Source organism: Panthera leo, chromosome D4 (genome assembly GCF_018350215.1).
Source record: "Panthera leo isolate Ple1 chromosome D4, P.leo_Ple1_pat1.1, whole genome shotgun sequence".
Lineage (NCBI taxonomy): Eukaryota > Metazoa > Chordata > Mammalia > Carnivora > Felidae > Panthera > Panthera leo.
In genome coordinates, this window is record NC_056691.1 from 27,630,550 (window position 1) to 27,774,728 (window position 144,179).

Below are 144,179 nucleotides of genomic sequence, written 5' to 3' on the forward strand. Positions count from 1 at the left end.
TTTTCTGACACTGTCTTGAAAATGTTTAGAGGGGCGCCTGGGTGGCTCCGTCGGTTAAGCGTCCGACTTCGGCTCGGGTCATGATCTCACGGTCCGTGAGTTCGAGCCCCGCATCAGGCTCTGTGCTGACAGTGTGGAGCCTGGAGCCTGCTTCAGATTCTGTGTCTCCCTCTCTCTCTGACCCTCCCCCATTCATGCTCTGTCTCTCTCTGTCTCAATAATAAATAAACATTAAAAAAAATTTTTTTTAAAAAGAAAATGTTTTAGATGTGGAAGAAGTTGTTTTGAAACGTTGAATTTATTTACTTTGATTAGATCACAAGAGGGACAATGCAATGACATTGAGATTGGAGAAGGGCTGGTTGTGTTTTGTTTGTGCTGCACTTAATCTGTGTCTTACTCATGTGGAGTGTGGCTGGTATGAGGAACAGGAGACCCTGAACTGAGATACAAACTTGTAACCTTAGACATTAGGACATCCAGTGCCACCCCAGAGAAGAAAATCCATGGTCCCCACTTACCTTTCTGACCTCACATCCTACTCTCTGCCCTTTGGTCACTATGATCCAACTACACCGACTACCTCTCCAATGGTTATTAGTTAGTTACCAATTAGCAATTAGTTATTTCTCTAATCACCAAACATGTTAAACTTCTTTTCATACCTCTTATGTTTCCTTATTTCTAACTTGTGTCAAGCTTTGAACTTTCTCTCTCTTCTGCTTAGAACTCAATCCCCCAGCTTTTCCTTCTCATTCTTCCATCTGAACTTGTGTCACCTCCTCAAAGAAGCTTTAGCTGACCATCCGCTTTAATAATGCACCTGTCCTTCTCAACTCTTTGATATGACCTTATTTTGTTTTCCTCTTAGAACTTACCGCTGTCTGGAATGATCTTGTTTGTTTACTTTTTGATCATACCCTCCTCTCTCTCCCCCAACTGAGCAAAATCTGCAGGAGAACAGAAACTGTGTATATTTTGCTAAGATCTCTGTCACCAGCACTGGAGCCATGCCTGGCACATAGCAAGTACATTTTGGTACATTTACAAGCACATTTTGGAGAAAAAGAAAATGGAATGACTTATCTTTTCTTTTTTTTAATTTTTAATTTTTTTAACATTTATTTATTTTTAAGAGACAGAGAGAGACAGACTGTGAGTGAGGGATGGAGAGAGAGAGGGAGACACAGAATCTGAAGCAGGCTCCAGGCTCTGAACTGTCAGCAGAGCCCGATGTAGGGCTCGAACCCACCAACCTTGAGATCATGACCTGAGCCAAAGTTGGCCACTTAACCGACTAAGCGACCCAGGCACCCCGTGACTTGTCTTTTCTGATTAGGAAAAGATTGGTTCATTGGTTTCATTATCTCTGTAATGAAAAAGCTGGGTTAGATCAGTAATTCTCAAAGTAGGGTCCCTGGATCAGCAACATCAGCCTGGGGACTTGTTAGAAAATTCAGATTCTCAGGCCCCACATAAACCTGACACATCAGAGACCTGTGACTTAGCAGCCCTGTGAATGTATGTTAAGTCTGAGCATCACTGTACCACATGTGTGTACAAGCAGGGGGGAGGGGGTGGGGGAGAGGGAGCGAGAGAGAGAGAGAGAGAGAGAGAGAGAGAAAGAGAGAGAGACAATCTTAAGTAGGCTTCACACACAGCACGGAGACCCATGTGGGGCTCGATTACACCACCCTGGGATCATGACCTGAACTGAAATCGAGAGTCTGATGCTCAACCGATGGAGTCACCCAGGCAGCCCTTTTTTAGCTTTTTAAATTACAAAAGTATTTCACATATAGACTTAAAAATAGAAAATGATACAAAAATCATCAGTCACTAATAACTCAATCTAGCATTTGTTAATATTATGTCATATTTACTCAAAAATATTAAAATATATACACTTCAAATCTATTTGCATGACTTTTTCCCAGTCTCATCCCCTCTCCCCTCTCCAGAGGGAAGCCACGCCAATGGATTCAGTGCTTATCATTTCCTAATTATTTGCCAAAGTACTTGTATAAATCTACATTCTCATTAACAGGCATAAGAACCCCATTTTGCCATGTACTTCCATCATTTGGTACTGTCAGGGATTTTTAAGTCTTGCCAATTGACAGACATGAAATATTATCTATTGGAATATTAATCCGTGTTCCTTTAATAACTAATGATGCCAGCCTTCTTGTGTCTGTCCTCAACTCAGGTTTCCTGTTATGTAGTCAATCACGAATTCTCTATCAGCCATATGGTTGCAAATATCTTTCCCAAGAATGCAACTTTCCCCCCTTTGTTTCTGATGGTTTTTGCTATAGAGAATTTTAATACATTTAACATTTTCTTAATGATAAGCCCTTTCTTATTAACTAAGAAATCCTTCCCTAACCCCAAGGTCATAATGGCATTCTCCAAAACTTTAAAATGAATGTTATACTTTCCATATTAAGGTTTTAATCCTTGATCTGTATATATGATTTGAGCCAGGGATTCTAATGTAATACTTTAGATTGGTATCTTGTGTTTCCTTTCATTCAATATGAAAACAAATGTTATCTATATAACCTTTGCCTTAGTGGATCTTACAGCTTTTTAAGGAACAGAAACAATAAACAAGTAAACAAATACATACATAGTAATAGTGAACGTTTACATAGGGTTTCCGTACGTGAGGTGCTAAGCTCTTTATGACTATTTAAGTGATTTAATTGTCAGAATTCTCCATGAGGTAGGAGTAATTCACATCCTCATTCTACATATAACAAAGTTAAAGCATAAAACAGTTCAATAACTTTCTCAAAGTACCCCAACTATGAGAGAGTTGAGGTTTCAATTCAGATTTTCCTTCACTTTCAGGATCTGTGCTTCTAAACCTGACACCAGATAGCCTCTCATCTGTAGTGCAGGAAACGCTGGGACTGAAAGTCATGTGGGGGTCGGTTACCTCAGCTTACCTCCATCAGGGCTCAGGGGAGCCTTTCAGAAAGGACACCCAGGCTAACAGCTGAAGGATGAGAAGAACACAGCTTCTCCCCGACCCAGGAAGGTGCATAGTTCTGTGTCTCTAGATCTTAAACAATCAGAGAGCACAGAAGGAATGAAGGCGTTTTTCTACCCTTTGGGGTCATGTATGTGTCATCCACATAGCAGACTGGGCCCCAAACACAGCGCTTCTTCTCTCTCAGCTGAACGTCTGACTCTGGGAAACAGCATGGGATGCTCTCTAGATGGATTCTCCTCCTATCCCTGTCTTCCCTCTGCACTGCTGGAAAGACAGAGAAGCCTTTGTGAAATCCACGATGGGAGCTTATAATTACACAGACCCATCTGAACCAAGTCTGAACATATTAGTCAAGGCACTTGAAAAACATTATCTTCTTTCCCTCAAGACACTTCATTCACAGTTTTACCAGACCCTCACGTTATAAATCAAAGAGTAGGTTGTTCTTAAATTGCTCAAGAGATGAGAAGTAGGAGAAAAAACTTCCTCATGAACCATGGAGGAAAGCTGGAACTTTTTGGAAATGGCCCTGAAGTGTTAGGTTGGTTTAGGTCCCTTGTTAGCTTGTTAGCAGGGCTTGCAGTACTCACTCAGAAGTATGGGGGGTCTCCCACTTGACCCATACAAAGGCCCCTCAATACCCCTTACAAACCCACCTCTGCTCTTCCCCACATTTTTCTTTCCATGTCCCTCTGAGGTCACGAATCACATTTTCTGTGATTTCTTGATTCCTGTGAATCAAGAGATATAATCAGTATGGGCAAAGGTCCTAGAGCCCCCTCCTGAAGCATTCTATAAGTCCAGTGTAATGCTTGCACTATTTCTGAGTCCTGAAAGGATAAAGATAAAGATAGGAGTCTGACTGCAAGTAGAAAGCCATAACCTGGGCTGAAGAAACGGACACCTCCTTGACCCCATAGTTTGATGTTAGAAGCCCTGGCCAATCAAGGGTGTCTGATGTCACCTGGCACAAAATCCATCCAGCTAGCACCATCTAGTTCTCAACTGTCTGATAGTGTCCTATGACCTGGAGAAGATTTATAGTTATGCCTTAAGAATCCTGTCAGTGGGGACTGTTTTAGCTTTCTCCTGGGCAGAGGTGAGATTACACTATTTGCGCCTGCTGAGGCTCTCATTATACTGAGTTAGTAATATAAAATAATACACTCCAGACATTTGCCGGGGAGAATGATGTCAGGTGAACATGGGCCCGTTACTTATTCCAAAGTCCAATGGAAAGAAGCAGTCTTCAAAACTGTTTGAAGGATCACTGTCAATTTTCTCTTCTAGGTGTTCTAAACTATCCCCCTGGCTTAGGAAGATTAGAAAGGAGCCAGCTACACAGATTTCATATTATTGGATCCCTGAAGAATTGATTTTTATGAATTATGCTTTGGGGATGCCAAGAGCCTAAATAAAAGGTCATTACTAGAAAAAGCCTTATGAAACTCCAACATCCAAAGAAAGGATACTGTTGAACACATCGATCATTATGTCTTGTTTATGAGTATCCCAGAAAGAATGACCTGGCTTTAGTAAGAACACTAGTTAGAGCTTTTCTCAGTAACGCATTTTGTTGTTTTCCATCTTAAAAATATTATTTTTTAACATTTATTTATATTTGAGAAAGAGAGACAGAACACAAGCAGGAGAGGGGCAGACAGAGGAGACACAATCTGAAGCCAGATCCAGGCTCTGAAATGTTAGCACAGAGCCTGACATGGGGCTGGAACCTGTCAACCACGAAATCATGACCGGAACCAAAGTCGGATGCTTAACTGAATGAGCCACCCAGATGCCCCTTAAAAATATTATTGATTGTCTTTTGACCAAGTTCATTGGTTCAAGCCAACCAAAACAGGTTTAAACCAATACCCATTTTTAAAGCTTCATCCATTCCTTCATTGTATTCTTTTCCTCACCCATCTTTCTTCTTTCACCTAAATTATATTTGCCATCATACCTTATGCATGGTGTTATAGTCAGCTAACTCATTCCTGAAATTAGGAGGAACATAAATTAATAAATAATTTTGTAAGATCTAAAAGCTCAATGAACTTTAACTTCTACATATCCTCGTGGTTAGTGCCTGGAAATGGTGAACATTGTAAGTTATATCACTTCTTAGAGACTGTACCTTCCAATTTTTTAAAAAAAATTTAAATGTTTTATTTATTTTTGAGAGAGAGAGAGAGAGAGACAGAGCATGAGCAGGGGATGTTTTATTTATTTTTGAGAGAGAGAGAGAGAGAGAGAGAGCATGAGCAGGGGAGAGGCAGAGAGAGAGGGAGACAAATAATCCGAAGCAGGCTCCAAGCTGTCAGCACAGAACTCGACACAGGGCTCAAACCCACAAACTGTGAGATCATGACCTGAGCTGAAGTCAGACGCTTAACTGACTGAGCCACCCAGGTGCCCCTCTACCTTTCAAATCTTAAAGGAAGTGATGGGGCAGTTCTTTTCTGCTACGCTTCCCTATACCTACAGTTCCCATCTTTATTTTCTTGACCTTCAGGATGTAATTATTTGGAATTTCTGGTTGTACCCCTTGTCTGAATCACTCAGGTAACATTTAGAACATGCTGTTATATTCTAAATTCAAAGTATTCTGCCTTTAATATGGCCATGGATAGATCAACAGAGAAGATGAGGTCATTATACACCATACTTCTTAGCCTCATTCTTTCCAACATTGGATTCTTACACTACTCCTTCTTTCCCCTTGTATCTTATTTACATTGGAAGTTCTACCTTATATGTAAATGTTGTTATAGGCCAATAACTCCTTTCTGGAACTAGGTAGAATATAAATTAATAAATAATTTGTTATGGTCTGAAAGCTTGGCAACCTCTAAATCATAAATACCCATGAGGTCACAGGCCTTCAAACAGACCCTTTGGTGTTACCACACTTGTGGTAGCCAGAATAATCCCTCCCCTAAAGATGTCCAATCCTAATTTTCAAAACCCGTGGATATGTCATATACACAGCAAAAGGGACTTTGCTGATCTAATTAAGACTATGGCCCCTGACTTGGGGGAATTATCTGAGTGGGATAATAAGAGGGAGGCAGGTGCATGGGGTTCTGAGAAGGATATATGATGATGCAACTAGAGATAAGATTCAGAGATTGGAAGATGGCTACATTGTTGGCTTTGAAGATGGAGGAGGTGCCACAGATCCAAGCAATGCAAGCAGCCCCCAGAAGCTGGAAAAGGCAAGAAATCTAGAGCCTCTAGAACAAATGTTCTTGCCAACACCTTTATTTTAAGTCCAGTGAGACTTCTGACTTCCAGAACTGTAAGAATAAACTTTTGTTGCTTTTTCTAAGTTTATTTATTTATTTTGAGAGAGATAAGGTGAGAGAGAGAGAGAGTGGGAGAGAGAGAGAGAGAGAGAGAGAGAGAGAAGAGGGGCAGAGAGAGAGGGATAGTGAAGATCCTAGGAAGGCTTTGCGAAATCAGTACAGAGTTCCACATGGGGCTCAGTCTCATGAACCATGAGATTATGACCTGAGCTGAAATCAAGAGTTGGAAGTTTAACCAACCGAGTTACCCAGGCACCCCAAATTTGTGTTGCTTTAAGAGAGAAAGCTTGTGATAATTAGTTAAAGCAGCAGTAAGCTAATACAACACTCCTTGAGAATTCTAGATTAGCTCCACGTCACAACTGGGCTTATATGGTTTCTCTTTTTCTCTGTTATTCTCTCCTACCCCACAGACTTTGTAATCACTCTTCAGCCCCAAGTTTGGTCATGGTGTATGGTCTAGATTCTACCATCCTGCCCGGGATTGTTTAGCTTTGAACTTCATGCCTCCATTTTGACATTAATGTGTTGCCCCTGTTCCACCTGGGTAGTGTACCCATACAGAATATCTGTTTCATTGTTCATCTCTTTAACTAAATGGTGCTCAATTTCCATAGGCTGACAACTTCCCACATCTCTAGAGTACCCACTGGGCAACCTATCTGCCTTCATCCATTAGGACTCAATGCCAGCCAGAAGAACTGTTGCAATGATGGAAATGTTCTATCTGTACATCCAATATGGTACCCACTCATCATATGTGGCTATTGAAACATGACTTGTGTGGAGAGAGGACTCAAACAAGATCGCAAATGAAAGAGGAAAAATAACATCTGACACCACAGAAATACACACATTAAGAGAATATTGTGAAAAATTATATGCCAATAAATTGGACAACTTATAAGACATAGTTAAATTCCTAAAAACATATAACCTCCCAAAATTGAAGCAAGAAGAAACAGAAAAATTTAAATAGGCCAATTAGCAGAAATGAAAGTAAATCAGTAATCAAAAAACTCCCAACAAAAGTCCAGGACCAGATGGCTTCACAGGTAAATTCTACCAAACACTTAAAGAAGAGTTAACACCTGTTCTTCTCAAACTTTTCCAAAAAATAGAAGAGGAAGGAAAACTTCTAAATTCATTCTATGAGGCCAGCATTATACTGATACCCGAACCAGATAAAGACATCACACACACACACACACACACACACACACACACACAAAACTACATGCAATATATGAAATGAACATAGATGTAAAAATCCCCAACAAAATAGTAGCAAACTAAATCCAACAATACATTAAAAAATTCACTACGATCAAATGGAGTTTATTCCTGGGAGGCAAGGATGATTTAATATTTATGAATCAATCAATGTGATACATCACATCAATAAGACAGGATAAAAACCATATAATCATTTCAATAGATGCAGAAAAAGCATTCAACAAAGTATAACATCCATTCGTGATAAAAACCCTCAACAAAATAGATTTAGAGGGAATATACCTCAACGTAATAAAGGCCATATATGAAAGATCCACAGCTGATATAATACTCAATGGGGAAAAACTGAGAGCTTTTTCCCCTAAGGTCAGAAACAAAACGAGGATCTTCACTCTTACCACTTTTATTCAAGGTAGTACTGGAAGTCCTAGCTACAGCAGTCAGACAACAAAAAGAAATAAAAGGCACCTAAACTGGTAAGGAAGAAATAAACATTTGACTATTTGCAGATGACACGATACTATATGTAGAAAACCCTAAAGATTCCACCAAAAAACTACTAGAATGGATAAATGAATTTCAATAAAACTGCAGGATACAAAATCAATGTACAGAAATCCATTGCATTTCTCTATGCTAATAATGAAGCAGGAGAAAGAGAAATTAAGACAACAACCCCATTTTCAATTACACCAAAAATAATAAAATATCTAGGAATAAACTTAACCAAAGAAGTGAAACATCTGTACTCTGAAAACTATAAAACATTAATGAAAGAAATTGAAGATGACACAAAGAAATGAAAAGAATTCCATATTCGTGGATTGGAATAACAAGTATTGTTAAAATGTCTATACTAGCCAAAGCAATCTACAGATTTAATGTAATCCTTATTAAAATACCAACAGCAATTTTTACAGAACTAGACTGAACAATCCTAAAGTTTGTATGGAACCACAAAAGACCTCAAATAGCCAAAGCAATCTTGAAAAAGAAAAACAAAACTGGAAGTATCACAATTCCAGACTTCAAGTTATATTACAAAGCTCTAGTAATCAAAACAGTAGGCACAAAAATGGACATATAGACCAAGGGACAGAATAAAAAGCCCAGAAATAAACCCACAATGACATGGTTAATTAATCTTCGACAAAGGAGGCAAGAATTTGCAATGGGAAGAAGGCTCTCAACAAATGGTGTTGGGAAAACTGGACAGCTACGTGCAAAACGATGAACCCGGGCCACTTTCTTAAACCATACACAAAAATAAAGTCAAAATGGATTAAAGACCTACGTGTGGGACCTGAAACCATAAAAGTCCTAGAAGAGAGCACAGGCAGTAATTTCTCTGACATTGGTCATAGCAACATCCTTTTAGATATGTCTCCTAAGACCAGGGAAACAAAAGCAAAAATAAACTATTGGGACTGCATCAAAATAAGAAGCTTTTTCACAGTAAAGGAAACAATCAACAAAACTAAAAGGCAACCTATGGAATGGGAGAAGATATTTGAAAATGACATATCCAATAAAGGGTTCGTATCCAATATATATAAAGAACTTATACAACTCAAAACAAAAAAGAAATTATCCAATTAAAAAATGGACAGAAGACAGGTAGAGACACTTTTGCAAAGAAGACATACAGGTGTCCAACAGACGGATGAAAAAATACTCAACATCACTCATCATCAGGGAGATGCAAATCAAAACCACAATGAAATATCACCTCTTGACTGTCAAAATGGCTTAAACACTCAAGAAACAACAAGTGTGGGTGAGGATGTGGAAAAAAAGGAACCCTTGTGCTCTGTTAGTGGGAATGCAAACTGGTGCACCCATTGTGGAAGACAGTATGGAGGTTCCTCAAAAAACTGAGAAATAGAACTACCCCGCAATCCAGTAATTACACTACTGGTTATTTACCCAAAGAATATGAAAACACATTCTAAGGGATATGTGAAATTGGTGGAGGGAATTAAGGAGGGCACTTATCTTGATGAGCACTTAGTAATGTATGGAACTGTGGAATCACTATATCATACACCTGAAAATAATACAGCATTGTATGTTAACAACACTGGAATGATACTAATTTAAAAAAGACAGGAAGCTAAAAGAAAAAAAAGAAAGAAATGTGACTAGTTTGACTGAGAAACCAAATATTTAATTTAATTAATTTTAAGTTCATCTTAAATAGCCACATATGGCTAGTCATTTCCACATTGGACAGCACAGTTAGGTTTTTACTAAATACATGTTGATGATGAATAATTGAAGAAGCTATCAGACAGACACCTATAATCCTTAAGTTCAAATCAATAAACCTTCTTTAACTGTTGCTTGAGAAGAAGGGCAGTGAGGATGAAAAATACCTGAAAATGAAAGACGTCTGTCTGTACAATAGGCTTCAGTTGTTTGGGAGAATGATCAGTACTTAAACCAAATCCCCCAAACTATTAAATCCCTGCTCACGATGCCATTACCTTCAGGAACTCATAAAAGGAAATGTCCTTAATTAAAAGTGTGGATTTTTTTTGTGGCTCTGGGGACTTTTAAATGTCTGCGTATAAATAAACCACATTTGTAGCTGGGCTTGAAGGTGAGCCCTTACTTCATCCAGTTCCCAGGTTACCCTGTTTCTTGGCGACCTAAGAATCCAGGTCTGTTGTTGCAATGAGAGAGAATTGGCTGCCGGTGCATTTTTGCTGGTAGCTGTGTCCCCATGCTATTCTCTGTGATTTATCTTCCATGAAATGTCTGTGGATGTAAAAGCCCATATAAAACAGAGTAAAAGTGAGGGCAATAGGAAATTTGTAACTACCAGGTGCTTATTGGTTGCATTAACTGGAGGAAATATGGCAGGAGCCATGGGCCTGGGATTTGGGCTAGACAGCATTCTGTGGGTCAAGTGACACTGGATGAAAGCCAATCCGTTTCCCAGGACAAAACCCAGATGGTTCGATGGAGAAAGGCGCCCCAGCTTCCTGCCATTCCCCTGCCTTCTGCAGGTAGATTCTGTAAGATTTGAACTAAAACCCTAAACAGAAACAGGCATCAAAATGTCAAATTTATAAAGCTCGCATTTGACACCTCTTACCCTTGTGGAAGCATCTATATGGTTAGGTTTGCAGGTGTTTTAAAATCCAGGGAGAGTGAAGTCATAAGTATCACAAGTAAAGCCTGTGGATCAAGAATGTACTGGTTCAACCCAGACACAGGACCTGGTATCCCAATGAGGCAGGTGTTTGTTTCTAGAGAAGCAATAAGCTCCCTTATTTGGACATTTCTTTCACTGATTATATAATTCTTTAGTGTCAAACTTGCTTCCACTTAAATAATAACTATAAGAAGAAGAAGAAAAAGAAATAACTTTAGAATATAAGGAAATTTACTGACTTATGAATCTCAAGAATGTCTAGTCAACTTGTTCAGACCACAATCCAACTTTATAATGAAAACGACTCCTGTTGATTGTATCTGGGATCTTGCAGCCTCAGAAGTGCTTCTCTGGGGATTTCAAATGTGACATAGCTTCATGCACAAATCAATGAATCAATCACTTGCCAAATGTTGAGAGTTTGTAGGATATTCTGAACAAGAATTTAACGTTGTGTGAACATTACTTCTGTAACTTTTCCCTCAAAGGTAGAAAGAGGTGGGAGAAACATCCATTAATATTTCTTTCTTAAGAGTATTTCCTTTCCCTGTATCTTTGCTGGCTTCCCACTCCAGAATTCGACTATTGTGTTTGGGATGGTAAACACTACCAAAAAACAATTTTATGTGGCTTGACTGGAATGTCTTCCACTTTAAAATTTCAGGGGCCATAAGTTGAGTTACGACTCAGTTCCAAGCCCTGAAACAAAAATACTGTATTTAAAATAGAAACACCTGTATTCCCTAAGTGGATAATACAATAACCTTTTAGTAATTCACATTTCCTTGGTATGTAATCATTTGTGTTATCAAACTTGAAACTAGCACCAAAGAGTTCTACATTCCTTATCCCGCTGGCTAGGCCACCTGGCCTGAAATTTCCCAGTGCTTACAAAAAAAGGACAAGTACCCAGCGCAAGGCAGGAAAACTCAGACACTTCAAATCTGGAAGTTTGCAGATATTTGAGTCTGCTGCATGCCCGGTGGGTGCTGAATTGCACTTCAACGGTCCATTTCAGGGCCGCGAGCGGTGAATGTGTCCTCCTGGGTTTGCTGAGGGCATTCGAAAAGCAATTCTGACTACCCTTTCCCTATGGAGCACCCATGGCTGTGGGCCTTTTAAACACATTAGGAAAATAGAAATCTAGCAGAGAAAGGAGAGAAGCCTAATTGTGAAAGAGGCCAGGAGTCTGTCATAGGCAAGAAGGAAAAAATTCAGACGTTTATATTTTTTAAGTATGATTTATTGTTTAAATTATACTCTTTTGCATTTTAAGAGCAGCCAGGAAAATGAAGTTATTGGTACGCTAGAATTTTCCTCTCTGCTGTCATTTCCATTTAATTATTGCTCAGACATCTGTAATGGAAAGAACCAGGGGCTTAGAATGGATTTTCAGCTTGGGTCTTTCTAAATCTTTCCTGGGACAGATGACAGAGCCTGGGACAAGTGACCAAGGCCTCCCAGAGGTTGCTTCTTTAGCTGAGACAGCAGAGTCCTAAGTGCTCCATGACATGGGGATGACAAGAATTAAGCGTTATGAATGGGACCCCAAGTCAATGTTTAGCAAGTTAGCCCAGCCCCAGTTTAATCATTACGTTTTGAAAGTTGGCCATCAGAGTCCTGCTACCTGTGTAGCTCTGAGGCTTCGAGTTGAACTGTTTCCACTCAGAGTTCATGACCACATGGGAGGCAAACTGATTTGTATTGAACAGAAAAGACACTGTCTGATGTCATATTGACATATTGGTCTCAAATCACTGACTAACCTTCCATAGGGACAAAAGACAGAATGAGAAGGAATTCGAGATTCTTCTAAAGACCCTAGAAAGGTGGAAATACCTGTAAAGCCTTCCCCAAACACGGAATTTATTTAGACCAACTTGGAATTGAAAAATAGTTGCCACTCAGAATGTTGGGAGAGGGGAGAGCAGCAGGGCTCACAAATCACAAAGGATGGAGTCATAGAATCCACCGTATGGTGAATAATTAGGTTTGCTCACGTGTCATCTGGCTTCTCATATACCATGAAATACGTAGGCACCTACCAAAGACTGAATACAAATACTGAGTTAAAAATATATATATATTGATGAGGCACCTGGGTGGCTCAGTCAGTCAAGCATCCAACTCTTGATTTTCACTCAGGTCATGATCTCACTGTTCATGAGTTCAAGCCCCGTGTTGAGCTCTGTGCTGACAGTACAGAGCCTGCTTAAAATTCTCTCTCTCTCTCTCTCTCTCTCTCTCTCTCTCCCTCTATGCCCCTACCTCCCCCCTCTCTCTCTCAAAAATAAGCATTTAAAAAAAATATATTGAGTTAATCCTGGCCTGGCTCAGCAGCAGTCTGTTTTAGAGACTTCTAATAAAATTACAAGGTTTTTTTGTTTGTTGTTTTTTGTTTGTTTGTTTTTACAAATGGACTCTTTTCCAAGTGGCAGTTATACACATGGACACATGGGGCCCTTGGAACTACTTTTTTCCCCCCCTCTGCTTCTTTATTCAACCATTGTCTACACTTTCCGAACTGAGCAGAAGCAGAGAAACCCCTTCCAGTGCATATAAAAGCCTGGTTTGGCTTGGAAAGTCTGGTCAAGTTCAAGCAGGCAGTGTGCCTATGAGCCCGTGCTCAGCTTACGGCTTTGCGGCCTTCATTAGACTCTCTCAGAGTTCTGTTTTTAGAAGAGCAACAGACCGACCCTCCTTAACCGAGGGGAATGAAAGGAACCCCTTAATCCACCACTCACGTCTTCTTTCCAGTTCTGATACCAGATTTGGCCCGCAGGAGCCACACCAGGCTAGAACTCTCACATGGGTCAAACTGTGGCTCCTGCTCTCCAACGCCGTTTCCCAGCGGACTGGGTTTTCTCATCAATCATGTGTTGCCCGTATTGTGTTTCCTGGCTTGGCTGCTCATGCGGCCATCCTAAGGTTGGGGGTTTGGGGCGTCAGTATTAATCATGAGACATGCCGCTCTCAGGGCTGAGTTTGCTGTGATGATGGCATCTCATACTTGCCTATAGCTGTGCTTTTTCCCTGGAGAAATCTCAAGTTAGACGAGAGGGAGGGAAAAAAAAAAAAAGCCAGTTCCTGCTTGATGTTTAATAGCTGGGTCATTATGAGGGATCCTGTAAAACCCCCACCCCCTGCTGTTATGTGGGTGTTTTGTAACTGTCAACTCCATCCACCTTGCCACAGCATATTAACTGGCTCCAGGTTTAAGGCAATCTACGAGGATTTTAATTTACTTCTCACCTGTCTCCTTACCTAGTTCCCACACAATTATCCCTGGAGACTACTGAACCCTCGGCTTGCTATCATTTCAGCCAGGAGTGGTGTTTTAAATCGCACTGTGTCACCTACCCAGAGCAGCCGGAGAAGGTGACGCGCGTAGTAGGATTGAATTGCTGACCTGCACTGCGGGGCTGGGGAGAGTTTCAATCACACTGTTTGCTTTAGTGCTAGACGTTGCCTCAGCTCTGAGGTGTGGGAGCTGTAAATTAGCATCTGAAACAACGCAGCTGTATTCCTGCCTCTGCATTTCTCACCAAGGCCCCTGTCCCTGTGACTCCCGAATCCCCTGTCTGGGAGCTGCTCTTTGCTGAGTTGAATCCGACTTTGAAGAACAGATGTGGGTCTTCTCTGAGTTAGTCCATGGGAGGAAACTACGGAGATGCCCGCTCTCATTTTGGGTTTCCCCTAGAAGGGGAACCCAGGGTAAGGAGTAGAGTGTAAGGCAATTAATTATCTGGGAGGTAATCGCTAGTTGGAGAGTGGGGGAAGGGAAGACAAGCCGTAAAGTGAGTTTCCACTGCGGGCTGCGGAGCTTGACTTTGACTTTCGTTGGGGGCGCCGGGAGCCAAGGTGGCAGTATTGTCCCTGACACACAAGGGAGCTGGGGTGTTTGTGTTAAGGGATGTTTCCAGGACCCCGCAGCCTCTGCAGGTAGAGTGGGCTCCAGAGACCAGACAAAGCCCCCAGCAGAGAAATGCAGGTGCCTGCAGGTAGAAGTCAGGCCTGTATGTTAAAATGGTAAGGCTGGTGTGGGGGTTTGTGGGTAGGGTAGGAATAGAGGAGAACAGTATCTGCCCCACTAACTCCACACCCCAGGTACTGGAGCAAAGAGCCGGGCAAGCTGAAAACCCTGTTAAACATCACAGCTTGGAACAAGCTGGGAGAGGGTCTCCCCCAGTCCTAGTTCCATGCAGGAATATTTTCTATAGGGATCATCCAGCCTCTACCTGAACATTCCAAGGGGTGGGGGGCTCAGCTGTCACAGCTGCCCAGGCTGTGTGTAGATAGTTGTGGCTATTATTCTAGTTGATACCTTCTAAATTTCCATGTTTGTTCAAATGACCATTCATTCCCCATATGTTGAGCGCCTCCTGGGTGCCAGATGCAACACGAGGAAAGGGGTCATAGCCCTTAGAGTTGCATGCCCATGGAAGGATGGACGAGCAGTGACGTTATTCTCCAGCAGCATTTTCAGAAGGTGCCCCCGATGTGCCGGATGTATGCTACAGTAACACTCCACAGGTAGGGAGAGCAAGGCAGTTAGAAAAGTGAAGCTTGACTACAAGCGGTAGGAGAGACATACCCAACACAAGCCCAATGGCTACATCCAACAGTCAACATGCCAACAGCGATCTCCACGCCTACAGAATACATGCCTCAGTAGTATCTTAACTGGAGTTCTACTTAAATGGGATTAAGAGGAATGATTTATTACCTACTTTAAAAAGCATGGAACTTCTTAAGGAGAATAGCAGTATCTTTTCTTCTATCCAGTTTCCCACCTCTGTCAATTTCTTGCCAGGTGACTGCAAATGAGCTCATCCTGCAACGTAAATTTCACCTTCCTCTGCAGACGTTTTAGGAGGCTTTAGCTGCAAACATATGGATACCCAGAAATTACCACCAGTCTCACACATACAAATAGGTGTTATAAAAAGTAGTCCCGGGGTGCCTGGGCGGCTCAGGGGCACCCCACTCTTGATTCTTGCTCAGGTCATGGTCTCACAGTTCATTAGATCGAGCCCCACATTGCGCTCTGCACTGATAGTACAGAACCTGCTTGGGATTCTCTCTCTCCCTCTCTCTCTGCCCCTCCCCCCTCAAAATAAATAAACATTTATTTATTTATTTATTTATTTATTTATTTATTTATTTATTTTTTGCAGGATACATTTTTGCATTTATTTAGGTTTTTCTTTTATAAATACACATTTTTTTTTTTTTTAAAGAGTAGTTCCAATCAAGCACCCATTGGTCTTGGGGGGCTTGTGACTGAAGAGTGCTGACCACTTTCACATACTGCAAGTGGCTCCCTAAGGAATGAGGAAAAGAATAGTCTGCTGCCCAGTCGTAAAATTAGCAAACTTCAAAACGAGGTGAATCTGGAAAATGTGTGAGCCAAATACGGGTGTGACTGCACTTTCCATTTGCATATGAGTGTGTATGTAAATGTGTGGGTGTGATGCTTATTTCTATATGATCCTGAAAAATGAATAAAAATAATTAGCACACTGCTCCCTAAAATAGGAAGTTTATATTCAACAATTCTGTATTATTTTAGAGAGAAAGCAGAAAAAGGAAGTTGACATGTAAACTTGCCAGGCTTTGGTGAAAACATTGGTTAAGGGACCACCGGAGGTTTGAAACAGTAGAGGGATTTGGTCAGAGCTATGCACTGGCAAGCCAAATTTGCTAACACTGCGACGTCCCTGAAAAAGAAGGGTTAACATAAATTTAAGTAGCACCATCCCTATCCTCCATGGTTTTCCCCTCAGTCTTACACGGATGTCCTATTAGTTGAGTAGAAGTCACAAACTGGCTGTCCGTGTATCAAACAAAAGCACTTTATGGTTGTGTTTTGCTTGGCTCGCACAACGTTCACCCACATTGCGTTTTAAACAGGCATTCGTTGCTGTCATTTAAAAATAAGAATAGTTGAAATCAAAATTCAGATTTCCAAATTCTCTTGGAATATCAAGATCTCTGGTAATTCTGAGCACCACTTGGCACGACGACATTCGGCCAGAGCTAGCAGCTTCTGTAAGTGTTTGGATCTTCCACCTCTGAAGTCAACTGAGTCAGTACCTAGGAAATGGTTTGGGGTGCGGGCAAGATGACATACTCTGAGCTATGATGAGGTAACCGGAACAGTCTCAGGAGACAGGCCCCAAGTAGCTAGAGAGGGACTCATTCCACATAGATTTAAAAAATATTCAGATCCTCCACTATTTCAGTCACCAGGCTATGGATAGGGAAACAATAATAAACAGAAGGGAGCTGTCTCCATAGGCCCTGCCCTGTGGAGTTCATGGTCTAGACGAGGAGGTAGACAAACAATTCTGCAGTTAAGTAAAGTGTCAACAAAATGGCAAGTTTGGCCAGTACTCAGAAGGAAAGGTGTGTGGTGGCTTGAGTGGCCAGGGACTCTGGCCTCATCTTGGAGATCAGAGAAAGTATTCCTAAGGGAATGAGGTCTAGAAGACACTAGAGGTAACTATACAAAGGAAGGGCAGGAGTACATTTTTGGGTTCTATTTGCACAAGCCTTATGGCAATAGCATCATGATTACTCAAGAACCTGAAAAGACAGAATGTAGCTGAAATTAGTAGAGAAGATCCAAAATGACACAGAGAGAAAAAGAATGGAAAGAACAGAGCAGAGCATAAGAGATGTGGGAACCCAATCAAGTGCTGTGGCAAAGCTGTACTATGAGTCCCAGAAAAAGAGGAGAGACTGAGATTGGGGCAGAAGCAATATTTTGGGGGAAAAATGATCTCTAAGAATATTCCAGAAGGGATGAAAAGACCTCAACCCACAGATTCCAAAAGCTCAGCAAATCCCAGGGGCTCCTGGGTGGCTCAGTCAGTTAAGCGGCCGACTTCGGCTCAGGTCATGATCTCGCGGTCCGTGAGTTCGAGCCCCGTGTCGGGCTCTGTGCTGACAGCTCAGAGCCTGCAGCCTGTTTCGAATTCTGTGTCTCCCTCTCTCTGACCCTCCCCTGTTCATGCTCTGTCTCTCCCTGTCTCAAAAATAAATAAAACGTTAAAAAAAATTTAAAAAAAAAGCTCAGCAAATCTCAAAAGTGACCAGTGAATTGTAAATTGTGATATACCCATATAACGAAATTGTATTTAGCAACAAAAATAAATCACCTTCTGATACACGCCACAAAATAGACAAATCTCAAAAGCATTATGATGAGTGAAGGAAGCTAGTCACAAAAGGCCATAGGCTATACAATCCCATTTTTCTGACATTCCGAAAAAGGCCAAAGTATAGTGATAGAGGTTAGATCCGTGGGCACCAAGGCCTGGGGTGGGTAGAAAATTGACTAGAAATGCGTATGAGGGAAATTTGGGGGATGATGGACTTTCATCAAAGTAGTATAAAAATGGGCTGGAAAACAATGTGACCAGTAGGATGGCGATTCTGTTATATTAATAACAGTAAAGCCTAGAAGATAATATCCATAATCAAGTCATGAAGGGTTAGCCTCTGCTTCATTTTTGTCTGCTTTTGATTCTGTTATTTATTCTTTTCCTGAACTGCTAAATTTTCTCCAATAAGAACACAATCATTATAACTAGGGAAAAGATTATTTTTGAAAACAACTATATTTTCTGATTTTCAATGTTACCCACAAAAAAAAAGCTCTTTTCCTTTTATTATCTTTAAAATTCTATATTATTAATTCACTCACAAACACGCACGCAAAATTACACCTTGTATTTGAAAATCTCTGTGAGCATAATAATCACCACGTATAGGCTTACAGAAATTTTATGCTATAGTATTCGCTGAACTGCCAAACAAAGTGAATTTCCAACATGCTATTTGCACTGCTGACTTACATCTACTTGCAACATTTTCAAGTGCGAGGAACAACGGGAGATGTGAGGACTCCATGTAATAGATCACACCTGCCCTCCTGGCCCCAGACCTTTCTAGATGGGTCAACGACAGCAATGAGTGTTGCACCCCCATATTTGGCAGGACAGGACGATGGCCCTGTGGCTCAGCAAGGCTGCATTATGACAGACGAAGTACTTAGAAAAGGATCTTCTTGAGTGTTACCCAACACAGTCACCTGTTGATTTATGAACACGCACTCACACTCACCTTTTACAGCCTGTCAATTTGGTCATCTCAGCAGAGGAAAAGGAAAAAAAAAAAAGGGAACTGAAACCACTGACTATCCACAACTCGGCAAACACTCAAAGTCCCACATCTGTTAAATCTGGACGGATGAAGTTTGTAAACCACTAACACCTCATTTTCTTCTATTTTATAATGAATTTTTAATTGCAGAAGAAATAAGTGAAGTCATTCTCCCCTTAAACATTAGAATGTTTACTCAAAACGAACTTTTGGCCACCTTCTCCAATTTTAGTGCCTCCCATAGATAGGGTGGGGTTTGGGGTTTAGGCTTCTAGACCATGTACATAGACAAGTACATATCCATGAACAAACATAAATATAAATGTGGATCTATACATACATATATATATATATATATATATATATATATATATATATATGCAGGTATGCAGGACAGAATGGACAACATAACATGGCCTTGTGTTTCGTGAGGATTTTTCTTTTTTTCATCTGTCTCTCTCTTTACAGAAATGGCTTCATCCTGTAGTTATCAATCTGCAACTTACTCATTTGTTTCTTTTTTCGAGCTCTAGCCCAAGTCGGTTATTTGTTTTAACTGCTGCATCCAATTTCATCATATAAATACACCACATTTTATTTACCCGCTCCCCTGTTGATAGACATTTAGGTTATTCCAATTTTTACCATTACGAACAACACTGAGATGAACATAATCGTGTGTGACATTGTGTGTGCACGTGTCCCTCCCACCCAGCCATGGCCAAGACCCTTGTGTCCACAATGAAATGTCAGGAAGTTTGACAATCCAATGACATGGTGCCTGAGTCTTGGTTCTCACATGACCTGGACCTTGGTGTGGAAGGGTCTTGGCGGGAGGTCTGGAGGCCACGTTTCCCAGAGGACTCGACCCTCCCCCTGGGCGGGGGGCAGAAAAGCTGATGGAGAAACTCTCACCGCTAGACCCCAACCAGCTCAAATGCTAACTTGGCCCCTTTTGCAGATTTAAATGAAATGTTCATCATTTCCCCCAAAATCTGCAACCCGCCTAAAGGTGGTCTGGCGTTGAACATTCCCTCCACAATACCCCGGCTGAGGAGGGCCCCACCGATGCTTCCCACTACAGGGGCTTTTGCAGGAAGAGGCAGAGGCACTAGGGAGTTTCTGCTGGAGATAGGAGTGATTTTCAAAACCGCGCAGGCAGGGCCGCCAGTCTGCCGAGGCTCTTCCACCCCTTGCCACTTGCACCCTGCGAATACAATCCGGCCCTGTTCCCGGTCCCGCTGCCATTTGAGAGTCATGAAGTCATAACAGCTGTGGCTGTAGCCGCCCCGGAGGCCTGGAACAGGCTGGCCGGCGGCCCATCCCCCGCAAGCCGGAAACGTGCGCTCCTGCAACTCAAGCACTGCCTGGGGGGGGGGGGGCGCAAGAAGCCTCCGGCAGCAGCCAGGGAAGCCTGATGTGGGCGGGGCAGGCAACGGGACCAGCAGATTCACACCCAGTGACCCACAGGCCGTTGTCTGGGAACCAGCATCGGTGCCCCTGGGCCTCTCGGGTTCCCGGGGCCAGGCCCACAGATTCAAGCCATTTCACACTTGGAATGTGTAACAGGGGATGGCCTGCAACCTGCCACCTCGGTGTCAAGCTCAGCTCCACTCCATAAACCCACTGGGGGAGGGCAGGGCCGGGGGGAGGTACTGGGGGCAGAGTTGAAACAACGAGGGGCAGAGGACTAGCGAGTCCCCGGCGTGGTTGGGGCCAGGCGTCCATCTGAAGAAGGAGGCCTGGCCTCGGGCTCCGTCTGCACCAGTGGAAAAAGCTACGTAAGTGCCAAGTCAGAGGAGAGCGAGTCATGGCCCAGGGCTTTACAATCTGTTTCACGAGCTCTTCCTCCCAGCCCAGCACGCCAGGCAGCAACATTTCTCCATTAGTGCCCAGCAGATGCGAGCCTGTGTTCCCCGGGGGGAGCACGAGGCCTCTGACACAAGCAGGTGGCAGCTGAGGGTCCTGGGAGGGCTTAGGAATTGAAGGAGTGCATTCGCACGTCTAAATGGTCTCCCCTTTTATGGGGCTCGGGGAGTCGGATGCATGTGGTGGTTTGGGGTCAGCTTTCAACCCAGACCCTCACCCTGCCCTTCTCCTGATGGTATAAGCAGGGTCTGCCTCTGCCGGATGCCCCGCTGCCTCTCCCTGGGACCAGAGAGGCTGTGAGGAGCAGCAAAGAGCCCTCTGTCCTGGGGAGAGACTGTCTTCATGGGGGGGGCGGGGGCGGGGAATGGAAAGCAGGGGTCAACACCGAGAAGGGAGCAGAACAGTCACCAGGAAGACTGAGCAGCACAGATGGGGGTTCCCAGGGACTGGGGGTTAGGGATTCAGGGTTAACTGCTGACAGAAATCCCTGGAGATGCTTTCTGGGGCCCCCACCCACCTCTCCTCCTCTCCTGTTGCTTCCCTCCCCTCCCCAGGAACTCTGCTTACGGCCAACCACAGCTGCCCACCATCTCCTACACATTCAGCACCTCTGGCTCTTGGTCTCTGCCCTGGGTTCTTTAGAAACTAAGGGTTGTTATCAAGAGGGGCATTGAGAACGAGGAGGGGGTTTCCACCCCCTTCTCTGTGGGCCTCAGCCCTGCCATGGGCAGCATTCCCTTCCCTCTTCCCGAATCTGGAACTTTGTAACCCCTCCACCCAGCCGAAAAGACAGAAGAAAGATTTTTGAGAAGAACCACACTGAAACCATCCTTTGCCATTCAACTCGGCAGCTGAGTCTGACGCCGGAGGGAGGAGGGGAGGGGAGGGGAGAAGTGAGGAGGGGAGAGGCGAGCTGAAGATGGTGCTTAGGAACCCAATATTGGGCCGGTGAGTAGAGCTGGAAAAGGTCCTAGTGACAGGGAGTCACGATCTCCCCTCCTTCGCTCCTCCTGGGAGGGCGCCACTCTTCACACCCAAGGGTAGGGACGGGAGACAGGTTGGAGGGCTTGCTCAGGCCACATCAAAAAAGAAGAAAATAGAAAATTCTGCATGCTAGCTATGATGCGCGTGGGAGACAGCACTGGAAAGTGTCCACACATGCCTTTCCGGGGTCTCTGCTCTTTCTTATCTGAAGGATCTTCGTAAATGAGTGCCCACCTAAACTGTTTTTTAAAAAATAGTGGAAAGGAAAAAAAAAACAAAAAAATAAAAAAATAAAACAAACAAACAAAAATAGTGGAAAGGGTGCCATGTGTGTCCCAAAGAAAGGTTCCTGATGAATTGAGGAGCCATAATAGGCACAGTTTTGAGGTAGACGCAAAGCAATAAGCACCGAACACCTCATAATACGTATAATCACTGAGGTTTGAAATTTTGTCAATAGTCGTTGTAAACACAGCGCTCCACTGTACGGGCCACAGGTCCGCTTTGTCACTGTACGTGGGCTATAATCTGGGTGTTCACATAACAGTGTCACCTAAACGGGTGGGCCCCTAGCTATCATCTCGAATGCCAGTCCTGTGGCTCCAGCTAAAACTCACCAAAGACCATGTCCACTTGTGGAGGTTTTCCTTTACGATACCCTGCAGTGAACCCCGATGACACTCAGGAATGAGAGCCAGAGGCCACGGATGATGCTGCGTCTTCATAAATTAGGCTCTGTGGCTCAGACGTAGTAAGGCTCATGTCCTCTCGCCCCCCTGACTGACACAATAACGGGGGTCCCCAAAGGGCAACAAGTGGACTTCGCGTAAGAGGGGACGCCACCTACGGAGACGTTTCTTCCCGTAATCTGGGCCAGCCCCCTTTAACAGCAGAAGAGTGTGGTCCTTCATCTCTGAATTTCATCTTTGAGACTGTGACACAGATGTTTCCTTGGATTCCTGAAATTTGTTTAAACAGGAACAGACTAGGGGCACCTGGGTGGCTCAGTCAGTTAAGCGTCTGACTTCGGCTCAGGTCATGATCTCACAGTTCATGGGTTCGAGCCCCGCATCGTGCTCTGTGCTGACAGCTCGGAGCCTGGAACCTGCTTCGGATTCTGTGTCTTCCTCTCTCTCTCTCTCTCTCTACCCCTCTCCTGCTCTCCCTCTCCCTCTCTCTCTCAAAAATAAATAAACATTTAAACACTTAGGAACAGACTAGACCATGTCTTTTGCATCATGACCACGTGCTCACATGATCAATGACCCCAGGCACGGTTAGAACCCTCCTCTTGCACCAAACAGCTCTGCAATAGCCCTCCAGACAAATCCACAGCACAGGACAGCACAGGCTATCTTTCCAATGACACCAGGAGTTTCTTGAAGTGGGAGAATATATTCTAACCCTTACCAGCTTTCTTTCTGGGGGAAGAATGTTACTTGCCCCAGGTAGCAACTCAAATGCTAATTCTTTTCAGAGCCCTGAAAATGTTAATTTCCTCAGCTTCTATTGTGCTCCAGCATTCTAGGTAAACAAAAAATGTGAAGGAGGCTTGTGTAAGGGAAGGCAGGCAGATGCAGGCAAGAAAGAGACTGGGGAGTGCATATCTCAGGCCCCTGAACCCTGTCCTTGGAGATCTGCACCCTTCAGGTGCCTTGGAAATGCCACTGGAGCTAGGTGGGGTTCAGAATCTGTAAGGAATCAGGTTCAGCACCTGTCAGTTACGTGCAGTGCCCAGCAGTGATGCACACCTTGCAAGATGTACCAAGAAGAATGTACATTTTCTCTCTCTGCCTAAGATACATACAGTCCCCCATCTTCTTGGGCCTGAAGAATATCACATTGGGTTTTTCAGAAACTAGCATTTGGAAATGCCAGAATTTTCATCGTGTCTTTTGTCTTCAAGACACTCTTCTGAGGACTCCTAAGGAGCTCTCTCAAGAGGAAAGAAAGAAGAGTAGGAGTGGCAGTGGCTGTCTTTGCTTTATCTCACAAATTGGTATATTGTGTACGATTATTTTTGAATTTGGGGCACCTGGGTGGCTCAGCCGGTTAAGCATCCGACTCCGGCTCAGGTCATGATCTCACAGTTCATGAGTTCAAGCCCCACATCAGGCTCTGTGCTGACAGCTTAGAGCCTGGAGCCTGCTTTGGGTTCTGTGTCTCCCCCTCTCTCTGCTCCTCCCCTGCTCATGCTCTGTCTCTCTTTCTCTCCTTCAAAAATAAATAATAATTTAAAAAAAACATTAAAAAATTTAAAAAAATAAAAAAGATTATTTTTGAACTAAACTTTCATTTAAAAAAAATGTTGCAGAGGCGCCTGGGTGGCTCAGTAAGCATCTGACTTTGGCTCAGGTCATGATTTCAGTTCTCGAGTTTGAGCCCCCGCATAGGGCTCTCTGCTGTAAGGCAAAGCCCACTTGGGATCCTCTGTCTCCCTCTCTCTCTTCCCCTCCCCCTCTTGTGCTCTCTCTCTCTCTCTCTCTCACCCCAAAAAATAAATAAAATTGCAAATTGTCTCTCTATTCTATAGAATAAAGTTAATGTTTAATGCCTCCTATATGGCAGGTGGGAATTTAAACTATGTAGTTCTCTTAAGGTTGTGTATGGGCTTAAGAGGTAAGAACAGGAACAAATTCAGATTATCACAGTCTCAGGAAGACGTGGGGAAGACCTTGCATCAACTTCTCACAATCTAGAGCCTTCTCCACTCACCGAGGGGCGATAAGCAAATATCAAGAGCATTGTGTTTTGTGGTCTGGGAAGTGACCTTTGGGCTCTGCTACATAATACTGGGTTTCATGAAGTTCCCAGGATGCATCAGGGGCAGCCGACACAGTGGTTTGGTGTCTTGCTTCACCAGACAAGACCCAGTCGTTTTTGCCTTATTTAGAAATAGACTTGTTTTATTATGACACGGACCGTTTGTTAGCACAGAGAGAGACAGAGAGGCTCACAATGTTTGAGTCCCTTATCTTGCATTGTTTATGTTCTTAAAATAATTTAATTAGCTTAATAAACAAAAGCATTTTCAATTCATAAACAAAGAGAACTCAGAAAAATCAAATGTCCCAAAAGGCAAAAATAATAGAGAAGTCAAATCATTCCAAGACTTTCTCTCACTCTCTGGTGTGCATATTCTTGCAAACCTCGCCCCTGACAGCCAGTGGGGCTTGGGAGACATGTGTTTATTTCCTCCTTTTGGTAGGTCATGGAAGCCTTGGACTTCCAGAATGGACTCTGAAAGGCCGCATTCTTAAATGACTCCCTAAAAACTTAAAATGGAAAGAAGAGCCAAATACAAGGTTAATCATTTATAAAGCAGTTTTAAATACATGGGTTGATTCAATTTTTAAAGCAGGAGGAATTTAAAACTGTAAGGCCAAAGGAGGATTTCTTAGAAGAGCAAAAGGAATGAAGGGGTTCTGTAATTCTGAGTTTAAATTAGCAGCACAAGCAGACTATATCCTTTGAATCTTCGACTGTATCTTACTCATATTTCTGGCTTTTAAATTATTCTCGCTTGTTTAACCCATAGATGACTAGGGATGGTCTCAAAATGTACTTGTTATCTTTGCACTGTGCTGTATCTTTACACTTCAAATTATGGGTTGTATTATTACTATTATAGCAGTGGCTATTAGCAGTGGCTGTTAGCAAAGCCAGATGGCTTGCCGTTGTTTCTGATGGGTCTCAACTGTGGCCCAATAAACTCTTCCACCCATATCAGTCATGGCTTGATCAGATAAGCATAATCACCAGGAGGTAATACATATGTGTATGTGCTTACCTACACACATATGCAGAGGTATCGGTATGGGTATAGACAGATATCTTTGTTACACGACTTTTACCTTAGAGGATTGTGGGAGATGATCGCTTTTGTCCGCAGAGCAGGCAGTGGGAAAGCAAGGATAAGCCAGGACCCGCGAGCATGAGCTGGAACCCATAAGGACAGACAGAACCCCACGTCAATTCTTGCTGCCTCTGACTTTGCCGGTGTTGATGTCCTGTAGGATAAGCTGGTGCCCTTCATCACGGAGCTGACCGGTCAGAGAAGCCAAAGGAGAATGCAAGAGAAGGAGAAGCAGCTGCAGAACTGGCTGCCACCCCACACCAACAAGATGAGCCAGCAGAGAGCAACAACATATGAGCTACATCATGGCTGCTCCTTCAGTTCCTCCCTCCACATCTCCCACAGTGTCTCTCTTGGGGCCTACCCTAACCCAAAACAAACAGGGGAAGGAATTCTGGGAAATACAGGTCAGTCTAGGCAAGTCGACACATTACAAAGCCACCATGCACACACACTCCCTGTGCCCTGTTTTCTTGCATGAAAGGAGGTTCAGTGTTCCGTGTAGAACGACGGAATCACAGACAATGGAGAAAATTCAGCTCTGCCCCATGGTGAGCACGCCGTCATGTCAACAGACACCTAGAGCACCTCCTTTGCACAGGCACTGTGCATCAAAGGTGCAATGGTGAATGGAACCTGGTTCCCATCTTTAAGAGGCTAATCATCTGGGAGGATGAGGGGAAAGAGAAACAGAACAGGTAATATCAATACAGGTATTATAACAACTATTATGATAAGGGAGTGCACCCAGACTGTGCACAGCAGTGGCCACCCGGGCGAACTTCCGGAGGATGTGTTATCTCAGTAGTCTTACAGGGTGAAGTAGGAGTTGCCTAAGTGAAGAAATATAAGTAGAAATTTTAAGGTGGATGGGGAGAGAATAGCCATTAAGGTTTATGGTAGAGGTGAGATGGGGAGATTTACAAGCAATCATTGTGGGAGGCTGGGAGTAGAAGGAAAAGGTGTTGGAGAAGTAGGTGTTGCAAGCCTAGGAAAGTCTATACATGCTACTCCAGGGAGTTTGCACTTCATCTAGAACTGGGGAGGAATGAAAGAGTTAAACACATAAAAATGATACGATTGCTGAAGTAAATGATCTTCACAATAACCACCACAATGGTCTCCTTCCTTTGCACATGTGTGGTGCTCATCACATTAAGAGATAGGGTCTGATTCCCTCCCACGAATCTTGGGCTGGCCTAAGCAACTGCTTGACTAAAAGAAGGTAACAGAATCAACATTCCAAGGGAGAGTCTTAAGGAGTCTTACAGCTTCTGCCTAGACTCTTGGAACATTCACTCTTGGGATAGGACACCTCTTCTTGGAAGCAAACCTGTGCTGTCGGAAGCTCAAAGCATAGGGAAATGCCACATAGAGGTTCTCCACTCAATCACCCTAGCTGAGCTCCCAGCCAAACACCATCACGTGGTTTGCCATCCTGAATGACCTGGCTAGCCAAGTTAAGCACATAGAGGACTTCAGTCCCAGGTACCATCTAAATACAGCTTCATGAGACACCCCAGATGAGAACTGCAGGATTTGAGAGATAATGAATTTTGTTTTTGATTTCTAAGGTTTCTTATTTTTTACATAGCAACAGATAACCAGAATTGTCATTTTTATATTTTAGGGGGGGGAAACCTCTTGGAGGATAGCCTATTGACTTAAAAGAGATCGAATGGAAATAGGGAGAACTGGTAGGAACCCATTGACATAATCAGAAGGAAAGATGACAGCCTGAGAGTACCAGTTAAGGCAAAGAATAAAAGCAATATTCTAGGAACAGGAAACAGACTTAATAGACTTCACAAAAAATGATGAGTAAAGAAGAGAGGAAGAGTTAAAAGTGCTCTGTGTCTCTTGCACAGTGGGTGGAAGCTGGCTTTCTTGGTTCCAAAGACCTAGAACACTGAAGGACAATCATGTGTGGTGGAGAGAGGAATATGATGAGGCTGGACAGACACAGGGTGAATTAGAGGTTCTTAGTGTCACCCAGATTGGCAGGTTCAGGAGGAAGCTTGGCTGGGAGTTGGAAACCCAGTGGGGAAAAACTCCTCATAGATGTCACTCATTAAAGACTATGAGAGTGAACAAAATAATTCAAGGAGAGGATTTGAAGTGAACTGAGAAATTGGCCAAGAATGCACAGCTTGAGAAAACTTACACTTTCATTCTCTGTCATGGAATAGTTTGCATGAACTTGGGCAAATAGCTGGACATTTCTCAGTGACCACATTTCCACAATGGATTTTGCTGTGGGTTTTTAATATGATATTTAATGTAATAATGCATTCCAAATACCTGGCCTAGAACTTGGCATAAGAGCTCGCTAAAAATGGCAGATGGTTTCTACTATTGATATTATTATTATCATAATTTGTGTTGAAGGGATGGGTTGCTGAGATATCCATGAAGGAGACCAAGAACTGTTAGAGAGTTGGGAAGAAGACAGGAGGGTCACAGAAGCACAAGAATTGAGAGTTTTGAGAAAGAGCCAGGGTGGAGGTGGGAGGGTAGGATGTTCTTACTGGAATTGGCAATATTCAGGTTGCTGAGGACCTTGATAGGGAAATTTTTAATGGTGTAATAGGAGTTTAGCAAAGCTGAGAAGTGGGATATGAAAATACACAGATTGTTCTTTTAAGATATTTGGCAAGACATAAAGAAACAAAGAAGTCCTGCCATTTGCAACAACATGGGTGGACCTTGAGGGCATTATACTAAGTGAAATAAGTCAGGGAAAGACAAATACTGTATGATCTCACTTATGTGTGGAATCTAAAACACACACACACAAAAAACAAGCTTATATAGAAAGGGATCTGATTCGTGGCTACCAGAGGCAGGTATAGGCAGGGGGTAACTGGAGGAAGGTGGTCACAACGTCCAAACTTCCAGTTACAAAACAAATAAGTACTAGGGATGTAAATGCACAGTGTGATGACAGTAATTAACAACAGTTATCAATATACAGGGAAGTTGTTAAGGGAGTAAATCCTAAGAGTTCTCATTACAAGAAAAACATTTTTTCTTTCTTTTCTTTGCTTTTTCTTTTTATTGTATCTATATGAGATGATGGATGTCAACTAAGCCTATAGTGGTGACCATTTCATAACATATGTATGTCAAACTGTTGTGCTATGTACCTTAAAACTTATGCAGTAATGTAAGACAATAATAACTTAATAAAACTGGAAAATAAATAAAAGTAATTTTTAATGAATAAACTACTTTCTAAAAAGAGAAACTTAAGCAAAAATGAACTACTGGGACCTCACCAAAATAAAAAGCTTCTGCACAGCAAAGGAAGCAATCAGCAAAAGTAAAAGGCAACCAACAGAAAGGGAGAAGATATTTGCAAACGATGTATCAGATAAAGGGTTAGTATCCCAAAATGTATGAAGAACTTATCAAACTCAACACCCAAAAAACAAATAATCCAGTGAAGAAATGGGCAAAAGACATGAATAGACACTTCTCCAAGGAAGACATCCAGGTGGCCAACCGACACATGAAAAAATGCTCAACATCAGTCATCATCAAGGAAATACAAATCAAAACCACAATGAGATACCACCTTACACCTGTCAGAATGGCTAACATTAACAACTCAGGCAACAACAGATGTTGGCAAGGATGCGGAGAAAGAGGATCTCTTTTGCATTGTTGGTGGCAATGCAAGCTGGTGCAGCCACTCTGGAAAACAGTATGGAGTTTCCTCAAAAAACTAAAAATAGAACTACCCTACAGCCCAGCAATTGCACTACTAGGTATTTATCCAAGGGATACAGGTGTGCTGCTTCAAAGGGACACATGTACCCCAATGTTTATAGCAGCACCATCAACAATAGCCAAAGTATGGAAAGAGCCCAAATGTCCATCGATGGATGAATGGATAAAGAAGATGTGATACACACACACACACACACACACACACACACACACACACACAATGGAGTATTACTCAGCAATCAAAAAGAATGAAATCTTGCCATTTACAACCACGTGAATGGAACTGGAGGGTATTATGCTAAGAGAAATTAGTCAGTCAGAGAAAGACAAATACCATATGACTTCACTCACATGAGGACTTTAAGAGACAAAACAGATGAACATAAGGGAAGGGAAACAAAAATAATATAAAAACAGAGAGGGGGACAAAACATAAAAGACTCATAAATATGGAGAACAAACAGAGAGTTACAGGAGGGGGTGTGGGGGTGGTATGGGCTAAATGGGGAAGAGGCACTAAGGAATCTCCTTCTGAAATCACTGTTGCACTATATGCTAACTAATTTGGATGTAACTTTTTTTAAAAAGTTAAATAAAAAAAAAAGATTTAATGGCTCAACCAAGAAATTAAAGAATAAATTAAAAAACAATACATGGGAGCAAATGATAATGAAAACACAATGGTCCAAAACCTTTGGGATGCAGCAAATACAGTCATAAGAAGGAAGTATATAGCAATAGAGGATTTATCGCTATTGACGTTAACCTCGATTATCTGGCCAAGGTGTGTTTGCCAAGTTACTCCACTATAAAATTACTTTTTACCCTCTTCCAAACTGTACTTTTTGAAATCAACTCATTAAGTTCAGTCTATATTTAGAACAGAAAAGATTAAGCTGCACCTCCCGGGGGTGGGGAGCAGGCCTCCAAATAAATGATTTAGAATCCAAAAATAAATAAAATAAATAAAAACAAAAAGAGAAATTTTACTGGAAAGAAAAGGAGAATAGCAGTGTGAAAAAAGCTTTTGTTCAATTGCCGTTCCTGTTGCTATCATTATTTACATGCTGTTTTGTTTGTTTGTTTGTTAAAACGGAAGAGATATGAGTTAAAACGAAAAAGAACCTAGACATAGGGAAAAAACAGAAAGGGCTTCAAGCAAAGACCCTTGACTGAGAACGTAATTAAGTCCTGTAGGGGGAGACCTAGAGCACTGGCAGGCAAAGAAGTGTCTGGGACTCAGCTGGCTTGGGATGGCAGCATTATGGGAGCATAATTTCAGAGCAGAATTTTAGAAGAGATGGAATAATGCGAAATTTGAAGACTTAGTGGGAGAGGACTTTGCATATTATGAGGTGGTTATGCAAGTATTTCCTTCTTATGGGCTTAACCAGCTGGCTCTGAGCATTAATGTTTGCCCTCAGGAGATAAACATGGGGACTGATCCAAGAGTTACTACCTAAATAGCCATGGTTTATGGGGGAGTTTAGTTTACACAGACATGAAAGCCTTCAGCTCACCCGGGTAGAAGACATGTGGAGCTAGAGTTAGGAGACCCCCACAGTCCTTGATGGACAGAGAGATGGGATCAGAAAGCGTCCCTGACTAGAATCCAAACTGAATGACTCAGATTCAGGGAAATGAGCTGCAGGGGTTTTCAGGGACCAGTGAGGTGGGGAAGGTAAAGAGTAGATTCTGGGCTATAGTTTCTTCAAAGGTGGGTAGATCTCCACAACGAGATAGAACAAGGTTCTAGATTAGGCTCCAGACTAGCTAGAATAAGGACATCCCACCCTATTCTTCCTGCTGATGGTATCAAAACAGCCAGGACAAAATTCATAAAGCAACTGAAAGAAGACTCAGAAGTTACAGGAAAGAAGATAGACTGGCAAGGGCCTGCCAGGCTCAAGGACCCATCCAGTAGTGAGTTCCTGGGTTTTGTTTGCTTGTCTGTTTGTTTTGTTTTGTTAAATTTTTTCACTTCTTATATATGGCAGCTTGAGCTCTGGAGAGGACCACCCAGAAGCATCATGGGTACAGATTTTTAAAAGCCCAGGAAAAGTCTTCTTTCTATAGCCAAAGGACCAAAACATACAATATTTGTGTTTTGCAGGACAAAACTTTTGACCATATCTGCATATTTCCCTTCTGTAGTCAAACGCCCCTGCCCCCAAAAAAAGAAAGAAAGAAAAAAGCTTTGTCCCTTCCCCTTCTTACCAGGTGCTGCAGGTAAGAGCAGTGGGTAGAATCCAATTAGCCATCCCTCTTCCTGCAACAAAGAGATGATATCCTTCCCCCCACCCCCTAACTAGAATACAGTGAGGTGGATTATGTGAAGGAAAGAACTAAAGGGAGTGAGCTTCTAAATCTGATTATGAAATCCCGGGTAGAGCTCTCAGGGACCTGCGCATAAAACAGACAAGAACTATTCAGTAATGGTTTGAAAGGATAGAAAAACTGAATACTGATCTGAAACATCACCTATTTTCGAGATTGGTGTCTGGGTTTAATGCACAGTGGGGCATGCCATAACAGTACTGCCAAGGTTTTGACATTGACATTTGAACCACAGCCCACAAAGAGGACCAAGACATGCATTCTCAGTCTAAACTGGTTGACTGCCTGCTAAAATAAAAGATTTAAGTAAGAATCAGAGTCACATAGTCCTCACAATGTCTAGAACACAATCCAAAATCTCATCACACTGAGAACCATAAAAATCTCAAATTAAAAAAGGCAATCGACAGACATCAGTATTGAGATGCCGCAGATATTGTACTTATCTGATGAGAATTCTAAAGCAGTTACTATACAAATGTTTTAATTTTAAAGTAATTATGAGTGCTTGAAACATGAAAAGATAGAAAGTCACAGCAAATAAATAGAAAATGTAATGAAGAAACAATGAAAAGTTCTACAAATGAAAAATGTAGTTACCAATTTTTTTTTTAAATCACTGGATGGATTTACAACACCGTGGATGGAGCTAGAAAGTATAATGCTAAGCAAAATAAGTCAGTCAAAGAAAGACAAATACCATATGACTTCACTCATATGTGGAATTTAAGAAACAAAACAATGACCAAAGGAAAGAGAGAGAGAGAGAAACCAAGAAGCTTATAGAGAACAAACTGATGGTTACCAGAGGGGAGGTGGGATGCAGGAAGGGGTAAAATAAGTGATAGGAATTAAGGAGTGCACTTGTGATGAGCACATGAAAGTGTTGAATCACTATAGAGTGCATCCGAAACTAATGTAACACTGCATGTGAACTATACTGGAATGAAAATGAAAAGCTAATAAAAAATCACTGGATGTACTCAATAGCAAAAATTCATGAGAAAAGACCGACAACCCAACACAAATATAAGCAAAAGATATGGACAGGGTCTTATGCACACACCAGTTTACAGAAAAGGAAATACAAATAACTCAAACAAAGATGTTTGAGTTCAACTTCACTCATAATGAGAAAAATAAAAATTAAAACTATGAGGGTGCCTGGGTGGCTCAGTCAGTTGAGTGTCTGACTTTGGCTCAGGTCATAATCTCACAGTTAGTGGATTCCAGCCCTGCATCGGGCTCTGTGCTGACAGCTCGGAACCTGGAGCCTGCTTCAGATTCTGTGTCCATCTCCCTCTGCCCCTCCCACTCATTCTCTCTCTCTCTCTCTCTCTTTCTCTCTCGAAAATAAATAAACATTAAAAAAAATTAAAACTATGAGGAGATACTAATTTTCACCTGTCAAGGTGGCATAGCTCCCAAGTGTATTCATGCTTGGTGTGAATACACTTACTCTATTGGTGAGAATGTGGAAAATTGTCATAGATGGCTTATGAGCATCTAGAATATTGGCCACATCTCTAAAACCCACATGCCATTTGGCCCCGTAATTCTACTTGTGGAAATCTATTATACAGAAAACTTGTATATGCATGAAATGACAATGTCATTCTTTGCATAATCACCGAAGACTAAGAAATAATTTAAGGTCCATCCACAGGCTACTGGTTAAACTAATCCTTATAGGTCCATATAGTGGGAGGTTATAAAATGTAAGAAGAAAAAGGGGGAGGGCAGGAATGAGAACTCTCTATAACTTACTACCATTAAGTAAACAAAAGGAGAGCAATAATCCATATTCATGTGTGTGTGTTTGCATAAGGAGAACCTGAAAGGATAGTTAAACAGGAAGTGGCCGCCCATGGAGAGGAGCAGAAGCTGGTAAGATGGAAAACAGTCTTACTAGATGCCTACTAATATGTTCCGGTTATTGAACTATATGAATGCATTGCCTATCTGAAAAAAAAAAAAAAAAAAAAAAAAAAAAAGCTAAACCAAAAACAATTAAACACACACACACATGCACAAACCCAGAAACAGTCCTAATGTCCAGTCCCAGGGCTGTATCATAGAGGTCCCTTTATGTCTGGACCCAGTAAACCTATTCAGCGTTTCCATTAAGGTGGCTTCAATATGAGCAGGGATGCTGTTTCATCTCAGGTTCTGTTAGTCAACATGCCTCCCATCATCCTTACGGGGAAGCAGAGCCCCTGGATCACCACAGGCACTGGGGAGGATGGAAGCATTTTGCTTACAAATATTTTTCTCCATGGCCTGGGGCACTGGAGCCTCGAAAATTGCCTCCTCTACACTTCCAGCCCCTCACTGCTTTCAGCTCATCACATGGTGCTCCCTTGTGGGTTTTGAAAAGGCTTTCTTTTTGGAAATACCATAAGCTGGTTGGTGATGACCATTCACCCAGCTCCCAGCTCTCCAGGTCGGTGTTTATGGTTTCATATGGAAACCAGGCAGAGCAAGCAAGTTCTCTTCCCTTCCCATTCCAGGTACCCAAAGCAAAACCTCATCATAGCTGGCCCTTGGGCACCTGCCACGTGGAAGGACCTCCTTCCCTGGCTCAGGAGTTTTGTTTGGGTTTTCATCAGAGCTGTTCAGCCCCCTGAAGGGCAGAGTTTGAGGATGGAGTCTTGCCTTAGACTCTCTCTAACCTGTAGCAAAAACTGCAATGGCCCTCACTTTCCATAAGGGGATCAAGTTGCTTTTCTGAAATCAGAGGAGTCACTTTTCTTCCTGTTAGTTTTGAGCTGGCTTTCCCACGGGGACACATGTGGGTCCGGGCACAGCTGCTCCCGGCTGTAACCTGGGCTGACACACGCAGACAGCTGTTGGAGGAGGGCACCCCTTTCCCTCTTTGTTCCACTGAGCTCTTGGCTTAGCTCAGCTTTTGAATCCCGGCAACACCGCTTCATCGGCAAAGCACAGACCCCAAGATAAGGCAGAAAAGACCAGCCCATGCGGAGCCCGACTCCAGTCATTTAAAGCAAGATCGATCTCACTTCCCCTGTTTCCTCAGTGATCTGAAATAACATTTGAAGTTCTGCTTTGTCTCTTTGGAGACCTGCCAATGGCTTCAAGGCATGTAGTGAAGTTATATATCAAGACAAGATTACACTCAGAACTTTTGAAAAGTGATTCGCACTTAGCAATAATATACAATATGAATTTAATAATCTGCCATACTACTTTCTTTCTTTCCTCAAGGAAGTGAATGGAATACTTACGTAGCAAAAGCAATCTCTCACCATGGGCATGATTAATCAATAATGGTTTTTTTTTTTAGTTCATAAACTATTATCCATGATGGGTCTTAAAAGGAACAAAATGAGCGAGTTCTTGGATGTTCTTCTTGTGATCTTGACTACATAAATGTTCTCAAGACATCTCTTGCCATCACTTGTTAACTTTAAAAATGAAGAAAAAAATTCTTACTATATTGAAATTAATGGGTGAAATGTAGTCTTTAAGAATAAAGAACACCAAAAACCCACCGGTCACTTTCCCCATTCTGACCACAATTACATAATTAATTATCAAGTTCAATGCACTTTCCCTGCCACAATCTAGATAGGTGACTCTCACACTCTTTTTAAAATCTATCTTAAGTTGTATGATCATTATACTGATACATTCTTATAAAACATTTACAAAATGGGGAACAACCCATTCCACCCTGTTCCACCCACATCTCTGTAAGCTCAGTGTGGCATAGATTCTTCTAGACCTTTTTTATACGCACGTATAGACATACAAATATTTATATATAAACACAAATATTTACATTAGAGGCATATGGTTTAATTTTATGATTGTCTTTTACATATATGGAATTATATCGTACCCAACTGTTTCATAACTTGATTTTTAACTTCATGTCTTGGGGATGTTGCCACATCAATACATGTAAATTTGCCTTTCTCTTTGGAACCACTGTGAAGTATTCGATTGTGTCTGTATCCCACACTCTGTTAACTCTTCCCCTATGCATTTATACAGTTTCCATTTTTCCCCATTACAAATGATGCTTCCATGGACATCCCTGCAAAAGCTGCTCTTTGAGCACATGAGTATTTCTCCATAGCCATACCTAGATGTGGAATCATTCTGACAAAGGGACTGGAGTTTTATTTTAAAAAATACTGTTAAATAGTAATAGTTATAGCTAACTATTACATGCTTGGACCTATATTAACTCAGTCCTTATACCTATGACATAGGTAATATCATTGCTTCTATTTAGAGCTGAGAAAACTGAGGTACAGAGAGGTCAAGTAACTTGTCCAAAGTCACACCATGGAACCAGGATTCATATCTGGACATCTCACTCCAGAATCTATGTCCTTAGCAAAACACTAGGCTGTCTCTCTCAAATGTGTAACTGTATGGACATATTATGTACCTAAACTATATACAAAAATAGAAGTTAAAAGAAATTATATAAACCAGTTAATATTTTATAACATTAATAGTCAAAAGCTTTTTCTTTTAATAAAACTATTCTTAATAGTAATATTTTTATGAAAATATGTGATAGAATATGCTCCCTTCTTAAAAATATTTGACTCTATACTTTATGATGCAGTCATTCAAAACTTAGGTTCAGTTTATTGGCTGTCACAGCTGAAAATGTTACCCCACAAAGACTCAGAGGGAAGAAGTACATGCTGGACCATACTGACTAAATCCTGATGTGAATTTTTAAATCCCATCCACCAATTAATCATAGTCTTTTCCTAAAGTGTGGCTGGTAAATGTCCATTTGCTCTGTATGTCAATATGTTCTCCTTAGGAAGTAATCAGAACATTTCACGTTTCTGTGCGTGTTGGTAGCTTGTCTCCAATGTGGCCGCCATCAATTCCTTCCCTCCTAGCAAATGCCAAGTCATTTCCCTACTGAGAGACAGAGTCTGTTCTTTCATTCCCTTGAATCTTGGCTAATGTGTGACTGCTTTAGCCAATGGGGTATTGTTAAAATGAAGCTGCCTGATTTCTTTTTTGATTTAATTTGTTTTAATGTTTGTTTATTATTTATTTATTTACTTACTTACTTACTTACTTTTTTGAGAGGCAGACAGAGCCTGAGCAGGGGAAGAGCAGAGAGAGAGAGAGAGAGAGAGGGAGACACAGAATCCGAAGCAGGCTCCAGGGTCTGAGCTGTCAGCACAGAGCCCGACGTGGAGCTCGAAGTCACAGGCTGGACTGCGAGATCGTGACCTGAGCCAAAGTCGAGCCACCCAGGTGCCCCAGACGCTGGCTGACTTCTGAGACTTGGTCATATTGAAGACTTTGGACTTTCTGGGGAAAGCCAGCCACTGCATAAGATAGAGTACCCAGAGATTGCCAGGTTGTGAGGAAACCCAGGCCATTCATGTAGGTAGAAAAGGAAAGAGATGCTTGGCCAGCTCTCAACACTTCCAGCCAAGCTTGCCCAGACAGCAGACATGTGAATGAGAAAATCTTCAGGTGACTTCAACCCCACTCACCTGTGACTGCAGTTGTGTGAGACATCCCCAAGTGAGAACCATCCAGTTAAGCCTGTCTATACCCAGAATTGTAAGAGATAGTATTAAATTATTTTAAGCCACGTAGTTCTAGAGTGCAAATTATCTGCATCACAAACAGTAGAACAGAATTTTACTGCAATGCCACATTTGGAAGACTTTTCAGTGGGTTAGATCATTTTATTTTCATGGTTTCCTTCAAGGGTGAGACACGGCAGCTTTGTATGGGTATACTCATAAAGCTTTTTAAAAGGCATGAGAACAAGAAATATTTTCAAACATTCATTTGCAAAATGTTCTTTCTGCGGCTGTTTCTATTTTAAAAACATTTTTTTAAGCCACATATTGTTTAAAACGTCACTTTTCCTAATAGGAGCAGATTAGTTTTTTTCCCCCAAATATGTACAAAGCGGGAAACTACAAATCATTTTTGTCATCATAGAAAAAGTCCATTTTTTAAAACTTTTTATTGTGAAACAGTTGCGAGAAGAGTACAAAGAACTCTCGTATATGCTTCACAGAGATTTCCCAACTGTTATCATTTTACATGTTTGCTTTATCAGTCTCTGTAAATATTGTATTAATTATTTTCCTTATGAACTATGCAACCCAGTTGCAGATATAATGCTTCTTTACTCCGCATAAACTGGGACATTGTTTTACAAAATCACAGTGCAGTGATCAAACCCAGGAGCTTAACGCTGATGAATGCTATTATCTAATCTATAAGCTTTATTCAAATATCACCAGTTATTCTAATAATGTCATTTTGAGTAAATAAATAAATAAATAAATAAATAAATAAATAAATAAAAGAAAAACATCTCACCCAGGGTCCCATTCAGAATCACATGCAACATTTTCTCGACATGCTTCTTGTCTCTTAATCTGGAGCAGTTTTTTAGTCTTCATTTCTCCCCAGTGACCTTGATACTTTTGAAAAAGTCAAGCAATTTGGATTTATTTCTTCATGATTAGAATCAGGTTATACATTGTTTTTCTTTCTTTTCTTTTCTTTCTTTCTTCCTTCCTTTTTTTTTTTTTTTTTGCACAGAATTGATTCTCTATCCTTTCAACACAACTTATTAAAAAGTACCTGATGTTGTTTGTTTTCTGTATATATGGGTCTATTTCTGCTTTTTCTTTGCTTGCTTGTTTGTTTGTTTGTTTGTTCACTTGTTACATGTGATCTCACATGTAAGTGAAATCATATGGTATTTGTCTTTCTCTGACTTACTTCACTTAGCATAATACCCTCTAGGTCCATCCATGTTGCTGCATGAAAAAGCCTGTTTAAAAGGGAGGAAAGAGCTGCAAGAGATTCAAGAAAGGAGTCATTATGTGAGAAATGACATCCAGACTAAGAGATTTGAATGAGCAAATGAAAGAGACACGAGGGGTTGGGGACAGAGCGGCAGTTTAGAAATGGATTTAGGTAAGTTTTCAACAAGGACAGTGAGGGACTGATTGGTCTTGAATAAGCTATGTTTGCTAACAACAAAACAGCAGTAAGCCCCTTGAAAATTAAATGCGTATCATAACTTGTCTTAATGCTTAATGCTTTCACTACATCGTCTCATTTAAGTCATGTAATAACCTCATGAGGTAGACCTGTTAGTCCCCGTTTTACAGTTGCATAAAATGAGGCTCAGAGAGAGGAAAGAGATTTGCCCGAGTAGATGAGACTAACTCCAAAACCCTCACTTGCTAACAGTCTGCTTTCAGGTTGGGGCCATACCCATATTATATTGATAGTCAACAAGCAACGGAATGAACTACACCAACCGATTTCTTAACAAGTTAAAAACAATCTTCTCTCCTATAAAAATACACAATAAACACCAAAGGCTCTAGGATGCATTCTTTGATACTGGTAACAAACTAAAAGAAACTAGTTCTCCCAGCTTGCAAAAATGCAAGAAAAGGCCAAAAACTAAAGGTTTTAAGTCCATTTAAATGAGCGAGTAAATCTTGTGGCAATATCATCCATGTGACTGGGCCTTAAATAAATATGAGTTCATTATTTAAGAATAAATAACGAGTTACAAATTATTTTTGCAAGTATCAATCATTCACAACCATCTTCTTTTGTCAGTGGCCTAGAAATCTTGAGCCAAAAGCTTTATGTTACTAAAGATTAAATTCTTCACTAGTAGGCCGAGGATGAAAATATATTGTGTTTTTATTTGGATAGTCTGGGAGTATTGAATTTGTCCTTTTCTTATCATTAACATTCATCTCTCTGGATCAGCCACTTCTCTTTGAACTCGGGAAACAGGAATTTGATAGCACACAGTATTTAAATCAATTAAAACAAGAATCCAGACAGAACCAAGTAATTCTGGGAGTTAACTGCAATAACTCTTTCATCTCAAAAAAGTTCAGTTCAGTTGTTTATTTGGAAAATGACCAGCATCAACACTAACTTTCCAGGGTGCATAAATGTGTTTTCCTACAATTACTAATACTATGTTCTACTTTCCAAAGAACAGAAATGAACCAAAGGGATATAAGCACTTGTTGGCAAAATTAAAAAAAAAAAAAGCTTTATTTTAGGAATTAGAAATTTGAACTCACTTTCTGAAGTGCTTTTAACTCAACACAAGTTGCATGTAGTAACGTGTTCAACAAACTTTTCTGATTTATGGTATGGACATGGCTGTGAGTTGGACGTTACATGGAACAATTTCTCTGGAGAGGCGGTGATGTTGCCAGCTGTCAATAATAAAGCCAGAAAGGAGTTTGTGAAGGTTCATTTGATCTGATTTTGACTTGGTCTCGTTTGGTGGGGTCTGAAAAGTGCAAAGAAGCAAATGGCAATAATGATAATCACTCATATTGCAACCCGGAGCTAATCACTATTAATGTTTAGCATAGCTGCTGCTAATTTTTTTTCTGCTTAGATACATTATTCTAAAGATTGTGCAAGCTATCTGGTTACAACATTTTCTTTTAAAGAAATAATTAGTTCCTTTCTAATCAAGCTGAGTGTCTTTGGACATCTACCCTTGCCCTGGTGCCTCCCGCTCTTGCACTTGATTTGCTTCTTTCCCTTTCTTTAAAGCAGTTTTTGGCTTTCTGCTTCTGCTCCTTCTTCCCTTTCCGCCTTTCCTTCCTCTGCTGTCTATAGCCTTCCAATTCCATCCATCACCTAGCGTTACACTGTAATGAACTAGTGTGGCTATGTAGTAGATTAGGGCCTCCTATGAATCCGGAGAAACAACTTACAGATGGAGAAATAATAAAATGTATCCTTCTAGTCCACGGGAAGCAAATTCTTCCTGGCTTGGAACCTTGCAGATTTGATTTATTGGATCGAATCCCCTTAATCATAACTGCCCTTTTGGATGGGTTCAAAGAGTACGTATTCCAATGACCTAAATAAGAACAAGGCACATACACTCAAAAGGCCAGCATGGGATGGAAAAATAAAGTCAAAGGGACTTTATTCCTTAGACCAGAAGGAAATCCATTTCTTACCCTGGATCCAAGACTTTGATGGCTCCAAGCCAGCAGCCCATTTCCTATTTTAAAATCTTTGATATCACCTGAGTTCTTCTTTTTTAAAAAAAAATTTTTTTTATTACATTTATTTATTTTTGAGACAGAGAGAGACAGAGCATGAACAGGGGAGGGGCAGAGAGAGAGGGGGACACAGAATGGGAAGCAGGCTCCAGGCTCTGAGCCATCAGCCCAGAGCCTGACGCGGGGCTCGAACTGACGGACCGCGAGATCGTGACCTGAGCTGAAGTCGGACTCTTAACCGACTGAGCCACCCAGGCGCCCCCAGAGTTCTTCTTATGAGATAAATAATACATGCCAATGTACCTTAAGAAATAGAAAGCCGTAGATAAATGTGCATGGTTATTTTTATCAATCTATGCTGTCCGTCTCTTTCCGCACCAAGAGCAGAATAGTTTTGCTTTCTTGTTCCTATTGTACAGTATGAAAAATAAAGCTTACAAGAAATGTTTTCAAGCCGAAGGGAAATGGCATCTCCTTCCGGCCCAGTTCCTGGCACATAATGAGTATGTATCAAACATACTTTAATGAAATTAATATGAAACGAAAAATGCTACAAGTTGTCTTTTGAAACAAGTAGCAATGAGAATATCTTCAAAGAACCACCCCATCACATAAAGCCCTTCTCACTAAATACTGTCTGGCAAATCCAGATAATTCATTCTTGACTTTTGCTGAGATAGTTGTAAATCTAGCCTTTTTAAAAGACTCTCAACCTACCCTTATGTAGAGGGATAAAAATGGTGAGATTAGTAATAGAATTATGAATAGGATAACAACATCTTACTTACTCCTGTCCCTGAGGCACAATCCTTGGCAAGGAAGCCAGATCTTATCAATGGTGACTGAATAAATATATTTTAGTTTGTAATAAAATGACTTAGCACAGGTCCAGATATTTATGTATCAGTAAGTGATGGCTTTAATTTTTAATCACTTGAAAATACTATAAACTGATCTTTGCATCTCCTTCAAGCCCATAAGTAATAAGTATTTATCAAACATACTTTACGTAAACTAACATAAGGCATATCGAGGCACTACAATCTGATTGCCATTCTCAATTAGTTTGTGTTTTTTGCCTCCATGAAATTTTATTTTCTTATGCTTGTGTTGATAGACAGTATGGAAATATACAGGATTGGATCATAGACTCCAGAGGACTACTGTTATTTATGGGCAGATTTCATGAATTCCAATTGTCCTCTGGCTGGCTTGTACTTAAAAGGAAAAGTCTAACTCAGTGTGTAGGAAGAATGTTAAGCAAGAGTATTATGAAGTTAAAAAAAAAACTCACCTATAAAACTGAAACTATTTATGCCTAGGGAGAATTTATATTATTTACATTCCTTTTCAGATAAAAAAAAATTATATGGAAAGAACCGTTGGGAAACAGAGCCTCCCCTTGATGAGTTAATATTTTATCCCATTTGTATCATTGCTGGAAGAAGAAAATAAAAGTTGAACATCAAGGGAATGCTTTGAAAAAGTAACCTAATGGCATGTACCATTTGATATCAAAGTTATAACATCGAGTAAAGTGTACGGACAACCTATAAGTATTTGTGCAGCCACACATCACTCCAGGCAATTGCTTATTAGGGATACCTGTTCATACTCCTTGAAGTATAATTAGGTGCCTTTTTTTTTATTGTCCAACTCAAAGTGGACACACTACAGAAGAACATGGTTGAAAGATGGGCATAAGGGAACTTTAGAAGCCTATCTATTCAGTAGCTGTGGGTATGTAGGTACATTGAAAATAGTTGCAATGTACTCTTTAATCCTTCAGTAAATAAAATGCCTTGTGAATATTTGACATTGAGGATAATTCATGAGACTATTATCCCAGGGAAGGAGGGGTAGATATACCTTCAATAAAGATGTATTTATTCTGGATTAATCAACAAAGTTGATTATTCTGGATTCATAGGAAGATAATATTGTTAAAAACCAGGCTTTTTTGAGAATATTTTTTCCTCAAAATCTCTCCTTATATATGTTTATGTCTCTCCTTTAATAAATATCCCAATTATATACCAGTCCTGGTCTACTCAGAAAACAGAGTTTTTATGTGGACGTACAGTCAAGAAAGAGGATAAGAAGAAAGAAGTTCCAAACCGAGAAAAAAGAAAGGGCCTCTTCACTAGAGAAGATGGACAGGAAAGGGTAAAGGAGATAGAGAGAGATGGAAAACATAAGACTCGACTGAGAAGTCGGCCAGAACCCCAGACAGTCCTAGGAGTCAGCCAAAAGGAGAATGTGAGAAAACAGTAAGTCTGATGGAAATCTTGAATAGATGAAGGGGAATCTGAGAACATCCAGACTGGCTTTCCACTTTCCTGTGGAAACCAATATGGTGCAAGCACGTAGAAGAGCAAGGGCACTATGAGATTTCTAAACAATTGGGCCTAAAATGGCATTCCCTAGTCTTCATGCACTGCATGTGGACTCCAGCAGTTTCTACAAGCACGGTAGCTGGTGCACAAAAGGTAGCTAAAGGGAAAGGCTAGCTAGCTTGCCGGGGAGAACTACCACGATAGGGACAAAGAAACCTAAGTGTGCCCACACTTAGGACTACTTGGTAGACTTGGCAAGATCTTGCCAAATCTGCGGAATAAGAAAGAAAGAAAGTTAGGCCCCGCCTGGGGAGGTGGACAAGTTCCCAAGAACAATCAACATGGTACCTTATCCATGAGGAGAGAAGAGACCATAACTTACCCTACCCATGAGTGCTTCAGCTGCCAGTGCCGGTGTCCAATAGAACCAGATGGCACCACTGCCTTATTATCTGGCCCTAGTGTATTAGAAACCTGTGAAGACCAATCAGTGTTCAGACTTTTGGTCCTTCCAGCTCTTATTGGCAGGAGGTAGTGGGAGCACCCCCCTCCACCCCTCTACACAGAGCTTCCAGTTTGGGAGCTCATAGAAAGGAGGAAAAAAGAGAGGAGCCATCCTGATAGAGACTTTAACCTTGAAGTGAACTGGAATTTAAACCAGAAGAGATTGGGTTACCTTCAACTTGGCAAGTTTACATTAACTGGAAGATTCCAGAGAAAGATGAACTCGGTAATACAAAACAAAGTTATAGTTTTTTTGCACACAGGAGACTGAATGCATAAATTTCAACCCAGCTGCCCTACTTTTAAGAGGTCAGCTTTTTCCTTTGCTCTGAGAAATATTCTGGCCATTTTCTTTGCCAAGGCAACTGGAGCTTTCTGTCACAGATTCTCCCTCAAGCTTTCTGAAGATATCTCAGCCTAACCAGCTTTGTTTTTCCACCTTGTTGCTTTAACCTTTGGTGCTGGATTCTCGCTAACCTTTCAGGCTTGATCAAATCTGAGCCCTAGTTCATTTGGTACTTCAAGTTATAAATCAAACTTTATTCCATTCCTAGGAGTTTTGTTCTCCCAGGTCTACTAAACACTGTGTCTATATCTAATTAGATTCTTTGTTTCTTGCGGGCAAAAACTGTGGCCAATACATCTATATTCTAAGCTCTTAATAAAAATGTTTGTATGCTGGGGCACCTGGGTGGCTCAGTCAGTTAAGCGTCTGGCTCTTGGTCTCGGCTTAGGTCATGATCTTATGTCTTATGGGATTGAGCCCTGTGCACAGGCTCTGTGCTGACAGGGCTGAGCCTGCTTGGGATTCTCTCTTTCTGCTTTTTCCCTGCTCTAATGAGCACAGTCTCTCTCTCTCTCTCTCTCTCTCTCTCTCTCTCTCTCTCAAAATAAATAAATAAACATTAAAAAACATTTCACATGTAAGTATGTGTCTGCAGGTTTTCACCCATATAGAAAGGGCAGTTTTTGGAGCTTGAATACACACACACACACACACACACACACACACACACACACCCCACACATCACTTTCCTCTCTATTCACACTGGGCATTAAAAGTGGGCCTATTTAAAATTGTATTTAGACAGTGAACATAAGCGTTACATCTAAACCAAGATCTTTTAAGGACCTAATAGTCAGCTAGTTTGATTACCATTATTATAGATAATACGTGGTTTACGCTGGGACTTAGGCATAGCTGCCTACAATTCTTGTTTTTCTGCTGAAATCACTACCTACACAGTTACATGACACCAATAATAAGTTTGTAAGTAATTAGTGACAAAGCTTTCTTTTGTTGTGTTTCAATAGAGCGAAATCCTGGGGCTAATTCTACCATTATGTACATATGATATCACTTCCTGAAAATATAGGAACATGAGGGGTTCTGTTGTTGTTTTTTTAGTACAACAAAGTGAGAAATGCTATGGAAGAAATGGCCTCCAGAAATGTGGTTGATTTCTATCTCAGGAATGTGTGTGAAGAACTAGGAGGATAGGTTTCGTCAAATAGCTGCTAAACCCAGCAGGCTCCAGCTAGCCTCTATTTAGCAACTAGATCCCAAGACCTTCTACCTGCCTGCATCTTAAGTTTCCTAATATTTCACCAGCTCTGGGTACAAATGAAGTCACATTAATACAAATAGTCCATATTTCACCCAACCAGACCTTTGCTTCGCATTCTAAATTTTTTCTCCATAAAAAGCTCCCCTAAATATTTCTGACATTATCCAGGGTGGTTCACACGAGCTTATTAACAAGTCTGGTCAGATGTGTCCTGACATCCCCCAGGTGCTGCTGTCACTTGCAACACAAAGCATGATTCCTTCCAAACCCACCGCCCTTCAGGATGCGGTCGGCTTCCTCGTGAGGAGAGCAAACACGCAGACAGACCCTGCTCGGCCTCTGGCCACCTTCTCTGGGTCTCACAACCCAGACTGCTCCCACTCTGGAAGATGTACTCAGAGCCAGATGACTTCTTTTCTCACTGAGTATGTGGATCTTCTCCTTAGGGAGACACCAAGCAATGCCATAAACAGATTTTAATCAAAGTCACTTTTTTAGGTTGTGCTAATGTGAGCTTTTTCTCAGGATCCAAGCAGCAGAGGAGTCCAAAGGATGGGGCCTAGGGCAGAAATAATGCTGACAGACAGCACTGGACCAAGATAGCTCTTGGCCTTAACTGAGACCTCGCCATCATTGAGACAGACATCCAACAGGCTTAGAGCATCAGTTCACCTGGAAGGCCTGACAAGTAAAATTCTCAGCGTGGCTCAAGCTGAGTCCCTACTACACACTATTTATGGAGATAATCTATAAGATTATCTTCTAGAGATGACCTACAGGTATAAAATGAAGTCCAAAGTGCAAATTTAAGCAATAAACATCAAAAGTGCGCTGATCAAAACCACAATGAGCCACCCTCTCCCATCCATTAAGACGGCTGACATAAAAGAAAAAAGAAAGAAAAAAAAAGGAAACAACAAGTGTCAGAGAGGATGTGGAGACATTGAAACGCTTGTGCACTGTTGGTGGGAATGTAAAATAGTGCAGCCTTTATGGAAAACAGTGTGGTGGTTACTGTATGGGATGTATACATACAATCGAACATTAGCCAGCCTTAAAAAGGAAGAAGATTCTGACAACATGGGTGAAACTTAAGGACGTTATGGTAAATGAAATAAATCCGTCACAGAAAGAACAATTCGGTAAGGTTTCACTCACGTGAGGCCCTTAGACTGGTCCTTTTCATAAAGACAAACTAAAATGGTGGTGGCCAAGGGCTGGGCGATTGTTGGTTTGTGTGCTCAGAGTTAGGGTTTTGCAAGGTGAAAAGAGTTCTGTGGATGAACGGTGCGATGGCTGCACAAAGTGTGAACGTACTTCATGCCCCGAACTGCGCCCTTAAAAATGGTTACGATGATAAATGTTACGGCACGTGTATCTTATCACAAATTTTAAATTAAAAAAAAAATATGTTTTGAGGGTTTAACTCCCGGTAATGCCTAAATAGTTTCTTTTGGGCCAACCCCTTCTCTAAGAGCAGCTAGAAAAGTTAGATTCAAGGGGGAAAAAGTGTATATCTATTCCGCTTGAAGTCATGAGAGTAAACAGGACAGGGAGACTTTGAAGATTCAGCGCCTGAAGGAAGCTACGAGAGGCAAGATGCACATAGATGGGGTCACTTTTCCCTTCAAACCCATTACGAATTCTGAAAGGGAAAGTGGTGGCTGCAAGGCTGAGAAGCTGGACTGAGCTTTTGGTAGTCCCACATAGACGGAGGGGGAAAAAATGGAGTTCCTAGCTAGCAATGGGGAGCAGCGCTGATACACCTCCCAGGGCTTTGTTTGGGACTCCAAATGGATACAGCAAAGGATAAAGGTAAACCAGAAACGGATTGGTCCTCAGAATGACTGAAATCCATGTTCAGATTATTTCTATTTCGGCGTGGAATGAGAGGGCCTTCCCTTAACCAGTGATCTGCCAAAAGAAGAAAAAGTAAATTTTCACTGTAGAAAAGTAATAACATCAATGCTTCAAATTCTTGACAATTTATCATTAAAAATGCCTGGCACCCTTGGGGCGCCTGGGTGGCTCAGTCGATTAAGCGGCCGACTTCGGCTCAGGTCATGATCTCACGGTTCGTGAGTTCGAGCCCCGCGTGGGGCTCTGTGCTGACTGCTCAGAGCCTGGGGCCTGTTTCCGATTCTGTGTCTCCCTCTCTCTGACCCTCCCCTGTTCATGCTCTGTCTCTCCCTGTCTCAAAAATAAATAAAACGTTAAAAAAAAAAATTAAAAAAAAAATGCCTGGCACCCAATAAAGAATAACCAGGTGAAGTCTAGAATTCAGTTAATAGTAATGTTGGTGTCTTCATTCTGAAAATTGCACCATCATGATGTAAGATGAAAACATTAGGAGAAACTAAAGCTGGATGAGGGATATATAGGAGCTCTGTATTTTGACAATTTTTCTATACATCGAAATGTACTCCAAGCCAAAAATAATTTATTTTAAAAAATAACCAGGGAGGGGAGCCTGAGTGGCTCAGTCGGTTGGGCGGCCGACTTCGGCAAAGGTCATGATCTCACGGTCCGTGAGTTCGAGCCCCGCATCGGGCTCTGTGCTGACAGCCTGGAGCCTGTTTCAGATTCTGTGTCTCCCTCTCTCTGACCCTTCCCCGTTCATGCTCTGTCTCTCTCTGTCTCAAAAATAAATAAACGTTAAAAAAAATTAAAAAAAAAAAATAACCAGGGATACAAGAATATATGAGTTTATTTGAAATCAGTTGACTGAAAACAAAGAGAAAAAAGCAACCGGAAACTGGAGCTATTAACCACAGGCTTGAAAAACATGATGCTAAGTATGTCCAAGGAATTAAATGAGATGATTTTTTTTTTGTAAACTGGAAAAGATTTTAAACATGAAAATTCTAGAACTGAAAAATATAGTAATTATTAAAAGCTTGTCAAATGGCTTTAATGTCATATTAAAAGACACTGGATAAGTTAGGTCTATATATAGATAAGTTAGATCTACATATAGATTTAATATGTACATTCAATCTAAATTATCATCCAGTGTCTTTATATATATAAAGAGGGCAAGAAAGCAAAACATGAGACATGATCGAAAATTTTAACCTATGAGGAGTTGGAGTCCTGGAGGAAAAGGAGAATCGAATAAAAATATTATTTGAAATTATGGTGATTGAGAATTTTAAAAACCTGAATAAGGATACCAAATTGTGGATTTAAGATCTACCGTAAATGCCAAGCCAAAAATATAAAAAGAAAATTATAAAATTTATGAAAATTCCGAACTTATTAGTCCATAGGGAAATGGAAATCAAAACCATAATAAGATACCACTCACCAAGGAGCCTACTATTTTTTAAGCTAGTCATACAATTATTGGCAAAATTGAAGTACATGGCCATGGACATAGCTATTGGGACTGTAAATTGGGAAAAATCACTTTGGAGGAGTACTTGATAATATGTTAATGCCAACCATAAAATATACCTTGTGACATAGCGGTTCTTCCCATAGGTAATTGCCCAAAAGAAATTCAGATTCTTCACAGCAGCGTTATTCACCTATCAAATAGATACATTGTGTTAAGTGGCAGTTGAAGAACTACGTTAGAAAACTTGAGGGAAGGGCAAGTCTAGACACAAAAGAATACATACTATATTTGGTTTGGAATTGAAAATGCTAGTTACCCTTTGGAGAGGATGGCAGGGAAAGTTATTTGGTAGGGCTGCTAGTCATGTTCTGCTTCTTGATCAGAGCACTGGTCATATAGGTGTATTCACTTTGCAAAAACTTATCAGGCTGTGCACTTAAGATTTGTGCACTTTAGGGCACCTGGGTGGTGCAGTTGGTTGGGCATTCGACTCTTGATCTCAGCTCAGGTCATGATCTCACAATTCATGAGTTTGAGCCTGCAATCGGGCTCTGAGCTGATGGTGCAGAGCCTGCCTTAAATATAACCGCCTTCCCCTCAAAAGAAAGACATTTTGCAATCCTTACCTCATGCTTTCTGTCCTCAATTTCAGCTTCCTAGAGGCAACCACTTCTAACTATTTTTGATGGTTTTTTGTGATGCTTAGATCCATATTTCAAAATAACCAGCAGATATCCTGCTAATTTCTTGATTCCAACTACCTTTAAATATTCATTGTTTTTATACTATGAAAGTTGAGGATTTTGCTCTACCTACCTTCCCACATAAATATCCCGCCCTTCTGCCCAATAGAACTGTTATTCTTTTTTTTAGTAAATGGACTTCCGTTGCTTACATTATTATGGGAACATAAATATTATTCACGTTGAGCCATGTAAGTGTACTGAAAGTATATTCTTTTCTTGCACAAAATTTTGCTTTTTTTGTACTTAAATTGAAAAAAAAAAACTTTTGGGGGGCTCTGCACTGACATCATGGAGACTCCTTGGGATTCTTTCTCTCCCTCTCTCTGTCCCTCCCCAGCTCACATGCACACTCTCTCCCTCTCAAAATGAATAACGTAAACTTAAAAAAAAAACTCTTTTATTTTTTTATTTTTATATTTTTTTAGATTTCCGAGAACCCATCCCCAGTCTCTCACACAGATATTCTACACTGAGGCATTTTATCAGGTGTGTCTAGATGTCTGACAGCTTCTCATGTAAAATTTCAACCGAACCTCCCAACCCTCCATGCCCCCGCCCTCACCCTTTCTAGACATTCCTGTTGCTCTAATTCCTGAGGCTTTTCTGAGGTTCCACAACTATAGAAGGGACAATCCCACAAGACCACTTGATGTAGAAGGCACACAGTGCAGCTGTCCATGATTTTGAGGGACCCCAGATGTGCTTTTTGGGGTGGATGCTTGAAGAGAGGTTGAGTGTTCTCTCAGGCTACCTGATGATGCATTTCCATGATTTTTGCTGGGCTCTGCCTCTCTCCCTCCCCTCACCCTCTTCAGCTGCCTTTCCTACTCCCAGAAGCCCAGAGAATCCTTTCTTAGGGGTGTGTGTGTGTGTGTGTGTGTGTGTGGTGATATGAATGCAGTGACCCCACAAGTTTTTTTCTTTGCCCTGAGTCATTTGGAGTCTCTATTTTTCTCAATTCATTTTCCTGTAAAGATCTTGTCCTGGGACAATCACTGGTAACCAGTATAGCTGATGCCCCGCTGTAAGAATGAGCAGGAATAATGAAAAATCTAGGGAAAGGCAAAAGAAATTATACATTTTTCTTACATCATCAAGCCCTGCTGACGACCTTCCCTTCTGCTTGTTCCATTCCAATGCCTGACATTTTTCACCATCATTTCTCTTCATTGTCTGTCACTCTCCAGAAACTCATGTTCAAAGGTGGATTATGAATTTCTTCTCATCTTGCATACATGAATAGATTTTTTAAATGGGGCTCATTGGCATTCTTGCAAATGTCATAATAGAAAAGCGACCGACATCTTATTCGTCCATGAAGGGTCCCCATCTCTGTGCAATCCAGCCTCCACCCTCTGATTTGGCATTTCCCCAATTTCCCGTTTTCCAACAGGCTTGAGAGTTTATAAAAACAAATTGTTCAATCACAAAAGACTCTTAACGATAAAGAACAAACTGAGGGTTGATGGAGGGTAGTGGGTGGGGGTGGGCTACATGGGTGATGGATACTAAGGAGGGCACTTGTTGGGATGAGCACTGGGCGTTGTATGTTAAGTGATGGATCATTGAATTCTACTCCTGAAACCAAGATTGCTTTGTCTGTTGACTAACTAAAATTTAAATTAAAAAAAAATTGTTCTCTGCTCAATTTTTTACTCTGTAACCTCCAGATATAACCTCCAGATATTTACTTAACACTGCCAGGCAGTGTTTTTTTTACCATAAGGCAAATTGCCTTAATTTTTTGAAACTCTAATTTCTGTTTTAATCATATTTTAAGGCAGGAAACAAACACTTTCTTGAATCAGCAACATTTCTCCCTCCAGCCCCATCCCTCTTTCTAGTATTAGCTGGAAAATGCTTTATCCCTTACCTACTGCAAGGAATCAGAGGTCGGGCAGCCCGGACAGTTCTTATCATTAAATGGGGTCCCAGATAGTTTTTAAAACTGTGACGATCGTATGAATATATTAGTAATTTACTTTTATGTGCCTTACTGTATTTTTTTTTATAGCTTTCTATTAATACTTTGGAAGCTTTTGCAAAATTTGACAGAAGCTGAGAATCATAAACTCCAGGTACTCATTCAAAAACTAACTCAGGGATGTTCTCATTTTATCCATACCCTCACTCACTCCCTGACCTCAGGCTTATTTTTATTTATTTAATTTTATTTAATTATTTTATTTTATTTTATTTTATTTTATTTTATTTTATTTTATTTTATTTTTGAGAGTGGGGAAAAGACAGAGAGAGAGAGAGAGAGAGAGAGAGAGAGAGAGAATCCCAGGCAGGCTCCACACCCAGTGCCAGAGCTCAACTGGAAACTCATCTCACTACCATGAGATCATGATCTGAGCAGAAATCAAGTCAGATGCTCAACAGACTGAGCCACCCCAGTTGTCTTAATCTTTAATTTACCTCTCTATCTCTTTTATCCCCCTTTGCAATTTACCTGTTGACACAACCAGATCATTTGTCCAGTAGATAGACTTTCCCAGTCTGGATTTTGCTGCCTGCACCCCTGTTCCATCTTTTAATGTATTTGTCTGTCCCTGTTTCCTATAAACTGGTCATTAAATCCAGAGGCTTGCACAACTTAGGTTTGCATCCCAACATGGACCATGTGCCAGCAGCACTTCACAGCAATGTTCCCACTAGCACCTTCACTTCCAAGAATCTGAGTTTGAGATGACTATGTGTTTTGGGAAGGATAGATATATTTTTTCTCTCCTTTCCCACTTAACTGGCATTCATAGATTCTTTGGGACATGCTTTCTCTGTACTTGTAGGAGCAAAATTTTAGATATATTTTTCCTCCCAGAGGATGTTAAGAAGATTAATTTAAAATAAGTTCATTTCAGGGCACCTGGGTGGCTCAGTCGGTTGAGCACTGGACTCCTGATTTTGGCTCAGGTCATGATCTCGAGGTTCATGAGATCGAGACCCGCATCCAGCTTTGCACTATCAGCGCTTTGGATCCTTTGTGCCTCCCTCTCTCTGCCCTTCTCCCACGTGTGCTCTTTCTTGCTCTCTCAAAAGAAATAAACTTAAAAAATAACTTTAAATAAGTTCATTTCAGTGAAGTCACATTTCTAAATCCAAGACCCTCCATTCAAGTAACTACTCTTCAAATAGATACTATTCTAGCACAGGGCGGTTTCTTCACCTGACTTCCAGCACCTACAGTAAGCACAAAGAGATTGTAACTCTACAGAATACATTTTCAAGGAACAAGTATTTAGCTGGGTTTTTCTGAAAATTAATATGATTCCTTTATTTTTCCTTCCATTTTCCACAAACATTTATGTAGTTTAGTCTGCATGGATTAGTTTAGCTTGGCTAAAATAATTGTGAAGATTCTGCAGAATCAGCTTCCCCACTGTTTGTGGTTAGAACCCTATGTATCCCCTGAAAGACCTGGCAGAAAGGAATAAACATGGGCCACCAGCCTCAAGGAGCTTCCAGTCTTGTACAGAAGCAGGCACCCAATTAGCTACAGTGCAAAATGTGCCAAAATAAAGACCACACAAGAAAGATGAATAAAGTCCAGTGAGGGTGCTTAGGAAGGAAAGGTCACAGCTAAGGAACACAGCCTTCTTGGAGAAGGTGGCATTTAGGAAGAGTCTTCCAGGAGAGATAGGATTTTGACAGAAGGAGACAGCAGGGGCTGTGATGGAGGCAGAGGGTCTAGCAGGACAAAGCGAGGTGGGAGACCATTGCTGTGCTCAGGTTGACCCTCAGGAAGTGTCGAGTGTGGTTCTGAGTTTGGCTGCCATGAGGATTACCTGGGAGCTTTGAAAGCACCCAAACCTGGGCTTCTCCTGAGACCAACTGACTCCAGGTCTGTGGGAGTAGGTCTGGGTGTCTGGTGCGTTTTGATAGCTCCCTCAGGGGATTTAGGGAGCACAACATGTGAAGAAGGGAAAGCAACAAGGTTCTGTGGTGGAGGATTATGGCTGGAGAGGTAAGCAGTTGGCAATGCAGAGCTGGCCACCCTCTTCTGCAACTGCTCCAGAGGGCGTGATCACAGAGCCCCAAGGATGACAGAGCTGCCAAAGACTCATGGAGATTATCTGGCTCGACCTTTCTCTTTTGATGGTACACACTTATTACACAAGGGACAACAATGGAGTCTTGAGGTCAATGATGTAAACAATAAATATACATACAGAATAAAACTCGGAAAGGCCTCTGTTACCATTCTCAGCTTACCCGCACCGCCCCCCGCCCCCGCAAGGGCTACTCCCGAAAACCATTCAGCCCTTCTCTTCTCCTGACATCTTTTAATATATTTATGCTTTAATGTGTGGGTAACAATTTTAGTTCGCACACTAGAGACTGAGAGAAACAGCACATTTATTTTCTACCCCTAAACACATGTAATCTGCTCTAAACCCCATTTCACTGGGCAGGTGGGAAATTCCATTCCAGTAGATTCTGCGGGGTTTCTTTTGTACTTTACACTATGAGGGCTAATTTCAGTAGTCGTTAGTTTCCAGAACATTCTGAGAGGACTCTGTATTTCTATTTCAGGCTGATCTATTCTGACAGGCTCATAGCCCCAGTCTGTATCTCTCCTGAAGGCAGGGAACACCCTGAAGTCTCTGGGGCAAAGGTCCCCAGAGTCCTTTGCAACTGCTCTCAATACCACCACTCAGGTTACATCCTCCACCCAACCCCTAAGCATCCCAGTTCAGCTCCCATCTGGGTGCTGCAGAGAAGTAGATTCTAGATGGTGTCTCCTCAGCCACCTTTAAAAAGCTCATCCTTTCATGTAGACTAGCTGGCTAAATGCCACCTCTTTTGACAGATTTCAGCATTTTCTGCTTCTTGAACTCAAAATACTTTCCTCTAGGTCACCGTTTTTGGGTCGGTCCAGCAAAATTCCTCTCACTGAATGTAGGTTGTCACATAAGAGCCTGAAGGGTGTTGTCTTCAAGGTTGGCATTCTGAGTCACTGCATGGATACAGAGTTTGCAGCCAACAGTTTTGACACAGGATCGACATGGCATGACACAATGGTCCCCACACAGAACTGGGGAAGTAGGCAGAAGTTCAGGTGAAGGTGTGGCTGGGAGACACAGTGAGGGCCAATGAGAACGGAGATGTGGTACAGCCAGTCCTGAGCCCAACTGGCTATAATCAAGTCAAGAGAGATAGCAGACAAGTTCATGACCTACAGACATCAGCATCAGGGTGCCCAACAAAGCAGGTGGACAGGGACACTGGAGCAGAAGTCATTACACAGACGTAACATAGAGGTTTGGGGGTTCTTCTCACACCACGAGGACCCACTAACATTCTACACCCAGAAGTCATGTCATACAGAAACAAGGAAAGTGGGCAGGACTCCGGGACACTAGCCTTTCTACCTAGGGCTATTGAGCAAAACTATGGCAAATTCTTTCAATGATCCTATCAGTGCTGACTACAGTCACTACATCGGGGTACGTTTTTCAGATTGTGACTTTTTTTCTTCCTGGTGCACAGTGACTTATAGGGAGACCAGATCACATTTTAAGAAGAAACATTTCCTCTGGGCATCTGAATTACAATGTGAGTACTTCTGTGACCTGCTTCCCTTGCATTTCACTAAGGAATAGGGCCTTTTAGTATATGCTTAATTATTGTTTTCTCTGTTACCAATTTTCTATTTATCCATTTGTCCACTTGCCTCTTGGGTATTGATCTTTTTTCTTATTTATTTGGAGGACCACTTGATATATGTTGAATCTTGCACTTATTTACATAAGGATGACACCCAAGGGAGAGTGATAACGAAGAGGGTCAGAGCACTGGATGGATAGTCATAGCTTTGGAGCTCCAGCCACCTCGGCCCTTAATTCACAACTGAAGAACATCTGACACTACTCAACTTGTTTATTGCGAATATAAGATTAGAAAATGTAGGGAAAGTACTTGATACCCAAATAGGGCTATATAAGTATGAAGACTGTGGTCATTATTTGCATAATACTGCGTTTATTCGGCAAATATTTATTGATTTCCTAACATACCCAGGGCACCAAGATAGAAAATAAAGTTACAAAGTTGAGGAAGAAAAAAAAAAGAAAAAAAAAAAAAAGAAAAGATATTGTCCCTGTAAAGCTTAAAGACCATTTATAGGAGAGCAACATTATTCAGACTTCTATGCCAACCCATATACGATCACAAACTACAGAAGTTGTTAGGGGACAAGACATGTGGTACTGTGAATGCACATAATGGTGGTTCTGACCGTCAAGGAAGGTTTCCCTGGAAAAAGGCATCTGAGTTGAGATCAGAAGAATGAGCAGGTTTTACTTAGGTGGGGAGAGATAAGGAAATGTGCTCTTGGCACTGCTTATGCAAAGGCCCTGTTCAGGAGGGGACATTACTCACTCAAGGACTAGAATAAGGGCATGTTGGGAACAGAGACTTGGCAGACAGGTGATGAGGGGATGCAGAGTGGCCTGAGACCAAGCTGGAGCGGGGTAGCCAGGGGCTAGATCCTGCCTGGCCTTGGATACATACAACAGCATTCACCGTTGTCTGAAGTGCACCTAGAGGTCATGCACAAGCCCTCCTGGACATAGTGTCTCTCTTCTCCCCGATGCCCCACTCTCTCTTCACCTTCATGAGGAGAAGCACTGCTGAGAAGGCCTTTTGCAAGTGGGCTCCCTCAGAGCTCCTTTCTAGAACCTGAAAAGCCCTATTGCATCCCATTCATCTGTTGGATCCATCACAGCTGAAAATATACTTTGCTCTTTTCGAGGACTCCAAGTCCTTTGCTCCAGGGCTACATGAGTGCCATTGGCGTGAAACAAAGTATACTCCCCAAGCCCTGCCTGGCTTTTCCTTTCCTTCTTCTCACCTTGACTCTTACTCAGAAAGAGAACCTTGGGCCTCTGTTGTTGCTGTTGCTGTAACACAACTTTCAGGAAGAGAACTGAACATCTTCATTAAAGACTGGATTTGGAATAATGTGAAACACCTAAAAAAAAAAAAAAAGTAACGTTTCAGTTAAAGAAATGTCCTATCTGCCTCTGTAATCAATCAGGATTGGTCCATTCTGAGGAACGAAGGGAAGGCCTTTACTTGTGCTTCAGAAATAATCTCCTACTCTCACACAGCGGTGTGTGTGTGTGTGTGTGTGTGTGTGTGAGAGAGAGAGAGAGAGAGAGAGACAGAGAGAGAGAGACAGAGAGACAGAGATGGAGAGAAAGAGACAGAGAGAGACAGAGAGATGGATTAGCTGATTGACTTCAAAATCAGTCACATTCCTTAGGCTATACCAATCATGGTATATAATTTTTGTTACTCACCAATATCTACTTTCAGGGAAGATAGCTTTTCTCTACCTCTTTGAAGTTATATAAGACAGTGTGACTTAACTTTGGCCCATAACATATGCATGGGAACAACATGTAGTAATACTGCAGTTGACCTTCTAGACTATTCCTTCTCTGCTGCCACAGTCCTGGATGCACAGGCTGATATGGAAGTGCCATAAGACTGAAGAAGCCTGGATTGTGTGGTCAGCTCATGGAGGACAGCTGTCCTGAAGATTTGTCCATACTCACTGGGTGTTTTACACAAGGGAGAAATAAACTCTGATTGTGTTAAGCTACTGAGATTTGTTTGTCACTGCAACACTGCCTGGCCTATCCTGACTCGTTACATATGCTTTATTGAGAAACTCAGAAACATCATTGTGCAGGTATAGATTTTGTGTATGTATGTGTGTGTGTGTGTGTTTGAGAAATAGAGATAGATGATAGACAGTAGGGATAGATGATAGATCAATAGACAGACGATAGAACTTCCTAATGATGAGGATTTGGTTATAGAATGAGGGACAAGTTTCTTAATGCTTGATTTTTGTCAGTTGGAAATTTTAGGTGTAGGTTGTACAAATGAATGTATATTTAAACAAATGCATGGTTGACATAAGAGTTTATTGATGCACAGTATAAAACATACCCTCATGTCTTTGTGCTTTGGTATATAAATGTATTATGGTCATTCAGAGTTGATACAACAATCCACAAATTATATATGTTATATATACATAAACTTGAACTAAGTAGTCAATGAAAAGCCCAAGGCAATACTGCATCTTTCAGATACACTCCAGATTGCCTGCTGAATCATGGCTTGTGTGTTGTACATTCATACCAACAGCCAAAGCAAAGGCCAGAGCTGACTTAGTTCTTTTATATTTCCTGATTTTTCTTGATTGCAGTCTGATCCTTCATGTCGTTCCAACATAGAGTGATTTTCAAGGAGAACTTAATTTAATATAAGTCTGAATATCCTTTGGAATGTTAGAAACCAGCATTACTACAGCAGCTCTAATGAAAAACACAAGTTCCGTGTACCAATTTGTGGTCAGAGCCAGCATTCCAGCCCTGCTCTCTCCTTGCTGCTAGTTCTCCACCACGCTCCTTTTCCCAGCCCTTTGCTATTCTAGTTAAAGATGTCAGAGGCTGTGGCCCACATGGCATGCTAAACAGTCCACTGCTTACAGCAGGCGCCTACAGCTCAAGTGCAAAGACTTTGAACCCCTGAAACACCACCACCACCCCCGCCATCGCCACCACCACCAAATGGAAGTCTCAGAAGATTTCCTGTTAATGTCCCTGCAGGTAGAAGCCCACTGATTTTGAAACAGCCTACAAGGGCACAGAGTTACATTCCCATATATATTCAAGACAAAGAACACAGCACCTTCCAGAAGAAAACTCACACAATTGGGCCAAGGCTGATTCACTCCCGTGTTTTATCACCGGTGTGGAATGCCAGTAACAAGGGCAATCATTTGTTTGTGGATTCACGGAAGACTGGACTTTCACACTGGAAAGGGACTTCCTAATGAATAGCAATGGGAGACTTGCTGTGTATTAGCATATTTTATCTGCCCTTGTCTTGAAATTAAACAGAATTGTGGCTGAAAGGAGAAAGCACAGATTGCCACTGAGCTAGCTTTTGAGAGAAGTGGCATTTGGAATGAGGTTTAACCACGAGGGTAAATTCTAAAGTTAACTGTTAGGATCTTCAAGCTTACACAGGACATTTTTCCCATCCTTGTGTGATAACAGAATTTTCTCCTCATTATTATTCTTCCCTAAAGGCTACTCATTCTTGGATACAATGCTTCTCTGTTATGTTTGGAGTTGCTTAAACATAAATCAGGAGAAGTATGAGCTATAGCCAAGGCTAATCTGCAAGCTCATTTCAATTTCACTGAATGTATACTATGTGCCCAAAGCCATTCTGAGCACCTTTGGGGGCAGAGTAGGTTGCAAGGATATATGAATAATTTCAAAAGCTTCTTGAAGTCATACTTCATAAAGTTCTCTATCCACCTGGAGGGGGTAGAAAATATATGAATGGATAGCTAGATCTAGATCTAGACAGACAAATAAGACACTAAGGTAAAATTAAATAGCATGTCATCAAGACCACCAAGGATTCTAGACATTCTGAGAAGAAAATGATGAGCATGAGTTGGAATATTCAGGGAAGATGTCAAGAGGAGAGGTGATCCTTCATTTAACTTTGAAAGTTTGGATATAGAAGGGGCAGGCATTCTGGAACTGGTAGGTACTATGTTACTAAGCACAATAATTCAGAGTGTAAGCTCTGTATTGTCAAAGCATAATTTTCTAAAAGTTAAAAGCGTGACTCTCATAAAAATATAGAGTAGGCACCTTTCAAAGATCCACTTAGCTCATTAATGGGGGAATCAGTGGTATAATAATGCTGACTCAACAGAATAAAGAAGAAATCAAAGAACATGTTATTAGTGAGAGTTTGAATGCTGAAATAAAATTGCAAAGTGAAAAACAAAACTGGTTTGTGTTCTAAAGGACAAAAAAGCAGTAACTTTTGGGGCTCCCCTACCTCCTGGGCAAGAATCTTTGAATCTCTATGGCATAAAAATCACTTGAAACTTGACAATCTTCACTAAGTTAAATTAGTCTGGGTCCTAATCAATAGTCAATTGGAAGTCCAACAAAAGTACAGCTGAAGAATCAGGTGTTTCTGTTGAAGACTGTTAGACAATGCTCCAGAGTAACACTGAAAGGACACGATATTGGAAAGATCTTCAAGTTTGGGCTTTTTTTTCTTAACAGTATTCAGGCAGAAGGGAATATCTCATCTTGTTCTACCACTCTCCAGCTGCGAAATGTGGCAATGTACCTTAGCTTCTTGGTTCCTGGTTTCTTCATCTATAAAGTGTAGACAGTAATAACTTTCAGTATGTAAACCGGAAGTAGCAGACAAAGGAGTTAGTATGTAATGAAAGTATTTTGGGTAACATTTAGCACACAGTAAGGGCTCAAAATATGTTCCCTACTATAAATAGGGAAGTGTCATGAACAAAAACCCAGAGACAAGAGTGAGGGTGATTTTTAGGGGCACTGGATCAACCAGCCTGCTTTGGAGAATTTGCTTTGGAAAACAGAGTGAAATAAATTGAATGAAGAATTTTTAGCTAAACTAGAACAGATTTTTAAAACAAAACTTAAAAAGATGGAAAGACACATACACAAATTTTGAGAAATTTGTATTTTGTCCTGAAGTCAGTTGAGAGCTATACTAGCATTTTTTTTTTTTTTGAGCTACAACAGGAACATGATGTGTGCAGAATTTGAGGAAAATTAGCCCAGTCCTCTATAGGGCAAACTGAATGGAGAGATTCTGTGGCTAAAGAGGAGTTAGGAAGTGGTAAGGGGTTGAGAAGCCAAATGTGAAGAGGGAACCACATGTGGATACTGGATTTTGCAGCTGGAGGATTATAGGAATGAGGTTACCTTTTGTATAAATAGGCAACTTAATAAAAGGAGATATTTTAACGTGAACATCAGGAATTCCCCTTTGTATCCACAGGCTGTACATGAGAATAAGGGACATGTATGTAGAAATGTTCAAGACATAAACAATGGGAGACCTGTATTCTGATGCGAAATCAGTGGTGGTGATACAGATTTAGAGGTCGCCATACAAATGTGATCGCTAATGGCATAAAAATCAACATACTATGCCAGCACTAGAGAGAAAGAGCAAAGGGATAAAAATGATTTGTGTGTTCCTTTCTTTCTCTTTTTCTAGAAAGTAGCTATTTTTCCAAGAATGGAAGCATAGCAGGTCATTGGAGAGAAAGGAGGGGCAAAGCTTGGTGATACTTTGGAATGCAAAACAGGGGAATGATTAAGTAAAAGAAAGTCAGTTCTGTTGAATTCTCCTTGCATCTCATGAAAGATGGAGGTGAAGCACAATCAGTTTGGTTGACTTCATTAAATGTAAGAAACTTTAGGAATCGTGACACATTGCCTTCATTCACTCGAAGGTTTAAATAACTAATATAAGACTGTTTTCCTTTTTATTTCCTTTCTTTTTAAAAAATGTGTAAAAATGTTTTATTTATTTTGAGAGAGAGAGAGAGAGAGAGAGAGAGAGAGAGAGAGAGCCCAAGCAGGGGAGGGTCAGAGAGAAAGAGAGAGAGTGAGAATGAGAATCCCAAGCAGGCTGCACGAGTCAGCGCAGAGCCTGCTGTGGGGCTTGACTCACAAACTGTGAGATCATGACCTGAGGCCAAATCAAGAGTTGGAGCCTTAACCAACTGAGCCACCCAGGCATCCTGCTTTCTTCTTCCTTTTTAAAATTTAAATCCAAATTAGTTAACATATAGTATAATAATGGTTTCAGGAGTAGAATTTAGTGATGGGCTAAATGAGTGATGGGCAATAAGGAGGGCACTCATTAGGATGATCACTGAGTGTTATATGAGATTGTTTCCTAATGGGAGGGTTGATTAGGAGGATGAAAACATTAAAGCAAGGGGGAAATTTAAGCGAAGAAGATCAGAGTGAGCAGTATGTTAGGCTTGCTTTGCTTCCAAAGTGGCTCTGGGACAAGACTCTGAGTATAAACAGTTTATGAGGGAGATGATCCCACAGAGAACCAGGAGAGGCATGGACAGAGGGCCAGGGAAGGGAAGAAAGCCAATCCCAGGTACAGGAATGAGTCAGGTCATGCTGTGGGCAAGCAGAGCTCCCAAGGCTCAGTCCTGCTGGGAGGCCATGAGAGACCACAAAGAATAGATTTGAAGAGTGAGTCACTGGAGTACTTACCCACCAAGTCTCAGCTGTTGGTGGAGGGATGCTCCTGCGTTCTACCTCCTCAGTACTTCTGGTGTACCAGTGCCTCCAGTCAGAGAGAGCCATTGGGTGAGAACATAAGGCCAGCAGTAAGCAGCTGTTGTCCATCCCAAGAAGAGAAAGTACTAAGGAGACATGGGTGTGGCATCCATAGTGCTTTGAGAGCAAAGGCCCTGAAGCCAGACTGCCTGAGTGTGAACTGGGCTGGATTTGCTTCTTTTGAGGGCAACTCCGGGTGGTCTACTGAAAGGTCCATGATGAATTCCACTTCTGCTTGTTTCAAGTGTCCAAGAGGGGCCACAAAAACCTCAAAAGCCAAACTATCCACTGGGGAGTCTAATATACGTATTACTGACCATGTTGTGGTCACTCACTGTGTGCCAAACATCTTAACGTGCGCTTTCTGTATGGGGCAAGACAGGTGTCCTGTCCCCAACATACAATCTGCTTTGTCCTCCTCACCCTCCCTGAGTGGGGATGGGGGAGGATCATTGTTACCCTGGTGCAAACTAGCACAGAATAGTTAGCCTAATAACTTCTGCAAGCTCTTCTATAAAGACAATTAATATTAGAAGATGTTATACTCTAAATACTCCAAAGGCCTAAGCGTCCACAGGTACTTTTTTGGGATAAAGCCAAAAATTATGGGTGTAATCATTTTGAGAACACTGCAGCATTCCCATCAGGAAATCACAAACACACAATGAATCCAGAAGATGCTGTACCTCTGTTCCCACTAAGCAGGTCCAAGAGGGCTTTACTCTCTCATCCCCCTCTGTCCTCTCCATGCCCCTGTCAGCCTCACGGGCTCCCCTTCAATTCTGGCTCTGTTCTGGCAGCATTTTGCAAAGCTGGCCGTATTTTCTTTCCTGAATGTCCCAGCCTCTCTCAGAAAGCCCTCTCTTTATGGACACAGTCTCGGGGTTCCAGGAAGAGAACAGCTTCCTGGCATCACTAGCCAAAGTGGATGGCAGCATCTTTCATTAGATTCTTTAAACCTCAACTGCCTCCCTTTATTGGCCTCTCCTCAAATTGTCCAATTAGAGTTAACTCCTGTTCTCTGCAGGACCTTGACTGATACTGTTCCCAAGTTGACTATGGGAAATTTGGTGATAGAATCTCTGCCTTATGCTTGCCTCTGAACCTGTCCCTGCTAAGATACAACCACAAATGTTAGTAGAGCTTAAAAACCCTGAGGTTCAGAGGGGACCCATTAGAGGTGACTGGCTATGTCCAGAGAAAAAGCATTTTCAGAAAGCGTCTTGTAACTTCATTCTTTTGCTCAGCAAATGCTGAGAGCCTACTCTGCACCAGGCACTTTTTTAAACACTTGGAATATAATGTTCCTGCCTCATGGAGTTCCATTCTCATGAAAGGAAGGGGTCAGCACAAACACACACACACATATAAATAAGAAAGACAAGCTCAAATAATGACAGATAGCATTCTGTCTTTTTTTTTAATGTTTCAAGTTTTTATTTAAATTCTAGTTAGTTAACGATAGGGTAATATTAGTTTCAGGAGTAGAATTCAGTGATTCATATAGCATTTTGAAAGTATCAGAGATGGAGGGGTGCTATATGGGCTTGTATGTTTAAGGAATGCTATTAGGACCTAATATCCAAGCTAATTGGGCATCTTCCTTTCGCATAACTGAGACATGCCCCCACCTTGACCCCTAAAATCACTGAAGGTAATTTTGAGGGATGTGTAGCATTGCATGAGCAGGAAAGAATAATGAATCACTGAAATCTGAATATTAACGTTTTAAGGGACTTATAACCCTGCATGCAAAGGCTGGGTTGGGCATCTCTTCATTCTCATCATGTGATGTCTCGGGTTATTCAATAAAAACTAATTAGTTGAATAGCAGCTATAATTCTTTCTACTCTTAAGGGGACTGTGATTTTAGTCAAATCTGTGAATAAGCTATTATTTGGGTTCTGCAAATAGAATGGAAATGACTTTTGGCTGTGGATATGTGAGGTTTTCTTAGAATGGAATAGTCAGGGTGAACACTAATGTGCTAATAAACCACTGTTTGCTGGAAAGACTTTTTGTCAATGAGCTCTGAGAAAAGTAGAATACAGTCACAGGAAGTTCCAAGATGGCGTCTACTTTACAGGAATTGGAATCAAATCCAAATATTTTGTGGTTCAGCCATTTAAACTTCTACTTAAACATTTGGACATGTATCCATCTCTGGTCCAGCCTGGAGCCACTTTGACTTTCACATGAAATCCACTGAAAGCTACTAATTACTGTCTTCACAAAAACCACAGTGCAGGCAGTAGCTGAATTCTGAAAATGGGTTTTCTGCTCTCAAGGAATAATACCAAAGGGAAAAATTTTGTAGATAGCCAGTGTTCCTACCCACGAATGTTTGTTTCTGCAAGCACCAATCCGATTCCATGACTCTCTTTCCCTTCTTGTGGTCCCATAGCTACCAGCTTCTCTCATCCTTGGCCCTTTGGCTTCTGCCCCTAGTAGCACTTTGATTATGACCATGCATGAGGTTATTTGCTATAGCAAGCTGGCACAGGGTGGACAGAGGTCATCTCTGTGGACTGTGGTAGCATGGATGGAGCCATTTCTCATTGCCCTTGTCAAAGTGTTAAAGCATTTACACATGCCTGGTGCGTTTGACTTCTTTCCTAAGGAACATGCCATTTGACTCATATAATGATGGAAGCCTGGCAATATAAGGACTTTTCATGTAAATAATAGGTGAAAGGCTCTGGTTCTCAGACTTTTTGTTTTCAGCACTTCCTCACACTCTAAAATTATTGAGGCTCCCAAAGTGCTTTCATTTATGTGGGTGACAATATCTATCAATGATCACTATGTTAAAATTTAACACTGGGAATATCTTATATTAATTTACTTTAAGAGTAACAGCAAAATATTATGTATTAATACACAAATCATACCTTTGCAAACAATAAGTATATTTTTCAACACAAAAAAACACGAGCGAAAAGGATAGCATTGGGTTTTTTTGGGGGGGTAGTTTGTTACTGACAGTTTTGTAAATCTCACTCTTTTCTGGCTTGATAGAAGATAGCTGGACTCTCACTTCTGTTTCTGTATTTGCTCTGCTGGAAAACTTGCCTGTGTTCTGGTAAGAGGAATGACAAGAGGGAAGAAGACAAGTAATATTTGACTATACTGATAAAAATAGACTTGACTTGGCAGATCCCTAGAAGGGTCCCAGGGACTCTCAGGAGCTCCCAGAGGGCACTTTGAGAACTGCTATTATAAGGGAAAGGCACTCTTCTCTCCAGGTAACACCAACACCAGGGAGTGTGGTAGGCTGTAGGTCAAGGGGAACTCTCTTAATCCCTAGAGCCTGCACTGATGTTCAGGAAGTGGCAGGAAAAAAATAGGGTTTAACCCACTTTTGCCTTTTGGAGCTACAAAGACAGGTTTCAAATACTGGAGCTAGGGAAGCACTTAGAGATGGCACTCAAAACCCTTCATTCTAAAAACCATACCGATCAAATGACAAGAAGAGCACTGGGGACATCCATCTAACACCTGGGGTATAGCCTGAGGTGGGTCCCCGGAAGCAAGAGGAGGAATCCTCTCCCACAAGACTTTCCTTTTTTTTTTTTTTTTTTTTTTTTTTTTTTTTTATCACTGGCTTGTCCTCCCTAACAGAACTGGGGTCCATTCAGTGGATACATGTTCTGTGAGCCACTTAACAAACTCAAGCTGTGGTTTAGGGCTGATAAATAATTATGTTAATTAACAGGTTGGAGGAAAACTATGATGTTATTCCTATGGAATGCTCTGAGAAGCTGGAAACACTTAACTGCAAAAAAAAAAAAAAAAAAAACCGACATGTGGCGAAATAACCAATAATTTGCTGAAAAAACCCACATCTGGTTTGCTGGCTCAAAGCAGGGGTTAATAGTTGTCTGAGGGCAGCCAGTGGCGGAGAGGGGTCCCAGGATAAACAGCCAAGGCTTCACGGCAGGAAATAGGCTTGTTCATGTAGCACAAGCATTTACATTGGCTTCTAACCAGGATGAAACGTAAAAGGAATCGTTCAGTGTGCCTGTTTCTTTCTTCTCTTTATAACATGCAATTCAAGAGTATCTTGTTCTTATTTGTACACTTGAAGATGTAAAAAGTTGAGAACAGTCAGTAAGAATAATGACTTAAAAAATGTATTTCCTCCAAACTTCCAAATGGATACTGCAAATGTATCACAACAGTGAAGAATAGAAAAGTGAGTTTGCATTCTATATTATTTATTATCACAACATACAGGCTGGTTTGATAAATACCACTCAAGCATCCTCCTCACACAAGGTGTAGATACGAGCGTTATAACTAATACACAGGTGAGTAATCTGTGGTCCTGCATCTCAAGGAGGAAAGAGCTCAGTGGGGAGACTAAGACAAATCCACAATATGTGCAAAGTTACAAATCCCAGTGCCACATGTGTCATTAGAGAGCTGTAAGAGGGTCAGAGGAAGGAAATTTCATGTAGGATTGTACGAGTCCTCGAAGGCTTCCTGTCAACAGTGGTATTTCAGCTGAGGTATAAACAAGGACTCAAACTCCAACAGATGTTAATAAAGGCAGAATGGTGTTAGAATGGAGCGAGCCAGCACATCTATCACATTCGAAGGTGGAGGCAGTGAGTAAACCCATTTGGCTAGAATGTAGGACTGGTGTAAAGAGTTTGGGAAAATTAGGCAGAGAAAAGCCATCACTGGAGATGCCCATTGGAATACTGACCTGGCAGCAGCACTGTGTATGAAAAAGTGGACCCAAACCAATCTAAGGACCAAGATGGGGCTCATAAAGATAGTCTCCTGATATCCCAGGAGATTATTAAAGGCACTGTAGGTTGACTGGATTCACTAGATATCATGTAACATGACGACGGATGAGATATGAGGGCCAAGGTAGGGAGGAGTTGGAAATATTTTCCTTGAGTCCATGAGCAGAGACTAAGAGAACATGCTTGAATTTCTGGCCCATTAGGGAGATATATCCAGCAAGTCATTACACTTAGGTTGTAGTGACCAGAACCATGAAAGAAGGACATACAGTTAAGGGTCAAGAGAAGGGAGAGCCGTCATTACAAGGAAAGGATGAGAAGTAGTATGTCTGTGCCCATGATGCCTTCTTCCAATCTCCTTGACATTGGAGCCAGAGATCTCTCTGAGATATGCAGGTCTGACCTTGGTAGGTCCCTTCCATGCAGACACTGAAGGCCTTTCAGTGGCTCCCCATTGCTCTTAGGATAACATCAAATCTCAACATGGTCTACAAGGCCCTGAAAGTTCTGGCCCCCACCTATCTACCTTCTCCCTCACCTCTGTGCTTCAACCACTTTGGCCCTCTTTTCACCCCTTGGGCCTGTCAGGTTCCCTTCTGCCACAGGGCCTTTGTCCTGACTGAGAACTTTTTCTTTCATCTCTTTGAGTGCCTTCTGCGTATCATTCTCAATTCAGGGGTCACTTCTTAGGGAAGCTCTTTATATTTCTCTAATTGGGTAGATCAAATCCTCTCATCGCACTTTAGATCTTCCTTTTCCAGAACTCCTCACAGTTGTGATTGTATATCTCTTTGTAAAATCATTACATTCATAGCGACTCTCCCAAGAAGCTATAATTTCTTAAGGACAGGGTCACCTTTGCGTTCTTTCTTCCCCACACAGTTCCTTGGTCTTAGCAGGCTCTAAGTGGATAGTTTTCAAGTAGATACATGCTGAAGTATGATATAGAAATGCCCCCACCCACACTATCTCATTATGAACTTCATAATATATCTGTGAAGTGGAATTTATAACCCAACTTTTATAAACAAGAAGACCTTAAAGTGTCACGCATCTCTCTCAGTGTCATGCAAAAGTTGATAACAGCGTTGCAGTCCTGACTGTGTCACAGATCACCCTCAGGAGCAGAATTCAGGTCACAGACTCCAAAGAGGAGGATGGCTTCCATGGGAAGCAGAGATGATGGCAAGTACTAAATCACAGGATATTTAGTACTCCCTAAAGGAGAATAAAGGCAAAGATGCTCCACTGATTTGGAAAAGCCTGGATGGCCTTTTAGAACGCAGTACTAGAAGAGCCGTGGAAGCAGAAACCACACTGTGAGTTTTTTAAAGTAGGTTGGATCAAGGAAAGTTTCTGGGGAGAGAGAGAGGCAAGATGGTGCAAGATGATTTTTTTTAATGTTTATTTATTTTTGACAGAGACAGAGAAACAGAACAGAGCACAAGTGGGGGAGGGGCAGAGAGCTAAGGAAACACAGAATCTGAAGCAGGTTCCAGGCCTTGTGCTGTCAGCACAGAGCCCAACGCAGGGCTTGAACTCACAAACCTCGAGATCATGACCTGAGCAGAAGTCAGACGCTTAACCAACTGAGCCACCCAGGCGTTCCCCGCAAGATGATTTTTAAAAGCCATGCAGGTTGTTCAGAGGAAGGCCAGGAAAAAACATATTTGGGGACTGAAAAGGCTATAGGCAACTTGAAGGAAGAATCCTCCCCAGAAGGAATGAAAACAAAACAAAACAAAACAAAACAGAGTCACATTTCATAAACAAGGAACCTGGAACTCTATTCCAAGGCAATACAGGAAAAATGAAAACGATGAAGTTATAGTAATCAAAAGGAAAAAAAAATTAGAATTGAAGTATAAGTTTTACTCACCAAACTGGGAACATTTTTTAAAAAAAAGATGCTTGGGGCACCTGGGCAGCTCAGTTCATTGAGTTTGGTTCAGGCCATGATCCCAAGATTGTGGGATCCAGCCCTGTGTTGGGCTCCGTGCTGAGTGTGGAGCCTTTTTAAGATTCCCTTTCCCTCTCTCTCTCTGTCTCTCTCTCTCTCCCTCTGCCCCTCTCCCTGCTTGTCCTTTCTCTCTCTAAAATTAAAATTAAAAAGCCTAAGGATTCCTGATGCTATTATTTATCTTCTGATGTACATAAGGGCCAAACAAGCCGTACGTAGTATAAAGGCCACTGTCTAGAGAGCTTGCTGGCCTTCATGGTGGTTAATGAACATGGTAGGTGTTCCAAAGAAAGGAAAAAAATATCACTTCTCTCCCTTACTTGACAGGTGCTTCTGAGGAAGTCAGCATGAAAAGCTATCCGCTGTACCAAATGGTGTTACAGAACATGGAACAGGAAATGTATGGCATGTTCTCTGGGTGGCAAAAAGGCCTCTTAGTTTTAAAAGCAAGAGACACATAAAGCTATGCTGTCTGTACAAATAAGTCTGTACAAATTAGTTTTAAAAGCAAAAGACACATAAAGCTATGCTGTCTGTACAAATAATAGTCCCAGATGACAGATATTGCCCTTAAAATAAAATAAACCAGTGGGAGCTTCTAACGTGTAAAAAAAAAAATTAAACAGCATGATTATAATCTGCTGATGGAACCTTCTGATATTCCAATCAAAATATCTGTAAAGAAGTATCCGATGAAAGAGGAAAATCTCTCACATTGAAATGGATATGAACCACCAACCTGGAGAAGATTTCTAGTACTTCCAGAACTGTGGACTCGTGTGACTCATGCTTGGCCACCTGAAACAGACTAACCCTATCACTTGAAAAGAGAGCCTGAGACTCTATGCAACCCCATTGTCAGCCCTTTGGTTGAATGACAAGAGCGTTGGGCAACTTGAAAACTCTCCTTTTGTTGCAAGAGTATCATTTTTTTAGATGCTTTCCCTCCTCATCCAGTTAGTATCTGCCTTTCTCGTCAATACAAGTGCAATTCCTAACCCCAAAACACCCTGGCCCAAAGGTGGCTATGATACAGTGCCTGCTGGGAGCTGTAGGCCTACGAAGTAAACCAGTGTAGAAACAGACTAAGTCACCGGACATGCCGAGGAAGGGCGCTTTGTTGTGTACTTGGGCATTCCCACTTGTCTGGAGGCAGGCAGAGAAGGGGAGACAACTCAGTCTGGCAGAACCTAACTGGGTGGAACCTGGGCTGGGCCAGGAGCTGTAGGCAAGAGAACATTCCCCTAACCTGGCAATGGACAATTAGTGGGAGCCATGCAAGTCAACACCTCACCAACAGTGCCTGGGCCCAGACCACCTTCCCTTCATCCTAAGGGGAAAATTGGGCCAAATGGAGAGATGCAAAATACCACAAAGCAAAGGAGCTGGAATGACTTCTAGAAGACCTCAGAAAGGCAAACATGTCTGCGTCCAGTGACTGGAATAAAATAAGGTACTCTTTTCACTTATAAAATTCGCAATGAATTTTAATAAAATATTTAAAGGTAATGAAGTTTTTGGAAGAGGCCATGACAAAGACATTCTCATACACCATCAGTGGAAACATAAATTGCCAGCAACTTTCAGGAAATGATCCAGGTTTATCATCCTTCAACCTGGCCGCCATCTTGCTTAAACAACCATATGGCAGAAAATAGAAGAACAGTTAAATATTCTTATAAACATTGCTGCAAAATAGTCCACCATGAGAATATGCTTTGATTTATTTAATGGCATGTGAAAATTCTTATGATATAACTTTACATTAAAAAAAGCAGAATACCAACCTTTTTAACTGCATTCTGACATGAATGGTTAAAAACAAACCAGAAGCAAGCATAGGCATAAAGAAATTGGAAAGGGTGTGAAAAAAAAAAATGGAAGCACTCCATTTAGATGTTAACAGTGGTTGCAGCTGAATGTATATAGAATTTAGGAGTATTAGCAAAGCATGGTTTTATATATTTTTGTAATAAAATACATGGGTTGATTTACAACTGCAGAGCATGGTTTTATAGAGATAGCTGGAGGGGACAGTCGGCAATGGACATAGAGGGGATATGTATGTCTAACGGACACACCAGTCCAGTGACAAAATTATTAGAAATTCAAGCATGTCAGAAGCAACTTTCTTTTCCCCTAAACAGGCTCCTAGAAACATTTAAAAATGCCAAGGACGTAGGAGGCAAACTCACACTTGACAGATACCTAACGAATCAGTGTGGAATAGTTTTATTAACAGAAGTTTTATAGAAAAATGATCTCATTCCAAATGGTGCTTGTGGACCCAAACTCTGAAGCAAGGGAAAGCTATCATAACAGAAAGACTTTATGGAGTTATAAATTAACCAGCGACATCTATGCTAACAAAGCGGATGAGATGAAAAGAGGCCTGGGGTCTGACTCAGACACCTTTCCACCCCATGTTGATAGTGTCCTTGGACAAGTCATTTACCTCTCTGGGAGCAGGGTTCTCATCTATGATATGGGGACTGTAAGATTGCCCAGCTCCCCTCACAGGATTATCATAAATAACAAAAGTCAGAATGCATGTGCACACAGTGCCCCACAAAAAAGTCACACTGCAATATGCTGTTAACGATCAGCCTCGGCACAAATGTATCTCATGTATCTCATACTCTCTCCAAGCAATTGCGCCATATATATTTATCTCTAAAATGAAGAATTTGGAAGACAATTTTTTTCCAGGTGAGAATATTTTCTGAAAAGCTTGACTAAGATATGCATCATTTATAATTCTGGCGTTTCCATTTTTTGCTTTGTTAGAACGCTCAAAATATTTTTCATATCTGTACTTGATATTTGAAATATACTTATCAGAGATAATAGCCAACTGTGGAAGGATCCCTAAAATGTTAAAGCCAACATACCTTGGGATGTATTTGGTCAGCATTATGGGGAAGAAGAACTTCATTTTCCTAAAAAGGTTTGTCAGAGATGTGCATGTCTGTACATGGGGAGTATGGGTGTGTGCACATGCCTGCGTGTACCCACTGGTGTGCGTGCATATTACAGTGAGGAACAGGGAGAATCATTCAATAAGCTGTAAGAAAGATTAGTGGTGGTGACACCCAGACCCACATCCTCCCCCACTGACCACTGCAGGATCAGGCCAAGTTTCGTAGACGTGGTCAACCATGAGTGTTTGATCAGGGATACTTAAATTTATTACAGGAGAAAAAAATATACGAGGCAACAAATAATTGGTTTAAGTTGCATAAAATATAAACTTTATGTGGATAAGGAAATAACATGCACAAATGATACATCATGTTTGTAACAGAGAAAAATAACGGATGTACCAAGAGGAAGCTGGTTAAAGTTCATCCATAAAGTCTAGAAAATTCTATTGGGCCATTTCAATATATGATGAGATACATGAGTTAATGCAGAGTGAAAAAAGAAATTGATATATATTTAATATATATAAAATAATTTAAAACTATAATCTATAAGTATTATAGAGTATGTTATATATTATGTAATTATATATATGTTATATATTATGAAATTTATGTACTGCCTAGAAAAAATACCCTGAGAGGATGCACCCTAAAATATTAACACTGGTTATTTCAAAGAGACCCAAATTAGGATGCTTTATCTTTTTAAAAGTCTTTTGGGGGGGCTGCCTGGGTGGCTCCGTCGGTTAAGTGTCCGACTTCGCTCAGCACATGATCTCGGGGTTTGTGGGTTCGAGCCCTGCGTCGGGCTCTGTGCTGACAGCTCAGAGCCTGGAGCAGGCTTCGGATTCCGCGTCTCCCTCTTTCTCTGCCCCACCCCCGCTCACACTTTGTCTCTCTCAAAATTAAATAAACATTTAAAAAAAATTTTTTAAAGTTTTTGGGGGGATGGATGTTTTTAACTATTTTGCTGTAATTGTTGGAATAATTTTTCAGAGTTTGAATAAATTATTTTAACCACCATAAACACATAAAACTTTTTTTTTTTTTTTTGAGAAAAGTAGCAAAACATATTGCCACCAAAAAATGCTTAGACTCCAATCTTAGGAAGTGAATAAGACTTAGAAATGCTTCTTTGAAATCATGTTTCGCTTCATCCTTGCCCATCATGAGTTCTGTGTTGCTTTGTATAATGTGATGGTATGTCCACCTCGTACCCCAGCCTCTGGCTTTGGCTTTAAAAAGCTTCAGAGCTCCAGAAGGAAACAGCAAAAAAGCTCATTTGCTGAAAAAGATAGCTTCAGATCACTGATGTCAAAGTTGCTAAATCTTAAATAAGAAACATCAGTCAACATGTGCCCTTTTCTCCCTGGGCTTTCTTGCCTCGCTGGTATAACATCAGTAATGGTGGATTTGACAACACTTTTCTAAAGCCACAGATAAAGGTAAAGCTTGAGTGGAAAGCCAAGTAACTACTTCTGCAGAATCAGAATCACTGTGGGTGAGGATATTGAGTCAAATGAAGTTGATTTATGGGAGGTTGAAATCAGGAGCTCTAATAGAATGAACCAGTTTGACAAATCTATTGCACCTACTACACAAGGTAAACAAAGATTTCATGTCAGAATAATATTAACTATGATGTTTGGTGAATAGAATGAAACCTTTTCCTTCTTGTAATCCTTCCTTTAAGATAGACAGCAACCGCAGGAACCTATTATAGAATTAAACGTAATTCATACTTTTTTCCTTTTTGTATGTAGCCAGCAATTCCTCTAAAATCTCCCTGGGCAGTCAGGCATTACTTTCTAAAAAAAAAAAAAAAAAAAAAGAGTCAGCAGAGGAAGGAAGTGTTACGAATTCCAAGAAGTGTCCTCTTTCATACTACAATTTCTCGTTACACCTGAGTTATGCCAATCCATGAAGAAGCTTCATTGGAAGACACACAAGTTTGTGTGGTTGGAGCTAATGTTGGTTTATAGCATGGAAGGTGTGCAGCTAGAAGGATGAAAAAAAAAAAGCTTCTTTTTGCATTCTGGGCAGAAATGGGAGATGGGAGGCTGAGACCTGGTGTTTAATGCTTCTTGGTGAAAAACCGCATGATTGCTGTCATCAGTCCAACCAAAAGAATTAGTACTGTTCAAGTCCTCATGAGCTTTAAAAAAATCTGAATGTTTACTCTTCTTCTCTGATGATGCTGTATAGTTTTAATGAGAGTGTGTTTTAAAGGAAACTAAATATCTGTAGAGACTCCTGGCTTATAGTCGTGTGATCGGGGGAACTGGGAAAAGGTGGAGGGTCATGGCTGGAGGCAGTTTTGCTCCATTTGTTTTCATAATTGCCAAGAATGTTAGGAACCCTCAAGATCTGGGGAAGGTGCCTGCAAGCTTTGGAAACTAAGACTCTCTATTTATTAATGGCTTTTGGTAACCCCAAACCTATGTTTTTAATAGTTAAGCTGTGTTCTTTTTCACCATTTGGAAATGCATTTAAAAGACAGCCCAGATGGATGGATCCAGCAAAGCCCAGCAACTGTGGATTGTCAATGCTTTTCACAATGAAAAAAAAATGTTTCTCTCTGAGGGCTTCTAAATTTGGGCTTTATATTAGGGATCCCTGGGTCTTTAAAGTTACTACTTACACCTTACATCTCCACGGGGAGATGATGCATGGAGTGTAGACAAGGTGCCTGGGATGGAGACTGCCTCTTCCTAGAGCTCATGCTTATTCTGGCCAGCCCACAGTACTGGACTTGACTGGATTGAATAGTGTCCCTCCAGAAATCATGTCTTTGGGCCCTTAGAATGTGACATTATTTGGAAATAGGACTTTTACAGTTGTAATTAATTTAAAATGAGGTTATGCTGGTTTAGGGTAAACCTTAATCCAATGACTGCTATCCTTATCAGAAGGCCACATTGAGACTGACACACACACACAGAGAACACCATGTGCAGAAGAAGGCAGCGATGGGAGTGATGTGTCTACCAGCCAAGGGATGCCAAAGACCGATGGCAAACAGCCAAAGCCAGAAGAAAGACATGGAACAGGTTCTCCCTCAGAGCTTCTAGGAAGAACTAACGCTGCCCATAACTTGCTTTCAGGCTTCTAGTCTTCAGAACCATGAGACAATGAACATCTGTTACTTTATGCCTCCTAGTCTGTAATACTTCATTATAGCAGCCCTCGGAAATTAATGTGTGAATAACTGGAGAGGAAGTTCTTGAGAAATTCATAGGAATGAGACAGACTTCAAAGATCGATACCTGAAGCTTTCAAATTAGGCTTTAAGAAGATGTTTTTGGGGTGCCTGGGTGGCCCAGTCGGCTGGGTCCGACTTGGACCAGGTCATGATCTCATGGTTCATGAGTTTGAGCCCTGCGTCGGGCTCTGTGCTGACAGCTCAGAGCCTGGAGCCTGCTTCAGATTCTGTGTCTCCCTCTGTCTCTGCCCCTCCCCACTCTTGCTCTATCTCTCAAAAAATGAATAAACATTAAAAAAACATTTTGTGAAGATGTTTTTCTGTCTCCACTTAACATGCAAGATTGTTTTTATTTGGAGGTGACAATCTGAGGAAATAAATAGGTTCCTTGGTTCCTGTCAAGGTTAGATAATTTTATGTTCTTCCTCAAATAAGAACTTCAAGATTAAAGGATTGTCGGAAGAAAACTACTCTATTCCCTACTTTAGACTAGATGGCCAGTGTGCCATAGCATTAACACCTTTGGAAAAGAACATTTCTTGTGGGCACACAACCCTTGGGATTAAAAAAACGTTTGTGAATTTTAATGTACACCATTGTACTACAAAAGCTATTAAAAGAAAGAACGGAAACATTCTATAAAATCCAAACACTTTTATGGTATTACTTCCTTGAAATTACTGTCTTGTAGTGTACGTTACAAGCCAAAAATCTCAAAAAAAATCATGGGCCCTACAGAAATATTCATTGTGAACTCTAAAAAGATTGCTTAAACTTAAAATATGGTCTATCCCTACAAACAACTACATTCCTTCTATCCAGGCACTGATGCTGGGTCTAGTGATATCTGAGCTCATGTTTCTAGCATAGCAACTGACAGTTCACATATGAAAGCACATATACATATTCACAGATGCGAACACACTGATGTCTGTATAACAAGACAACCACTGACTGCTTATATCCATCTGTGTTCCCAGTTGCATCAAATACTGAAAAACCTCATGCTATAAAACACCTAGAAATTCTAAATAAAATGGAAAAAAATACTTTAAAAAATGTAAAAGTGATCATATGCCTAAACAAAATAAGGGACGTAAAATGAAGATTAAGATGAAAACACAAGTGATAAGTAGTAACAAGTACCTTGGCTATCCTCAGGACAAAGTAAGGTCTTGGTTTTAACGTCTTTCAAGACCAAGGGTCAAGGATTTGGACATGACTTAGAAATGAGACACTGGCATAGAGTAGTGGGACTCAAAGAACAGTACTCTTAGGGAAAAGGGGGAGAAAAAAAAAGTGAGCAAACCAGAAAAGGAAACATCTCTGTTACTTCTTCTGGTCTCATTTTCTGGAAAAAAAAAAGTCTTTTAGGAGAATTTTTACACCACCACCAGGTCCAGGAAACTTAAACCAGAAAATGAACCTGAAAGAAGGTCATCCTGGGTACCAACCAGGCGATCCCCAATTTAGAAGACACAAGATTCCCACAAAATATGAACTCTATTCAAACATACGAAGAAACACAGGCAGAATAGACAATTACACAATCAACAAACATCAGATTCAGACTCCTTAGATTTTCAGACCTCTGGAATTATTAGAAACCAACTAAAAATATGTTTGAAATAACTAAAGTGAAATGATGTTATAAATATAAGGAAACAACTACATGAATATAATTGTATTATTCAACTTGAAATCGAATCAGATAGAACTTACTGACAGAAATGTAGTCTTTGACATTGAAAAGTCAGTGGATAAGAGATGAATGAATAAATAAAATGTGGTCTATTGCATCCAGTGGAATACTATTCAGTAAGGAAAAAGGAAAAGTACTGACACATGTGACAACATAAATGAAGGTCAAAAACATTACACTAAGTAAAAGAAACAAAACACAAAGGGTCACATCCTGTATTATTCCATTTATCCACAAGAGACAAATCTATAGAGACATTAAGATTGGTGATTTCCTAAGGTTGTGGGAATAGAGATTAACTGAAAATGGTCATAGGCCTTTTTATGGGTAAATAGAAAGACTCTAAGACCCGGGGCACCTGGGTGGTTCAGTTGGTTGACTGCCCGACTCTTGATCTGAGACTAGATCTTGATCTTAGGGTTGTGGGTTTGGGCCCCATATTGCGCTCCATGCTGGGTGTGGAATCTCCTTTAAAAAAAAAATAAAAGCAATGTTCTAAGACTAGATTATGATCATGGTCGCACAACTAAGTAAATTTGTTGAACGTCGTTACACTGTGAAGTCTTTAAAATAGTTGAATTTATGTATGTAAATTATGTGTATACCTTATAGTTCAATAAGGTTGTTCAAAAAAAGTCGGTGGGATGTTTGGATTAGACACTGCCAAAATTGGAATGTAGATCCAAAAGCACAGAAAAGAAAGAGATGGAAAACATGACGGAAGTAAAGAAAGTTGGGAGGAAGTATGAAAAGTTCTAATCTATATTTAATTGGAGTTCCAGAAAGGAAGGTAATTGAGAAACAAAGAAAAAGATGTGAAAATATTCTCAAAGAAACGAAGGCTGAGAATCTTCTAGAACTGATGAGAGGCATGAATCACAAGCTAAGTAAATAAGAAGAAACTTACACTAGATGCATTGAGGTAAAGCTACAGAATCACTGGCAAAGACAGGTTCTTAAAAGCAGTGAGAAAAGACTTTTACAGAGGAAGCAATTTCTGTCATGGAAGATGTCACCAAAAAATAAGATTTAACCTGAGCCAAGAAAGAGGATTAGAGTTTAGATGAATGGATTAGAGGAAGGGAGTACATTCTGATCATAGGTGTGGGAAGAAAATCCTAATCGAAGATGCAGAGGCTGAAATGTATGGTGGCAAGTCTTCAGGTCCATGAAAAGGATGCTCTGGCTGAAGCAAAGAATAATGTAGGAAATTGGCAGAAGACAGAATTAGGAAGGCATGGTCAACCTACATTAGCGTGCACAATGAAAAGCTCTCTAAAGACTTGGGCCTAGGGATGCACCACAAATAAACACATTTCTTTGGTTGACTCATAACAGATCCCTTTTCTCATCAAGGAGACCCTTGTTTCCTCGCACCCAGAGAAATTCTCTGACTCTGAAACCAGAAAGGAGGCTTTCTAAAACCTATAGTGCATTTTCCATCGGAACCCTGTTGAGTTCTGAAGTCCAAGTTCGACTTGAACCTAGCAAAGACAGGAGACTCCAGGTTACTGCTGGGACACACCCATGCTCATCAGGTGGATGAGGGGGACTGCCTCAGTCTTCCCTGTATATTTTCTTTAAACTCCTATTAATTTAACAGGCCTGGGAAAAGGGTGAGTCATAAAGGTGGAAAAATATTTTGGCTGCAGCTTTGGTGAAAGGTGAAATGCATTAACCTTGCAATGAGTCATCATCACCTCAGGCAGCTTAAAAGAAGAAGGAAAAAAAAAAAACCCTTAACCACCATGGTTTCAGATCTCTGGGAGTGTGTCTGACAGAGCGTCAGGGTTTGGTAACTTCTTGTCTGGTGTGGGTATGGCCCGGTGTGAGATTAGTTTCTCCAGAAGAAGGCCTGAAATGCCTCCTTTCCAACATGCAGCCTGTAGGGTTGGCTCTCCCACCTCCCAAGCCTCAGCAGGAGCCAGCTGCAGCCCACCTGTTTCAATGGGGCCACTTTCATTCCACTGTGAAGGAAGTACTAGCTGCTAGTGCCAGCAGAGGCCCTAAAATAGACATATTTTTAAAAATCAGGCATAGCCAATTAAACCTTTAAAAAATTACATTGGTAATAAAATTATGTGGAATTTATTTCTCTGAACTGTGACTGCCAGATCATTCTAAGTATACCCTAACAACTCATTAGGTTTAAATACGAACATAATTAACCATTCTTCCATTATACAGTTTTAGAAAAATAATCACAAACCCTTTACCTGATTAGAAAAAGTGAATACTTGCCTGAATATTATGTGCAGGCATCTATTCTTGTCAAATGTTTACAAAGGAACTTAATGGCCCCTGATTAACCATTGGATGTTGGAAAAGGTTGAAAGTCCTCTCAAGCTATATCAGTAAATAAATGCTTGCTTACTTATATCCACATTAGGGAAGAGCTACACATCTCCTGTCGACAAGCCAGGCAGCAAGAAGTACTGCACAGACCTAGGTTTAAGTGTGACACTAGCAGCTTAGGAGCCTGTGACCTTGGCCAAGCTACCTAGCCTTGCCGAACCTCGACTTTGTCATAAGTGAAATAAGGGGATAACATCTACTGCATGGTGGGTGTGAACACAAACCGAGATGAAAGATATGACATTTCTCGGTACTCAGTGATGCCAGGTTGCTTCTCCCTTCCCTCCTTAAAGCATCATGTCTCAAGGAATGAGCAGGTGGGCAGGTGAGTTAATTCAAGGTTGTGGAAGCAGGTAGAAGTTGGTAGAAATTGGATGGGCAGGGGAGAAATGAGGAGCTGTTCTTGACAGCAGGAAAAGCATGAGAGGAGATGGGGAGACAGTGGGGCGAGCACATGGCTGAAGGAGCTGCTACCTGTCTAGCTGCCATGGAAGATTAGGTGTGGCCAGAGAAAGGAGGTTGTTTGGCATTACACTGAGCCATTTGGACTTTATGTCCTAAAGATCAAAATCTGCAAAGGTTTTGGAGCTGGGAATAATTCCTCTGGCACTGATGGCTTGGTTGTGACCATCTCATGGTCTTTGGCTGAGAGTCAGTGGAGCTCCTTCACCAGAACGAAGAAAACTTCCATACTTTCTAGAACTGCCTTCTCTCTCTCTAGTGCCTGAGTCTGGTAGAGCCCATGGTACACTGCAACTCTATTTTACAGATGAAGAAAAGAAAGTAAGACCCCTTGAGCCTAGGCGATTTGCCATAGGTCAGCATCCAGAACTTGAAGTCTGTGTTTTCTGATACTATTGTTTGTGCTTGCCCTACCACATTTCACTGAGACTATGAAAAATCTATCAAAATGCATCAAAATAATAAAATGAAGGAAGGAAAATATTAGGAGGCACATGCAGCCTATGATATTCACACACCATGAGATGAAATAAAGTTTTAGGATTCGTTATGTCCCCATTATTCAATTCCCTGGTTTAAAACTTAATATGATCTCTCTAAACTCTCACTATTTAGGATCTAATTCTTGGAGATAACTAACATCTCTAAAGAGAAGATGTCAGTAGCTTTGGTTTGATAGCACAAGTACACTTGTGTTGACTTCAATGCGGCATTTTAGCAAAAAATTTCTCTGCTTCAGGGACCAGCCCTAATGATTAGGGTGTTAAGACATGACCAGAAAACCATGCCAGGTGCTAAAAACCTTCACTGAAATTCACAGCCCAGCAGATAGGAACCTTGGCACCTGTCTGACTTGGCTGGAACTCAGATACCCTAGCAATATAGTCAATAAGTCCAAAGTAGCCATCCCAAAAGATCAGCCTGCAAAAGGGGTCTTGAAGGATTTTCTATAAAGGGCCTGGGCTTCGAACTTCACCAGTTACCTCACTCCTGACCCAAAGAGAACACTAAGAGTCATCTCCTCCCTTTGATCACTCTTTGTCTACCATCAAAAGAACCTTCAAACCATGCTCATTTTGCATCCTCCCTGACCCCACAAACCTTAGTGCTTCTCAGCTAGTGTTGAGCAGAAACAAAACCAAACAATGAAAACCTCTCCACCCCTGAATAATTTGGCATCAAATTCCTGTATCATCCTAAGGAATTTAGGATTTACTGCAAGTTACCAAATGAAAGGTCAACCACATTACATAGACGTGCTATTGACTGGAAATGGCAAAAGGCACCCCCCCCCCCAGACTATGGATGGGAGAAGAGCCTCTTTCATTTTTGTAGTCATAAAAAATATATTAAAAAGTATACACCCTACAGCTTATGCTGTATTCAAGTCAGCATTTGAAATGAGTAGCATAGATTATCAGAGTATCTCAGAAAAAAATCATATATTATTTCTATCTTTGAATTTTCTCCATTTCCTGCCTTCTTATAGGAAAAATGTTCTTGAGTCAATATGATGGTAGAGAGAAAGTAGCACGAGAGATAAAGCTTCCAAAGAGAAAATTGAGTGGATGTGTTGTTGATACGTCTACCTTAAACATATTTTGAAATGAGACAAATTTAAAAAAATAATAGCAAAAGCAGCTCTATCAATGATATTTACACAAGTTTTGAGCTGGTCAGTGCTTTTTCAATTATGGATTATTTTCAAGCCTTTCTTATGAGATGGATCGAAGATAGTGTTCTACAAGTGAACAGCTTGAACCTCATTCTGTGCTTAGTGTATGGCCTAAGAGGGTTTCTCCATATAGATGCCTGAGCAGAGAGTATGTGCCGTTGTTCTCCACTGTCCACCCCTTCCCCCAAGCTATTCTCAGCCTTTCTTTCCTGTGGCTCAACACCTGAGCTCCCCTGCCAGGGGCTTGCCTCTGGCTGGTTTCTGCTTGGGTTCAGCCAGCAGGTGCACTGTCAGGAGCATGGGAGGAGGGAGAAGAAGGGAGTTAGAGTACTTCTTCCCTGTTTCCTCCCTGTTTGGGGTCACATCTCTGGCAATATCTGCACCTCTCCATGACTGTTGTCCCAGCTGGAGTAGCCGTCTCTTTCACACTTCCAGCTCTTAGGGGACTCCAATGGCACTATTGCCTCTCACGCTTCTGCAGTCCTGAGGGAGGTGTTAGTGGCTTCCTGCTGTTACACATCTCGAGGTGTCTGGACATCTCTTGTTTGTGCCTGGTCTTTCTTCTCTACAAGGAGTGCCTTCATTAGGTCTCTTTACTTGGATCATCCAGGTAAACTTTTATTTCCTTCTGGGACCATGACTGACATGATGTTCTAATTTCTCTACCTGCAAAGCTATGTTGGGATTGTCAGCAGGAGTGTAGACATTATTGAAATGTTCCTAGCATTTCCTCTCACGTGGTCGCACCTTTGGGTAAGCTTAGTCTTATGACCTGTATTCTATGCTCTCCGTCATTTGGGAAAAAAAGAGACTTTGGAAGACTTCAATCCAGTTTTCTCTTGTGTAATTCAGGAAATAATAAGGTTTGTTCAGTCCTGCTCTGCAATATTTGATTTTGGTCTGGCTGCAGTGCAGGCTAAGGAGCTACATTTTAATAACCATCCCTGTGATTCTGAGATGAACAATCTAGACTCACATTGAGATCCAGTGCGCAAGACTGCCAAGTGCATAATGGCAGAGAAAACATCTGCCTCCATCACTGTCATATCCTAATGCCTAACGAGTGCCCCAATTCATGGTTTTGAATGAATAAAGAATATGTAAAAGCAAATTAACATCTGAGCTCCCTTTTCTACGAGGCCTTGGTCACACGTCCTGAAATAATGTGCTCCTTCTATGTGGAACTGGTCTTGATTATTAAAAGCACCCCATACGTTGTGCCCTGCAGCACAAGGGTCAATCCACTAAGCCCATGGCCAACTTTAAAAAAATTTTTTTAAGGTTTATTTATTTTTGAGAGAGAGAGAGAGCGAGAGGGAGCAAGCATCAACAGGGGAGGGGCAGAAAGAGGGAGACACAGAATCCGAAGCAGGCTGCAGGCTCTGAGCTGTCAGCGACAGAGCCCCATGCGGGGCTCAAACCCACAAACCATGAGATCATGACCTGAGCCAAAGTCAGATGCTTAACTGAGCCACCCAGGCACCTCACCCATGGCCAATTTTGAGTGGAACAAGTGGGTATTTGGCTAAACATCATTTTTTTTCATATTAGTAAATCTCTTAGCACAATGCTTTTAAACTAAAAATGCTTACATCTAACATTATCCTTCACCCATTTATTCACCAATATTTATTAAGTATATTTGGCAATGTAGTAATTGCCTACCATCGGCCAAACACTCCACTAGCTATCAAGTGAACAAAATCAAACAAAGACCCTGTGCTTGGAGCTTACAGACCAGGGGTAGAGACAGACATTTAGGCACATCCTCCTTCAGATTCAGGTGATGTGACGCCAGTAACGCACAAAGAGATCATAATGTCAGGAGCAGGTGGGGATAGGGAGGTCCAACCTGGAGAGCAGAAGGCCCAGAAAGTTTCCCTGAGGCAGAGAGTCTGAAGTTGCTGAAGGCGTACAGCATGAGAGGGAAGGTAGGAAGGGAAAGGTGGAAAAGCACTGCAGGCAAAGGGACCAGAGAAAGCCAGGTGAAGGATGTTTGAAGATGTCAGCAAGAAGGAGTCTAAGTAGTGAGCTCATCTTGAATCATTAAGCACATTACTCAGAAAACACTCCTGGGCTTTGATCAGAGTGAATTCTGATTATGAAGGGCTATAACTATGCAGAGTGCTTTGAGTAAAAGACATCGTGCACCGAAAGCTGGTACAGTTGGAGTAGCGTTTGTCTGTTCCTGTCTCCCTCTCAAAGACCTTCAACTGGATAAAATATTTAATGCCCCTTTCCTTACAGCACCTTGTGATTTTCTTGCTGAACTGGCAAAACTGCTTTACTTATTCCAAACAATTTCATAAATGACAAATAGGGATAAGAGAAATACTAAGTATTTTGGTAATCCCTGTATTGTTATTTTCAATTTTTTTTTAATGTTTATTCATTTTTGAAAGACAGAGAGAGACAGAGCACAAGCAGGGGTGGGGCAGAGAGAGAGGGGGACACAGAATCCAAAGCAGGCTCCAGGCTCTGAGCTGTCAGCACAGAGCCCGACGCAGGGCTCGAACTCATGAACCATGAGATCATGACCTGAGCCAAAGCCTGACGCTTAACCAACTGAGCCACCCAGGCACCCCTGCATTGGTAAAAGACCCCAGAAAAACACGAAACAAACCCATATACAAAAGAGGAGTGTTCATATTTTAATTTAAAGACTGTGAATTTCACATACATTGATAGAACTATAAATAAGTTTACATCTCTATTACATTGGGCATATAAGATATTGCTCAATTCCATAACAAAATATATTTAAGTTACGCACTAATATACTTTGTTTTGAATGAAGAACAAAATTATATAGGGCATTGATTAGCTTAAACTATTTTATTTATTTATTTATTTTTTTAACGTTTATTTATTTTTGAGAGAGACAGAGACAGAGTGCAAGCAGGGGAGGAGCTGAGAGGGAGGGAGACACAGAATCCGAAGCAGGCTGCAGGCTCTGAGCTGTCAGCACAGAGCCCGACGCGGGGCTCGAACTCACGAACAGTGAGATCACAACCTGAGCTGAAGTCGGACGCTCAACTGACTGAGCCACCCAGGCACCCCCACCTTAAACTATTTTAGAAAATTAACAATATTTTTGAGATTCATAAGTTTCCATTTAGAATATAAAATTTTTTTAAATATTCAGAAGCATTCCTGTAAACACTTCAGGGTGAACTATTTCAAAAGAGGCATATTCCACAAGCCCTACTTTCAGAAGCATCTGTCATCAGTGAAAGTGTCCAAAGCACTACGTGGAATATGATCATTTTAGCAGTGCTTTTCCTAGTTTGCTGAAGCCAAATGTCTTTGGCTACACCTTAGACGCAATGAGCAAAACTTCGAGTTTGTGACACATGGCACAGTAGAGTAAAAGGACCCTTTTAATTGCCTTTCCAGTTTGCAAATTATTTTTAAATGCATTACTTTATGAAACTGGATATTAAAAGGTCTGCTTTTTCTTTCAAGACCCGAGATTTTGAACTGCTCATTTCATTTCCATCACTAGTATGCCATGCACTGCATTTCAAGCTATATTATGGAACCCATTTCATCATGCACACTTAGCAAGGTATGGAGAAGGGTCCAGAATGAGATGGAGATCACATTTCTCCCAGTCACCCGGCTATAAACTGCAGCCAGTTAAAAGTCTGTCATGCTCCCAGCTATGCTTTGAGTTCTTCCTTTTCATTTCTCTGACAAACCAACAGCTTGATAAAAAGGCTCAAGATTAATTGCAACTTTTCTTTTGCAACAAAAACAACTCGATTGCAAGTCTGATTTAATAGATGAGTCTCTCGCTGGGAGATGGGGCTCAAGGGAAAGGCACAGTGTGTATGCAAGAGTCTCCCCTCTCAGTGAGAGTCACCCCTCTCCGATCCTTCTGGTTCTGGCCTGCTGACATCTCCACAGAGGGCTGGTCATCCAGTCTGGAGGGGCTCCAGGCCTCCTTCCTCTTCAGGCTGTCTTAATTCTGACTGTTTCTTGTCTGTTACCTAAAGCTGTGAGACACAGAATGGTACTGTATTAATTTGCAGAGGCCGTCATGGAGAAGTATCTATCGCCAACTGAGAGGCTTAAACAACAGAAATGTAGTGGGCCTCACGATTCTGGATGCCCAAAGTCTAAGATCAGGGTGTCATCAGGCTTGGTTCCTTCTGAGGGCTGTGAGAAGACTCTGTCCCATGCCTCTCTCCTATGTTCTTCTGGTTAGCTGGCCATCTTTGGCATTCCTTGGTTTGTAGAGCACCACCCCATCTCTGCCTCCATTTCACATCACATGTGCCTTGTGTGTTGTGTCTGTGTCCAAATTTCCCCTTTTTATAGGAAGAGTCATATTGAATTAGAGGCCCTCCCTACTCCAGCATGACCTAATCTTAACCTAACTAATTATATCTCTAACTACCCTATTCCCAAATAAAGGCTAGGACTTCACCATGTGAATTTTCAGGGGACGCAATTCAACTCATAACAGTTACTATATATATTCTAGGGAAACATAAATTTCAGGTTAATATATAATAAACCTTCTGGAATAATAATACGAAGCAACCGATTACGGTCACCTCTGCAGATAATAGTGAGGTAGACCAGGTAAGGTGGAAATCAAAGGAAATTTACTTGCAACTATAGTATCTTCATTTTTTTTACGAGGAAGGTAGATTACCTGAGTAAAAATAAATATAAATAAATGAAGATTTTGTAGTGACTCCCAGGAGAAATGCTATCAACTGCCAAGGTACACTTTGGAAACTTGTGAGGGGGTTTCTTGGCAGCTGCAAGGATCGGGGACACGTCTGGCAGTGAGTGGGAGCAGACTAGGGTTGCCAGATGTCCCGCAGTGCTGAGGTCATGAAGAGCTGTCCTGTGTCCCACATCGTTTTCAAATGTCCTGCTAAACATTTACATATAAAAACAAAAGGACTTGTTTTTAATGTGTATTGTCTTGAGAGAGACACAGAGTGTGAGCAGGGGAGGGGCAGAGAGAGAGGCAGACACAGGATCCGAAGCAGGCTCCAGGCTCTGAGTTGTCAGCACAGAGCCCAAGGCGAGGCTCGAACTCAGGAGCAGTGAAATCATGACCTGAGCCGAAGTCGGATGCTTAACCGACTGAGCCACCCAGGAGACCCAAAAGAAAATAGCTTTTTGGCATCATTTTACTGTACATTGAATTTTCTAAGAATGCAATCTTGGCATCTACAGGGAAGACTGTACTTTGGTTCAGAAATTTGCCGTGAGTCTTCACCTTGCTGGAAAATTCTATTGCCGACAACAGCATCACTCTAAATATGGGAGCCACCTCAAGAACACACACAGAGGGGCGCCTGGGTGACTCAGTCGGTTAAGCATCCAATTCTTGATTTTGACCCAGGCCATGATCTCTCAGTTCACGAGTTCAAGCCCCCACTTGGGATTCACTCTCTCCCTCTCTTTCTGCCCCTCCCCCACTCACACTCACACCCCATCTCTCAAAACAAATAAATAAACATTTTTCTTTTTAAAGAACACCCACAGACTGGGCTGCACTGGCAGCTGTCGCATTCTTGATGATTCTTCCCATGGGTGTGGTCACTGACCACCGAATTGTGTCTTCTGGTGTGGGCCCTCCAAGCCTTCCTGTACTGAAACAGGTATTAAGCTCATACAAACTTGAACTGCATTTTCCCTTTCCAGTAAAGTTGGAGCTTTGTGTGAATTTTTGAAATATGTGTTCAGGTAGATTACATTATGTATGGATTTCATGTCAGGGTGCTAACAGGGATGCTACAAAGCATTCCTTGTGAAAAGGGAAGACTTGTTCTCATAGTACTGTGCACTACCAGGCATCTTTGACAGCCCAGGGAGAAATGCAGACTATATAAACTAAAGCTTTGGAAACGGAGGAGAAGCCATGCATTCAGGAGATATTTTCCAAAGCAAAAGGTCAAAAGGACCATATTTTAGACTGAGAAAGAAGGGAGTGTCAAAAATGCCTCTGAGATTTTTAAGCTGGGCTACCAGGTGGGTGATCGAAAAGTGGAGACACGAAGAGGAGGGCGGTAAATTCACTGTGGGACGTTGCACCTCAAGGCAGCTGGGAGCAAGAGCGAGAGGTCCACAGTTGTTAAATAACCCAGGTATGGGTTTAGTGACCAAGGGATGCCGGTGCGAACAGGATTGCTAGAATCTGGAAGTAGAAAACGTATGGAATAAGAAGGGGAGAGAACCCATAGCAAACCCATGATAGACACCCAAAGGACATGTGCAACTGAGAAAAGCCACAGAGGAGCCTTTTTATTTTTCAACGTGTGTCCCGCTGAGCTTGAAGACTCTCAAGATAAAAGGCAACAAACACAACCAACTAACAGCAGAACACAAACCCTGTGACTCACATCACTTTGATATTCCTCACATTGCCTAGTACAGCACTCGGTACCCTTTAAACATCTTCCCTCAGTCCTTTCCCTTCCTGGAACATTCAGGAGTGGGGAGGAACATTTCTACTGGGATTGGACTCCCCACAGATGTCACAGATGTTGTTGTGATCTGTGGGAAGCTTTCTCCCCAAGCTCATTGAATGTCTCAAGGCCCCGGGTTCTCTGGCAGGTAGAGAAGAGACACTCTTTACCTGACCATAGACATGGCTCTGCTAAGGGGTGGCTATTACACTCAGAAAATCTGTTCTCCATGCAGAGAGTGACTTACCTCTTGTGAGACAGGTCATCTTCCCACCCCCCAACATTGGGCAAAACCAAAACTAAATTTAACAGCAGACGAAGTGTCATTCCCAAATGCCGCATCCAGCCCAAATCCAGAAGAAAAGCCACTGATCACCCTCCCAAAGCCCAAGTTCCACACTCAGGGACATTCCCTCTCCTGGCAGTGACATCGCAACCTCAGGGACACTCCCTCTGGCTCAAACCCCCATTCCACTTGTCTGCCAGGACACATGACATGGGACAAGAGATCTGTCACTGAGGGCACATACCTGTGGTCACATAAACACATAAACACTTTCACTAGCAGCCACGTTCTTAGGCTCTGGCCAGAAGAGGCAGCCGACAGCCAGACAGGAGAGGCTCAGCTGAATGCTGACTACGGCTCGCCATCCACGGATCCCCCTGGCAGGAAATGGGTTCCAGATGTGTCCTCAGCTGAGCCTGTAATGGAGTCTGACTGTCATAAATGGGCCTTCTAGCCTGGGTCTCCAGCCTTTATCAATCTCCCTAGACAACACTGAGCAGAGGGGGAGGAGAGGAAATGCAGGAATAGTCTGCATTGCTGGGTACAGTTTCAACAGAAAGATGACAATGTGTTTTGAGTTTCTAGGTCCTATTTTTGTTTTCTTTTTTGAAGATAACATTGTGTGTGTGTGTGTGTGTGTGTGTGTGGGCACGCATGTGCTTAAGGGGGGAGAGAAACAAAGGAAACAGGGGAAGGGAAGGGGAGATTCTATTTCAGTTACAAAAAAGGAGTTGTGCATTTTAGACAAACTAAAATAACATTGCAATCCCATGCCAACCCAGGAAATTCAATAAACCTAAAGATCAATACTCTATCCTAATTTTGCCTTTGCTGTAAGTAGATATTTCAGAATTGTGGTAACAGGGCACCTAACTCAAGGTTGTTAGAGATATTTATTAATAAGTACCCAATAGCCTTCATTCTAAATTCCCACATTTCATGGAGATGTGTATCCTTAGAATCTCTATACATTGATCGCTTAATTTCTTCTTTGTTCAAAGGGATAATGGCTTAAAAATATCACGTGAAAATAGAATTTAGGGGACACCTGGCGGTTTAGTTGGTTAAGCGTCCAACTTCAGCTCAGGTCATGATCTCACAGTTTGTGGGTTCAAGCCCCAAGTCAGGCTTTGTGCTGACAGATGAGATCAGAGCCTGGAGCCTGCTTCAGATTCTGTGTCTCCTTCTCTCTCTGCCCCTCCCCTGTTCTCTCTCTCTCTCTCTCTCTCTCTCCTAAAAATAAATAAACATTAAAAAATTAAAAAAAAAAAGAAAATAGAATTTAGGCAGTACAAGGTCAAGATAGCCTGAGAACAGTACACAATGAATAACCTGTGGCGTTCTCCATAAATACACAATTGTAGCTGGGGGCTGTACCTAAATAGTCCAGAATTGATCATTCTCCAGAATTCTCAGAAAGTAAGCCTGTGGCTCTAGATCAGTCCCTCTGAGCAGCAGCTGAAGAGCACCTAGGTTCTGAGAGAGGCTACACTGGTGATTTGTTTGGGGTCACTGTGTACCTGGTGAATTTAAGAGTCACTGCCAAGGTCACTGAGTGACCTTGGGTGAGATACTTAACCCCTCTGGTTCTCAGTTTCTTCCTTTGTAAAGTGAGAGATTAGACTATGGTCTGTGACAGCTCAGAATTTCAATTTTAAAAGGCTTATTTTTTTATGTTTATTTTTTTATGTTTTTTTATGTTTATTTTTTGAATGTTTATTTATTTTTGAGGGAGAGACAGAGCATGAATGGGGGAGGGGCAGAGAGAAAGGGAGACACAGAATCCGAAGCAGGCTCCAGGCTCCGAGCTGTCAGCACAGAGCCCGACGTGGGTCTTGAACTCATGAGCTATGAGATCATGACCTGAGCCAACATTGGACACTCAACTGACTGAGCCACCCAGGCACCCCAAAAGGCTTATATTTTTTAAAGCAAGATTAAAATTCATCACCCAGTTGGTAGGGTTTGAGGCCCCTACCACAGTTTATAACCCTAAAGATAGTGACACCTTTTATAGAATCAGACTCTATTCTGTGTGTAACAGGCTTACAATAGCTAGGCAGAGGCACGACACGCTCAAAAGAAAAGAGCCTTTTGTTCTGGAAGAGTAAGATGCATCTAATGAAACAGACGGTAAGAACTATTCCAGATAGTCCCATCCACATTCTGTGGGTCAGTGCTGTCTGTCGACAATTCCTCATGATTTTGACAAAAAAGGGCATCAGCGTTCCCTGTGTCAAAGAAAAGAGATTTGCTTACAGCTCTCCGTTGTTCATTTCACTCTGGACATAGAGTTTCTTCCTGAAGGCTGAAATTAATTTTAAACTTGCTTTGCACAGTGGTCAACCAAAAGATTTTGATTTTTTTAATGATTATTTATTTTTGAGAGACAGAGAGACAGAGCACAAGTGGGAAAGGGACAGGGAGAGTGGGAGACACAGAATCTGAAGCAGGGTCCAGGCTCTGAGCTGCCTGCACAGAGCCTGACATGGGGCTCGAACTCCTGAACCTCGAGATCACGACCTAAGCGGAAGTCGAACACTCAACCGACTGAGCCTTCCAGGTACCCCCAACCAAAAGATTTCGTATGTGCTGGCCTCATTCTGTAAGTTTAGAGAAGAATTTTATCATTTCATTAAAAGCTATGATCCAATTACTCTAAAGAGTATAGTCAAATCAGACTAAAAATTGAGCCATTAGTCAAATGTAAAATCGTCTCTTTTTAAAACCAATTATTTTAAATACAGAGTAAAATATGAATTCATTTTTGATTGTAAGAAATTGAAATAATATAGATACAAGTAGTTACCCTAAAGACAGTACCTCCATTCCCAGGTCTTTCACAGCATATGATGCCTTCTGTGAGGAATTTAGTGTGTGTCCACTCAACTTTTTCTAATTACACATGATACTATACAAATAAATATCTTTGTTTCAAATATGTATTGTTCACGTAAATAAAATATCTCTTTACTTTTGTGGACATTTTTAATTGGCCAAAGTCTTTAGGTGGTTCCATACGAGTTAAGTATGGATTTATTGTATTAAAAAAACCTGCTGCATAATATTCCATAGGATGGATTATGAAATTATTACCCCATTAGTGGAAATTCAAGGTTACTTTTCTCTTAACTATTCCACAAAATATCACAGGGAACAGTTTTGTACATGCCTCCCTTGCACACATGTGGCTGTGTTTCTCTTGGGTAGATACCAATAAATGAGATTGTTGGCTCAAAACTTGTGCAATTTTAAAAGGTTTGGCAAAGTGCCTTACAAAAAGGCAGTACAAAGTAAATCCTTAGCAAAGAGATCATTTAGAGGGAGAGTTACCTTCCCCCATGCCCTTATCAGTATATTATTTTATCTAATTTTGAAATATGTTCTAAAAAACCAGAAATATGTTCTACTATAATAGGTAAAAAATAAAGCTCATTTGCATTTGCATTTCGTTAATTACTAGTAAGGTTATACATTTAAATATGCATTTATTGGTCATTTGCATTTCTTCTTCTATGAATTACCTGTACATACCTCTTGCTCTTTTTTTTTTCTAATTAGTTTATCTTCTTATCTAATTATAAGCATTCTTTATAAAACCTTTACACATGCTAAAACTATTTTCTCCTAGTTTGATAACAGTTATTTGTCTTTGTCTATGGGGTATTTGATGAAAGAAAATTTTCCTTTCTTTTTCTTTTTTAAGTCTCCTTTATACATATATCCAGATGTGTAGATGTATTTGCATAATTAGCATCGGATAGGTACTTTTTATTTTTATTTTTTTTTAATTTTTTTTTAACGTTTATTTATTTTTTTTTTTTTTGAGACAGAGAGAGACAGAGCATGAATGGGGGAGGGGCAGAGAGAGGGGGGACACAGAACTGGAAGCAGGCTCCAAGCTCTGAGCCATCAGCCCAGAGCCTGACGCGGGGCTCGAACTCACGGTCCGTGAGATCGTGACCTGAGCTGAAGTCGGACGCTCAACCGACTGAGCCACCCAGGCGCCCCTGATAGGTACTTTTTAAAGTGCAGTGTATTTTGTCCTTTCTTTTATTTGTCTCAGTTCCATCTCTGCTATTTTGACCGACATTAGTCTCCTGCCCTGACCCCCTCCAATTCAGCAATGTGGAAAGAAAAAAGAAAGACATGAGGAGATTGAAAACAATATATATATGGAAAAATATATAGCAGGCAAACACAACCAACTAAAAGAAAATTGCTGCAGATATGTTAACTAATAAACAACATAGACTTTAAACAAAAAGCATTGTTGGGAATACAGTGGGTCACCACATAATAATAACTCACTTAATTCACCAAAAAAGTGTTTTGAACTTGTATGTACCCAACAACAGAGGCTTACAATACACAGAGCGAAATTTTACCACATTAAAAGGAAAAATTGCTTTCTCTAGAGTTGTCTTTTCCTTCATTTTCCTGGTAGCACAGAGTTGGTTGTCACAGCAGCAGCAAAGTAAAATGAGGACAAGATTTGAGATATATAAGAAAAAAAGGAGGAGCCCCTGGGTGGCTCAGTTGGTTGAGGGACCGACCCTTGATTTCGGCTCAGGTCATGATCTCACAGTTTGTGGGTTTGAGCCATGAGTCTGGCTCTGCGCTGACAGAGTGCAGATCCCAGACAAAGTGCCTGCTTGGGATTCTCTGTCTCCCTCTCTCTCTCTGCCCCTCCTTCTCTCTCAAAATAAGTAAATAAACATTTTTAAAAAAAAGAGAAAAAGTAAGTCCCTGAAATATGTCATTAATAGTATAAACCATAACCCTATTTCTTTTTTTTTTTTTATGAAAGTCTTCTCTTTTTAAAGTTTTTTAGGTTTCTTTATTTATTTTGAGAGAGAGAGTGTGAGTGGGGAAGGGGCAGAGAGGTAGAGGGAGAGAGAGAGAATCCCAAGCAGGCGCTGTGTCACAAGTTCAGAACTCATGAACTTTGAGTTCATTATTTGAGCCGAAGCCGGTAGCTTAACCAACTGAGCCACCCAGGTGCCCCCATATCCCTACTTCTTGACCGACAGTACCAATCAAAGGGAGCAGACAAGATTGTTTTGTTTATGGAAGAGTAAAGGAAATCAGAGTACATTTAGAGAGAAGATGCTTGAAGGATGTGAGAAACCAAACTTTCAAGGGAAATTCCTGAAGAAATTTTTTCTAGGTTTGGCAGTTTGTGTGCTTTGCATTTTAATTACAAAGTACCGTGTTTCAACACTTGGTTAGGGAATCGTTCATAATTGGGACCTTCCTGACCACAGTCAGCAAGCCTTCCTTCACCTCCAGGAGGTTTGGGAAATCAAAACAGAGCCCATCTGCCAGAGAGCTGTGGTCCTCATCAAACAGCCCCACGACTGGCACAGCGGTGTATTTGTGCTTGAGAGACGGCCTCGACAAGTTGCCGAGCCTAAAATACCTCTCAGGGCTGGTTGCAAAGCGGGCAAATTCATAGCACAGAAACTGGCCTGTGTGAAAACCCTTCACTTGGAGCCGGTCCGCATGTGGCTTGTGGAAAGAAGAGAGGTTTCACTTCTATTTCTTTCCATCCCACATCATAAACACGAAAATTGCCATTGAACATTCAGCTCGTGGCTCTGGTACCTTTCTCATGCTGAAATGAGGGAGGTGGGAGGAGGTGTATATACTCCTAAAACTACGCTGTACAGAGATTTCCGTGAGAGGGAAAGGAATATACACATTGGGAATAAGAGTTTTGAGTTTATTTGTGAATGCTTTTATTAAAAAATGTTAATCATGTACAGAAGTACAGTTTTCAGAATAAAATGGTTTTTCTGTTAACACTGCCATCCCACAAAACGGAGGTGCTAATAATTCCTTATTATGTTGTTTGTCACTTCACCACTATCAAAGTTTCACAAACCCGAATGAAATATACAACAAATAAAAGAAAAGTCAGTGAAAATTGAAGAAAAGAAAGGGATAGCAAGTACACAAGATTACAAGGCCAAAAGTCTCAGAATTTCATCCTAAAGAGCTCAGGTGACCTTAGAAAACTATAGTCACACAAATTTTTAGGCATAGTCATATCGATTTTCATTAAGGGTCTCCTTTCTAGAGCATTCTTGAAAGTTTCTAATCTTTCTTAATGCCTTGAGTTCACTTCAAATATCATTAAGACATCTTGGGATCTTTGTCTGCAAGAAGTTCTGCGTCTAATATCACAAAGACCCCAAAAATAGACTTTGGAAAGGAAAACTTGCACTCCAGAAAATCATCGCTTGGCATAGAGAAGAATGTACAGAAGTGAATGCCAGGGCAGTTAGCTGTTAGCTCAAGTTTGTCTCCAGTGCTGAGACTTTTCATACTTCCCTGGGCCTCAGTGGAATGCTGCATCAGAATAATGTGGCTTGTGCAGTTTTCTAGATGATCTCCATGACTCTTTCAAATATAAAACACTATGATTCTCATCAGGTCTCATCATTGCCTCTTGCCTATCTCTCTTCTCCTGAAGGCTGGGGTCAACGGACCCCAGAGAAGATTAGTCTTACACATACACACACACACAAATAAAAATTTCATGATGCATGGCAGGTGATGCAGTAAACACTTGTTTTGGGAGCCCCAAAGAGATATTTTTTAATTGAGCTATAGTTAATAGACAATATTATATTAGTGTCAGGTATGATAATTGTACAAATATTATATTGACATACAATATTATAATAATCAGACTAGTAATTCGATACTTATATACATTACACAATGCTCACCTGATAAGTGTAGTCACCAGCAGCCACCGTACAAAGCCATTACAATATTATTGACCCTATTCCCTATGCTGGACTCTTCATCCCATGACTTACTTGTTTTATAATTGCCATTTTGTGCCAAGGAAGTATTATGATGGTGTATTTTGCAAGACTTATTTTTAAAATGCCTAATTCTTTACAAAATCGGTGCAGAACTAGGGAAAGGGGTGTGGTCTAACAAATGGAAAGATATGGATTGAAAACAGATGCCCATCAAAGGATGAAGCAGCAAATAATTTAACAATTCATACATGATTAAAAAAGAGAAGTGGTTGTGATTTGATGGACACAAATTTCCTGAGTTTTCCATATTCCTGAACATTCCATATTTATTGTTTCTTACGTTGTTCTCTATAGCACTTGCTATATTCCTGTTTTGGCATGAATTATAATGGTTTATTGGAAGAAGGTAAATGCACACTCACATACAATTAAACAGAAGTGACTACTGTGTAATTTTACAAATGATAAAAGATATTAGAAACTAGGGACACTCACATTTCTAAACCCTGGAATTAAGCTCTTTGGAAAAATATCACTAGAAAAAAATGATTAAGACTTGTAGAGTATAGGTCATTTAAAGCACTCAAAAGGGAAGACAACAAGTGAATATTTGGACAAAAATGTCCATTGTTCAGTTTTTCTCTCCACTTCGTCATGTTTCCTAATTTATTTATAATGTTTGTCTCAAACAGGAGTTTTTTTTGAGACAGACCATAATTTTTCTTTTAGGCCAGTGTTTCTGAACCTTTCTTTACATCATCACCCCCTATGAAGACTTTTTAGACTCTCTTTTCCCCAGTCACTCCACAGTAAAATTATAACACCATAAATAGACTGTATATGTGTTTGTGTGTTATATGTATATATGTCCTTTATAGATTTTGAGTAAATTTTCTCACTCCCTCCAAGGAACTAATTTTTCTCCTTTGGAGATAATATTCTCCCCTTGAGAATGTGTGTTTTATATTGTGGTAAATAGGTATGCCTTACAAGCTGCTGAAAGAAAGCAGGATATAGATACCAATGCAGCCCACACTTAATGAGCAGTTACAGATTAGAATAAAACATGAGAGGATATAAGCATGGCTTCCTGCATGTTCCTTTGCCACACATACTTATTAAATTAAATACAAATAGTAAATCACAGAATCTGAAGCAAATCAGCCAAAGAAAACATGAAGGGAAAAAAAACCCCAGAAAATATAGGTGATACTGGAGGATGAGCCCTGAAAATTCTCGGAAGTCACTTTTTTGTAAAAAGATGGAGAAAGGTAAGATAAAGGAAAAAAATTAAAAAGGTAGAAAATGAAGGTAACACAGTACCTTTGGCAGTTTTATTTACATCTAGATTTTTAGAAGCCAACTTTTATATATGGAAGTCATATATGGCTCCTAGAGAAAGATACACCCCAGTGAGGGAGTCCATTCTGTGATCCATGGGTCAGTCAATGGAAATAACATGGAAAGAAGGAAGCACCCATATCTGGAGGAAATCGAGAGCAAATAAGGAAATGGAGACTATGCACATTCAACAGATCTTTGCATTTTTACACTTAACCCTCTGCATGTTTCAATGGTTAGGACACATGAGAGAACAGTGATGGCTCAGAGACAATTTAATTTTACTTGTTCATATGCAAAAATAGCACAAAACCAAGGAAATTTCCAAGGATATTTCATAATTTTTGTAAACATATTCTGAAACAAATTTGTGAGCATTAATTAATGTAATAGAGAATAGGAGTTGACAGCCTAAAATCTAAAAGAAATTCAAGGTAGGACTGTTTGCAATGGTCTTGGGGTTGACCATTCTCTTCTTCTTGTTGTCCCTTCGACTGAATGATCTCTCTTTTTCTGTCACCTTTGCTAGCTTGGCTCCATCCTTCTGCCTCCTAAATGAGGCAGGTCCCAAGGTCACATTTTATCCTCTTCTCTCTGTGTTCTCTTCCTTGGCAAGCCCCTGAATTCTCAGTTTATCAGTTATCATGTCTAGGCAGACCTCTTTCTAAACCGTCTTTCTGGCCTTCCACAGTCTCCTGATCACCAAACATAATTTCCAGCTGCCTATTAGATATTCCAATGATTTTCTTTCAACACACCAAAATCAAGATGAACAAAATAAAGCTCATCATCATAACACTTCCTGCTTCTTTATTCCTGTTAAATGAACACAACAGAAATGTATGATAGCCATGCCTCTCTGTCCTCACCCATGTGCTCACTTGGCTATCAACACAGGTCATTCTACCTCCAGATGTTGTTCACAGTGGTCTCCTATACCCTTGTCAGACACTGTATGTCTTATCCAGACTCTTGCAATTGCATTAGCTTTGGTATTCTCTAATTCCTCTCTTGGATATATTCTATGTGTGCTTTTCAAAATAATCCTCATATCTGGCCATGCCACAAAATAGATAGTTATCAATTTCTAACCATTTTCAGTCAATATTGAAGGTCTCTCTACTTTTCTTCCATACTATTGCCCATCTAAATTCCCATTGTGCCTTGTAAGTACCAGGTGGGCCCAATTACTCGCTGTCCATTGGCATACCCTACATCTTTCCTCGGCATCTTGTTGAAATTATTCCCTCTGCTTAAAATGCCCTTTGCTTTTCTCTCAACTTCACCCAACAAAGTTTGACTCTTTGTCAAAATTCAGGTCAAATTCACCTCCATGCTAATGGTTTTTGCTGAATTTCTGTTGTGGACTTCACTGTGCTTCTCTCAGTGTGTTTTGTCACATTCTATCTTTATTGATAATACAAAATCATGGGATGTGACTATACTTGTATGTACCTTCATTCTTCCCGCTTGTGCTCAAAGCAGACATCATTAATCAATCGCAGCGCTCTTTCTCACTAAACCCAGACAAGCTCTCAGAATCCATCTCAGCACCGCATGTCAAGCAGCCACTGCCAGTCCATTAAAGTTGATACATGAACACAAGACCTGGATTATAGTAAATATCTAATAAATATTGGCTATTATTATCATTCTCTAGCATGATACTCATCACATAAACTAGAAGATTGTTGAAGATTACTGGTTAAACGAACTGCTACTACAGTGCTGACTTGTCTATATCTCTTCATCTTTGTACTTAATGAAGAAGACAGAAAACCTGTATTCCTTTGAAGTCAGAGTTTTTCTGGCATACTGAAGAAAAGCATGCGATTTCCCAAAGTAAACTGCCATAATTCCTTTCTCTAATACACACACTGATTCGTAATCAATGCTATCAACCTTCCAGTTCAGAAGGAGTGCCAATATTACCAGAAATTTGAGGAAATTATTTCATCACTGAACCTTCAGTATAGTTGATGCTATTTAGCTATCCAGCTATCCAGCTGCATTCGAATGGAAAGGCCGGGTCCTGTTTGAAGTGGACCCGGGCTACATGTGCTGCATTTGTATGGGTAGTTTGTCTGGGCATTTCCCCAAGAGAACAGGTGAGGGAGGAATGTGCATGTGGAAGCACATGTGGAAACATCTGCTTTTAAAGGTATCATCTGTTTACTCAGGATGTTTGCGAGTTTGCTTTTCCATGACTTTGTGTACAGTGATCGCTGTTCACATGCTGTCTCTTATCACCGGAAGGTAACAATGTCAATGACAATGATGATGGTGATGCTGCTGTTGGTGACAGTGATGGTACATCATATCTACCTAATCCTCTGCAATTTATAAATATGAGGAATGACTGGCAGAGAGAGAAAAACAGGGAGAAAGGGAATAGGCAGGGACATTCTAATTAAATATAACAAAACTTCCAATGGAATGAAGATTCTAAGCCCCCTTGCAAAATTGGAACCAGAAGCTATGCCCTATTTCTTTAGGGTCTCACTCCAAGTTTGATAGTGAGTCTCAGAAGAGAATGGAGGCCCAAATCATAGAAGATTCTGGATTTGATGCTGGAAGTTCTAAATTCTCAATTTCTTGACTCAATTTTAGACCTTTTATAGCACTATTTCTCCTTCCCTGTGATGCCTTCAGGGAATGGGATACTTTGCCTACTCTCACAATCCCCCAGATCACTCATTCCCCTGCAGCAATCAACTCCAGCTTTGGTCATGTTTGTGTTATTTTCCAGGACTGTTTCTTAGGGAAAGGGAATCAAGTTTTCATAGTGATGACAGAGCAATCCAATGTGGTGTCTTTCACCCTTCTTGGGGCGCCAGTCACAGGGGTGGGACAGAAGACCACCACTGATGCTACATCTGCACCTTGTCTCCATCTGTGTGGGGTTTATCACTTGGAAAGGCAATGAAGATGACTGTGTCCCAGTGGCTGGGCTTGAACATAAATGCCTTTGTTATTCTCGTTGACTTGCAAATTCGGATACTGATTTATTACAGCTTCTGATCTTCAGCCCAGAAGTCTCATCTTGAGAAATGCTGACTAATATATTTCCTTCCCCAAAGTCACACAATTCCTTGATCATGGAGGAAAACATTGTAGAACTTTTTAATTGATGTTTTTTTTTTCTACCCTAAACTTGGGTGTTCCAGGAAAACAAATAAGCAAAAATAAGATTTGGTAAAAACCAGCTTTTATTCAGATTTCTAAAACTCTGAAGCACCTAGGCGACAGAATTGTCTGTCCAGGACCCGTGTTTTGAAATAGCTCATTTTACAAACATCACACAACTAACATGACTAATGCATAACTGTAGGTAACAAACGGTGGCAGTATAAGAGTTGCCTGGCTGCAAATTGACCAGCAGGGGATGCCACGACAGTCTGGACAGCTCAGTTAGAAAAAGACATGCAGATAAAGCAAACAAAAAACAAGGAGCTGATGGGGAAATCTCATCATTTTCGTAGAAGACAAGACATTTATTGCTGAGTCAGAGATGCTTGGAGTGGAAAGAGAATTCCAAACAAGTACGATAAAGCAGAAGGAAGAGATGGCACCCACGAGTGTAACTGAAAGATGTTTCCTTTGGCCATTTGTAAGGAAATTGCGAATTCATTTTCAAACCATTTAAACTGATAAGAAAAATTTAATCGAATGTAGGGTTTTTTTCCACTTATAAATCTGAATACTTTGTTATTTTTATTATTTTTTATTTATTTTGAGGGAAAGAGCTTGCACACACACCAGTGGGGGAGGGACAGAGAGAGAGAATCCCAAGCAGGCTCCATGCTCAGCACGGATCCAGATGCGGGCTCGATCTCCCCACCAGGAGACCATGACCTGAGCCAAAATCCACAATCAGACACTTAACTGACTGAGACCACCCAGGCACCCCTAAACCTGGGTGTTTTAAATTATATAAAATGATAACACTTAAAATTTTTTTACATCATGCATTGATATTAAATACAGCATTTCCTGAGACCAACACTTTCTCAAACCCAAGTTGCATCTCAAACGCAAGTTTGGTGCCGGATGACATGATCACAAAACATATGTCTCTTTGCACTCACTGTGCCTTCTCAGAAGAAAAGCACTTACAGGTCTTTAGATATCTGGGTCCGGTCCCAGATAGCACACTATTTTTTACTGCAGAGACATTTATTACACCATTCTGTTGCTTGTGAGAACAAAAACACTAATGTATTTGTGCACATAAACTCCCACATTTGAAAGAGAGATTTTAATTCTTTTTAAGTCTAAGAAATGTAATTTCCAGATAACATGTTGGTTTTGTGAGCTCTGTGCAGTACTGGAGTCTCTATCCTTGTATCTCTCTCTCTCTCTCTCTCTCTCTCTTTCAAGGCCTCTTCCATGTCACTAAGAAATTAAGGTATAATGACAACCTCCCAGATTGTGGAGAATATTGTAGACCATTAACAAACTGTTATGTTTTTCCCAGGACAGCAGGAGTTCTGGACAAGAAAACTTTATCAGGCTTGAGTTCTTGATGTAGATTCAGCTGTGAGAGACCTGTTAGTATGTGTTAGTGGCTCACTTTCTTCATTGCCTCAGAGTAAAGATAAGTATTTACTTACTCACTGAGTAACTTCTTGCACCAAGAAAAAATTCCCAGAAAAAAAACAGGGGTGATGGACCTTTAAAAGCATTCTGCTAAGTGAAAGAAGCCAGATGGGAAAGACCGTATATTGTATGATCCCACTTATATAAAATGTCCAGAACAGGCAAATCTGTGAAGACAGAGAGTGTATTTGCCTGAGTCTGGGGCTGGGAACAGGGATTTTCTGTAAATGGACCCAAGGGATCCCTTTGGGGTGATGGAAACATTTTAAAACTGGATTGTGGTGATGGTTGAACAACTCTATAAATTTAGTAAAAGTAGTTGAATTATACACTTAAAACAGATGAGTTTCATGGTATGTAAAAAATAGAATGGATATCTAACAAGGTAATTATCACCTTCTCATGTATGGAACATACTATGCTCAGAAAACAAGCACTCACCCTGTAATTGCACACCTGCATACAAAGAAAACTCAAAGAATTTGCTTAGTTTGTTTTATATTTCAATAAAAGCTATGAACTGAAAACAGCCATGTTGTGCTTCAACTGTACAATAATTTCTCCCACAGCCTATGGTTCACTCTATTATATTTTAAATCCATGATTTTAAGCAAAGCCTATAATCTAGGCATTTGGGGGATTCCTAGGGAAATTCCGAGCAAATTTGTTGGAATTACCCAGTTTAAACATTGCCCAAGAATTACATACCTTTAATCTTTTTAGGCCATTATTGTAACTTTCTGTGCTTTTATAATTTTAAACTCACAGAAAAGTTGCAAAAATAGTACAAACACTTCCAAATGCCGTTAGCCAGATTCATCAGTTGCTTGCATTTTCCCCATTTTTCCTCTATGTGCATTTCTTCGATTTTTTTTTCTTTTTTAAATACAAACATACTGCATGTGCATTGGAAGAATAAAATGATTTATAGAAGTGTAATTATTTAAATAAGTGTAATTTTCCTTCCTCCCTAAGGAAAATCATTCTTTTCTTTTCTTTCTTTTTTTTATTCTCACATTAGATAACATACAGTGTAGTCTTGGCTTCAGGAGTAGAACCCAGTGATTCATCACTTACATACAACACCCAGTGCTCATCCCAAAAGTGCCCTCCTCAATGCCTGTCACCCATTTTCCCCACCCCCATCAACCCTAAATTTCTTCTCTGTATTTAAGAGTCTCTTAGGGTTTGCCTCCCTCTCTGTTTTTATCTTACTTTTTCCCCCAAGATCATCTGTTAAGTTTCTCAAATTCCACATATGACTGAAATCATGTGATATCTGTCATTCTCTGACTTATTTCACTTAGCATAATACCCTCCAGTTCCATCCACATTGTTGCAAATGGCAAGATTTCCTTCTTTTTTATTGCCGAATAGTATTCCATTGTATATACATATACGCTTTCCTTCACTGTGCAGAAGCTTTTTATCTTGATGAGGTTCCAATAGTTTATTCTTGTTTTTATTTCCCTGCCTTCAGAGACATGTCAAGTAAGAAGTTGCTGTGGCTGAGGTCAAAGAGGTTGCCACCTGTTTTCTCCTTTATGATTTTGATGGCTTCCTGTCTTACGTTTAGGTCTTTTATTCATTTTGAATTAATTTTTGTGTATGGTGTAAGAAAGTGGTTCAGTTTCATTCTTCTGCATGTTGCTGTCCAGTTTTCCCAGCACTGTTTGTGAAGAGACTGTCTTTTTTCTGTTGGATACACTTTCCTGCTTTGTCGAAGATTTGTTGGCATATATTTGTGGGTCCATTTCTGGGTTCTCTATTCTATTCCATTGGTCTATGTGTCTGCTTTTGTGCCAATACTATACTGTTTTGATGATTACAGCTTTGTAATACAGGTTAAAGACTGGGATTGTGATGCCTCCAGCTTTGGTTTTCTTTTTCAACATTACTTTGGCTATTTGGGGTCTTTTGTGGTTCCATACAAATTTTAGGATTGTTTGTTCTAGCTCTGTGAAGAATGCTGGTGCTATTTCGATTGGGATTGCATTGAATGCGTAGATTGTTTTGGGTAGTATGGACATTTTAACAATATTTCCTCTCCGATCCATGAACATGAAATGTTTTTCCTTTTCTTTGTGCCTTCCTTAATTTCTTTCATAAGCTTTCTATAGTTTTCAGCATACAGAACTTTTACCTTTTTGGCTAGGTTTATTCCTAGGTATTTTATGGGTTTTGATGCAATTGTAAATGGGATTGATTCCCTCATATCTCTTTCTGTTGCTTCATTATTGGTGTATAGAAATGCAATCGATTTCTATACATTGATTTTATAACCTGCAACTTTGCTGAATTCATGTATCCGCTCTAACAGGTTTTTTGGTGAAGTCTTTTGGGTTTTCCATGTAGAGTATCATGTCATTTGTAAAGAGTGAAAGTTTGACTACTTCTTTGCCAATTGGATGCCTTTTATTTCATTTTGTTGTCTGATTTTTGAGGCCAGGACTTCCAACACTATGTTAAACAACAGTGGTGAGAGTGGACATCCCTGTTGTGTTCCTGATCTCAGGGGGGAAGCTCTCAGTTTTTTTCCCACTAAAGATGATATTAGCTGTGAGCCTTTCATATATGGCCTTTATGATGTTAAGTTATATTCATTCTATCCTGACTTTCTTGAGGGTTTTTATTAAGAAAGATGCTGTATTTTGTCAAGTGTTTTTTCTGCATCTATTGACAGGATCATATGATTCCTTTCTTCTATTAATGTGATGTATCACATTGATTGGGTTGTGAATAATGAATCAGGCTTGCAGCCCAGGAATGAATCCCACTTGATCATAGTAAATAAGTCCTTTAATATACTGTTGAATTCAATTTGCTAGTATATTGTTGAGAATTTTTGCATCATGTTCATCAGGGATATTGGCCTGTAATTCTCCTTTTATTGGGATCTTTGATTTGGGAATCAAGGTAAGGCAGGCTTCATAGAATGAATCTGGAAGTTTTCCTCCCATTTCTATTTTTTGGAACAGCTTGAGAAGAATAGGTATTAAGTCTGCTTTATATGTCTAGTAAAATTTCCCTGGGAAGCCATCTGGCCCAGGACTCTTATTTCTTGGAAGATTTTTGATAATCAATTCAATTTCTTCACTGGTTATGGGTCAGTTCAAATTTTCTTTCTTCCTGTTTGAGTTTTGGTAGTGTGTGAATGTCTAGGAATTTTTCCATTTCTTCCAGATTGTCCAGTTTGTTAGCATTTAATTTTTCATAGTACTCTCTAATAATTGTTTGTATTTCTGTGATGTTGGTTGTGATCTCTCCTTTTTAATTTGTCATTTTATCTATTTGGGTCCTCTCTCTCTTCTATCAGAGAAGTCTGGCTAGGGGTTTATCAATTTTGTATATTTTTTTCAAAAAAATAGCTCTTAAATTCATTGAACGGTTTCTACTGTTTTTTGTTTTTTGTTTTTTTTTTTTATTCTATATCCTTTATCTCTGCTCTAATCTTTATTATTCCTCTTTTTCTGCTGGCTTTGGGCTTTCTTTGCTGCCATCTGTCTTTCTAGCTTTTTTTAGGTGTGTGTTTAGGTTGTATATTTGGGAACTTTCTTGCTTCTTGAGGTAGGCTTGAATTATAATATATTTTCCTCTTAGGACTGCCTTTGCTGCATCCCAGAGGGTTTGGCCTGTCGTGTTTTCATTTTCATTTGCTTCCAAATATATTTTAATTTCTTCTTTAATTTTCTGGCTCTCACATTTATTCTTTAGTAGGATGTTCTTCAACCTCCATGTATTTGGACACTTTCCAAATTTTTTCTTCTGGTTGATTTCAAGTTTCATAGCATTGTGATCTGAAAATATGCATGGTATGATCTCAATTTTTTGTACTTGTTCAGGGCTATTTTGTGACCCAGTATGTGATCTATTTTGGAGAATGTTCCATGCGAACTTGAAAAGAATGTGAATTCTGTTGCTTTAGGATGAAAAGTTCTGAATATATCGGTTAAGTCCATCTGGTCCAAAGTGTCATTCAGAGCCGTTGTTTCCTTGTTGATTTTCTGCCTAGATGATCTGTCCATTGTTGTCAGTGGAGTATTAAAGTCCCTTACAATTACAGTATTATTATCTTACATTTGTTTCTGTTTGTGATTAATTGATTTATATATTCGGGTGTTTTCCTGTTGGGGGCATAAACATTTGCAATTGTTAGCTCTTACTGATGAATAGACCCTTAATACAGTATAATGCCCTCCTTCATCTCTTGTTACAGTCTTTGTTTTAAAATCTAGTTTGTCTGATGTAAGTATGGCTATTCCAGCTTACTTTTGACATCCAGTAGCATGATAGATGGTTCTCCATCCCCTCAATTTCAATCTGAAGGTGTCCTCAGGTCTAAAATGAGTCTCTTGTGGGCAGCGTATAGATAGATCTTATATTTTTTATCCATTCTGATACCGTATGTCTTTTGATTGGGGCATTTAGTCCATTTACATTCAGAGTGATTATTGAAAGATATGGATTTAGTGTCATTGTGTTATCTGTAGGTTTTGTTCTTGTGGTGATGTCTCTGGTCATTTGTAGTCTTTGCTGATTTCCACTCACAGAGCTCCCCCTTAGGATCTCCCACAGGGCTGGTTTGGTAGTCACGAACTTCAGTTTTTGTTTGTCTGGGAAAGCCTTTATCTCTCCTTCTATTCTAAATGACAGCTTTGTTGGAGAACAGATTCTTAGCTGCATGGTTTTCCTATTCAGTACATTGAATATTTCCTGCCATTCCCTTCTGGCCTGTCAAGTTTCAGTGGTCAGGTTGCTACTACCTTATGTGTCTACCCTTGTAGAGTAAGGACTGTTTGTTGCTAGCTGCTTTCAGGATTCCCTATCTTTGTATTTTGCCAGTTTTATTATGATATGTTGTGGTGTTGACCTGTTTTTGTTGATTTTGAAGGGAGTTCTCTGTGCTTCTTGGACTCAGATGCCTGTTTCTGTCCCCAGATTAAAGAAGTTCTCTGCTATAATTTGTTTAAATAAAATTTCTGCCCCTTTCTCTCCCTCTTCTTCTGGAATTCCTATAATACAGATATTGTTTTATTTCATAGAATCACTTAGATCTCTAATTCTTCCCTCATGATCTAGTAATTTCTTTTCCTCTTTTTTTCAACTTCATTATTTTTCATAATTTTATCTTTCACCTGTTCTCTCCTCTGCTTCTTCCATCCTCACTGTCACTGTATCTAGTTAATTTTGTATCTCACTTATAACATTTCTTAATTCACCATAACTATTTCTTAGATCTTTGATCTCTGCAGCAATAGATTCTCTGATGTCTTCTATAGTTTTTTTCAAGCCCAGCTATTAGTCTTATGAATGTTATTCTAAATTCTTGTTCAGATATATTGTTTTTATATGTTTTGAGCAATTCTCTGGCTGTCATCTCTTCTTCAGTTTTCTTCTGAAGAAAACTCTTCTGTTTCATCATTTTGGCTGGGTTTCTGTCTTTTTAAATAGCTTATTATGCGTCCTGCACTTGTGAGTACTAGTATATTAAAAAGAGGTCATACACTGTCCAGGGTGTGGTACTTCAGGAAGTGTTTTTTGGAGTGTGTTGCATGCACTCTGTTGTTGCGTTTTGGCTGCTCGATCCCATTGGTCAGTCCTCTGCAAAGCTCCACCTTGCTTGTAGTGGTGGAGTGTTTAGATCTTCAACCAGGTGTGCTTTGATTTGGTCGTTGAAGTAACCCTGGAAAAAAGGAAAAGGAAGGCGGAGGGAAGCCTGATCCCATACAAGAGAAAAATGAAAGGGGAGAAAAGAAAACTGAGCAGAGAATTAAAATAAACTATAAGACTTAATCCGGAAAGAGAGAAGGTATAATAATAGAATAAGTGTAGAAAGAATAGAGTAAAAATGCCTGATTAAATAAACAAACAAAACAGATCAAAATTTATATATATATATATATATATATATATATATATATATAGGAATTGACCAAAAACAAATCAGAAACTATGAGCCTGATTCCAAAAGGAAAAAAGAAGAGGGTAGAAAGAAAAAGAGAAGAGAAGAGAAGAGAAGAGAAGAGAAGAGAAGAGAAGAGGAGATAGACAAACAGACCAACACACAAACAGACAAAACAAACAAACAAACAAAACAAAAAACATTGTCTGTTGGTGCCTGGGACCAGTGGTTATGCTGGTCTGGAGGAGAGGCCATCTGGTTCAGTCAGTGTCAGTCCTACTCCAAGAGATAAGCAGTTACCAGGCACCCAGGGGCAAGGATGGTGTAAGCGGGTCCTGCCGCCACTGGGGGCTGCTGTGCTGCTCCCTGAAGCCCCACTGTGTTGGTGATGAGGTGAAAAATGGCGACATCCCAATCTCTCCTCCCGGGATAGGGCGTCTCAAACCACGCTGTTCAGGCTGCCCTCAAAGAGTAGAGCAAGCAGCCCACTGGACATGCTCCACAGTCTCCAGCATCTCCTAGGCACTTGACTGGGATTCAAAACCTCATGTCTTGGGATCTCGCTCCAATTCAGGAATAGCACCACTCATCCCTGCTGATAAAGGGCCTTTGGATGGCACCTGCAGGGTATTTTGTCTTGGGGGAGGCAATAAACTTTCTTCCCACAGTACTCAAGGGAGGGGACTATTTCCTCCCAGTGTGCCCTTGAGATTGCCACCACACCCCGGGGCTGGCTCCATCCCCTCCAGGTGTGCGCACATGGCTGGCTCCCATCCAGAAAAAGTCATGTGCTTTTAAAAGCTCGGAGACTCAGCTCCTAAGGCTGTTTGCAAAATAGAAACTGGCATTCTTCATATTTCTCATTCCTGTCTGTGGTCCAGAGAGGTTTTCCTCCATACCAGAGCCCTCTGTCTTTCTCTCCCTTTGTCCCTCCACAGGAGAGGCTCCTTCCCCATTTTTTTCCCCCAATTCACATACATGCACCTCTATCCCACCAAGCTGTCTCCCTCCAAGTGTGGAGATACTTCTGCCACTCGGCAGATTGATTTCTTGGGAGTTCTAAGTGTTCTGGTCTCAATACAGCTGTGTTTGAGGGAGGAGGGAAATCCCAGTCCCCCTACTTCTCTGCCATTTTAACCCCTCCTCAGGAAAATCACTCTTAACAATGTCTTGAATAGTCTTTTTCCATAAAATTTTTGATGTAAGTGTATGAAATAATTGTTAAAATACCCAGCAGATTGTAAAGTATATTTACAAATATGAATTACTATCAAAAAGAAAAAAAAAACCTAGTCAATTCTGGTTTCCTCCTGGGGTTGAAATGGCAATGACCTTGTATCTGCATCTCTCTTCCTATATAGAAAGACTTCTTTGGAAGGGCTTGTGGAGGCCTGGGGTGGTCAGCTACTGAACTGACTGATTAATGGACTGAATGAAAGAGCCAAGTGGAAAATTTCAGCAAAGTAGAAGCAATGATCACATTTCTATGATGTGCATCATCCGGCATTCAGAAAAACACAGAGACACCTGTGAGCTCACAGATTTAGACAAAGGAAATGAACCGACATCGCTGTGTCTTGTCATTGTTTTTCCTGGCCATCCATTTCTAAGCCATTGGCCTCCCATCAATGATCGCGTGTACTTGGAATCACAACAGACGAAGCACAGCTGAGCTGATGCTAATCAGAGGCAGTTCATAGAGAGAACCCCTGGCTGCATCCCTGCTGACAATGGACAGAAAGAAGTAAAAAATAACAGTGAATAAAAAAAAGCCATGCTAACAAAGAACATGTTAGAACAACAGCCACCACAAGAAGTGTCCCCACATTCACGTGTGCTTTCCTTCCTGTGGCTACACCAGTCCAAAATTTCTTATGTGAGCCCTCCTAGCCTCATAGAAACTCATAGGTCCTGTGCAGTTGCCCAGTGGGTGTGCACACTGAAGCAATGGCTGTAAATATAAGCAGACCCTAACTGTGCCTGGGAAGTGGCTAGAGACAACCCCTCTCAAAGAGCAAGCTCGTCTAAAAAAATTTTTTTATGTTTTTATTTATTTTTGAGAGAGAGAGATACAGAGTGAGAGAGAGACAGACAGAGCACGAGTGGGGGAGAGGCAGAGAGAAAGAGGGAGACACAGAATCTGAAGAAGGCTGCAGGCTCTGAGCTGTCAGCACAGAGCCCAACACAGGGCTCAAAGTCATGAACTATGAGATCATGACCTGGGCCAAAATCAGATGCTTAACTGACTAAGCCACCCAGGTGCCCCAAGAGCAAGGTCTTTGAAAGCAGCAGGGAAGCCTGTGAGTACCTGTGTGCAAATCTGTGCAGGTTTGTGCTTTGATTCATGTCTACACCATGGCTGTCATAGAAATTAGCCACACAATCTCAGCATTGGCTTCAGTGGCTGAAGGAAGTGGGTGAACAGCATTCCAGGCCAGATCAACATTGGCTACAGTCAAACAAAGACGATAAATATGATTTTCTTGGCTGTAACTAGACTCAAGAGCAGAATTTTGTCCAAGCCCACCTAAGTCCTTACTGAGTATATTAAACAGACTCTCCGTTGATTTGGGCAACATCTCGGTGCTGGATCACCCCTGCTGGCTGGACCAGCAATGGGCCCGGGTCATACCCATAACTCATCTCTCTCCTTATACTGGAAGCAGCCTTTTTATGTCCATTGGGTCTTTGTTGTATTTAAGAATGGTTTCCTATGGAGTGTATACAAACAGTTACTCTTATTTCCCCTAATTCTGGCTCACATGTTGCAGTGGCTAAGAGCATGGGCTCTAGAGCCACAATGTCCAGGTGTAATTCCCAGTTCTTGGGCAACCTTGAGCAACCCAGTTTACTTTCTAGTAAAAGAGAGGATTATCATTAATTATTAATAATAATAATAATTAATTATTATAATATTATATATAATAATATAATTAAGTATCATTAATTATCATTAATAATAATACCATTATTGTGTCATTTATATAATATGTTGTTATTTCTGAAGCTTCCTTACTTCCCGAGCTCATAAAACACAGCTGAAAAACGACATCTAACGGATGGGGAAAGAGAAAAAGATGGATGCTCTTCCTACATCCACTCATGCTTTCTCTATTCTCCAGATGTCATCTGGTTTGCTGTTTAAAAACATGCAAATATTGTCATTCTTATCAATATTATCATTCCCTTGATTATAAAAAATAAAAAAGGTTCCCATGGCTCTTAGGTAATTTCAAAATGTTAAACATGGCCCCAAGACCCTGCATGATCTGGCCTTAACCATTTCTTCTACTTGGTCTTGGGTGACCCTCCCCTGGACCCCCCTCATTTCAGCCTCATTGGCCCTAAGGTAGGTTTACAGAGCCTTTGAATGTGCCCTCCCCTCAGACAGACACCCTTTACCTCCTACCTGTACTCCCTTAACTTCCTCCCACGCCATCTTTTCTGTCACTTTTCTGGCACTGTAGGCAAGTTAGGGCTCCCCGCTGTCCTCCTTCATAACCCTGCAAAAACTGAAATTAGTTGCAAACATATCTTTTCCACCTTATACCATCTGTGTTCCTCATCTTTGAATTCCTGGTGCCTACCATGGGTCTTGAATTTATTAGGTAGTTAAAAGAAGGAAATGAAAGAAATAATGCACTTGATGGTTAACGCTAGGAGTTTTTATATAGTAAAATCATTAATCTTTCTGTTTGGTGCTCTTTAGACCTCATATAAGGAATCCTCTTCTAGCCCTAAGAGATAAATCATTGATTTATATGGAATTGAGTTTTAATATAATATGAGGTGGGGACCCATTTTTAATCTTTCTTTGTATGCATATACTTTGCCAGGACCATTTTATTGAATAGTTTAGTTGTTCTTCATTGATTTGCAAGCCATCTCTGTCAAGAATAAGTTTTTCATATTTGTGTGGGCCTGATTCTGGGTTCTGTAGTCCATTCCATTCATCTAATTCTGCCCTAATACCCCCTTGTCTCGGTTTCTATCACTTCATAAGTCTTGGCATCTGGTAAAGTGAGTCCTTCTACCGAGTTCTCCATAAGGATTAGCTTGATTGTATTATTGACCATTTTCTCTTTCATATAAATTTGAAAATCAGCTTTGTTGAAATTTTTATTGGAATTACATTGCAAAAATTGAGCAATAATTCATACTTGTGTGATAAATGCCCACAGCCATAAACATGGTATTTTTATCCATTAACATGGTATGACTCTTATTGTAGGTTGAATTATGTTCCCCTAAAAAACTAACCTCTGGTACCTCAGAATGTGACCTTATTTGGAAATAGGGTCTTTACACATGCAATTAGTTAAGATGAGATTATAATGGAATAAGGTGGGCCCTAAACCAATAGGACTAGTGTCTATATAAGAGGATATAACAATATAAGAAAAGACAGCCATGTGAAAATACAGAGATTGAAGTTAGGTAGCTGCAAACCAAGGAACTCAAGGATTTCTGGCCACCACCAGAAATGAAGAGGCAAGGAAGGATTCTTCGCAGACTCTCAGAAGGAACATGTCCCTGTCGACATCTTGATTTTGGACTTCTAGTCCTCAGAATTGTGAGAGAATAAATTTCTGTTGATCTGAAGACACCCATTTGTGGTGTTTTGTTCTGGCAGCCCTGAGAAACCAATATAACTCTCCATTTAACGAAGTATTCTGTAATGTGTTTTAATAAAGTTGTATAGTTTTCTCCATAAAAGTTTTGTATATTTTATTTTACATTTATTTCTGTATGACTTTTAGCTTCTGCTACTATGAAGAAAAGGAATTGGCTTTTGCATGTTAATCATCTACCAAGATTTGTTTAACTCCCTTATTAATTTTAAGAATTGTTTGGTTGTTTGGAAGAGATTTCTGCGAAGACGCAGATATCAGGTATCAAAAATAATAATAGATTTGTTTCTTCTTTTGAAAACCTTAAATCATTTCTTTCACTCGCTTCTTTCCCTGCAGAGCAATAGACCTTACCTGGTGTTTTCTTGAGGTCAAGATTTTTAATCATTGATTCAGTTTTTAATAATTGTAGAGTAATCCTGATTTTGTTTTCCAAGTACATATATAAAATTATATATTATATGGCTATATCTAAATATATAGATATTAATGTGTGTATATATATATATATATATATATATATGCATATATATATCCAGTAATGGTCATGACTTATTAAGATCTTCAAATCTTGTTTTATTTGTTTATTGATTAGCACTATGGTGGTAAATTGACAAATTTCTCTTTGCAGTTCTATCAATTTTAACATTATATATTTAAAAAAATCTTTTTAACATTACATTTTTTGAGACAGAGAGACAGACAGAACATGAGCCAGGGAGGGACAGAGAGAAAGGGCGACACAGAATCTGAAGCAGGCTGCAGGCTCCAAGCCGTCAGCACAGAGCATGATGCAGGGCTCAAACTCATGAACTGCGAGATCATGACCTGAGCTGAAGTTGGACGCTTAACCAACTGAGACACCCAGGTGCCCCTAGCATTACATATTTTAAATGTATGTAATTAAGACCATATTATTTAAAATTTAACCTTTGTTAATGTATAATAAACCTATTAATAGTTCTTGCCTTAAAATATGTTTAGGGGCGCCTGGGTGGCTCAGCTGGTTGAGCGTCCGACTTCAGCTAAGGTTATGATCTCTTGGTCCATGAGTTCAAGCCCTACATCAGGCTCTGTGCTGACGGCTCAGAGCCTGGAGCCTGCTTCAGATTCTGTGTCTTCCTCTCTCTGCCCCTCCCCAACTCATGCTCTGTCTCTCTCTCTCTCTCTGTCAAAAATAAACTTTAAAAAAAATTTTAAAAATATGTTTAGACTCATGGTATTATGGCTACTTTTTAGCTTTTAGTTGTTGTTACTATTCATCTGTAACCATATTTTTTTTCATCTATGACTCTCATTCATTCTGTGTTCTCGTGGTACTAATGGAACTTTTATAAAAGATATAGAAATTATTAAAAACAAAAACAAAAACAAAAAAACCAACCTTCTGGGGTACCTGGGTGTCTCAGTCGGTTAAGTGTCTGACTTTGGCTCCAAAAATCAGTAAACATTAAAAAAAATTGAACAACAACAACAAAACTGATAATCTTTTGTCTTTTAACTGAAGCGTGTAGTATGTTTACATTGAATATAATTTCTGATATGTTTGTATTTATTTTATGGTAGATTGCATCCATCAAATATTATTGTTCATCTCTGAACTAGCCCTTCTTTGAAGATTGCAACTTCCCACCCACCCTACTGATCTCAACAGTCCCCATGTAGCTTGCCAGTAAAATGTGGGGGGAGGTGAAGTGTGTCGTTCCTGGTGATTTGCCACATTTCCTTTTCTTCTGCCACAACACCTGCAATGTTCAGGACAGAGGCTGCTCTGTGAGCCTGGGACCAGAATTGCTGACAAGGTGTGGCAGTGCCACACTGGACCCACAGTATAGACATGAGAGGGAGCAAAGAACAAACATTTATTGTTGCAGCCTAGTCCCAATGAGATATCTGGCTGGTTTATAACCCCAGCACAACCTGGCCTACCGATTGAAGCACATTTCTTAATCTTATTTTGCTCTTTTTATTTGTCCATTTTATAAAAGTTATCTTTATGATTGTTGTTTTTTTATTACTATTATCACTACCTGCCTTGCATTTCTTAAGATTTTTTGAGGTTGTTTTTCTTCTTTCTGTCCTTGTTCTCCTGCAATAGTATAGACATTATACACTTAGTTACTATTCTTTCAATGACTACTCTAGCAATTTTAACATGGATATTTTGACTTTACAAAGTCTAAACTTGTCAACATCTGAATAACAAAAGAAACTCTGAATAACTAAAGAAATGCTTTTTTTAAATAATACCTCCTCTCTTGATTTATATAAAATTGTTGTTATATATTTTAGTGCCATCTTGAGCTGTTAACAATTAGACATTATTTTAACCACTGATTACTTAGATTTTATTCATATTTAACACTTTTCCTTACTCAGGACTCCTTGCACCTCCTACCTCTTTTCTGTTCCTAGTATACGGAAAGTTTTTAATCATAAATGGGTGTGGAAATTTGTTCAATGCTTTTACTCCATTGAATCATACGGCCATATGGTTTTTCTCTTTAGACTATTAATATGGTGGATTTCATTAATTTTTAAGTATTGAACCAGACTTGCACTCCTGAAATAAGCCTCACTTGGTTGGGGCATTTTATTCTTTTAATATATTCTAGATTCAATTTGCTAATATTTTGTTGAGGATTTTTGCAGCTATGTTCTTGAGGGATATTGGTCTATGGTTTTCTTTTTCTGTACTGTCTTTGTCTTCTTTTGTTATTAAGGCAAAACCACCAACACAAAGTGAGTTAGAATATATTCCCTCTTTTATTTTCTGGAAGAAATTAGAAAATAAATATTACTTCTTTAATGTTTGGAAGAAAACACCAGTGAAACCATCTGCTCCTGAAGATTTCTTTTCTTGGAAGGTTTTTAACTATGAAGTCAATTTCTTTAATAGTTATAGGACTATTCAGATTATCTCTTTTATTTTGAATAAACTTTGGTAGTTTGTGGTTTTTAAAGAATTAGTCCATTTCACCTAAGTTATTTATGTGTGTAATGTTGTTTGTTGCATTCCTAATTATCCTTTTGACATCTGGGGAAACAATAATTTTAAATGTATTTTCCTTTTTGCCTGCCTCTGCCAGAGTCAAGGACAAAACAAGAAGTTACCCTAACATCTCCCTCTGTTAGGCCTTTTTTTTTTTTCTAGTTATCACATAAAGATGTAGCCCTTTCATGGTTTACTGACTGATGAAGGGTCTCATTCTTTTTGTTTTTGCCTGTTCTTTGAACATGTGACCCATTAAAACCTTGGCTAGAGAGCTTGTATGACTAATACATATACCCATAAGAGATACCAGCTCACTTACCCTGTGGTTCACACTTTCTTTTTGCTTCTGGTGCCTGATAATTATCTGATGTTTTTCCCAGTTCAGCCATGCATTCTTTGTTTTTTTTTTTTATTTTATTTGTTTATAATATTCTAACCAACATTTTAAAGTATATTGCACTTCTAAGAAAGATTTCTACAAAACTCTAAGCCACCAAGTTTCTAGGAATAATGATGAGATAGTCTCTTTTTCCACGGGTTTAGAAAAAAGTGCAAGTGTGAAAATATTAAATGTGATTGAAGGAAAACTGGACAGTGATGTAATGAGGAATACAATTTGGCAGTATGCATTGAAATGTTTTATGCTGCAGCAACTCCACTTTTCAGTATCTATCCCAGATAAAAAAACACTGAAATATTTATGAAGAGTGGAAAACAGTGGGTGAATTAAGACACATGTTTATATTGTACAATATTCCAAATACAATAATATGGACAGCTCTGAGGATTTCTTGAGATTATTAATAGAGACAATGCAAGTATCTGCTTAGCACAGACTGTGTGCTCAATTAGTCTTAATAAATGTTTTGTTTTTAGATGGTCCCTGTTTTCTTCATCTTTCTGATTTACAGAAATGGTATTGGGTGTGTCAAACGGCACTCACTGAATCAATTAATTCTTTCTCTCTCTCCCCACCTCAAAAAAGAAAAAGAAAAAGAAAGAAAGAAAGAAAGAAAGAAAGAAAGAAAGAAAGAAAGAAACCAATATCTCTAATGGACATAGAAAAATTAACCAACAAAGTCCTCAACAAAATATTTGCAAACTGAAGTCAAGAACACATTAAAAGTATCATTCACTATGATTAGGTGGCATTTATTCCTGGAAAGCAAAGACAGTTCAACATATGAATCAATGTGCAACACATTAATAGAATGAAAGATAAAAATCACATGATTGTATCAATAGATGCCAAAAAATCACAGACTTTCATGGTAAAACCTCAACAAATTGGTATAGAAGGCACATACCTCAACACAATAAAGGCTATATATGACAAACCCAGAGATAACATCATACTCAATGGTTCAAGGTTGAAAGTTTTTCCTCTAAGATGAGGAACAAGACAAGGGTACCTACTCCCACCACCCATACTCAACATAATACTGGAAGTCCAAGCCAGAGCAATCAGACAAGAAAAAGATATAAAAGGCATCCAAATAGGAAAAGAAAAAGTAAAATTGTCTTTGTTTACAAATGATATAATCTTATATAGAGAAAATAAAGATTCCATCAAAAAAACCTGCTAGAACTAACCAGTGAACTCAGTAAAGCTGCAGGATACAAAATCAACATACAGAAAATAGTTATGTTTCTATATAGTAGTAAAATATCTGAAAAATAAATGAATAAAACAATCCCATTCACAATAGCATCAAAAACAATAAAATACAAATAAATTTAACCAAGGAAAGATCTTTACCCTGAAAGCTACAAGACTTTGACAAAAGAAATTCAAGAAAGCACAAACAAATGAAGGATATCCTGTGTTCATGGATCAGAAGAATTACTACTGCTAAAATGCCCATATCACTCAAAGATATCTATAGGTTCAATGCAATCCCTATTAAAATTCAAATGATTTTTTTCACACAAATAGAAAAGACAATCTTGAAATTTGTATGGAGCCACAAAAGACCCCCAAATAGTCAAAGCAATCCTGAAAAAGAAGAACAAAACTGAAGGAAGAACAGAATCTATAGACACATAGACCAATGGAACAGGATCAAGAGTACAGAAACAAACCGTTACATACATTTGTCAACTAATATTTGACAAGGGAGCCAAGAATATTCAATTTGGAAAGAATAGTCTCTTCGAATAAAATGGCATTGGGAAACCTGGATAACCACATGCAGAAGAATGAAATTGGCCCTTTATCTTACACCACTCATAAAATGAACTTAAGATGGATTATAGACTTAAAGACCTGAATCTATAAAACTACCGGAAGAACCATAAGGAAAAAGCTTCTTGACATTGGTCTTGGCGGCAATTTCCTAGATCTGAAACCAAGAGCACAAATAACGAAAGCAAAAATAAGTAAGTGGGACTACAACAAATTAAAATGCTACTATACAGGAAAAAAAAAAAAGAAAATTAAAAGCAACCCACTGAATGGGAGAATGTATTTGCATATCATATCTTTGAAAGGGGCTAATATCCAAAATAAAGAACTCACATATTCAATAGTTTAATAGCTAAATAAATAAATAAATGGCAGAAGAACCAGACGGTTTTCCAAAGAAGACATACAAATGTCCAAGAGGTATATGAGAAGGTGCTCAACATCACTAATCATCAGGGGAATACAAATCAAATCCACAATGGGATATCACCTCATTCTTGTTAGAATGACTATTATCAAAAAGATAAGATAAATAAAAAAATTAAATAAAAGATTAGAAATAACAAGTGTTAATGAGGATGTGAAGAAACAGGAACCCTTGTGTGCACCGTTGGTGGGAGTGTAGTTTGGTGTAGCCACTAGAAAATAACATGGAAGTTTCTCAAAAAAATAAAAATAAAATTACAATATGATCCAGTAATACCACTTCTGGGCATATTCTCAAAGGAATTGAAATCAAGATCTCATACAGATATCTATACTCCCATGTTCACTGCAGCATTATTCACAATAGCCAAGATATGGAAACAACCTAAGAGTCCATTAATGGATGCATGGATAAAAATGACATAATATAAATACAAGAAAGGAGGAAATCCTGCCATTTTTGACAACATAGATGGACCTTGAAAGCATTATGCTAAGTGAGATAAGTCAGAGAAAAACATACTGTATGGTATCACTTATATGTGGCATCTAAAAAAGCCAGACTCAGGGAAACACAAAGTAGAATGGTGGTTACCAGGAGTTGGGGCTGGGGGAAATGGTGAGATGTTGGTCAAAATGTACAAAGGTCCAATTATAAGGTTAAGAAGTTCTAGTGATCTAATACATAGCATGGTGATGATAGCTAATAATTTTGATTCATGTACTTGAATGTTGCTAAGAGAGTAAATTTTAAATGTTCTCACCACAAAAAAGAAATGATAATTGTATGAAGAGATTAAGGCATTAGCTACTGTTATGGTGGTAATCAGTTTGCAATATACAAATGTATCAAACCAACATATTGTATGTTCCTTAAGCTTATACAACACTATATGTCAATTATATCTCAATAAGGTTGGCAAGGGTAGAGGGACCGTCAGGGAATTACAGAACACAAGACGTAGCAAACACAACCTTCTATGCTGTATTTATTCTTTTCACTCACCAATCAGCAAAACTAAATATATACAATAATATATTTACTCTTAAAATACTTTGAGTCAAGTGTCTGGCTGCATCTAGCACTTTCCTTTTAATGTAAATGTTTCCCCTTTAAGTAGTAAAGCAATCAAATATCCTTAAAGTTGACTGGGTTTGTAGATAATCCCTTGTAAATGATAAGCAATTCAAACATTTTTTTTCCTTTCTATAGAACTCCTTTTTGGAATTTATCTAAGCTTATTTTGATAAAAGCCTGTAAAGGATTGGGTTTGGGGAAACACTGGACTTCAGTTCACACATAAGTACAAAGACCTCCTGATCATAATTCTACAGGGAGAAAATCATGAATTCCCTGAATGTCAAGTTTCTTCATACAGTCAGAACCTGGGTCATCATACAGATGACCCACTGGCATACTGATAACACCCCTGCACATCCATTCTAACTCGGTTTGGGTGGCCACAAAATCCCAAGTGTGTGCTAGCGGAAATTTTTCCAGGTAGAGTCAGAAAAGGTCTTACTTAAAGTAGTGTTTACATGGAGATTTCATGTTCCCCTAAACACTACCATGCAGATCTATTTTTTCATCCCATAGGAAATGGGATTCAGTATGTTCACGGTACCCACTATTCCTTCCAAACTCTTAGTTGGCACTATTCATAATTGTGCATCACAAACTAATATCACATTGTTCTTTAACCCTCACCCTTGTTGAATGGGAATAGATGAAATACCCAGAAGAGGGGGGATTTCATCTGGTAGCAACTGTGCCCCCCAAAAAGGGCTGGAGAGATTATGTTGCTAAAATTCATGGACCAACTTATTCACAATGGAATCCACTCTTATCGTGAGCTACCTGGAAGAGCTAAGTTTTTCATGGTCCCCCTGTCCCCTCGTCTTCAAATACAGCATTTCAAATGTCATTACTCACATTCTGTCAGTATCCAAAAAAGATAATTCACCAGAATGGATCAGCCCAATCAAGAAAGCCTAGTCCAGCCCTGTAGGAGGTACAGGGAAGTATATGGCATGATTTCTGCCTTCACATAGCATAATAAAATAGAAATGTAAACCTTAAATGGCTAGAACTGAGACATGCTCAAATGGCAAGGCTCAGGTAATAAACAGCAAGAATTCAGAGATGGTAGAAGCAGTGTAAGCTGAAGCAGCATGACAAGATTTACCAAGAAAGTAGGTCATAAGCCAGGTTTTATAGGATGGAGAGGATGTAGACGCATGTGGGGAGGCAGGACATGCCTGGTAGGGAGATACTCATGAACTTTTAAATTGTTTCCTTTGTTCCAGCCTTGCTCCCAGTTAGCTATCCTTCACAGTGCAGTATACCCGTGCAGCGGACATTGGCTGTGGCTCCCCAGTATCTATTACTTTCATCCTCTATTGAGGGTAGTTTATCTCAGTACAAGTGTAGCACTGACTGAGACCCAATTCTAGAAAATAAAACCCAAGAAAATCTCCTTGTTCTTAAAAGAAAATCAAAAAGCCAAGATTTCTGTCTTTTTGGACACAATAAGTGAGTATATAGCATGTAAAAACAAAACAAACAAACAAACAAAAAAACTGGAGGGAGTTCACTTTAGGATGATGCCAAAAGTGTGGTTGATAGAATCTGGGTCTCCAATGGCATTGCTGAGCCACTGAGGCAAACAACTCTGAATCCCACATATCTATGGACTTCTGGTTATCTAAGCTATTCTATTCTGTTCTGCTCTGTTCTATTCCATTCTTTTTTTTTTAATATGAAATTTATTGTCAAATTGGTTTCCATACAACACCCAGTGCTCATCCCAAAAGGTGCCCTCCTCAATACCCATCACCCACCCTCCCCTCCCTCCCACCTCCCATCAACCCTCAGTTTGTTCTCAGTTTTTAAGAGTCTCTTATGTTTGGCTCTCTCCCTCTCTAACCTCTTTTTTTTTCTTCCCCTCCCCCCATGGACTTTGTTCTATTCCATTCTGTTATGTTCCATTCCATTCCATTCCTTTCATTCCATCCTATTCTACTCTTATTTTTTTTTCTTCAAAAAAAAAGGAAGAAGAAAATCCTTAGGAATAAATTTAACTGAGGAAGTAAAATACTTGTACACTGAAAACTATAAAAATTGATAAAAGATAAAGAAGACCTAAAAATTAAAAAAAAAAACTGGTTGAAATCTACTAATTGATTTCATAATTCACACATGGGCCATGGCCTACAGTTTGAAAAACACTGGACCATAGCTTTAAATGTCTGGAAACATGAAAGAGTGAATATACAACTAGGGATAGAGCTTAAATCAATCTTCCTCAAAAGTATCTTTTATCATTAAAAATAGAACTACCCTATGATCCAGTAATTGCACTAGTAGGTATTTACCCAAGGAATACAAAAATACTAATTCAAAGAGATACATGCACCTCGATGTTTATAGCAGCATTATCTACAATAGCCAAATTATGGAAACAGCCCAAGTGTCCATCGACTGGTGAAAGAATAAAGATGTAATATGTATATACAATGGAATATTATTTAACCCTAAAAAATGAAATCTTGCCATTTGCAATGACGTGGATGGAGCTAGAGAGTATTATGCTAAGTGAAATAAGTCAGTCAGAGAAAGACAAATACCATATGATTTCATCTATATGCGGAATTCAAGAAACAAAACAAATGAGCAAAGGGGAAAAATTAAGAGAGAGAGAGAGAAGCAAACCAAGAAATAGACTTTTAACTACAGAGAAGAAACTTCTGGATACCAGAGAGGAGGTGGGTGGAGGGATGGATGGAAAAAGATGATGGAGATTAAAGTGTGCATTTATGATGAACACCAGGTGTTGTATGGACATGTTGAATCACTACATTGGACACCTGAAACTAATATTACACTGTATGTTAACCAACTTTAATTAAATAAAACTTTTTTAAAAGATAAGGAAAAACTAGATAGAAAAAAAAAGTATCTTTCATCTTAAGTCTCCTGTGTACATTAAATATTTGTGTAAACATGATATGACACTGTATTAAGCAGTCTATACATTATACTTTTAAGGGTAAGTTTCCTTCCTACATTTCCAAGTAAAAATGGTGCTCTAAGAAATCATGCACTGCTTTCCCTGGAACTCAGCTTCTACCCCCCAGGAATCTCTTCCTCTGCTGGAAACGCCAACCAGTGGGACAAAGTCCAAGCTCCTGCACAAGCTTGAATCAGCCTTCAGAACCAAACCCTTCCTCATGGTGTTTCAGGGGTACTGGGAAACCAGAGCATGGACTCTAAACTTAAGTTGCAGGTTCTAGGCACAAAAGTTACATGTTGAAATCAATATGTGGGTAATTCATAGGAGTTAGACCAGTCTGGGCTTAAGGAAATTTAGTTTGTCAGGGAAAGAGGAGTGGATGATTCAAAAAGACAAAACTAGGGGATAGAGAAACGAGTTAAAATATATATATATATGTATAACAGCTGGATGATTACAGTAGTGATCCAGGATGGAGAGATAAGGGCCTCTGCTAAGCCAGAGGAAACATCACAGAGGAGGCTATCCCCTGGCATTTAGGGGCACTAGGATATAAAGTGATTGATAAAAATTATAGGCAGAGACATACTGGAATGCTCGTACAGGAGGTGGGGAAAGCCCTCAGAGCCGGGACAATTAGGTATGAGAGGAATATCTTGGTATGTTTGCCCTGAAGAAGAGACATTCTAATGGGAAGAAAAATGTCTTCAACTTTTAGATGTCTGCATCCAATTAGCAGATGTCAGAGACAGATTAATATTCAACATTGGGCAAATATTCTTAATTTATTTATTAAGTTATTTTACAACCAAATGAGACTCCTGAAGTGAAAGAGTCTTTGATCAGTGAAGGTGTTCAACATTGACACTTAGTTGGCATAAAGTCCAATGACAAACAAGCAGGGAACATGGACCACAACTGTATCCTGCAGATTAGTGCAGGTCCCATCTTGTGCAAATAGCCAAACACCACTGGTCCAACGGTAGTACGCCCAAGGTCTCTTTGCAATTATTGAATTCTAAAAAGTCTTGGGAGGGGACAAGGGTGTGGGAGTACAAATGTACACTGGGGAGAAAAAGCACTGTATGCTTTTAACCAATACATAATTAATACATACCCGTGGAAAATACTTTCAAATGTTTCAAGGTAAAATTTCCATGCTGCACATAGAGTGGCCAGTTCCCTGTCTTAGGGTATTGCCAGCTGCTGTAACAAACAAGAACTCATCTTTCAATGACTTTCTGTAACAAGAGTTTATTCTTACAGATATAATGGACAATGCAGGTGGGCAATGCAGAGACCCAGGCTCTTTCCATATTATTTTCTGCCTTCTCTTAAGGCCTCACCATCATTTGCAAGTAAAAGGACTTGAAGGGGCTTGAGTGCAAAGATTTCACAGGCCAGGCTTAGACATGGCACACATTTGTCCCTATTCCCATTCCACGGAGTGCTTTCATTCACATCTGACTGCCAGGGATGCTGGCAAAGTCTAGCTGGTACAAAGATGGGCAGAAAAATTTACTATATCCATGTGTACCCTTCCTCCCACACATGGATTACACACCATCCCTCCCACAGCTCCTTCTGCTACAACAACCATTCAAAGATTTAATTTTGTTTTAACTCATGGCCAAATCAAGTGGCCAATGAATGATAGGCTACTAAACTTTGCAGTGAGCCCAACACAATATTGAGAAAACTGCCAAGGTCACATTGTTTGTTTTCCAGGCAAGGGAGCTCATGGCTGTGTCAGCTGGTATTTAAAGGCAGTGACTGCACGTAATGATATTTTCAATTCTTCCTTTGAACATTGGAAGGGATGGTATCTCAACCAACATCTGAGATGATACATTCTGGCTTTTCAACTACTCTTATTGTCTAAAACGTTCTTTAATACCTAGCCAATGTTTCCCTCTACTTGGCATCAAGCCAAAACTTTTTGCTCATGTCTGTCAGTGGACCCAGCCTGCCATGCCAATAAAAAAGAACAGCAAGACCAAACAAGAAAAAGAACTAATACCTTTGCATACCTGTCTCCTGCCTTTTCTGTGTAGAGTGATTGACACATTCTTGAGCCATGATATCTGAGCTCCATCTCGGACTGCAACATCTTCAGCCTTCCTGGGAAGTCTGCTGCACAACCTGCCACTCACCCGGCACCCCATCAACTCAGACCTAATAAAGGATTATTTTCTCTATGTTAATGATCAATTATATTTTTATTGCTAATTTATCAACCACCTCTCTTTTATTAGGGTTACTCTGTGTCTTCTTTGCTCTTTGAAGTCTTTCATCCCTTCCGTTTGATCTTCCAGAACAACAATTTTTGTTCTTAACTACGATGTCCTTCTTTCACTGAGCTACTGCATTTTTAAATAAAAAGATTAGTTTTCTCATCCCCAAATGTCTGGTGTGGTATTATTTTTTATTGTTCAAGTTGTGATTTATTTGTTTCCTTCAGCCCTCTGTTCTCAGAGTTCAGCTTGTTCCCTCTCTCTCCGTGGGGTTATCTTGTAGATTTTCTTTGCCTGTTTCTGATTTCTCTTCACCCTCAGGACTCAAGTCAGATTGGTGGGGAACTTTAAGCCGTAATGACCTCATGAAGCACAGGTTTCTGCTGGCAAAGTGGCAGGCTTGTATGAGCCCAGAAGAAAGGTTCTGTTCCTCCTGGAATGCTAAGCAGAGAAGTGTGCCTTTGCCCCGACTCAGGGGAAGACAGGAAGCCAACGCTTCAGATATCTTCTCCCACTGTTTTAGGACCTAGGAGGCCCAGAGGTACATACACTCTAGGGGTCATAGTTCTCTGAGGACCATGGAGTTCTACCAGACACCAGGCTCCTATAAGAGGTACAAAGTCCTGCACCTTCTTAGCCTCCTCTGACCCCTGGCAGACTCTGAGGTTCACACCCTTCCCATCCTGCCCGATTGTAAGCCCAGTAGCTGTGCATCTGGGACAGCTGGTAGGTAGGTGATCAGAAGGAGTTAAACAAGGAGGGTACCAGAAATGCTTGTTCACAGCTAACTTCTGAGAATCTTCCCTAGTAGATGCAATTCTAAGAACATTAAAATTCTTTCCGATAAAATTTCATTACTCACTTATCTCCTTTAAAGAGTGGCATTTGGTTGCAGTTCAAATCTTTTAGCCAGGACTCTTGAGAACCAAGAGATAATTCTTCAGTTGGCTTGAGGATTTGACGACAAAGGCCTTTTATTCTGGTAGCTTGATTTTGTTTCAGGAATTCATGGGGCTTTCAGCTAGTCACTGATGTTTCTGCATCTCCACATCTCTGTCTTCATGGAGCTGATTGGAGAATGTTAATTGCTTGGCCAAGGCCAGTTAGGGGAAAATAGTTACAAAAATTCCAATCATCACTGTGTACAGGAATCTCATAGGGATCGATAACAGCAATAATGCTCTCTCATACTAATTGTGCATTACCATATGCCAGGCCTTCTCCTAAGAAAGTATTTTCTGCAAATAATACCACCAAATTATCATAACTATCCCAAATTCACCTTGATGATGCAATAACAAAGCCAAGGAATAGCTAAGAAGAAAGACAGTGTGAAATTCTCAATGTTCAAAGAGAGTAGTGGGACTCAACACAATACCACAGCCCTTGCTCTTAATGGACCTACCACTCTACCTCCTTTTATTTATTTATTTATTTATTTATTTATTTTTATTTTTTGCTGGTGTAGAGGATCCCAGACTTTGGGATCATAAAGAACCAGTAGATTGTTGACATTGGCATATTTTGGTAATGTACATAGAACTGCCAAAATTTTTGTTGCCAAGTATCTTCACTGAAAAAAGACTACAATCTTTTCTTGAGATCTATTTCACAAAATGAATTATTCATTCCAAAAAAGTTGGGAGGACACATCCTCGTAACTTTAAACATGGATAAATATAAAGTCAATGAAAATCTCACCAAAATACGAAAATTCCACCACGAGCTGGCATCCCATCACAGACAAGCTTTGCTTTTGGGAACCAATTGTTCCAGGGCATGGACAGCAGAGCGATTTTCCTCTGGAAAAGGGAAAAAGGAGTCAGAAGTGTGCTCAAAGCTGGACCCTACCCCACATGGCATGCTTGTGTCCCTTCTGGTTTCAAAGGGATTCTGTCTATTAGGTGCCATCTACTTCCTACAAGTCTGAACAAGGTAACAAAAGAAGCAGCCACAGGGCTGTAATGGTGACAAATGATCCCAGGGAAGAGTAAACCACAAAAAAACCTGATCATTTAGTTTTTCAGTAGAATGTTCTGTGCTTAACCTCTGGACCCAGGCTGTTGACTCTGATTTCTAGTCCCACATATCACTAGTTTAATAACCTTGGGCAATTGTCCCAACATCTCCAAGCCTCAATTCGCTCAGCAAAATGAGGATATTAACACCTCAAAGAGTCGTGAGGATTTAACAAGATAATACAGGTAAATATGCCTAAATTAGTGTGTTCATTAAATGCCAGATCTTATCACTATCAAGCAACTATCATGTTCCAGGCATATGCTAAGTGTTGAGAATAAATAAGATGTCACCAGAGGTGGCCACATCAATCCCCCCACCCATTCCTTCATGTTCTTCTGCAGCATGGCTTTGCATTCACGCCATCAAACGATAAACTTTCTCTCTCCTCTCCTCGAATCTGGACATCCCTGTATCTTGCTTTGGCTGCAGTATGGCTGTGTGTGATTTCTGGGCTAGGTCTTCAGAGATAACACACCTTCCATTTTTGCCCTTTTAGAAGCCAACTGCCATATGACAAGGCTCCAGCTAGACTATTAAATGGAGACAGACTGCTGGAGAGAAAGAGGCTGCACAGACAAGAACCAAGACGCCCTAGGAGACAGCCAGGACCAAGGCCCCATGCACATGAGGGAGGCCGTGATGGTTCCTCCAGTTCCAGGGGAGCCTTCATTCTAAAGAAAAATAGGCAGCACCATATGGACCAAAGGCAAGCTGCATGCCCCAGCCCCACCCATATTCCTGATCCTCAGAATTGTAGCTAATTATGTGGTTGTAGTTTTAAGGCAGTAAATTCTGAGGTAGTTGGTAATAGAGGAATAGATAAATGAAACAATCCATAATGGAAGCCAGCAGAGACCCATAAACCACTCCCAGGTCACATGGAAAATACTGTCATAGAGACGCTGGGTCTGTACAACCTACTGCGGGCACACAGAGGTTCATCCTGTCAGACCCCTAGTCGAGATAGAGAAGACTTGGCTAGTGAGAGGTGAACCATCAGAGCAGTCTGCCTAAGCACAGCCATGTGGAAAATTGAAAAACATTCCTGCTCTCCAAGAAAGGCATTCCACATCCCAAGCAAGGAGCCTGGAGGGTCTGAAGAGCTCAGAGGGCATCCCTGTGCTGTCTTGGTGGACCATTCTAATGAAAACCAGATACAAATTTCACTTATTCAAGCCAGGGATGACCTGACATTGTCTTTTCATACATATGTACTTTATCTTCCCAATACAAGATGATAAATTTCCTGAGAGCAGATGTTCTCTGTACTTTCTTGTATTCACTACCCCTAAGGCCCACTCTGCCAACCCCATACCCTAGTATGGTGCTTTGCCTCGGTAAACACTCAGTGAATATACAGAGGTTGGTGCAGTCATAGACTCTCATTTTTGAAAGGAAACCTGTAGTTCCTTCATTTAAACTCCCTCTGAAACTGCTTCAAAGCTGGATAGTCCCAGGTCTGGCCACTGCTGATTGGTCAGTGGGTAAATGCCATACATCTCTTGCTTCACTCACGAAAAGAAGAAAGCTACAGGTTAGCCACCAGAGCCTTCCTGGACCCCCATGCTGAAGCAAGTCTGAAGACCTTATCACTGACTCTTTGTGCTCCTCCTTTATAGGAATTATCCAAACATTTAATATGTATCAGCCCCTTGGGACTGTAAACTCTGAGTACTGGGAAGCACATACCTTGCCCTTTCCCAGCCTCTCAAGGCCCAGCCTAGTGCCTGTCACATTAGCAAAGTGCATGACAAAACTTGAGGGACCATACTCATCTTTTCGCTTCAGTGAAAGCAAAATTTTAAAATAAATATCTATGCTGGGATTTCTAGTCTCTGTCTGAGGGCAAAGGAAACTATAGACTTGCAGGAGTGAAGATACAGGGAGATACCTTTTAGGGTTTCAGTAAAACTTGTTTCCCACTTCTCTTTCCACCCTCCATGTCTCAGGTCCTTTCTGCTTGGCCTCCACCTGGCTTCAATCCAATTGGAAGTCAGCATGAAGAACTTAAAATACAGTGACACCTTTACGTGTTCAGCTTTGCTGTGTAACAAAGAGAGAGAGAGAGGTATATAACAAAGAGAGAGAGAGAAAGAGCACAACGTCCTCACTGGAAGCTTCCTGATCCAGTTAGTGTAAACAATTTTCCTGGTATTCAATGTTAATGAATCTGTAACTTCTGTCCTTCTGTCCCAGCTCCCTCCTGGCATACCCACCCTCTCCAGTACTGAGCCTCAACTATGAAAGCAGACTGGTCTTCAGGAAGACCCTGACTCCATCCACTCTTATCTGTGTGATCGCAAGCAGGTTGGTTAACCTCTCGTTGCCTTTACTTCATATTCTGTAAAATGAGGATAATAAATAGTAACAAGTCAAAGAGTCATTGAAGGGAATTAAATGGGATAATGGGTGCAAAGGAAATTAGCATAGACATATCTAGGAAACGCCAATGTTTAGCTGTTAGTAATGTTATTCTTTTTACTGATCACCTCTACCTCACCATTCAAGTCAGAAAGGATCTGTTCATCCGTACCTCCACCGGTGCCAGAAGCTCACTGACACTTATTATGTAAACCAGTGATGTACTTTCATGTTTGACATTACATCTCTAATTGTGACATGAAAGGTTGTTTCTACAGATTTCACTCATTGAACACATATTCATTGAGAAGATATAGTTTGTTGGGTACTGTAATGTATTTCCTGTACATAAGGGGTGCTCAGGAAGTGTCTGACAGATGAATGAATGAGTCCATGAATAAATGACACTCCCACAGATGCCCCTGTTGGATGGAGAAGAGAGGTTTGTCCATCCTTCATCCCAGCTCTTTTCAGACCTGGGTGCTCCCCACTCCTGTGCAGAGCTGCGGAGCCCCCTGGCTTCAGCCCTTCTCCCGTTTCTTTGCCTGGCTTCCAACCAAAAAGTTCTGACAAAGAAGCAGTCATTAGAACACATCCGTTTTGTATTACTGTAGTCAGGGGTTATAAAGAATGCTCAAAAAGGGGCATCTCACATGCATATGGAAAGTACCTTCACTCTTCAATCAAGGTCTTATTCTTATAAAAGGGCCATCTCCCAAACTTTAAATATCAAGTGAAAAAGGAATGCTTTGTACATAATTGGCCTGGACCATGGTCAGGACGTGGCATTTGTGCTCTGATAAACCCTGGGAATAATTGAAGTGTACTTCCAATTTTTATCTCCATGGAGTGTACAACAATTGATTTTTGCTTGCCCATTTTCATCCTCACTTGTTTTGGTGATTTGAGCCATGCCTCCTTCTCTGGAAGTCTGACAGGGGAGGAGACCTACCCTTGCCCCAGCCTCCAAAGTGGAGCAAATATCACAAGTCTGGACCCTCAGGACATCCAAACCACAGAGCCGCACGGATAGGTAAGGGGGGTACCTGTTTTAAGTTGGTCTAATCAGGATGACTCCAGGACTGGAGTAGGTGATTCCAGGAGGAAACATTATCTTCTTTTACATGTAATATGGATTGGGAAAGAATGATCCTGGTGCTTTGGGGGCCAAAGATGGTACCCAGAAATGAAGCAAATACAGGGAGAGACGAACTGAGCCACAAGAAAAGATTGCCTTGATGGTTTCATTTGAGCCCCTGAACCAACCCATGCTTGAAGCCAGAAAATCCTCTAGATTTTTCAACTCTGTGAGTAAATAAATTCCCCTGTCCCTGTTTAAGCCTGCCAAGGTTGGGTTTTTATTTACAACCCAAAGAGTCTTATGTTATTCACAGATCTTGTCACAGTGCCTAAAGTTTCACATTACTTTGCATTAATGTAGGAAATAAAGCTGTAAAATTGCAGCTGTAAAATGCTATCAACCATCAGCCCAAGAGTTCTTTGATAAATGTCATTTTCATTTACTTGGTAATACTCGCGATTAGACTGTCAGCACCTGAGGATAGAACCCAAAACCACACTAAACAAAAGTAGAGAAGTCAACCATAAAGTGCCATAGTCTATGGCACTCCTTTTGTGTAATTTGTCTTGGAGTTTTGTGGAAAATGATAACCCAGACACTGGAAGTCACAAAAGCTGTGTGAATGTGTGGGCTTGCACTGAGCTAGATTTCTTTTGTTTGGCAAGCCCTTTATGTCCAGCAACTTCTAGAGACATCATGGACCATAGAAGAAGAACCAGAATTCTTTTCTTTGGGTTCTCTTTTGGGTTGTCTTTCAATGACTTTATCTGAAGTTGTTGAATCAGGTGGCGCTTTCTGAGCCTATAAGCCTGAGATTCTTTGAGTCACTCAACCAATGCTATCTATTGAGCGCCTACTCTGTTCCAGATATAGCAGTGGTAAATGGGCACTGGAGATTCAAAGATGAATGAGCACATTTCCTTCAGCCAAAGGGCTTAGAGTCCATGAGTAATGCAGACAATCCCTCCCCCTGCCCATACCTATAATAGGGTATGATTGGTGCCACTACAGAGAAGGCTAAGAGATGGTGGTAGGAACTGTGGGTGAAGTGGTTTTTGAACAGGCATGAGCCAAGCCAGTGAGGATGGAGTGACATGCAGAAAGAGGGAATAGTACTGGCAAAGGAACAGTGGTATGAGAAACTTTGGGACATTTAGTGACCTGGATTTGGTAAACTGAGCTCGAGTGCAAGATTGGTAAACAGTACAAGAAGCAGCAAACATTTCATCGTAGAGAGCTCCCTCTGCCAAGTCAAGGACAGCATTTGATTGAGGAAGCCTTCAGTGGCTCCCTATGTTCTATAGAATAAGATCTAGGATTCTGGGGTCCTTGAATCAAGACCAGCAATAGCAGTACGTGGTTTTGCTTTTTCATGTTTCAGTAGCAAAGAGAACAAAATACATGATGAGGGCAGAGTCTGGAGTGACCTCCCCGCTCTCGTATGGCATTTTTGTTCCAATCAGCTGCATCCTTTCCCTTATCTCTACTTCCTGGGTCACCCCAGGCCTGGGGGATGAGAGGAGCACAGACATCCCCATGCAAGCCCCATGCTCACCCCCCAACAAGCCAGACTCAGCTTAGAATCATTTTTCATTTGGTATGAAGTCATTTTTAAAGTGCCTGCTTTTCATTAGAGCGGTAACACGATAGTCCCTGCGGGGGATGCACATGAGGCAGAAGTGAGACAGCCTTTCCTTCAGACTGTGGCATTTTCTTTTACTGCTTCTCCTCCCGAGTGTTGTGAGTCTTTTGTTCAGAAAACCTGGAGAACATGCCTAAATCTCAGGCTCGGGAGGTATTTGCTGTTGTTGTTGTTGCTCTGTTTGCGTATTTGTGTTTGTTTTGATAGGCATCTTTTCATAAGGTGGGCCAGCTCCAAAAACATTGGCTCTTTTCCCACAGGAGTGTCTGTCATGGGTCAAATGTGTCCCAGGTGTGGCTCCTTCAACATTCAGCTTACACATGCTTCTCATTACATGATCCCCAAGGGCTGTGAAAACATTTTCTTGAGCCTCCCCCAAACATCCACAAGTAAGAATTGGGAAACACTCATTGGAAAGGCACTATTTAGCGTATCACCAGCCAACCCCCAGTCCGATGCCTCCTTAGGCTCCACCCTGCTTCACCGCCCTCCTGTCCAGCGCGCCCACGTCCTCTCTTACCCCAGCACGGTCCTTGGGTCTCTCAACATTTCCTCAGCCTTGTCCTGGATTTTCTGACTCCAAAATCACAGAAGCACAGAAGCACCCAAACATAAGAGACCACAGCAGACAGGAGCTGGCAGAGCTTGTGGTGCCCACATCACAATCCCACTTTCCAGCTCCTGCTTCAATTTGTGCAACTGGGATGTGCTTATTTAGCCTTTTAAAAATACAATTGTTTGAGGGGCGCCCGAGTGGCTTGGTTGGTTAAGCCACCGGAATCTTGGTTTCGGCTCAGGTCATGATCCCACGGTCATGAGATCAAGCCCTGCATGGGGCTCCACACTGGCCATGAAGCCTGTGTAAGATTCTCTCCTCTGCCCCTCCCCTGCTTGGGCAGGGTGCACCCATCCTCTCTCAAATGAAAGAATAAACAAACAAACAAACAATTGTTTGATTATCCTTTAGCTCAAACAATTCATAGAAAGGAAGTGACAGGATCACTAAGGGAAAAGTAGCCTGTAGCAAAAGCACTGGGCCAAAAAACAGGAAGAGCATTTGTGAAGGCACACTTCTATATGTCTCTGGGACAGTTAATTTTCCTCTCTGTGACTCAGTTTCCCGGGTGTAAAATTAAGGGTTAAACAAGGGGGTTCCTATGCTACTAAAATACTATGATTGAAATAGTATGCTGAAATACTATGTATCTATTATTTTGAATATGGATCATTTAAAAAGTAAAATAGAATTACCCTATGGCCCAGCAATTGCACTACTAGGAATTTATCCAAAAAATACAGGAGTCCTGCTTCAAAGGGGCACACACACCCCAATGTTTATAGCAGCACTATCAACAATAGCCAAAGTATGGAAAGAGCCCAAATGTCCATCGACTGTTGAATGGATTAAGAAGATGTGGTATATACATACAATGGAATATTATTTGGCAATAAAGAAGAATGAAATCTTGCCATTTGCAGCAACGTGGATAGAACAGGAGGGTATTATGCCAGGTGAAATAAGTCAGAGAAAGACAGAGATCACATGATTTCACTCACATGTGGAATTTGAGACACTTAACAGATGATCACAGGGGAAGGGTAGGAAAAATAAGGTAAAAACAGAGAGGGAGGCAAACCCTAAGAGACTCTTAAATACAGAGAACAAACTGAGGGTTGATGGAGGGGAGGCGGGCTAAATGGGTGATGGGCATTAAGGAGGGCACTGGGTGGGATGAGCTTTCGTTGTCATACGTAAGAGATGAATCACTGGAGTCTACTCCTGGTGCCAAGAGTACACTGTATGTTAACTAACTTGAAAATAAATTAAATCAATCAATCAATAAACAAACAAATAAATAAATAATGACATTCTACTCTTGTGCTAGAAAAAAGTAAAATTAAAATCCCATTTGACTAATAACATATTCTTCCTTGCGCAGCAGATAATGAGGAATCCAAATCTCACTTTTGTCATCCATAGAAATAATCGCCTTTAGAGTGGGAATGACGGGGGGAAATTTTAATCATGTACAATACATGGAATAGGGATTGAGGGGTTGAGATTTGTTTTTCTCTCTCTTTTAAGAAGTTGAACATGAAACGTAGTCTTATAAAAGGCAAACTTGACTCCAGAGGTTTGCAACCATTTCCAGCAGCACAGAGCAGCAGACATGAAAATGAAGAACAAGGCCACCATTGGTGATCGGAGGCCTGGCTGAGCGCCACTGTGCCCCACACTATCTTCTGATAATTTCACCAAGACAGCCCTCTGGTAGAGACACTGCTCTTGGGGACCCTGGGTCTGACCTGGGCGGGGGGTGGGGGGGAATCCTTGGTGTAAGAAGAAGCCCTCAGCATCCTTCCCTGGTCAAGCTCCCCTAGAGAGCAAAGGAAAAGGAATAAAAGAGTAGCTCAACATGGTCACCTAGTTACAGGAACTTATACCTGAATTTAATCCAGGTCCCTTAAATAGGGCTGATTTTTCAGGTGATGTCAGAGAAGATGACACAGAGATAAAACAAATTAGCTTGGTTCCCAACAGTAAGGTTCTAGACAGGCAGCTCTCAGGCCTAAGATGCCACTGGGAGGCCAAAGGGATGGGGATAGGATCCAGTATTCAAGGAATTTAGCCATGGTTTCAGGGTCCTGGTCCCAACAAGAAACTGGATTGCCAACTTTAAGACGCTCTCTACTTTCCACAGACAGAGGGGATGGGGCTTGCTGAATGGCAGCTTCCCAGGCAGGATGGGCTCCAGAACCCAATGGTGGTATCAGACTCTAAAGCCAAGAGGTACTGAAAAAGGAAAAATCCACCTTGCCCCTCCCCCTTTCCCTATGTACTCCTACTGCACTTCCATCTGATGTGGACACTTGAATTGCTGACCTGTTTTTCTGTCCTGCTTTGACCAAGGGATCTGGGCTCCCATTTAATGGTCTGAGCTTAATCCCATGCCCTGGCTCATCGCACATGACAGAACCATGGGAAAGCTGTTGTATCCTTATTGATCCTTGGGCTATAGCCCTGCATCCAGCCCCCAGCCAACACCTTATCAAAAAACCGTGGGATCCCAATAGGATCTGACAAAATCCCAACGCCAGGTGTACTTTTTTTTTAGCCATTTTCTGAACATATATAACATCACCAAAAGGGATGTAAACCTACCTCACAGACAGTTTCCGTTATTTCCAAATGAGTACAGTGACGAGCCATCCCATGTATATCTCGTACTTCCAGGAAGCCCTTGATCATTACTCCATTCCAAGGCAATTATTCAAGACATAACCACAAACCTGACAAATAAGAGTTCTGAATCCTTAGATCAGAGACTCAAAGTTCAAAGACATCCTGGTCCCTTGGATTTTCACACCAGCTTTTCCTGTTTTGGGACTTCGTGTCTTTTAGAGAATCTAGATTTGCCTGCTTTAGTCATCTCAGATGGGGAAGCATTAAAGATCAAGAATTTTCCAGGCCACATCCACATTCTGAGGCTCCAGGTTTACTGGGGGAAAAAAAAAAGGAATCCCAACAGAGTGAAAAAGCAGAGGTCAAACACTTTTACCAAACAAGTTAATGTTTTTTAATGCAAAAAGTATGGTGCTATATAATTGGGCTACTCACAACGTAGAAGATTGGTTAGAAATATTAGCTTGTAGAAAGAGAGGTCTGGTAATAGGATTCAAAGTTTTAAGTTATTCTTGTTCAATCTTTTAGACTATACATAATTTCATTTGGATATGAGTTCAAAGGTTCAAATTGGAGGCCCTTTGTGAAAATGAGTCCTGGTTGAAGTGACCCCCACCTGAAGGCAGGTTCTGTATCTTTTGAGCTCACCTCTTCAAAACCAAACCCTACCCCACCTTGTCAAATTACCCCTGCCTTGCACCCCATGAGGGTAAATTTGCTTAGACAAAATCCAGTCCTAATGATTCCTACCAGTAGAATTACTTAGTGGGAGCAATAATACAAAATGTATTCCTTTTGATTTCCGGATACATTCTGGTCCCTCTCATGCTGGCCATGACTAGATTTCTAACTTATTTTTTATAAAATAGTGGCAGTTGGGGCACCTGCGTGGCTCAGTCAGTTGAGTGACTTCGGCTCAGGTCATGATCTCACGGTCTGAGTTCAAGCCCCGCATTGGGCTCTGTGCTGACAGCTCGGAGCCTGGAGCCTGCTTTGGATTCTGTGTCTCTGTCTCTCTCTGCCCCTCCCCTGCTCATGGTCTGTCTCTCTCTCTCTCTCTCTCTCTGTCAAAAATAAATAAACATTTAAAAAAAAAATTTATAAAGTAGTGGAAGTCTTTTGTGGAGATGGAATGATGGATGATGAGAAAGGGGAGAAGAAAAATCCAGGTAATGAATGTCATTCTGACTTCTGAACAACCAAGAGGGAGGAAGATGCCCCACCTTCTTCTGATCTTTCCAGGCTGCCTGCTGGAGGCATCCTGAAAGATAAGGCTGCAAAAATGTCAATGAAGAGGTTAAATTCAAAGCAATGCCAAACTCTGCCACACTCTCTGTCCAGCCTCCAGTTACCAGCACTTGAATATTAGAATGGATGATACCTGGGCTTTCCAGGCTTCCCATGTTGATGAAATGTCTCCTTTGTAAGTCATTGCAAGTAAGGGCCCCTTCCTTCCCACTTTCAACGATGAATAAAACACTTAATATTCATTTTCTCAGCCCTCTCAGCCACTAGGACATGGCCACATGACTTAAATGTGGTCAGTAAGTAGTACCCACCCCGCGTTTTGAATCTTGAGGCAGAGACATGCAAGCTAAGGCCCAACTGCAGTCACTCACAGTGGCTTCAGGGAAGTAGGCAGTGGCTCAGTAATGGGGGTGCAGGCGACACCAGAGGGCACAACTCACAGAGGCCACGGCTATCGTGGGATTGTGGTGCCTTGTCCTCTCTCCCTCTGGGGACCTCCTTTTCCAGCCTTCCTCTCAATCGTGTGATTACCCAATAGCCTTCACATAAATCTTTCTTCTGCTTAAGTGAAAGAATCCACTTCTGTACAAATAAAATATAAATCACATTGAAATAGGATGATTTTCCACCACTCTTTGGTGAACTCAAGAGTGGCCACATGTCTCATTTGAGTGTAGGAGATGTGAACAGAAATGCCCGTGTGTCACTTTTAGGAAGAAGTTGGAAGAACGAGCCTGTAGTTTGCTCTGTCTCTTTTTCTTCTTCCAAGGGGGCAATGTCTCAGATGGACCAGGGGGTCAGCCCACTTGTTCTGTAAAGGGCCAGAAAGTAAAGATTTGCGACCATGTGGGCCATATTGCCTCTTTTGCAAATATTCGATTCTGTTGGCATAGTGCAAAAGCAGCCATAAAGAATATGTAAATAAATTACCATATCTATGTTTGAATGACGTGTATTTATATTTGCAAAAGCAGATGGCAGACTGAATTTGGCCCGTGATCTAGAGTTTTCCAACCCTGGGACAGAGGCAGCTTAGTCAGCCTTAGTCCTAGAGGAAGGAGATGAGGAATGGGAACACAGGAACGTATCACAGACACAGAGCGTGAGTGAGAAATACAACTCTGATTTTATAAGCCACTTAGCTTTGGAGGTCATTTGTCACCACGACATAACTCAGCATACCCTGACTGATACATGAGTATGCAGAGACAACCTCCATGCAGGTAAACAAAAGCTGATATTTACGCGATTTGATGAGGTTGGACCTACAGAGTGAGGCAAAAACTTCTTTCCATCTCAAAGGCAAAGAGCCTTGACTTCTGTGATTTGACTTTAAATTGACTACTGGCACCTGTAACTGCGTTAACCTTTACCATCACGGACAACAGTGTAGTTCTGTCTCACGAAGGGACCCCAGGACTAGAAGCCCAGAGGACTGGATTCTAGTCTTCGCTTTGCCTCAGATTAGTGTTCGACTCTGAACCTCTCCATGCCTCTCTGGATCTCGAGTATCCCCCGTGAATAAAGGGCACACGGACCCGGAGGCATCTTCTTCAAGGGCTCTCCTGAGAGCTGAGTTTACTGGCTGACCGACAACAACAGGAGGTGCAGACATGACCATAGGTAACAAAAAGCTCCTTTTGAAATAGATCCTGTCTGCTGGCACATGCACGCTGAGCTCCTGGAAATTGGGGGTCATTTTCCAGACCCACAGGAAGCAGCACTGTGGAGCCAGCAGAACAAAGCACAAGGATGGAATGTGAATCCTGTGCCCACGCTTCTCTGCATCCCTACTGAGAACTTAACCCGCTGTAGTTTACTCACTCCTGGCCTTGGGGATAAATTCCATCATGCTCTTTGGTTGTTTCCAACGTATGTTCTCATCTCAGATTCGGCAGAAACAGGAAAAGCAGAAAACTCAGACCCCTTCTTTCTTTCTTTACTTTTACGCCCACAACCGGGCTGAGGACCTTTTCGGGGCCCCAGCACGTGCTATACCAGACCTGGCCCAGCGTCTGGTGCCGGTAAGGTCTGTGCCTGTGAAATTGCAGTTTAATCCCCACACCAGAGGCTTAATCCCTGAACTCTGAATCAGTCCTTGGCAGAAAGACGGCTCTCGGCCCACTTGTAAATTTCCACCCTCCAAACCACCCCGGGCAGGTCGGCGGCTCAACAAACTCCAGGGTTCCAGGGTGAGAACCTCTACCCAGCCCTGCCGGCATCCTGGGGACATTTAGGCAGGGGTGGGTGGAAGGGAGGGGCGTCAAAGCCCTCACCTGCTCTAAAGTTCTTTGCTAGTAACCTGCCTTAATGTCTGAGATCATTCCTTTATCTGTGGCAGAGATCTGCACACTACAGCTCACAGAGCAGAACAAGCTCACCATCTGTTTTTGCAAATAAAGTTTTATTGGAACACAGCCATGTGCATTCATTCCTATATTATCGGTAGTTGCTTTTCTGCTACAATGGCCAAGTTCAGTTGCTGCAACCAAGACCGTATGGCTGATAGGGCTTAAAATACTTACTAACCAGGCCTTTGCAGAAAAAGTTGGCTGAACCCTCATCTGGCATTTTCTACCAAGAGCAGTTTTGCGTTACATTAACCCATTAACAGCCCTGAAAATGTTGTGAGGATATTTTTCAAGATAACTAATTGGGAGTAAGACGCTAAAGATTGTATGTGCGTGTACACATGTGTGCGTGTGTGCACGTGTGTGTGCATGTGTGTGCGCATGTCGGGGGGGGCTGGGGGAGTTTGTGTGCATGAATTAGGGATGGAGACTGAGGAAGAACAAGCTGGAAGAAACCTTGAATATGGAATACGTTTAAGCAAAACATTTTCAGGGAGGACCCTGGGAAGGTAGCAAATGGGCAGAAGGAGAATGCTGGGCCCGGGGGGGAAAAGAGAGGAAACTCTATTTGGCATTATTATTATGAATATTATTATGAGAGTAGGCAAATTGCTTTGACAACGTATGACTGCATTTAATTTCCTCTCCGAAGCCACGTAGGCGTTACGGAGCATGTCAACTCCCTATGGAGACGCCTGAGTTCTGAAATGGCTCACCCCAGGCGACCCAGGGAATGGGACTAGAATTCATTTCTTCTGCTTCTGAGTCTACTGCTCTTCCATCAGGGAGATTTAAGACGAACTTCAAGATCTGGGTCAGGCTGAGCATCCAGCAGAACCAGACGTGCCCTTTGACAGAGGATGGAAAACTTGCTAGCACCTGAGTGGGAACACAGCTGCCACGGCCAGCACCACCACGAGCCTCCACAAATGCCCAAGGCCATCTGCCAGGTGCCTCGATGTCCTTTATTTCTGATGTCGACCCGATGCTCCAGGTTTACGGTGATAGCCACGATCTGAAACACCGGGTGCCTGACGTGTCCGTACAATATTTCAGTCCATTCTAACAATCCTATGGGACTGTTGTTACAGCCTTTTCAAATAAGTAAGAGCCCTGAGACTCAAAGTGGTTAAGTAACTTGGCTAAGTTCACACAGCTGATAAGAGCAGGAACCTGAATTTGGGTCGGCTCCTCACAGTGGCACACCAACACCTGAGGGCTAACTGAGATACTAACATGAGCATCCAGAGGAGATGCAAAGACGTTACCAGAAAAAGGAGAGAGCGTACACGTCTTCCGCCGTGTCCTGTGCGTTGACACGGATGCATCCCTGGCCGCAGCAACTTGGGGAAACCTGCAGCGGAAGCAGTGGACAGAAGGACAAGGAAGAATGTAGCTTTTCCACCTGAACCTCCAAATTTTCTTCATCCCCCTGTCTTCACAAAGCCTGTCTCTGATTACCAGTCAACAGCATTTTGGTTATTGCCATAACCCTTTAGCACACGCCATGGTTATCCTGGGCGGGGGGGATTAGGAATTTACGAAGAAAAGAGGGATTTGACTGTCAAAACCAAATAACAGCACAGAACATTTTGTTTTATATCTTTTTAAGTTTATTTATTTTTGAGAGACAGGGAGAGAGAGAGCACCCGCAAGCAGGGGAGGGGCAGAGAGAGAGGGAGACAGAAGATCCAAAGCCGGCTCTGTGCTGACAGCAGACAGCCTGATGCGGGGCTCGAACTCCTGAACCATGAGATCATGACCTGAGCGGAAGTCGGATGCTTAACCAGCCAGGCCACCCATGGGCCCCCCAGCATGGAACACTTCAAAACAAAATATATGACGCTCCTTCTGTATTTTTCTCCTGATTCCCAGAAATTAAAGCCACGATTATTTTAGGTGTGACAAAAAAAAAAAAAAAAAAAAAGATTCTGAAAAATCTTTCAGGGTTCGTTATTTTGAGGCCTAAGTAATTTATTAAATTGCTTATGTATTAATTTTAAACTTCAACATTCAAAATCCCAATCTTTTGAATTTCCTGTGGCACCTTGATTTCTCATCTCTGGCTGTAATTAATTAGAAGGTATTCCTTTTCCCCTAGAGGAGAAGGTCTGCCTCGCTCTTAGGCAGCCTGGAAAGAAAATGGGAAACCCTGTCTCTTGATGCTGTCTGCACATCTGGTGAGACAGCGAGAGTAAATTCAGTCCGCAGAGGCCATGCCAGCCGCTGTGAGGGCAGAAAGGAGAGGAAACACCCACGTGATTTTTCCCACTTGCTGGGAGCCTCATGCCTTCTTCCTCCTCGCTGTTCTGAGCAAAAGGGGATCACAAGCAATCAAAAAAGAATTAAACACTGGGAAAGCTTCCATCTGTCTCTTAGCCTTATTTTTAAAGCATATTTGCAGTGTCATATTCTGGCTAGCAACTCGAACAGTTGTCGTGTGTGTGTGTGTGTGTGTGTGTGTGTGTGTGTGTCCTCACCATGGACGCTCCCCTCTTTTGACTCCGTCGACCTGCTGTGCCCCATTATCTCTGGCCTTTGTGGCTCAGAAGGTCAGAAACACTGTTCCCTGGATGAGACCCAGGGAAGGAAGGAAGCTAAAACAAAAATGTTTTCTCAGCTAAGTGACCTGATTACACACAGAGTGACCATTTCTAAGCCATCTCGTAACTGCCCCATTCAGCGCTGGAGCCAAGCCCACAAAGGCAGCAGAGGCCTCCTCCAGTGGCTGTTCCTGGCTAAGCAGAAACGGCCACCGTGGGGCTTGGGGGCATGTGATTGACAAAGATGGTCCTTATTCCTGAGTGATGTGGGTATCGGTGGGCAGGGGGAGTTTGGAGGCGGTTGGCGGGGGGACAGACACATCTTCACATTGACCAAGGGGTTCCCTTCACTGAACTCTAGCATAATGACAGGCATGGATTCTGCATCATCCACTATGGTTTGAACCTTGGGGACGACTTGCGACACTTTGCTTTTTAAAGTCTCTGTGACTCAGGATCCCTGTCTGTAAAATGGGTGACTGGAGCGATGGCCCAGAATATAACATCAGTTATTATTGTCATTGTCTGAGTTTCTATCGAGGCTCACAGAGCCCATACCCCTCCCCCTTCCTCCAGAACGTTCTAGTTCTCAAACAGGCCAAGCTCTTCTCCGTCTCAGGACGCCTGCGTTTGCTTTTCTCGTGCCCGGAACACAGTTCCTGCAGCTTGCTTCATGTCTTCTCTCTTCTCATCCCTCCCTGACCTGAGTGGGAATGTGATCCCCTGAGGGATCCTTGAAAGCAGCCATCATCCTAAAGATTTGCTACATAATACTTGTCACCACCTGAAATTACCTCGTTCACTTTTTTTTTTTTTTTTTAACTCATTATGCTCAGCCTCTCCCACTTGGTATGACCAACTGGTCCCACCCTACTCCCCAGTAGAAGGTCAGGGCCGTGGCCTTATTCACTTCAGCATTAGAAAAGTGCCCGACACATAGCAAGAACCCAAGAAACCTGTGTGGATTGAAGGAAGGAAGGAATTCACACTTTTATCTTAAAATTACAAGTAAGTCATCTGATCCCATTGCAAGAAATTCAAGATTCCTCTCATTTCTAATCTGCAAAGCTGAAAAAATAAAAGTAGAAGTTACCGTAGATTTTTTTGAGCTAGAAGGAATTTTGCTGGAAGGATGACCCCTTCCCACACACCCTGAGAGTCAGAATTAAGAGTCCTGAACTGAGAGGTCATTGCCAAGGTCATCAGCTGGTGCATAGCAGAGACAACATCTCTCAGTGGATGCTTTATCTGGAAGTGTGATATGAACTATAAAAGCCGTATTTTGATGTAAAGTATTTACATTATTGTTACACATGTGTGATTATTTTATTTCAGCAGGAATCCAGAATGTACCAGGCTTAATATAAGGACCTGGCAATTTATCTAGAACTCCTATGTTGTTTTGAATTAAAACATTACCCCCACCAAGGGTGCCTGGGTGGCTCAGTCAGTTAAGCATCCAACATCGGCTCAGGTCATCATCTCATGGTTTTTGGGTTTGAGCCCCGCGTCGGGCTCTGTGCTGACAGCTAGGAGCCTGGAGCCTGCTTCAGATTCTGTGTCTCCCTCTTTCTCTGCCCCTCCCCTGTTTGGGCTTGCTCACTCTCTCTCTCTCTCTCTCTCAAAAATAAATAAACAATACAAAATTTAAAAAAAAAATTACCCCCACCCAAGTTGCTGATCAATTCAAATTGTGTAAATACATTACATATGTTTAATTTGTTTTTAATAAACTCAGCTTTACCATGGCTTCAGACATTTCCACCCCTTATCACAAAGAGAGAAATAACATCTAAGGGTAAAATCAGCTATAGCCAAAATCACTGAACACCCAAACACAATGAGGTCGCAGTGGAAATCTGATTTGCTGAGGAGAACCAGAAAATAATACAAAAAGGGGTACATCCCCATCATGAGTCTTCAGTTTTGTTACCAAGAACCCTATGTGGTCAGCCAGGCTGACAGTAGTCTTGCTCATACAGAGCATCTCAAGTGGGCACATGGAAATTTTCTCCCTATTCACTCTGAGACCCAAGTGCCATACATGCAGATTAAAAAAAAAAAAAAAGTTACCTTGAACAAATTGTAACCTGATGCAAAGGATAGCACCCTTTCCTGTCATTCTGGTCACCTCTAGCAGGTACTCAGAAAACACCTCACAATTTGCCAGAGAATTTCAGACATTATCTGGTTCCAAGTCAATAGCAACTCAGAGAACGGTTATTCTGCTTATGCACAAAATATCTGCAATTTACAAACTACTTGTTTGGGGTGCGCTTTGGGGCCAGAGCCAAATGGAAATACAGGATGGATGAAGTAACCAGATTTCGAGTTACCTAGCTGACGTTGAAGACATGGAGTTTGAATTCGGGTCTCTTAGAACAATTCTCTTCCTGCGGGTCTGTCTATAGACACGTGTGTCGTTCACACATAAAATGACGTGTTATACACTCTTGAACGAAATGCCCTTATGGGCATGTTGTTTCCCAAACTTCTCTTGTTGGTGCCGCTTTGGGGAGAAGAGAGAAAAGGAGAAGGCCCACAGACCAATGTATACTTTTTTTGCAAAATGTACACCCAATGCAAATTACACGGGAAAGTTCTCCGAGGGGCATAATTTGTTACACAAATAAACAAACACTGTTCGGTTCCGTCTGTGGTTATAATGCAGTTATAACGAAAATCTAAAAACAACTGTAATGCTTCTAACCATGAAATTATAAGGCAAGAAAGTGGATTTAGATAACTATAAAAGCCTTAATTGTATGTTTGTAAACTCACAGACAAAGCTTTTCCTCAATTTAGCTCCAGCTCAAATAGCACATTCAAAGCACAATTTTTATCTCACCCTTTCTTCTTCTGTATGGGTCTAAGACCCCAGGCTTTAGAAAATCCCGTCCTTCTCAAAGGGCGTGAGTCAGGAGTGGAGGGAAAGGAAAAGGGACATGCAGCTTCGCTCAGCAAAGGCGGCCAGGGAGGCAGGATCTACTAAAGGTAGTGTCCTCCCCGGGTGCACCTTACCTGTACCTGTTCATTACGCCCCCTCAGAGAACTTCATTGGCATCCTAGAGTGTCAGAACCACAAGGAGCCAAAGGTCCAACACAGTCACCTTACACAGGCATACAGAAGTCAGATCATTTCTGTAGGTCCTACATAAAGTTAGAGCTCAAGGTCCCAGAGTCCCGGCTCCTTGCCCTCTCTGAGTCAGGAGCACAGGGTGACTGGGAAGCAACTGCTTCTGGGGCCGGGCACCGTGAGATGTGTGACCCAGGAAGGGATTGTGGTGAGCCAACCCTTCTCTGTAACTGCTATGCCTGTCACTTCTCCTCTGCTTCTGTCTCTGCAGGGTGTGGAAAGAACAGCCCCTGACCCTTGTTTCTCCTTCCAGCTCACAATTCTAAGCAGGCTTGGGCTCAGGAACTGAGGAAGCAGAGACCCACACAAACATGACTGTCACAGGGCCCTGGGGGTATGGGGACACTAAAGCCGGGAGGATAGAGAACATCGGAGAGGGTGCTTTTTAGGGAAGGGAAAAGCTCTTAGCTCCTTCACGGTGACATTTGAGCAAAGACTTGAATGACAAGAAGGGAGTCAGTCAATATCTAGTGCAAAACATTTCAGAGGGAGGAAATGGCAAAGTGAAAAGGCGAGCAAAATCCTAAATGAAGGTTACACAGCTCTGTGAATATGCCAAAAATCATGACATTGCATGCTTTGAATGCATACATGGTATGGTCCGTGAAATAATTAACAATACATTTTAAACAATAGATAAAGTCACTCATGGTTTTTCAGGTGTATACTTTCACAAACTCTGTCCACACTCCTTTAGGACAACATAGGGGAAATCATGCGAGGGGCCAATTAGGGTCCTTCTCCTTAACCCTTTCCCTCTTCCTTTTATTATCTGCTCCCCAGGGCCTTCCTAAGTGACTGGGTTAATCAATGAGTAAATTCCCAGGAAGGCCATCACACCTGCTGGTGGCATCACTCACTGTTGGTGCCCTCCCCCTCCCTCCACCCTCCAAGATTAGTATTTAGACAAAGGCCTTAATGGCTTAACACAATTGTCACCATTCTTGGCCACAGGGCCTAGTCTGGAAGAGAGACTTAAGGACACTCTTAAAAATTGGAACTCTTAAATAACCTTCTGTGGGTTTTTTTAATTTCAACTCCTAGAAACCCACATGCCACAATTAAGAGTGTGTGGTCTAAAGGTTGGGATTTTTAAGTGCCCCAGTAGGCCAATAGGACAGAAATGTTTAATTCAGGCAACTTTTCTGTTACCCTGAAACAAACTGTAGAAGATAACTGTCTACCTTTTCTTTTCAGGTATCCATCTGCCAAAAGAGCAGGGGACAAGCATAAAGAAAAACTTGCAAAGGATTTTTATCTTACTATTTACCCATACTTCCTGTGCTCTGAGTCAAACCACGGAAATGGTCCAATATGTGCAGAAGACCTACCCGTGTTAGAAGAATAATGAAGACAGACACAGAAAACTATGTAAGATACAAATGGAGTTAGCCATTTAAATGGAGTTGGCCAGTCTTTTTGAAGACTCATTTTAACATAAATCGCACTGAGTTGCAAACGTTGTTGATAAGACCCAACCTCCCAGGAAACCGTCCACCAGGACTCCTGCGAACCGCACTAATGGAGGACAGATAACTTGGCATATGTGTTGCCTTATGCAAAACAATGCTAATCTCTTACATTTTTGGATATCTTCTCTCTCTGATGTGATAACCACAGAATGAAGTTTCTGTTTTCTCGGTTTGTAGACCAGTTTCGAGTTGTTGAAACCCAGGGTTGCTGTAAGGGAAAAGCAAATTATTTCAGTGCAAGAAAAAAACCAAATGGCAATTGCAAGTTCGTACAGCTCAGCTCGCATAAAATATGAATATGGCCAAGGTTAGTAAGCCTCCAGGGGAACACCGAGGGGTGAGCTTACCACAGAAAAATGCAGGCCCCAGCTTGAAACATCTATAAAACTAATTGAAACAAAAACTACAGGTTTCTCTGAACATACCAAGAGGAGTCACCATCAGTACTAATGTCCATCAGGACTCACATGGGCTGTGGCAGATTCTGGAAACCTGTTGGAGATGGGTGGTCACTTTATTACTTTGCTTACCAATTAAATGGGGGAGGGAGGGAATTAGCATGTCAAATCTGGAGATGAGATTTTTAGCAAGAGAAAAATATACTGGAGATAGTCACACTCAAGCAAGTTGGCTCCAAGCATTGATCTTGTTTTGGTGCCATTGTTTTTGTTTTAGTTGTTTAAATCATAGTTTTCTCATGCACGAATTCGAAAAATTAATAACTAATTTCAACTCATGTTACAACATATTCTTACCCAGGTCCATAGATGTGGGACAAAGCTACTTGGTCAATTTTTCTCTGGGATAGACGAGGCCAAACCCTCCCCAAGACCAATCAAGGAACAACTGTATGTCCCAACTGAAGGTAGGAGCCACACAAGGCTATGTCTTTAGC